Source organism: Vipera berus, assembly GCF_964194415.1.
Source record: "Vipera berus genome assembly, chromosome: 1".
Classification (NCBI taxonomy): Eukaryota; Metazoa; Chordata; class Lepidosauria; order Squamata; family Viperidae; genus Vipera; species Vipera berus.
The window spans coordinates 326,868,683-327,012,861 of record NC_138202.1 but is presented as its reverse complement, the minus strand read 5'-3'; the positions used below and the strand labels follow the sequence as shown (position 1 = coordinate 327,012,861).

Below are 144,179 nucleotides of genomic sequence, written 5' to 3'. Positions count from 1 at the left end.
TAGTTCCAATCACGGTTAAGTCTCGTAGGATCCCCTTTGCCTTAAAACATAAAATTGATTCCAAAATTGATAAGCTTGTAGAGCAGGGTGTGTTACAGCCTGTTGATGGTGGGGAGTGGGAAACTCCTATAGTCACTCCACTTAAAGCTAACGGGGAAATCACATTTGTGCTGACTATAAATGTACTCTAAATAAAGCCCTCAAGCAAAACACTTACCCGGTTCCAGTGGTCAACCATATTTTAGCCTCCTTGCAAGGGGGTACTATTTTTGCTAAACTTGATTTAGCACAGGCCTATCAGTAATTGTCGGTTGATGAGGCCACAGCCGCAGCTCAAATGATCGTGACTCACAGGGGGCTTTCAAAGTTAAACGCTTACAGTTTGGAGTCAGTTTGCACCGGGTATTTTTCAGGGAATCATGGAGCATACACTCAAGGGTATTCAGGGCATCTGCCCTTATTTTGATGATGTTCTTATTGCAGGGGATTTCCCAGAAGTGTTGGCCAGTAGGCTCAGGGCTGTTTCGCAGAGGCTTCGTGAAGCAGACCTCAAATTAAAAAAGAACAAGTGTAGTATTGGGGTTTCTTCAACAGAATTCCTGGGTTTCTGAATTGATGCTAACGGCATTCACCCCACTGATTCTAAAGTGAAGGCCATTAAAATGGCTCCTAGGCCTAAATCGAAAGGAGAGCTACAAACATTCTTGGGTCTCCTAAACTTTTATCAAACATTTCTACCTCATAAGGCTGCAATAGCAGAGCCCCTACACAGGCTTCTTGATAAGAAAGCTCCATGGAAATGGACTAACTTACATGAAAAATGTTTCCACGAATTGAAAGCACCATTGTCAGAAAAGTCCACTGTAACTCACTGCAAAGAGTCTAAACCTGTATGTCTTGCATGTGATACATCTCCCTATGGGGTGGGGGCAGTTTTAAGTCACATAGAAAAAAATGAGAAACAGGTTCCTATAGCATTTTACTCAAGGACATTGTCTTCTGCTGAGCGCAACTATGCTCAGATTGACAAAGAGGCCCCAGCCATCGTTGCTGGAATAAAAAAATTCCATGACTATTTATATGGCAGGGATTTCACGGTCTACACTGACCACAAACCTCTGTTGGGACTTTTTACAACGGACAAACAAACCCCCCACATACTATCTCCAAGAATGTTGAGATGGTCTATTTTCCTATCTGCATACAATTTTAAATTAATTCACAAACCGGGCAAGGAAATGGGCCATGCTGATGGCCTTAGCAGACTACCACTGCCACTAATGGATACAGCTCCAGCTCCTGCTGCTAGAATATTGTCCATACAGGACATACCTGAGTTTCCCCTCCATGCAGGGGACATTGCTGCTGAAACTGCCACAGATAAAATACTTAGTAGAGTGTTGTCATGGGTATACATGGGATGGTTGGAAAAAAGTCCAGGCTCAGAATTTCAAAGCTATTTTGTCAGGAGGCATGAGTTATCTGCACACTCTGCACATGCCCAAGATGGTGGACGTGCTTGGCTGAGCTCTGCGAGGGGCTCCGGCTTTTTGGCAACCCTGGGAGTTTTCCAGAGGTGCTTTGCCTCTGTGTTGGGGCCGGAATGGTACAGATAGACAAAGGACCCTCCGTACTTGAAACCGGCTCTGTGAGTTTCCAGCGACCGTCGGTTAGGCCTGGAGGACCCCGAAAGAGCCACGGCTTGTGGCGGCTCCGACCAGCTGGGTTTCGGCTCGTAATGGCCTTGACCAGCTGATTTTCGGAGCCGGTGGTGGAAGAACGGTGTGGAGGAATTGGCGCGTTGAGGAGTGTTTGGAGCGTTTAGAGCAGTGGAGTGGCAGAGGTGGCAGAGGTCCCTGCGGTCATCTCCGTGAGTTTCAGCGACCCTCGGAAGGGCCTTGGTTGGGCCCAGAAGACCCCAGAAGAGCCGCGGCCTGTAACGGCTCTGACCAGCTGGTTTTTGGGCCTGTAATGGCTCCAACCAGCTGATTTTCAGAGCCAGTTGAGCCGCGGCTTGGAACGGCACACGGAAGAACGGCGCGTGGAGGAGCGTTTGGAATAGCGGAGTGGCGGAGGAACCTGAAATTATCTCCGTGAGCTCCAGTGACCTTCGGAGGGGCCTTGGTTGGGCCCGGAAGACCCCGGAAGAGCCGCGGCCTGTAACGGCTCTGACCAGCTGGTTTTTGGGCCTGTAATGGCTCCGACCGGCTGTTTTTCGGAGCCGGTGGAGCCGTGGCTTGGAATGGTGCATGGAAAAACGGCGTGTAGAGGAATGTGTGGAACGGCGGAATGGCGGAGGAACGGCAGCAATATCTGGAACGGCTGGCGGGGAGGGCTTTATAGCTCCTTGGTACTCTGTCGGCCGGTGCTGGACCCGCCTGTTGCCGGATCTTTTCCTGATATAGAGTAGAACTTTTGTAGCCGAGACATCTGTTTATTTTGTCATCTAGCAGGCTTTTACATCTTTGGCCAGTAGCTGTTTAACTTTCTCTGTCTTCCGTGCCCCCAAAAGACTCAGAAGGATCCAGTTGTTGAGCCACTGTGAGAGAGTGGCTTGAAGGCACCATCTGCTACCCCCCTAGAGGTGAGAGATCTATGGGGGGTATGCCTTATCCTGGACGTATATTCCATGCCGCTTCCTGGTTCAGGCCTGTGACCGTCGTGAGAGGATGGTGGCCGACCTGTTCAGAGGCTATCCGGCATGAGTGGCAGTGGAGCTGGCTAGGCGGACTGGATATTTACCTATCTTCTGACTTAAGATCCTCCTTACCAATCATGGGTCTGCCTTTGCTGGACCCTCATGGTCAATTATGGCTTGCCTATATTACACCAGCACGGACTTATTCGCTCTCAGGGGTGCCCCCCCTTCCTGGGTGCAACCCGCCTGTTTCTTTACTTCTCCTCTTGATGACGGGCCCAATTGTTGGGACCCTGAGAGATGGTTGGGTAGGGATAGGAACCTCCGGTATAAATTTAAGAAGAGGTTCCTGGTTTGTTTTTTATCGAAATATTTTATAGGGTTAGGGAGGGGGGAGGGTTCGCGGTCTTGCTTGGATTCTGGGGGGTGTCCACCATCTGCTGTTCAGTCCAGGCCTGGGATAGATCACGGCGGGACGGGGCTTGGACTGGTTGCCTCTGGGGCCCTGGAGCGGGGTGTGGGATTACCTATTCTCATGACATTAGGGAATGGCAGCAGGTGTTCGAACAGAGGGCCGTATCAACATTCGGGAGTGCGTCCCCGCTGTCTTCAAGTGGTGATGTGCTCCGACCCTCTGGTTTCATCCCGTGGTTCCGGGAAGGAGGATGAGCAGCCACCTAAGCTCAGGCTTGTGTATTTCAACGCCAGGTCTGTAGTCAATAAGGCCCCTCTCATCCGTGATTTGGTTGAGGAGGAGCGTGCGGACCTGGCTTGCATTACGGAGACCTGGTTGGGCCCAGAGGGAGGTGTCCCTCTGGTTGATATCTGCCCACCAGGTTTCCGGGTGCTTCACCGGCCTCGGGCTCAGGGTAGGGGCGGGGGTGTGGCGGTAGTTGTGAGGGAGACCTTATGTCCGCGGGAGACCACCGTTGTTCAAATAGCCGGGTGTGAGTCTCTCCTCCTGAGATGTGGCCCTAGGGCTCAGTTTGGCTTGCTGCTGGTGTACCTTTCACCTAGTCGCATAGCAGCAGCCCTGCCTGAGCTTCTCGACATCCTCTCGGGGTTGGTGATTGAGTTCCCCAGATTTATGATTTTGGGTGACTTCAATCTGCCATCCCTGGGGGGATCATCTGAGTTAGCTCGGGAGTTCATGGCTTCCATGACGGCCATGGACCTGATGCAAGTAATTCAGGGCCTGATTCATGGGGAAGGTCACACACTCGATTTGATTTTTCTATCTGGCCAGTGGTTAGATGATCTGGGTGGGGGTTCCCCAATTGTTACGCTCCTGTCATGGACCGATCATCATCTCCTGCGGCTGGTCTTCCGTTTTGCCACTCCCCATCATGGGGTTGTTGAACCAACTAGATGGTTCCGCCCTAGGCGCTTAATGGACCCTGAGCAGTTCCAGGCGGCGCTTGGGTCCCCACCTGCTGCCTTAGTTCACAGCTCGGTCGATGCCTTAGTGGAAGCCTGGGAAAAGGCAGCCACGGAGGCACTCGACCAAGTTGTACCCTTGCAGCCCCTGACCCAGTGCAGATCCCAGTGGGCTCCGTGGTTTTCCGTGGAGCTCTGGGAGATGAAGTGTCAGAGACGGGGCCTAGAGAGCTGTTGGAGGTCCAGCCGGTCTGAATCTGACCGATTGCGACTAAGGTCCTCTACGAGGTCTTATCTCGCAGCGATGAGGACAGTGAGGTCTAACTACTTTGCTACCCTCATCGCGTCCGCAGATAATTGCCCGGCCGCCCTGTTTAGGGTGACTCGCTCCCTCCTTAATCAGGAGGTGAGGGAGGAGCCCTTGCAGGGTCGAGCCAAGGAGTTTAGCCAACATCTGTCAGACAAAATCACTTGGATCCGGACCAGTTTGGACTCCGACTGGGCAGTCTGACCATGAGGACATGGGCGGTCTTGGTAATGTCATCTGGGAGGAGTTCAATCCTGTGACTCTGGAAGAGGTGGACAGGATTATGGGGAAGCTGAGCTCCACCACATGTTTATTGGACCCGTGCCCCTCCTGGCTGGTTTATTCAGCTCGGGAGGGGACACGAGGCTGGCTTCAGGCAGTGATAACTGCTTCTTTGAGTGAGGGTAGTTTCCCTGCCGCCTTGAGGGAGGCGGTGGTGAGACCCCCTCCTCAAGAAGCCTGCCTTGGACCCAGCTGTTTTTAACAACTATCGTCCGGTTTCCAACCTTCGCTTTCTTGCGAAGGTTGTTGAGAGTGTGGTGGCACATCAGCTTCCTTTGTTCCTGGAGGAAGCTGATTATCTGGACCCGTACCAATCAGGCTTCAGGCCTGGGTACAGCACGGAGACGGCATTGGTCGCGCTGGTGAATGATCTCTGGCGGGCTCGGGACAGGGGTTGTTCCTCTGTCCTAGTCCTATTAGACCTCTCAGCGGCTTTTGATACCATCGACCATGGTATCTTACTGCGGCGTCTCAGGGGGTTGGGAGTGGGAGGCACCGTTTTACGATGGTTCTCCTACCTCCTGGGACGTTCGCAGTCAGTGTTGGCAGGAGGGCAGAGGTCGACCTCGAGGCCTCTCGTTTGTGGAGTTCCTCAGGGGTCAGTCCTCTTGCCTCTCCTGTTCAACATCTATATGAAGCCACTGGGTGAGATCATTCGTGGTTTTGGGGTTGGGTATCATCAATATGCTGATGATACCCAGCTTTTCATCTCTACCCCAAACCACCCCAGTGATGCCCTCGATGTGATGTCCCGTTGCCTGGAGGCGGTTCGGGTCTGGATGGGGAGGAACAGGTTTCGGCTCAACCCCGACAAGACTGAGTGGCTGTATGTGCCGGCATCTCAGATTATTCCATCTCTAACCATGGGGGGTGAGATACTACCCCCCGTAGATAGGGCTCACAACTTGGGTGTCCTCCTAGATTCACAGCTCTCCTTGGAAGATCATATCGGAGCTGTGACTAGGGGGGCCTTCGCCCAGGTTCGCCTGGTGCGCCAGTTGCAGCCCTATCTGGACCGAGATGCCTTGCGTACAGTCACTCATGCGCTCGTGACCTCCCGTTTGGACTACTGCAATGCTCTCTACATGGGGCTGCCCTTGAGGACTATTCAGAGGCTTCAGCTGGTGCAGAATGCAGCCGCGCGAGTGGTGGTGGTGGTTTCCCAATACTCCCATGTAACACCTCTACTCTGCGAGCTGCATTGGCTTCCGGTTGCCCTCCGGGTAAGATTCAAGGTGCTGGTAATGACCTATAAAGCCCTAAATGGCATGGGTCCAGATTACTTACGGGAGCACCTGCTGCCGGCATCAACTTCCCTTCGTCCAGTGCGCTCCCACAGAGAGGGCCTCCTTAGGGTGCCATCGGTCAAAGAGTGTCGACTGGCGATCCCCACGGGGAGGGCGTTCTCTGTGGGCGCGCCAGACCTTTGGAACCGTTTACCGGTTGAGCTCCGGATGGCTCCCGACCTTCGCTCCTTCCGACGTGATCTAAAAACATACTTATTCAAACAAGCGGGCCTGGTCTGATGGGTTTGGGGGATTTTAATATTAATATTAATTGTATTATTTTTATTGTTATTGGGCTGCACTATTTAATTCCTTTTTAACTTTTGTATATCGTATTTTTATTGTATTTGCCCTGTACACCGCCCTGAGTCCTTTGGGAGAAGGGCGGTATGTCAGAATGAAAGCTTTAGCTAGAAGCTACCTCTGGTGGCTTGGCTTTGATAAGGCCATTGAGGCTCAAGTCCATGGTTGTTATACATGCCAGCAATCTAGGCCTGAAATGCCACAGGCTCCAGTTCACAGGTAGGAGGAAATGCACACTCCCTGGTCTAGGGTTCACATAGACTACACTGGGCCCTTTCAGGGGCAGCTCTTCCTGATAGTAGTGGATAGCCACTCAAAATGGCTGGAAGTAATTCCAGTTCCTAACATGACTACTGCTAGGACCATCCAGGTGCTGAAAAAACTCTTTGCCACACATGGGTTGCCTGATGTCTTAGTTTCAGACAATGGGGCCCAATTCACTACTGCTGAATTTCAGGCCTTTCTTAGAGCTAATCTCATCAGACATGCAATGTCTGCGCCTTTTCATCCAGCTTCTAATGGTCAAGCTGAACGCATGGTGAGGACAATGAAGGAAGCACTCAAGCGCATTGTTACAGGTGACAGGCATCACAGATTGGCAGATTTTTTTTACTCTGCCAGCATTCTACGCCCTACACTGCTACAGGCAGAAGTCCTGCAGAACTACGTTGGGGGAGGCGTTTGATTACTAAACTGGACAGGTTGCATCCAGATAGAGTGGCAGCAGAAGCCTGTCGACCAAAACCCCCAAGGGGGCTGCACATGGGCGATTGGGTTTGGGCCAGGAACTATGGTCATGGGAATCTGTGGGTTCCTGGTCAAATCACCAAGGCATCCGGACCCCTATCTTATGAAGTGGGGTTGGAGGGAGGGCGAGTTGTCAGACGACACATTGATCAGCTCAGGAAACGGTTTCCAGAATGGCCACTAAGTGAGGACTGTGTCATAAGTCCCTCCCAAGGTCCTCAAACCTGCGGCCTAGCCAGCCCTCACATGGACTACCAGGACTTTTCCTTCTTAACTGAGGTGGAACCAGAGGGAGAACTGGGGAGCTCTGGAGTGCAACATGGACCCCCTGAAGGAGCAAGCCAACCGAACTTCAGCAACTGTTGTGCCTACTCTGCCAAACAGTCTGACTCTGGGGTGGGCCAACCTGGAGAGGCCAGCCAGAGTGCATCGAATCCCCTTGACTCAGGAGCACAAAGGGACACAAGTCTAATGAGCCCACTGGGTAAGCTGGTAGACCACAAAGTGATGGGAACTCCGAGACGTTCCTCTAGGGCACACAAGCCTCCTTCATATCTTGCAGATTACGTTGTAAAATAAAGAGCTATATATCGTTGTAAATCCTGTTGCCACTAGACTACAGAAACTAGTGCTATGATGTAACTGTCTAATAGTGCAAATTGTGAAGCCTGTTCATTGAGACGTTGTTTAATCTCATTGTAACCTACATTGTTTTTTTATTATTTTTATTATTATTATCACTTTTACTTTAGTGTGTTGGATAATGAGTCTTGACAATTGTTGAGACTAATTGGTGTTATTATGGTCTGATCTAAGAAGGGAGGGGTGTTATATACTGGGCTCTTGTGAAATACCATGTGGGTTGCGGGAGCAGCTAACAGCTCTCCAGCAACCCAGACTACAAGTCTCCTGTGCTGCAATTGGCTATCTCCAGGCGGCAATGGTTGATTCAAAACTATTGGCTGCCGCCTAGGGGCTAGACTATATATTGCGGCTAGTTGCAGGCATTTCCCCAGTACAGTTCCAGCACGAAATAAACAATGAGTTACCCTGTACTCCGGTCCGTGTCTTCATTCCTGTGCCAAAGAACCTGCTATTTAACATAAAGTGTTCCAGTTTATGTATGATGCACCGAGCCAGACTGTTGCTCACCTCCCTGGCCCCGTGTCACATTAGTATTTCTTCAGGCTAAATTTTTCCTATCCTTCCTATATCACATTGCTATAATTGGGGGTTAAATCTGGAACTTTCTGAAGTATCCACTCTTCCCAGTTACCATATCATCTCCATTTTTTGTAGTAGAATAGAACAGGGAATGGAGCAACTAGGCTCTGGCTCTTGGATTCAAAAAATGATTGCAAAGGCTTCAAAGAAAGTTGGGATTTGTATGCCATAAACAAGTTTCTATACCTTGTTGAATAAAAGCATGACTGAAGAATGCAAAACCGATAAATGAATTTATTAATATGTGAATCTGTATGAACTCTGATCTACTATCAATTGGAGATAGAGTTAGTTCTATTAAAAGCTATTATCTACTACTTTTGGTTATGGTCCTGATATCTGAAAATGCCTTTTTCTGAAAAGTTCACACAGCTCTCTTTCTCCTGCTTTTTCAAAGGCAGATTTTTCATTCAATGATGCTTTGAAGTAAACAACTGGTGTAACAGTGTGGCTGTTCTCTGAACTGCTTTACTAATATATTGTTACTGGTTGTTATTAACATTATTACATACATTAAACTGCTTGTTTGTATTATCCTCTGGGACAGCTTAGTGACCTAGTCACTTGTTCCTTTCTGGTAAAGGCCTGGCAGCTTAATCCAATCTCCCAGCATGAGAGAAAGCAAAATCCTAGCCGAGTGAAAATTCATGATATAATCAGCAAATACTCAAACAGCTCTTTCACATTCAGGTCTTAGTTTGCATTTGGCTACTACAAATCCTTGTTCCCCTGAGAGGAATTTTGCTTTGTGACCAGGAGTTTTCTTACCTCCACAGAAAACTCCATTGGTCTTCAAATGTATTCCCTGAGATGAGGAAACCAAAGGGAAGAATATTAAATATGGCATTTAGATCTGCATCAAGATGTATTGTGTGTCTTCTGCCGCAAATAGTTTCCACTAACTCAGAGAATCTCTGGATCTGTGTCATAGGTAGTAGTCAATATTCCTGTTATTCTAAACAGCTGTCATCTGTCTTTGTCTGAAGGAGATAGCTTTGTGAAGTGACATTACTGTCAAAACATCCTATTCTAATAACTTAGCAGGAGGAAGGGTTGGCAGAAAGACAGAGCTCCATAGGGCTACTAGCTCTTGGGTGATTCTTGCTGAATCATAAATAAATACATAAATAACACAAAATAAGTACAAAGCTACATCTTCTTTCTGTACGAAGACAAGTCACCCCCCATTTCTTATTAAAAATAGTTGAAGGCTCATTTGTAATTTAAAAATATGTGGAAGGATACCTGTTGGATCAAACAACTGAATTCTTTCCTGAACAGACTCCTGGTTTGTAGTAGATAGTACAAGATTTTTTTTTAAGATTCTGTATGCTTAACCTTGGCCACCTTATTTTAATTATAGTGTACTCTGGATTTTCAAGGATACCTGATTCCATCCCTTACTCAGCTTCTGCAATTACGAAAATTGCTACCAAGCACAAATATAACTACCGTATATCATATTTTTATACAGGAAAATGCTGTGTTTGGATTAAGATTTGGGTTAACTCTTACCAAGTATATCAATCATACATTGAAAATGATGAAAATGATCAAAGGACATTCCTTTTTTCCTCTATGTGTGTATAAACATAAAATATGCATAACTGTAAGCAGTATTGTAAAGAGACAAATACATACAGAGTATATACATGTAGCATAATGGGCAGTAGAAGCCCTAAGCCTCTGAATTTCTAATAGTGTGCATGAACAAATGAAAGGTATTACTTTTATAGATTATTTATAAACTTTTACAAAGAATTTGTCTGACCACTGTTAATATAATTTTATCTGATCCCAATTAGGTATTTTTAAAGCCCATCTAAAAAGACCACTGGAAAGTTTTTGCAAAAATTGCTAAAAGAGTTATATATACTGTTATGTACTGGGCTTTTGGAATATCACCACGTGCATTGCTGGAGAACTAACGGTTCTCCAGCAACTCAGAGACAGGACATCTCCGGTCCTGTAATTGGTCAACTTTGGGCGGCAAACATGGGTTCAGTCCTATTGGTTGCTACCAAAGGGTCTGGCTATATATTGAGGCAGGGTGACTCCAATTTCTCAGAACAGTTTCTGCTTAAATAAAGAATGAGTTTTCTGTACTCATCTGTGTGTCTTCGTTCCTGCTCATCAGAGCCCACAACATAATATATACTATATGGCATCATAGTAAGGTAATGACTGGGATAAATTTATAAATATTTTTAAAACTAGTCTGTTGATGTGACTGGAGATCAAATCCATTTCAGGAAAATATTTTAGCAAATGTAAAGGTTGTTATAAAGATGTTCTTCCTGGCTTCACTGAACAATGGAACATAGCTTTTATTCTTGTGAACTTTAGCTGTCACATTTCCTACAAAAATAGCAGTTGCTTCTATTAATCACAGAATGACACCATCAAGCATCTAAAAATCATATTTCTTGTACGAAAATATAATAGCCTTGCATTTTTAAGGATATGTAGTTTACAAACATTAGATGGACTCCTAACATGCAACACCTTAATAAACAATCCAGAATGCTATTGCAAAATATGGCAAATATCAAGATTGTTTTCATACCTAACTTTATTAGTGGTTAATGAACTCAGAACTGGAATTCTTAATTAGATATTAAATAGTTTTCAAGAAAATAATTTTGCATAAGGGTATGCATAACACCACACCCTTAACTATTTTTGATTAGAAAAACAAAAAAGTCTGGATAGTGGATATTGCAGTACTGTAACTGGAGAAAGAACTGGAGAAAAATCACAAAGTACAAAGACCTGCAAACAAGTAGAGGTATTGTGGCAAAAGAAACAAAGACAGTTTTAATAGTAAAAAGACTTGATAGGTGGCTAAAAATGCCAAATCCTATCTATTCATTTGACTGACTGTGACAAACTATAATAATTACACAAGTGGAAGAAAGTAAAAGATTCATAGGGCATATTGTGGACATCTAATTTTTATAGTCATAAAAACAGACTGCATTACAATTATTCTTTTGAACAATTTGCTGGTGTCAGTCTATGTTTGGTAGCACTGAAATTACACCATGCAGACTCCTATCATCCAGAGAATTCTAGACTACTTGAGTGCCAGGTATTGATTGTGCAGCTTCAGAAAGAGGAGGTAATGGGCTCTGTGGTTTACTAAGGGAAATTGTTTTCGATGGGCTACAGGTATCATCCACTTTGTCAGTTTGAGGAAGCTCAGAGCTCTCCTGGTCCATTTCTGGAGTTCTGTGGTCTGCCTTGGTTTCCAAATTCATTGCTGATTTTGATAAGTGTGCATCAGAATGTGACGATATCTTCTGGGCATCTAATGAATCAACATGGGCTGAGGTTACACCATTTTCTACTGGGGCTCCTTTTTCTGATTTGAGGTCCTCCAGTAAGTCTGACTCCTGTATAGAAGGCATTATCTTTCCGTCTGTTTTTTTCTCTGTCAAAACAATTGTGCCCTGTTTCTAAAAAAGAAAAACAATGTAGATATTAACTGGGGGAACCTAAGTGGAGAGGTACAGCTAGAAGCAGAATTAATTTATAAGTTCAAGTTTTGGAACAACATCCTTCTTGTCTCCTCTGGCCTGCACTACATTTTTCTTAGGACTTAAAGCCATTGCATCTTTGGATCTGCAAAATCTGGGAAGGGTAAAACAACATGTGAAAAGAAAAATGCACCTCCCATATTGGACTTTCCTTCTCCTCAGTTCCAGGGTTCTCTTGCTCACAGCATGTGTGGCTCACTTCTTATTTTTGTTGGGCACTAAATTTCATTTTTTGCTATGTCCATATGGATACAATTCTAATCTGTTTGCTTTTGCACAAGGAAAAAATTATGACTGGTTCCCAAAAACTTTGACCATTACAGTCACAGGAGAACAATAGCATTCTTTAAAAAAAAAGAAAAGAGAAGAAAAATAGAATAAATAACTAATAAAAGAAATTGGATTCAACTTCTCATAGATTGCCTCAGATGAAAAATTATTTAAAATGTTGTTGGTTTGAATATTAATCTTCTGATTTGCCTAATTGATTGTTGCCCCTATTTTCTTCAGTTTGATTGAATCTCCCCGATCTTTCTTTCTGGTGACTCTTGACCTCTTTCTTATCTATTTCTTCTTCATCTCAGTTTTTGAAATAGTTCCTAGCATACAACCTCCTGATCTATGGTTTGTATCATACTTCAGTTGTAATCCCACCATATCAGTCCTGGGTGTTAAATATTATAGATACCCAGAAGTACATTTCTCAACTTAGTTTTCAGCATTCTGTCACACTTCAGTAAAACCAGTGGAAAAAAAAGCCAGGTTAGAAGTATGCAGAGTAGACTGAGCAGGCCTCTTAAAGGCTGGAGTCTTTAGGTGTGACACTCAGATTTAGCACCACTATTGCTTTTTAATGGTCATTTTAAAAAAATCAAGGATGTTTTTATAATATATCCAAAGAAATTATTAGAAATTTGATTTTAAAAGGCAATATATTTGCTTTAAAAGTCATAAAACTGAATATAAAAACACTTTTATTGGTATTATGTTTTAAAATTAAAGCATGTTTTTAATGCAACTGGAAAATTTTAGATTTAATTGTTTTATAAGCAAAGGATTTATTTCTCTTTAGCTGAAAGGCAAAGTGGTTACACCATTTTGGAAGTTGAATTTTTTTTAAAAAAAAAAAAGTTTGGAATTGCGGATAGATAGTCCAGTTGGGCAGAGTACTACTGAATTCATTGAGACATGTTTCAGGTAAATGCAGCATTAAGACATAATGTAATGTGATTCAGACCGACTATTGTTTGATTGGCTGCAAGAGGAATTGGTGTTGCTTTTGAAGCAAAGACAACAAGGGTGGAGACTTGCATGATAGAATTGATTGTTGTCCCCCAGTGTTAGCAACTCCCTATCTTTTGTTTGTTGCTGTTTTGCCCAAGGATCTTGATTAATGAAATCACAATACACCAACCTCAGTGCTTGTACTAAAATCATGGGGCCACAGAGACATCAGGTATAGTAATTACAAATGTCCAGATAGCAGTAACGTTAACATAAGTGAATACATTCCCTGGAGCTCAAACAATGTACTGGAGACTTTGGAATAAACACATCCCTTTGGTTTCCTGATTAATGTGAATAGCACAGGATGCACATTGCTTTACCTTTCCTTGATAGGGGATGCAGGGAGTTGTTCTGGCATTATAGTTACATTTGAAAGTGAGCTGCTCTTGGAAAATTCTCGGAAGGCGACTCGGCAGTTGAGGAGATGCAAGTGGAACTGTGATTAAAACAACAACCACAGCAGAAAAATCCTCACACATATGGTGGGAATTAAATATATCATATAGTTTTAGATAAATGTATAATAACATATATGAGATGCATCAATCATACACAATAGAATAAAGCTAGTACAGGTTGTCCTCAACTTACAAGCATTCAGTGACTGTTCAAAGTTACAACAGCACAAAAAGTGACTTTCAGTATGACTTACAGTTACAGTGACTTACAGTATGATTTACAGTTGATATACTTATTTATTTATTTATTTATTTATTTATTTATTTATTTATTTATTTATTTATTTATTTATTTTAATTCCATTTATATCCCGCCCTTCTCCGAAGACTCAGGGCTGCTTACAAGCTTAGCAGTGGTTACAGCATCCCATGTGACAAAATTCAGAAGCTTGCAACTGGCATGTAGTTGTGATGGTTGCAGTGACACAGGGCCATGTGAATTTTTGCAACCTTCTCACAAGCAAAGTCAATGGGGAAACCAGATTCACTTAACAGCCATGTTACTAACTTAACTGCAGTGATTCTTTTAACAACTGTGGCAAGAAAGTTCATAAAATGGGGCAAAATTTGCTTAACAACTGTCTTAGAAATGGACAGTTTGGGCTGTAGTTGTAAGTCAAGGACTACCTGAACAGTAGTGAAAAGAAGGAGGGATTAATGAAGAAGTCCCACATTCAGAATTCTCTTTCTGCTATGGAACTTCCAATATATCCTAATTGCCTCTGAAAGCCAAACTATCCAGCACAAAGTTTCCTGCAATGTTATTGCAAGTGACTCTTTGTGTCTTGTACTAGCTAGTGCAGTATAATCTTCTCCCACCTGCAAATTTAACCTACCTCAGAGGAGGAAATTGTCCAAATGTGCATATGTGTCCTCTCTCGCATTATCTCTTTCTCTGTCTCACACATTCACAAACACAAATGACAGATACTATAAGCCCACTTCTTAATTATAATGCTAATTTAACCTGTTCTGTACTCCAGAGTTGTTGTGAGGTCTGGGCTCCTTAGACAAAGAGTAGAATACAGGTATAGTATATACAAGTTAAGGGACGCAGTGGCTCAGTGGGTTAGGACGCTGAGCTTCTTTTTTTTTTTTTATTGAAAAGTTTTAAAATACAATTTTCCTTTAAAAAACCCCCCTTCCCCCTCCCTCCTCCCCCCCTACCTCCCCTCCTCCCCCCTCCCTCCTCCCCCCCCTACCTCCCCCCCTCCCCCCCCCTACTTCCCAGAGCTGAATACAAGGTATATATATATAAAAAAAAGCAAACCTAAGCAACCATATACTAACAACTATAAATTCTAAAATCCATCACTCTCTAGCTTATATAGGATAAAACAAACCTTAACAATATTAAATATATATATAAAAAAAAACTAGAATATGAAAAGGACACTCTCTAGCTTATATAGAATGGAACAAACCTTAATAGTATTAAACATATATTAAAGACAAAAAAAAAGGAAAAAAAAAAACAACCCTTCTCAACCCTATACTTATCCTAAATAAACTCCATCCATTTTATCCATTCCATGATATAACATTCTTACAAATAATTTTCCAAATTAACCAAGGATCCCAAATCAAAAAAACTTTAAAGTCAACTCTTCTGTAATCGACCGTTCCTCTTCCAGTACCACATCTATAATTATTCCAAACACAACAAAAAAGAAAAAAGAAGAAAAAAAAAGAAAAAAAAAAAGATTGCAAACAAAACTTGAACTTTAATCCAAAAAAGCTCAGCCTTTCCACAAAACCACCAAATATAAAAATATATTGCGTCTACACCCAAATCTTTTCCCCCCTCCCCTGCTTGACTACTTGACTATATCGTAAAAGTTCCAAAGACTTCTGCGATTCCTGCTACTTTCTCTTCTTAGATCGTTTTGCAGCAGCACGCGTCACCCTCTGTTTTATAGATTCATCCGACGAGGTTATATCTTGATCTCCTCCAACACCGTTGTCTTCTATCTGACCATCTTCGGCCTCTTGATGCGCTCCTTCTCCAGATCCCTTTCCAGCTTCCAAAAGTGTTAATGGCGTTGCATTTAAAACATTATTGTAGAAATCACGCGCTTGCATCACAGTAATCAAACGGTACTTTTTACCTTCGTGCGTCACCATCAACCCCACTGGGATCTCCCATCTGAACCTTATATCTCGCTGCTTGAGCTCTTGCACAAGAAATGTAAAATCCTTCCTTCTCCTTAGAATCTTTGGAGGAATTTCTTTTAAGACCAAAACTTCTTGATTAGCAATCATAACTTTAGTATCATAAGCAGCTTGTATAACTTCATCTCTAGTTTCCCTTTTTGCAAAATATACCACCACATCTCTAGGCAACTTCCTCTGTCTGGCAATCCATGAATTCACACGAAACACTTTGTCCATGCCTCCTTTTATTTCAGATGCTGGCTGTTTCAACACTATTTCAAAAGCCTCAGAAACCAGCTGCTTTAGATCTTCCTTAGTATTCTCCTTTAAGCCTCTAATTCTAATGGCAAACTGCATCTGGAAATATTGAGCAAGACACAGTTCCTTTTCCATTTTATTTTCATTCTCCAATACTTTTGCTTCTAATATAGCATTCTTTTGAGTCAAGTCTTCTAGCTTTCCCTCCAATTCTTCCACACACCGAGCCACTTTACACACTGAAGTCAAGATGTCTACCCTCATTGCTTTGAGCTTCTGTTCCATCCTCTCCTCCATTCTCTCCTCCAATTTCTCCAATTTCTCCTCCATCTGTGCAAATCTAATATTAATTGATTCCAAAATTACCTGGGTGTGTTTTTCAAGAGCATCTTGTAAGTCCTTTGATGTCAATACATCAGGAGGATGCAGCGCCTGCAATAATGATTGTTGCACGGGAGAAGTTCCAGCACTCCGAAGAGTTTTAGGGGGTGGTTTAGCCGCCATCTTTTACCAAATATGACGCACTTTCACTTCAGATTTGTAATCCAAAAAAGTCCATCAAGCTGGAGAGTAAAACATAGTAATCCTCTTTACCATTTCCTCTTGTATCGCTCTGCCTGCTCCTTTAAATCATAGTCATTCCTTCAGGCAGGGGTGGTCGCAGACGGCTGGCTCTGCTCCAAGAAGTCAGGAGCAGAGGCGACGGCCAGCTGGGAGCAGCCCAGGCTACGGGGGAGTTCAATCCTTCAGCCGCCCAAGCTGAAGCTCAGGCGGCCCTGGAGAACTCTACCCCTACCTGGGAGCTCGCCCCCTCCTCTTCTCCCGAGGAGGGGGCTTCGGATTCGCCCGAACAGCTGATCGGCGCTGTTTCGGGCGAAAAAACAACAGCTGAGCCGCGGGCAGCCCGGGAAGGCTCCCTTCGTCGCCGCGGAGCCACCGGAAGTCAGGACGCTGAGCTTCTTGATCAGATGGTCGGCAGTTTGGCAGGTCGAATCCCGAGTGCCGCGTAGCAGAGTGAGAGCCTGTTACTCGTCCCAGCTTCTGCCAACCTAGCAGTTTGAAAGCACGTAAAAATGCAAGTAGAAAAATAGGGACCACTACGGTGGGAAGGTAACAGCATTCCGTGCGCCTTTGGCATCTAGTCATGCCGGCCACATGACCACGGAGACATCCTCGGACAAGCACTGGCTCTTTGGCTTTGAAACGGAGATGAGCACTGGCCCCTAGAGTTGGAGATGACTAGCACGCATGTGCGGGGGAACCTTTACCTTTACCTTTATATACAAGTTGTGTTATAGTGGAAGTCTTTTCCCAGAGAAGCATGCATGATATCTCATAGTTAGTGTTAAGTCGTCGGATCGCAGGAATGATGAGACAGCCAGAGCGTGTGTGTAGCAGACCTTTATTTAGCTGGGTGGGTTCCACTGAGGAAGGGGTTTACCTGGCGTGCTTTTATACCTGCCCAGGTGAATGTCAGCCAATGGATTCAAACCTGGGCTTCCCGCCACTGCAGGTAACCAATCTCTTTAAACCCCAGCTTCCCGCCGGTACGGTTATAGCCCGGAGCTGTCAACCCTGTTTGAACCAGGCTTTCCCGCCAATTGCGGTTATAGCCTGGAGCTGTCCAGCTCCATGCCTCCTGCTGTGCTGTCAGCTCATGTATGTTAGCTGCATACACTACAGTTAGTATTTTAGAATGCCTGAAAACATTTTTATTTCTGCTTGAATTATAATTAATTATTAAGTTGTACTTGAAAAAAATTAGCAGCTACTGATTATTTGAAATACATGCAAAAAGCAGCTAAATAAATCCCATCGTACAACTTTTTGAAAACTGATGCTGTTTTCTAGTAATGATGAAATTGCAAATGTCTTAGGTTATATGCTTAAAGCTAGGTTTATGGGAAGGAGCCGTATAATAAACTTGTAAAGCTGTTTTACAATGAGGCAGTCTAATACACATTTATTTTACTATCCTTTAGGTGCCAACTCTTCTTTGCTCCAGTTTTTGACAGCATATTTTTTTCTTTACACTTTATTTGTAATTTTCCTTCAACTGTTGTTCGGCTTTGTTTTAGTTATTTATTTATTTTATGTTAGTTTATATTTTATTAAGTGAAATCGATGCCATATTTGATTACTAACCAAGGAGGTATAAAAGACTGGATATATTGTAAATTTGTTATTTTGTTTATCACAGTAGACCCAAGTTCTGATTGGCCATAATTTCCAGAATTGGTTCTAAAGTCTTTCCCTAGCTTTGCCACTACAGGTCCTTTGTAACAGGGAATTCCAGGACTGTGCTTGAGACTTTTCCTGGTAAAGTACATGCATCTATAAGAAGCTATGTATATAAGAAGCTGGAGGGGGGGGCAAAGATCCTCTTGGGAAGAATATGCAGTTAGTTTATTTACATATGGTATACTTATGCTTAAGTAACATTATGATTGTCTTCCAGTCGTTTCATCGGCTCTAACCAGAAATCCAATAACATCTAGATGGGTCATCCCTGCACTGCATCCTAAGCAACCTCCTCTGCCCCCATTAAACTGGTGTAATAAGATTTGCTGCAGTTATCTAGCTATCTTTTACAATGTAAAGCACACAAATTTAGGTAAAGGAAAAGTCTTCTTTGAGTCATCATAATTCTTGATGATTACATGAGCTTACCACAAAAGGTAACAAACAATTGGGGCCATCCTATTACAGAGAAGTCAACCGAAGGCATAACTATGAGTCTACAGAGAGAAGAAGCGGAGGGAAACAGAGGGAAATATTTTATTTTAGCAATTTCTGAGTGAAACAATATGCAGCAGGGCTATTTTAATATGTAGGTTTTGCTCTACATATATATTTAAAGCAGTAAGTTCCAGGAGCACTCTGAAATGGATTCTCTGATATAGAGTTAAACCATTTTTTTTCTTTTTAAGCATAATTTACTGTTGATGTGTAATAAATGTACATGGCAAGAAACTATCCACTCACAAGAATACTCAGTTAAGAAAAGTATGTGCTCTCATTTAGTAAATTTAATTGGGGTCACGGATAGTTTGAGGAAATTCTCATTAGGGACAAAACAAATTTATGTTAAATGAGAATGCATTATTGCTGATTACATGACCATAAAAGGCCTTGGTGCATCAGTGGAAGATCTAACTACAGCCTAATTTTCATTATAAGAATTGCCATAATCGGACTTTCGGTGGCGGCGCTGCGCCGAAGATAGCCGTTTCGGGCTATCCGCTTCACAGCTGAGTTTTTCCACCGAAAACAGCGCCGATCAGCTGTTTCGGTGGATTTGAAGCCCCCTCCTTGGGAGAAGAGGAGGGGGTGAGGCCCCAGGTAGGGGTTGAGTTCTCCGGGACCGCCTGAGCTGAAAGCTTGGGCGGCTGAAGGATTGAATTCCCCCGTAGCCTGGGTTGCTCCCAGCTGCTTAGCGTCTCTGCTCCGGGATTTTTGGAGCAGAGCCAGGCGTTTCCGACCACCCCTGCCAGAAGGAAAGACTTTGGAGTAAAAAGGAGCAGGCAGAGCGGTACAGGAGGTCAAGGTGAAGAAGATTTTGATTCTTACTCTCTAGCTTAATGGACTTTTTAGACTTAAAGTGAAAGTGCGCAACAAGTGAAAGTGAGGAAAGATGGCGGCTAAATCTTCCTCTAAAATTTTTCGGAGTGTGGGAAATTCCCCGGTGCAACAGACATCGTTGCAAGCTTTGCTTCCTCCTACACCTCCTGTGGAATTGACGGTGAAGGACTTACAAGATGCCTTTGGAAAGCAATCCCAGGTAATATCAGAAATGCTGGGTGATAAGATGGCAAAGTTGGAGGAGAAACTGGAGAAATTGGAGGAGAGGATGGAAGAGAAGTTTAACGTAATGGAGGAGAGGATGGAAGAGAAGTTTAGTGCAATGAGGGTAGACATCTTGTCTACAGTGGAAAGCGTGGCTGAATGTGTGCAATGTTTGGACGAAAAAGTGGAGGATCTTAGTCAAAAGAACACTATATTAGAAGTAAAGGTATTGGAGAATGAAAATTTAAGGGATAAAATGGACGGAGAATTGAGCCTTGTTCAGTATCATCAGATGCAGTATGCTATTAGAATCAGGGGCTTAAAAGAGAATCCTAAAGAAGACCTAAAGCAGCTGATTTCTGAGGCTTTGGAAGCAGTATTGGGCCAGCCAGCGTCTGAAATAGAGGGCTGCATGGATAAAGTTTTTCGTGTAAATTCATGGATTGCAAGGCAGAGGAAGTTACCTAGAGATGTGGTGGTTTATTTTACGAAGAGAGCAACTAGAGATGAAGTTATTCAAGCTGCTTATGATACTAAGGTTGTGATTGCTGAGCAAGAAGTTCTGGTTTTAAAAGAAATTCCTCCAAAGATTTTAAGGAGAAGGAAGGATTTTGCATTTCTCGTGCAGGAACTTAAGCAACGTGATATTAAGTTTAGATGGGAGATTCCAGTCGGATTGGTGGTGATATATGAAGGTAAAAGATATCGTCTGGTTACTGTGACTCAGGCGCGTGATTTCTACAATAATGTTTTAAAAGCAACTCCTCTACCACTTCTGGAAGCTGCAAAGGGATCTGGGGAGGGAAAACCTCAAGAGGCCGAAGGTGGACAGACAGAGGAGAATGGTTCTGGAGCGGATCAACTTATAGCTTCGTCGGCTGCTGCTGGAGAGCAGAGGGTGACACGTGCCGCTTCAAAACGAGCAAGACAAATACAAGAGCAAGACCAGCAGAAGCGTACTTATAGTGAAGCTGTGGGAGGAGCGCGGCCCAAAGAAGATAGAGGGGCTATTAAAGATGTGCTCCAAAAGCTTCGGGGTGCCGCGCATGGTGACTAAATTTCTAACTTGGAATGTTAATGGATTAAACTCACCACAGAAGAGAAAGAAAGTTTTTCAATATTTAAAACAATTTAAGACTGATGTTATATGTTTGCAAGAAACGCATATTAGGGTTATGGACCAAAAGTATTTATTGAACTTAAGGTTGGGCACGCAATTTGTTGCTTCTGCGATGAATAAGAAAAATGGAGTGGTTGTCTACGTTAAAAGTTCTCTAACAGCGGAATTAATTGAAGCAGATAAGCATGGAAGATATGTTATGATAGATTTGTTGTTAGAAGGCAAAAAAACGCTCTTAGTTGGACTGTATGCTCCTAATCAACAACAAGCTGATTTTTTTAGTTTACTTCATACAAAGCTTACTCAATTGGATTACAAATCGTTTATTCTTATGGGGGACTGGAATGGTGTTTTGGATGTACAGATGGACAAGGCTGGTTCTTTTAAGCGTGTTCCGAGTCATGCCAGATTGCCTAAATCTTTTTTTGAAATGAAGGACGATTTGGAATTGCGAGATATTTGGTGTGACACACACCTACATGAAAAGGATTATACTTTTTTTTCTGACAGACATCAATCTTTTTCTAGGATTGATTTTATTTTGCTGACTAATGATTTTTTTTCTAGGATTAAGAAGGTAAAGATCTATGCAAGAACTATTTCGGACCACAGTCCAGTTTGGTTAGAGATCAATAAGGACATTAGAGATAGGCGCTCGTGGCGCGTAAATGAGAATTTGTTTAGAAATCAGAGGAATGTGGAAGAATGTAAACAGCGGATGAAGGATTTTTTTGAAATTAATATGAATAAGGATACCTCTATGGACATGGTTTGGGATGCTAGCAAGGCCTATATGAGAGGGGTGTTGATATATATGAATAATAAACATAGACGTACTTTGGAAGCCAGAAGGAAAGAATTGGAGAATGAAATTAGGGAAAAAGAAAAGGCCTTGATTTTGAACCCATTGGATGTGAAGACTAAGGAGGTTATTAAGCTATTAAGAGGACAATTTGAAAAATTAATAGCTGATCAAGTGGCAACCAACTTGCGGTTTGCTAGGCATAATACTTTTTGCAATGCTAACAAGCCAGGTAGATGGCTAGCTTATAGACTAAGGAAAAAGCAAAGGGCTTCTAATATAGATAAAATTGAACATAAGGGAAAGGTTGTGTTTCAACAGGATCTTATTAAGGAAGCCTTTCTGGATTTTTATTCTAAATTATATGCTAAGGAGAAGATTAATGAAAAAGACATTGATGTATATTTGGAGAATGCTAGCATCCCGGTTCTTACGCAAATACAAAAAGAGGAGATTAATCAATTGATAACAGAAGAAGAAATTTTTATAGCAATTAAGGAATTGAAGTTGGATAAAGCGCCAGGTACGGATGGTTTGACTGCGGTTTACTACAAAAATTTACAAATGGAGTTGATAAAGCCGTTAAAGGAACTGTTCCAGATAATTCAGAGAGGGGGAAAGGTGCCTCCGTCTTGGAGAACTGCTTTTATCTCTTTGATTCCGAAGGAAGATCAAGATGCTACTCAAGTAAAAAATTATAGACCGATATCACTTTTAAATACAGATTATAAGATATTTGCTAAGGTGTTGGCTAACAGATTGATGAGGGTTCTGCAACAGGTGATTCATGGGGATCAAACTGGGTTTATTAGTGGTAGGCAAATGAAAAATAATGTGAGGCATATAGTTGATGTGTTAGAGTTTTTGGAAAGGAACAACCAGATCCCTGCGGCGCTAATCTTTTTAGATGCTGAAAAAGCTTTTGATCAATTGAATTGGCAATTTTTGATGAAAGTTTTAGATAAAATGAATTTTGGGGATAAATTTTTGCAACCAATTAGGGCATTATATCAAAAACAAACTGCCCGAATAATAGTTAACAATAGTTTGACTGAAGCATGTAATATTGAGAAGGGCACAAGGCAAGGGTGTCCGTTATCGCCTTTGTTATTTGTGTTAACATTGGAGATATTATTGGTAAAAATACGGAATTCGGAAAGAATTAAGGGTATACAAATTAGAGATCAAGATTATAGGTTGAGAGCGTTCGCAGATGATCTGGTTGTTACGGTGACCCAGCCGGAGAACTCTGTTGTGGACCTGATGGAGATAATAATGCAATATGGGAAGGTTTCTGGATTTAAATTTAATGCACAAAAAACTAAAATTCTGGCCAAAAATATGACAGTATCGCAAAAGGCTCTTTTAGAAGGATTAACTGGATTTGAGATTGCTAAAAGGGTTAAGTATTTGGGGGTGTTTTTGTCACCCTCTAATACAAAGTTATATAAAAATAACTATGAAAAATTATGGGGAAAAATTCAAAAAGAAATGGAGAGTTGGGAAAAATTGCAATTGTCTTTGTTGGGAAGAATCGCAGCAGTGAAAATGAATGTCCTGCCTAAATTTTTATTCTTATTTCAAATGATACCGGTTCTTAAGAAAGATTCTAATCTGGAAGAATGGCAGCGGGGTATCAATAAATTTGTCTGGGCAGGGAAAAGGCCACGAGTTAAACTTAAGATTATGCAGGATACTCGTGAAAGAGGTGGTCTTAAAATGCCTAATCTTAAATTATATTATGAAGCTGCTGCGTTAGCAGGAATAAGTGATTGGATTAATTTGACACAAAAGAGATTATTAAATCTTGAGGGCCACGACTTGTTATTTGGCTGGCATGCATATTTGTTGTATGATAAGAAGGTAGATAATGTGTTTAAAGTGCATATTTTAAGACAGGCATTGTTGAGAGTTTGGAAGAAGTATAGACATAAGTTAGACTGTAAGATGCCATTGTGGGCAATTCCAAAACACGCAATAGAAAACATAAATGTTGGTTTCAAACATGATGTGACTACGTATAAGGAGATTTTAAGTCTGGAAAGAAATGTCTGGTGTTTGAAGCCGTATAACCTCTTGCGAGATGAGAAGATTGTTCAAACTTGGTTTCAATATACTCAGTTACGGGCCAGGTGGAAAGAAGATCAGAAAACTGGTTTTACAATGACTGATGAAAATTTGATAAAGCAAATTAGAAATCAGGGTCCAGCACATATCAAACGGATATATCTTGCATTGATTGAAATTGACTCAGAAACAGAACTTGTTAAAGATTGTATGATAAAATGGGCCCAGAACATCCAAGAAGTTATTACAATGGATATGTGGGGAAAGATCTGGGTGAGGAACGTAAAATTTACACAAGCTCAAAATTTAAGAGAGAACTTTTATAAAATGTTTTATAGATGGCATTTAGATCCTAAAAAGCTTGCAAGTATGTATCCGAATTATCAGCCAAAATGCTGGAGGTGTGGTGGTGAAGATGCAACATATTTTCATATTTGGTGGACTTGTAAAAAGGTCAAGGCTTTTTGGATAAAAATTTGGTGGAATATGAAGAAGATTTTCAAGCAAAGGATAAAGTTTTGTCCGCAACTCTTTTTGTTGGGTATAATTACAGATGCTACGGTTGTGGACACTAAATTGATGTTGAATCTAATTACAGCAGCAAGACTTTTAATAGGTCAATATTGGAAGAAGGAGGAATTGCCGACTATAGAAGAATGGACTTTAAAGGTTTCTGACCTGGCAGAGATGGCAAAGATCTCGGCTTATTTGAAAGATCATTTGTAAGAACGTTATATTATGGAGTGGAAAAAATGGATTGAATATATCCAGAACAAATATGGGACTAAAAAGTTTCATTTAGCATTTGAATAAGTCTTCCTTTCTAGTTTCTTTTCTTTTTTTTTCTTTTTTTTCTATATGAAATGTTAGTATTGCTGGTAGTTATCTTATTTGAGCTAGAGAGTGATAGATTTAAGAATTTATTGTTGGTAGCATATGGATGCTTATGATTGTTCTTTGTTTTTATACCCTGTACTTAGCTCTAGGAAGTCGGGGGGGGGAATGGGGGAAAGGGGGGGAGGGGTAGGGAGGGATAGGTAGGGGAGGGGGAGGGGGGATTGTTAAAGATAAAATGTATTTTAAAACTTTTCAATTAAAAAAAAAAGAATTGCCATAATCAACAGGCATTGAGTTCTGCTGACTTTTGAAGCACCCTGAATGTAGCACGTTGTTTGGCCACAACTTACTGATCCATCAGGATCCATCACGTTTAGGATCTGAATCTACTTCCCTTTTTTAGGATTGTTACTATGGGTTCAAATGAATTTTTATTCATTAAATTAATCCATTTAAAATGGCAAAATTAAACCCTATTTAGAATTTGTAATGTTTGTCTTCCTGTACTGCTCCCATACTTCTTAGAGCAGAGCTAGATAAATATCTGTCAGGAATAGTTTAAGAGTGAAGCTAAACCAGTTCCTGGGTCACCCAGGATGTATTTTCATCCCCTGGGAAAAATGTGCATGAAAAAAATCATAACTGTGCTGGGGATCTTGATCTCAAAATAAGGATCAAAATGTTAACTTGTACTTTCTGGTTAGCTTTCAACTCCTGTACAATCTGAAAGAACAAACCATAACTTTTACACAGAATATCTTTTTGTTATTAGCTCATTAAAGAAAAGTTCCATCGAGTTCAGCATCTTCAATACAGGTTCTTTTTCCCCCCCTTCATTAAGTTGTGGCCAAACGTCTTGTTGCATTCAGGGTGCTTCAAAAGTCAGCAGAAACATTATGATAGCCAACAGCAGAAATGAGTGCCTACACCACATGAAATAATGATATCCCTTCTACTTGAACAAAACAGAAATTATGATAAACTCTAGTGATCAAACGGGAAGTGGTCACCTTTCACTGAAGTTAAACACCCTTTCGTTCTGGAGAATGAAATGAAAAGAACTTCCAATTTCCTTTCTCTCCTTTTCCTGTGAGCACACTGCAATATTGACATATAAGTCTTGCTTTGGGGTCATTGTTAGAGCAGAGTCTTTATGAATCGTATTAACATAAGGAGGCCATTCTGGTTTTTGTGTTTCAGTCCTCTGTGGCTTTTCTTCAGATGTCTTAATCTTGTTTTCCTTGTCCCTGATTTATGAAGGAATGCAAGCCACCATGTTGTTGTTGTTGTTGTTGTTGTTAGTTGCGAAGTCGTGTCCGACCCATCGCGACCCTATGGACAACGTTCCTCCAGGCCTTCCTCTCCTCCACCATCCTCCGGAGTCCATTCAAGCTCACACCCACTGCTTCAGTGACTCCATCCAGCCACCTCATTCTCTGTCGTCCCCTTCTTCTATTGCCCTCAATCTTTCCCAGCATTAGGCTTTTCTCCAGTGAGTCCTTCCTTCTCATTAGATGGCCAAAGTATTTGAGTTTTAGCTTCAGAATCTGGCCTTCTAAAGAGCAGTCAGGGTTGATCTCCTCTAGGACTGACCGGTTTGATCGCCTTGCAGTCCAAGGGACTCGCAGGAGTCTTCTCCAGCACCATAGTTCAAAGGCTTCAATTCTTTGGCGCTCAGCCTTTCTTATGGTCCAGCTTTCACTGCCATACATTGCAACTGGGAAGACCATAGCCTTGACTATACGCACTTTTGTTGACAGGGTGATGTCTCTGCTTTTTAGTATGCTGTCTAGATTTGTCATGGCTTTCCTCCCGAGGAGCAAGCATCTTTTAATTTCTTGGCTACAGTCCCCATCTGCAGTGATCTTGGAGCCCAGGAAAATAAAATCTGTCACTACCTCCATTTCTTCCCCATCTATTTGCCAGGAATTGAGAGGGCCAGATGCCATGATCTTGGTTTTCTTAATGTTTAGTTTCAACCCAACTTTTGCACTCTCCTTCTTCACTCGCAACAAGAGGCTCTTTAGTTCCTCTTCACTTTCTGCCATTAGAGTGGTGTCATCTGCATATCTTAGGTTGTTGATGTTTCTTCCAGCAATCTTAATTCCAACTTTTGATTCATCTAGCCCTGCCTTTCTCATGATGTGCTCTGCATATAAATTAAATAGGCAAGGCGACAGTATACAGCCTTGCCGGACTCCTTTCCCAATTTTGAACCAATCAGTGGTTCCGTGTCCAGTTCTCACTGTTGCTTCTTGGCCCGCATATAGGTTTCTCAAGAGACAAATAAGATGGTCTGGTATGCCCATCTCTTTAAGGACTTGCCAGAGTTTGTTATGATCCACACAATCAAAGGCTTTAGCATAGTCAATGAAGCAGAAGTAGATGTTTTTCTGGAACTCTCTAGCTTTCTCCATGATCCAGCGTATGTTAGCAATTTGATCTCTAGTTCCTCTGCCTCTTCGAAATCCTGCCTGTACTTCTGGTAGTTCTCGATCCACATACTGCTGGAGTCTAGCTTGTAGAATTTTAAGCATAACTTTACTAGCATGAGAAATGAGTGCAATGGTGCGATAGTTTGAACATTCTTTGGCACTGCCTTTCTTTGGAATTGGAATGTAAACTGATCTTTTCCAATCCTGTGGCTACTGTTGAGTTTTCCAAATTTGTTGGCAAATTGAGTGTAGCACTTTTACTGCATCGTCTTTTAAGATTTTGAATAGCTCAGCTGGAATACTGTCACCTCCACTAGCTTTGTTGTTGCTCAGCTTTTCTAAGGCCCACTTCACTTCAGATTCTAGGATGTCTGGCTCGAGGTCAGTGACTACCTCATTGTGATTGTCAGGGATGTTAAGCTCATTCTTGTATAGTTCTTCTGTGTAATTTTGCCACCTCTTCTTAATCTCTTCTGCCTCTGTTAGGTCCCTGCCATTTCGGTCCTTTATCATGCCCATTTTTGCATGAAACGTTCCTTTCATCTCTCTAATTTTCTTGAAAAGATCTCTGGTCCTCCCTATTCTACTGTTTTCTTCTATTTCTTTGCATTGTTCATTTAAGAAGGCATTCTTATCTCTTCTAGCTATTCTTTGGAATTCTGCATTTAATTGGGCATATCTTTCTTTTTCTCTCTTGCCTTTTGCTTCCCTCCTTTCCTCAGCTATTTGCAAAGCTTCCTCAGACAGCCATTTTGCTTTCTTGCATTTCTTTTTCTTTGGGATGGTTTTGGTTGCTACCTCTTGTACAATGTTGCGAACCTCTGTCCATAGTTCTTCAGGCACTCTGTCTATCAGATCTAATTCCTTAAATCTATTTGTCACCTCTACTGTATATTCAACAGGGATATGATTTAATTCATACCTGACTGGCCTAGCGCTTTTCCCTACTTTCTTTAATTTAAACCTAAACTTTGCAACAAGAAGCTCATGGTCTGAGCCACAGTCAGCTCCTGGTCTTGTTTTTACTGACTGTATAGAGCTTCTCCATCTTTGGCTGCAGAGCATATAGTCAATCTGATTTCTGTGTTGACCGTCTGGTGATGTCCATGTGTAAAGCCGTCTCTTGGGTTGTTGGAAAAGAGTGTTTGCTATGACCATCGTATTCTCTTGACAAAATTCTATCAGCCTGTGCCCTGCTTCATTTTGTACTCCAAGGCCAAACTTGCCTGTTATTCCGGTTATCTTTTGGCTTCCTACTTTAGCATTCCAATCCCCCATGATGATAAGGACAACTTTCGTCCTGTCTCCAACCTTCGCTTTCTTGCGAAGGTTGTTGAGAGTGTGGTGGCGCATCAGCTCCCTCTGGTCCTGGATGAAGCGGATTATCTAGACCAGTACCAATCGGGTTTCAGGCCCGGGCACAGCACGGAGACGGCATTGGTCGCGCTGGTGAATGATCTCTGGAGGGCTCGGGACAGGGGATATTCCTCTGTTCTAGTCCTATTAGACCTCTCGGCGGCTTTCGATACCATCGACCATGGTATCTTGCTGCGGCGTCTCAGGGGACTGGGAGTGGGAGGCACGGTCTTACAGTGGTTCTCCTCCTATCTCCAGGGACATTCGCAGTCGGTGTTGGCAGGAGGGCAGAGGTCGACCGCGAGGTCTCTCGTTTGTGGAGTTCCTCAGGGGTCGGTCCTCTCGCCTCTCCTGTTCAACATCTACATGAAACCGCTGGGTGAGATCATTCGTGGTTTTGGAGTTGGGTATCATCAGTACGCTGATGATACCCAACTTTTCCTTTCGACCCCAAACCACCCCAGTGATGCCCTCAACGTGATGTCCCGTTGCCTGGAGGCGGTTCGGGTCTGGATGGGGAGGAACAGACTTCAACTCAACCCCGACAAGACGGAGTGGCTTTGCATATCTTCATCTCGGGTTTATTCGGACATTCCACCTCTTGCTATGGGGGGTGAATTATTACCCCCCGTAGATAGGGCTCGCAACTTGGGAGTCCTCCTAGATTCACGGCTCACCTTGGAAAACCATATAGGAGCTGTGACTAGGGGGGCTTTCACCCAGGTTCGCCTGGTGCGCCAGTTGCGGCCCTATCTTAGCCGGGATGATTTATGCACGGTCACTCATGCGCTCGTGGCCTCTCGTCTGGACTACTGCAATGCTCTCTACATGGGGCTGCCCTTGAGGACCACCCGGAAGCTCCAACTGGTACAGAATGCAGCTGCGAGAGTTGTGTTGGGAGTCTCCCGATACTCCCACGTTACACCTTTGCTCCGTGAGCTGCATTGGTTACCAGTTGCCTTCCAGGTGAGATTCAAGGTACTGGTAATGGTGTTCAAAGCCCTCCATGGCATGGGGCCGGAGTACCTCAGGGAACATCTGCTGCCGGCATCAAGCTCCCTGCGCCCTGTGCGTTCCCACAGAGAGGGCCTCCTCAGGGTGCCACCGATCAGAGAATGTCGATTGGTGGCCCCCAGGGGGAGATCCTTCTCTGTGGGCGCTCCGGAGCTGTGGAATCAGTTACCGGTAGAGCTCCGGATGGCGCCCGATCTTCGCTCCTTTCGTCGCGATCTCAAGACGTTTTTGTTTGTACAAGCCGGCCTAGCCTGATGGGGATTGGTGGGGTTTTTTATTTTTTGCATTCTTAGTTTATCCTTGGGGTTTTATAATTATATATTAATTGTTTTAACTTGGGCAATCATTTAATTTGTTTTTAATGTTTGTATTTTGTATTTCACTTTTGCCCTGTGAACCGCCCTGAGTCCTTAGGGAGAAGGGCGGTATAGAAATATTATTAAATTAAATTAAATTAAATTTTTGGGTGTTAGTTCTATAAGGTGCTGTAGGGCTTCATAGAACCGGTTAATTTCATCCTCTTCAGCACCGGTGGTTGGGCCATAGACTTGGACTACTGTGATATTGAATGGTTTGCCTTGGATTCGAACTGAGATCATTCTGTCATTTTGAGGATTGTATCCCAGTATTGCTTTTCCTACTTTTTTATTGACTATGAAGGCTACTCCATTTCTTCTGAGGGATTCTTGCCCACAGTAGTATACCTGATGGTCATCTGAATTAAATTCACCCATTCCTGTCCATTTTAGTTCGCTGATACCTAAGATGTCGATGTTTAGTCTTGTCATCTCTTGTTTGACCACGTCCAGCTTTCCTTGATTCATGGACCTTACATTCCAGGTTCCTATGGAGAAAAAATCTTTACAGCATCGGACTTTCCTTTCACCACCAGACATATCCACAGCTGAGCGTCCTTTCGGCTTTGGCCCAGTCGCTTCATTCTTTCTGGCGCTACTAGTACTAGCCCTCTGCTCTTCCCCAGTAGCATATTGGACGCCTTCCGACCTGAGGGGCTCATCTTCCAGCGTCATATCGTTTTGCCTTTTGGTACTGTCCATAGGGTTTTCATGGCAAAGATACTGGAGTGGTTTGCCATTTCCTTCTCCAGTGGATCATGTTTTGTCAGAACTCTCTGCTATGACCTTTCCATCTTGGGTGGCCCTGCACGGCATAGCTCATAGCTTCATTGAATTACGCAAGCCCCTTCGCCACGACAAGGCAGTAATCCATGAAGGGGGCAAGCCACCATATGAAGGTTTATTTGGAAGTAGTGTATGATGGGGCTGACTCTCTGGCAAGGGAGGTTAGAATTTCTTCTCCAAGTAAAGAAGAGTTTATGACCATTGCATATTATTAGCAAGGTTGCCTGCCCCATTCCACTAACCATCATCCATCTATAGCCTAAGATAAAAATATATGGCCATAGGAGATGGCTGAAACAAACAAGTCAAAATAGAGCTGGGAAATCTGCTTGAAATGTAGAAAGATGCCATTGTCCAGTGGTAGAGCATTTACTTTAAAGGTAGAAAGCCACAGCAAATGGTAAAATGGCTCTGTGTTGAATAAAAAAGCAACACAGTAAACCTACAGTGGATTGCAGATTAGAAAGAATGTTGATCTTCGATACATCATAAAAATGTAACAGCCACACTGTGTCATATCTGTATCCCAATTAGTCCAGTATTTGGTTCTTTTGGTGGTTGTTCAGATGATCCTGGGAAGCAGGATATGAACATATCTATTGACAGATATAGGATAGCTTTGTTTCGCTTGATACATTGTTTTTCTATTTTATACAGTGCACGTTTGTACATTCAGAAAGTAATGCCTCTTGAGACTCAATTGGCATGTGTTACAATGATATCACTACCAGTACCATACAGAGTAATTTATTTGAACAACATGGTTCAAAATAAGCTTTATAATATATGATAAAGGAAACAGATGTTTTGCCTGTGAAATGGTGACAGTGGCTAAATGGGAACAGAGGAAGAATATACAGTACAGGACAATGAGCAACTGCTGATTAGATTATGGGAATTTAGCTTTATATACTACTTTTCTTGTTGTTGTTAGTAGCGAAGTTGTGTCCGACCCATTGCGATCTCATGGACAATGTTCCTCCATGCCTTCCTGTCCTCTACCATCTTCTGGAGTCCATTTAAGCTCACGCCTACTGCTTCAGTGACTCCATCCAGTCACCTCATTCTCTGTCGTCCCTTTCTTCTATTGCCCTCAATCTTTCCCAGCATTAGGCTTCTCTCCAGTAAGTCCTTCCTTTTCATTAGGTGGCCAAAGTATTTGAGTTTCAACTTCAGGATCTGGCCTTCTAAAGAGCAGTCAGGGTTGATCTCCTCTAGGACTGACCGGTTTGATCACCTTGCAGTCCAGGGGACTCACAGGAGTCTTCTCCAGCACCATAGTTCAAAGGCCTCAATTATTTGGCACTCAGCCTTTCTTATGGTCCAACTTTCACAGCCATACATTGCAACTAGGAAAACCATGGCCTTGACTATATGCACTTTTGTTGGCAGGGTGACGTCTCTGTATACTACTCTAGTATACAGCAAATATGTTCAGCAATTGTCAGAAAAAAGAAACCTCTAACAAGCAATATTAAATATCAGCTGGCCATCTTTGATTCTGATCATATCAGGCCAATCTAATTGCTTTCTTTACTTTTCATAATAGTAAAATTACTCTTTTTTGATAACAGTAGAGTCCACTCCTTCTACCATGATAGACTTACCTATTCCATATGAAGGCTGTAACTTAGAGGGATGCTTAACAGGCCGAGACAAAATACAGTTTGGCTTCTGGAAATCATTCCTGTGAGTGCTCTGCTTGTCATAAGGTGGTTTAGGACCCTGTACAGTGGGCTCAAAGGTCGGCCACCAATGAGACTTCACAAGCAATAAAAAGAAATGAGTTAATCAATATCACAGTTACAGAGAAACAAGAGTTGAGATCCCCAGGAAGAAGCTGTTATGTCAATTATTTAAACCAGGTTTGGGGAACAATACTAAAGATTAACTTACCAGTACAGGGTTAAGTGCTCTCCCCTTCTTGCTCCCATCACAAAAAGAGGTAAGACACATTCTTTTTTTTTTCATTTTTAAACTAAGTCAGAATTATTAGAAACTGGGAGACTGTGAGGTCTGCTCCTCCCTTAGGCATGGAAAGTTGCTGAGTAACTTTGGGTCAGTTGCTCTCTCTTTCATCCCAACCACCTCACTGGATTGTTATTCTGAGAGAAAGGAGCATTGTGTACACTGATTTGAGCGAGAAATATAAAGGGGAATATAAATTAATAATAGGGATGCGGTGGCTCAGTGGGTTAGGATGCTGAGCTTGTCGATCAGAAGGTTGACAGTTTGGCGGGTCAAATCCCGAGTGCTGCGTAACAGAGCACCTGTTACTCGTCCCAGCTTCTGCCAACCTAGCAGTTCGAAAGCACGTAAAAAATGCAAGTAGAAAAATAGGGACCACTACGGTGGGAAGGTAACAGCGTTCCGTGCGCCTTTGGCATCTAGTCATGCTGGCCACATGACTCCACGGAGACGTCCGCTGGCTCTTCGGCTTTGAAATGGAGATGAGCACCAGCCCCTAGAGTCGGAAATGACTAGCACGCATGTGCGGGGGAACCTTTACCTTTACCTTTTATAAATTAATAAACAGAAAACTAAAAAACTAAAACAAATTAGAATCAGCAAAGGCTACTTTCACAAATCCTTCTTAAACTTGCCACCATTTGTCCTGATTTGAATGCAATGGCAAATTATGCCTTGTTTTAAATACTGAATGGTTTAAATTTTGTTCTTACAGCTACACTGAAGCATTGAAAGGTGTGTGTGCTGGAGTCCAGGTTTCGCCTGGTATCATTTGTATGAGTTGGGCTTCAATTTCATTTTACAATAGTTAAACAGTGAGCACCTGTTTTGTTTTTGTATCCTCTGTTTCCATATACAATACTGGCTCATTTATAAACTTGGTATGCATTCTAAGTAGCTTTGCATGTTGTGGTTGAGGATTATTGCGCCATTCCAATAAGTATCTTTCTTGTTTCTTTGGTGTACATTCAATCTTGTCTAGAATATTATTTCTTTCTGGGACTTGAAGGTTAAATATTCTGAATGTATCTGGGCTAAAAATAAGAAAATGTGGAAGAAGAAAAAGAGGAGGAAGAAAAGAAAGATGAGAATAAAAGTTAAGGTTAAGGTTCGGGAACGCTTGTTCTCTGATAATAAAGACAATACATTATTCATCTGATGTACACATTTAAGAATGCAGGAAAGTATATACCTTCGCTCCTTCCGACGTGACCTGAAAACATATTTATTTGAACAAGCCGACCTGGTCTGATGGGTTTAGGGGTATTTAAACGTTTTGTATTAATCTATTGAATTGGGCTATTGTATTTAATATTTCTTTTATATATTGTATTTTATTGTATTGCCCTGTACACCGCCCTGAGTCCTTCGGGAGAAGGGCGGTATAAAAATTAAATTATTATTATTATTATTATTATTATTATTATTATTATTATTATTATTATTATTATTATTATTATTATTATTATTATTATTATTATTAATTATTATTATTATTATTATTATTATTATTATTATTATTATTATTATTATTATTATTATTATTATTATTATTATTATTATTTGGAAGGATTAATCAAAGTAACTTCTCCACATTTATCACTGTGTTTGGGAGTTATAGTCAAAAACTTCTAGAGGATACTCAGTACAAAAGACTGTTACCCAAGTCCTTTAACTAGAGATACTGTAGATTTAATCTGGAAGTTCTGCATACTATAGAAATGAATTAATACTAAAGAATGAAATTCAACCTTTTGCTTTTCTTGTTGAATTTCTAGTACTGTAATATACTACGATCCCATGAAAAGCATCAATGTGCAGTCACATGGTCAAGGCAGATTTGGTATGAAAGTTCCCAAAGTGATAATTTCTATTTATTACTTTTTTATTTCTTAAAAGCAGATGAAGTGGTGAAACTGAAATAAAGAAAAGGGCAATCTTTTTTTAAAAAATAGGAAACTTTTGTCCATGCTAGTTCTCTCACTTAAATTACTGCCCTGTTGAAACCGATAATAACTTTTGGCCAAGAAAATACAGATCCAAAAAATGGAATGGGGGAAGGTTTAAAAATAAGCTACTCCCACAGCACTTTAATTCAATTTGCCTCATTGGTATGACTCAAATCATTAGTTCGATACAATCACAGACATCATGCTTTTTAGGCATGCTTCCATAATTACCATGTCATGTTAATTACTGTAGTTGAGTATGAAAAATGTATAGTTGCCCTTTCTCTTTAATAATACCGGTAAAAAAATGTATTGGTTAAATTTCCCAACTGAGAAATTTCCTGACAGTTAGAACAATTAATCAGTAGAATGACTTGCCTCCAGAAATTTTTAGAATCCACAAACAGGATCTGTTTTGGGGCAGTCTAAACTCATCTAGTACCAAACACAATTAAGTACAGAACCAGAGGGGCTCAAAATCCAAAGCCACTCAGTCTTATTAGGATTCAATTGAAGTCTTTTGTTCCCTATCCAGATGCTCACAGACTCCAGACATTGGATAGGACATCCATAGCATTGCTTGATTGGCCAGGGTTGGAGATGTACAATTGGATATCATCAGCATATTCATGATACCTCACCCCATGGTGATGCATGAGTTCATCCAGCGGTCTCATATAGATATTAAATAGAAATCGGAAGACCACCGACCCATGTGGCACCCCACATATCATGGGCTGAGGGTGAAATCTCTTCTCCCCAATCACCATCAACTGGAACCAATCCTGTATAAAGGAGGTGAACCAGCACAGTACAGTACCACCTATCCCCATTTTTCAGTGGAGGTCCAGAAGAATAACACGATCAATAGTATGGAAAGCCGACAGGTCAAGTAATGCAAGGATAGATGCATAGCCACCATCCTGCCCATGCCAGAGATCATCCAAAAGTGCAACCAATACCATTTTCATACGCTATCCAGGTGGTGAACCTTGAGTGAAAAGGATCCAGATAATCTGCTTAATTAGTTATTTAATGAATTGAGTCTCCTGTAATTATTCTAGACCATTTTTGGGGCACATCTCAGAATTCTAGGAGTTGAAGTCTACACATCTTAAAATTTGCCAAGTTAGAAAAACACTGTTCTAGATATAGTCGATAACATTCCCCTGATATCATTGGTACAATCAGAAGTGCCAGCAATGCTAGAGGCAAGGTTTGATGTTAGCAATTTCAAGCCTCATAGCTGAGTCTCTTAGCTATTCACAGTTCCAGTGCACAACTGCCAGCAGGACTGTCACCTTTTGAGCAACAAGATATCAGAAATATCCTTGCGTCATTCATTAGAAGCGGCTGTTCAGAAAATCCTTCTTATAAAATGAGCCTGGCTGTCTCCATTCAACATTCCTCCTCCCTCCCCCGCCCCCATATTTCATATTCCCAAGCTTTTACTCTCTCTGTATCTCCTTCCCTCCCTTTCCTATCAACTACAGCCTCTTACCTCCAGCCTTATTAATGACTTCCTGGGAACATTCCAGACATAACCATCCCCCTACTATTCTTAGACTCATGATCTTATCAACAGCCTCTGACACAGTAGGGCAACTCAGCATCTTCATCACCTAGGCATATATAGGGTTTGGCCTGAATCTCTTCCTCTAATTGCTTTTATCGCTTCCCAACCAATTCTCCTCAAACACTCTCCCCAACTTTCTTAAGATAAGGTCTGGCATCCATCTCCAGTCCTGATTATCTGAAAGCTCAGATGATCCCTCCCACCTTGCAATGGCTGTTAGTGAGTCCCCCTTTCCTGGCAGCTTCCAGACGTGGTAGACTAGAAATCTGACCAATCCCCCAGCATGACCATGCTGGCTAGGGGCAATAGGTCTTGTAGTCCAGCACCTGCAAAGCACTATGTTAGAAAGTCTACTTTTGATTTATGTATTTTCCATAACACAGGGAGGGACAATCACAAGGCAATTTGGGGCACTTTCAAAGGAAGAAGCTGAAATGATTTTATGATGAAATTTAGTTATTTTTCCCCCATGACTGTGCCTGCAAAAGCCACTTCACCTGTCTGATTTCTGCCTCACTTGGTTTCCTTTTACCACCAAGAAATGCTGCTGTGTTTGGTTTGTTTGATAAAGCAATAAATTGTATTCTGCTGCTTCTCCGCAAACCCAATAAACCTTGGAGAAGTATAGGTTCCCACAAACTAGGATAAAGATCCTGATTTTTCAGAACACTGTATTTTGAGGCAGAGATACCAGACAACCCACTCACTAATGGTGGCACTTCTGGAAGACCCAAATCAGAACACTTACTATTGGGACAGCGGTGCTCTTTTCCTAAACCTGGTCTCTATCATCCGATTCATGAGGATGGCCCAACAGGGTGGGGGAGAGAGAGATAAGTGGGAGGAAGGGATCCAATATACAGTTCCCTGCAGAATGACAGGGCCTGTAGTTTCAAATTGTAGCCCCAAGCTTTCACGTTAAGTGGTTGCTTAGTGACCAAGCCCCAATGGGAGGCAGAGAAAGAATGTAAAGGGCGGAGTCTAAGCAACAGACAACCTACCTTGGCCAAGTTTGAATAGTGCCACATGGTTGAAGGAGGAAAGGAATACACAGCTGCTTTGAGTGCACACGCCTCTATTCAACATTAAACTTTAAGAGACTAATTTCTGAACAGCTCAACACAGAACTGCAGTATAACAGGCAGCACAGTGGCACGTATTGTTAGTAGTGGGAGTAAAATAATATTCACTGTGGTTTTCCTGTAATACATCTTTACATTTTTTCCATAAATGCTTGTTTTATTTTATGTAGGTTAGGTTTTGGATTTTACGACAATATTTGGTTTGAATTGTTTTCAACAGTTTATCAAGAGATGGGATGGGATACAAATCTTATCTGCAAACACATTTGCCTTAGTTTACTGATTTATAAAATCATAAGAGTTGGAAAGGACACTAGTCCAATTCTAGCCCAACCCCATACTCAGTGAGGAATTAGTCCTTGCTTTTTGAATTCCATACTGTTTATGTTGGCCTAAAAACATCCAAGGTTTTAAATACCACAACTGGAATCCCTGCTATGAGGTCCTGTGAAACTCTGAGCTTCTGAATGACTATCACTAAGTGTTGTATTTTATGATTTATGATGATTGTATTTTATGTATTTTATTATTATGATCATGATTTATCAATTGTTGCTTGTATGTATACTGAGAGCTTATGCACTGGAGACAAATTCTTTGTGTGTTCAATCACACTTGGCCAATAAAGAATTCTATTTCTATTTCTATTTCCTGGCCTCTCATTTTTTTCTGATTTCTTGAAGCCAATGGTTGGCTGCATTTTCTGTTCTGAATTTTTGCTACCTTCCCCTTTTGTTGTAGCTTAACACTGTTCTGATGAGACTGGTCAGGTGCTTGTCTGAGGTACCCAAAACATCTGAAAGAAACAATGCATTATAGTATTATACGTAGATGGCATGGAAACAAAGATGAAGTATGAAGAAGACTCAGAAAATCAAACCTTAAATTTTTAGACTAAAACATGCTGAAACTGTTTTTTTAAAGTATTTATTATGTCTAGTCAGACAGGAATGACTACTTGAAAAAAGAAATGTAGAAAACAAAAAAAGCTTTCAGGTCACTGTAGAAGAAATACGATCTGAGACTTTACCAGAAGAAAAAGGCACATTGTGGTACACAAAACAGGAGAGTGGATCCTGAAAGCAGAGAGAATATGGCTTTTATCTAAGACAAAACAGTCTGTGACTTATTTTTACAAAGAACAAAAAGAAACTTATGCAGGCTGGACCCTTCAAATGTAAAAGTTTGCTGCCTGCTAAAAGGCAATGATCAGAGATGAGACAGAGTAACCTTTGAGGCTCCTGAAATCCTCAACAATTATCATTGCAGGAGCAAGCAATATAGCAAAGTGCCTACCTCAAGCACTGTAACGAGATTTGGGCTCCAAATTTTAAGACAAATTCAGACAAATAAAAATAGCTTCTGAAAAAAGGAACAAGTATGATCAGGGGACAAGAAATTCAGCACTTACAAAGGCAGATTGAAGGAACTAGGGCTACTTACCCTTGAGAAGGCTGAGTGGAAGATAATTAGAAGATACAACAGAGAGCCAGGTTTTTTGTAGTGGTTAAGGAGCAAAACTAGAAAATGAGAGACCATGAGTTCTAATCCCACCTTAGCCATTAAAACCAGCTGGGTACCTTGGACTAGTCACTTTATCTCAGCCTATCTCACCTCACAGGGTTGTTATTGTGAGGAAATGGGAGGAGGAAGATATGTTGGATATGTTCACCATCTTGAGTTATTTGTACAAATAATAAAGGTGGAATACAAACGAACAAATAAATAGCTAGCACTTTTTGAATATTAGATAGTTGTTACATAGCATTTGTTAAGATCTGTTTTCTATTGTTCTAAATTGCAGGACATCCAGTACTATATTTAAACTACAGAACAGTAGCATAGCAGATTCTGCATGAACATTACAATTTTTTCCATCAATAAAATAAGTTCAATGAAGGAACCAGATATTTAAAGGAGCATGAGCTCTCCCTTATTGGATATATTCAAGCAGATTGAATATTCCTTTGTCGGAGATACTTTACCTTGGAGTTGTGCATTGAGCAAGCAGTTGGACATGAGAGACTAAATACCCTTTCCAACTCTATGATCCGAAACAATTTTTGCCTTCAGAATTTGTTTTTAATTCCCTAGAAGTGGCTCCTAACCTTTTTGGCACCAAGGACGAGTTTTGTGGAAGACAATTTTTCCACAGATGGGGTAGTGGTGGTTAGGGTTAGAGCTGCTTGTTCACCTGGCGCACACCTCCAACTGTGTGGCCTAGTTCCTAACAAGCCACAGACTAGTATCAATTTATGTCTTGGGGATTGGGGATCCCTGTCCTGAAACATAGTTGCTAATTTTTTCTTGCCTAGGTAATCTCTCCCACTCTCTCTCTCTTTTGCATGCCTGGTTGCAGGGATCCCTTTTAGTATTATGCTGTTAGGGAACATATTTATCATATACCAAATGGACTGTGTACGCAGAAATCTAGGAAATCCATTGAGAAGGCATTCTCAATGCTTAATGGAAATATTGAAGTAATTATATGTATTTGTCACAGCCCCAGCTATAAGTTTCATTGTAGTTAGAAGAATGATTAAAAATAAATATGAATACATATTCTCTCTGAGCTACCTTAAAATGAATTTGATTCCTCCTTTAGATATTAGAAGACTATTGAAGCAAGGCAAAGATTGCTGAGTACTTGGCTGAGCTATAAAATGGTCAGTGACATCAGACTTAAAAGAAAGCCTCATAAATCTTCGCCAGACTTGAATAAAAAGAAATCTCAGCATCTTGGTTCACTTTGTTTAAACTTGATTATTTCCACATATACTGTGATCTAAGCATAATTATGATTTATTTTATATTATGGAGCAATAGAAAACTCATTTTCCAAAGTTCAAACAATGTGCAACCATATTGCACCATTCATGCAAATATAGGGCAGTTCTAAACATGGTCAATTGTTGCTCATTGTTGCAACTTGACTGCTGTAATGCTTTCTACATGGGGTGAGGTTAGAAAGAATGTGTATGTTGTATCAGGAAAGCATAACTGAAGTGCCAGGTTTTTCTATGGGCTTTTTTTTGGTCATTGGGTTTATTGTTTTTATTATGCATATGTGGTCTTGTTTTGATTGTAAGCCACCCATAGTTTGGTTTAAGATAAGCGGCTGTACACATGTTTTAAATAGATAAATGGGGCCACATTTGAGGGCTGCCCAGAAAATGAGGCGGTGAGGCTACTAATAGGTAAACTGTTATTGAGAATTTTGGACAATGCTTAAAGATCCATCTTAAGTGTTTTCCAAACTTGGCACTTTTAGGGTGTGTGGACTTCAGCCCCCAGAACTCCCCAGCCAGCTAGCAGCAACAATTAAGAGGCCCTCCAGCCAACTGTAGAGTTCTGGCACTGGGTTGGGTTGACTTTCCCTCCCCTGATATTCAGTTGTAATATATTCTCACACCAGTGCTGCTCCCACCTCCCTGAACAGAGAAAATTTTAATGATGGTAGATGCCTCTTCAGAAAAAAAAACTATATAAGGAGTTTTGCTTTATATTTTTGCTTTGCATCACCTGCCACCTACGTGGCTTCCATGATACTGACATGGTGGCATGGTAAAAGAAAGGGGCCTAAATGCCTATTTGCTTGTGTACCAGCATTCATTTACTCACCATGTGTGACAAGCCATCCGTTAACTCTCAATCCCTGTGCTTTGACTTGTAAACCTTGCAACCCTAACTTTGAACCTGGATTGGCTGGTGAATCCACTACAAGCTTGATCCTCGGACTAGGTGAACTTTCCTCCTATGTGCCACCTTGATTTGGAACACTTGTAAGCCAAACTTGCTGAATTTTTTGGAGAATCTCATTTCTATATTGTAAGTGTGTGTGCTTGTAAGCCTCATTTAGTAAAAAAGAACAAAACCACACCTTTGTATATTTGTGTATGCTTGGCCTGGAACAGGATACCTGTCTATTTAAGAGTACCTGCTAGTCTAGAAGTATCAGTCCTTCAGGGTAGATCAGACTGAAAAACCAAAGCTATGAATGCTAATACTACTTTTATTACAGGGTAACAGGCACAGAATCTTGCAAATCTGAACATGCTCTCCTAGGGAGGCTCAAGTCCGAGATAGTTCTCAAATTACATTTCTGTTATGGACTCAAGTTGCTTTTATCTGACCATTGTCTTGGTTGTGGTGCTTCCTCCTATTCTTCACAATTATTCCTACAGTTCAGTCACATAGAGCAATTAAAACCCATCACGGACCAGGCAACACATTTAATTGTTTTACAATTGTCTCCCCTTGTTTTGTTCCTTATTCTCAGTTGGTAGAGTCTCTTCAAGCAATTCTCATCCAACTCTCTAACACACACAATATCCCAACAATACTCCTCCTTCATTGCCTACAAAACTGATAACCTTTGCCAAACATCATCTGAAAGATAAGAAATGGCAAGAGGAGGGGGGGGTTGGGGGGAGGGGAGAATAGGACTAGTGCAGGGGTCAGCAACCTGAAACAGTGAAAGAGCCACTCGGAACCGGTTCCCTCACAAAAGGAAAAACTGGGTGCAAAAAATGTGTGCGCATGCGTGTACATGCGCGCATGTGCAGAACAGGGTTTGACTGAAGAGTGGAGCCAAGGCGAGATATGCACCTACCCTGCATATTTGAATTGATTGGTTGAACGTTTTTAGTCCCACTTTTTTTTTCGGGACTGCACATGGCAGAGGACTGGGAGCCACAGGAGACGGCTGAAAGAGCCGCATGTGGCTCCGGAGCTGCGGGTTGCAGACCTGTGGACTAGTGGAATCCAACGTAGAAGTCTACCAAAACAATAAAAGCTCCCTGGATTACTTTGAGCTACCACCTAACCAGAATTCCCTATTATATTGTGGGCAAAAGTTGGAGGAGAAATGATACATACACCAACCTGAGCTCCTAGAAGAAAGACAAGTAATAAATATAACAAATAATTAAGTAATTAGGATTTTCAGTACAGTTTGTATATTTTTAAATTATCAACCTCTTTTCACCACCTGCTTCCAAATTGCCTGTGGGATCTTGTTGTGTAACAACGGACAAATGTTTATAAACGTGTATACAGGCAAATAGATAAAAGGAGAGGAAAGGCAATATATTTCTATTTCTCCTGTAACAAAAATCAGTTGTTTGTTTAGGCCCAAATCCAGAGGAGCCTGGGGTTATGAATAGGATGAGGACTCAATTATTGATAAGTTTGCAATTAGAAGAACAGAGCCCTGAGTAGCTAATAATTGTCTGTGATCAGCTATTGGATTAAAAACAACTTTCACTGGCTGACACTCCTTGTGAGTCCTAGATTTACAGCCATAGGCATTGCTCAACACCTCTCACTTGATGTCTAAATAGATCTGTAAATAGTAAAAATAGCCCTGATCAATACCAGGCACATTTTGAAATGGGATGAGAAAGACAGAAAGGCTGGTGTTTTGGAAGACTTCTAAATATCTTTAGGCCTTTACAAACCTATTTTATGCTTTGTTTTGTAAACAAGATTTGTGACTTAGATAGGATAGATTTAATAGAGAGTTTGTAATCTAATTGTTTTCTTGTTTTCTGATGGATTATCACTTATTATCAAAACATTGTTATTAAAAGGTGTATTTTATGGAAATGTCTGGAAATTGTCACTACACTTTTATTCTTTCTTTTTAAAATAAAACAGAATTACAAGAATGCAGTTTTTGTGGAATAATGGTGAGGAAGTGGTGAGTACTTAACCTATTTTAATTTTATGTAAAAATTTGTCTCTTCCAAGATTATTAAAAATACCACTTTTTTTCTACCCTGCATTCTATTTATATATTTATAGCAGTAAACATAACAGCTAAATGTTTGTGTGGGAACAGCAACCCAGGAGTGGTTTTAAATGTTCCGCTGGCCTTCAATTCAGAATCATGGCTTTTTTCACTTTGGAAAATATTACATCTCTGCTACATGTAATTGTCCAAGTTGGTTCCTTGAAACAGCCAAATTTTGTGTAGGGTGAGAAATTGGTATCATCAAAGAGAAAGGTTTTTTTTTAAAAAAAAAACTGCATTAGTGAAGCCTTATAAAAGTGAAGTGTGTTTTCTCACATTTCTCCAGGGCAGATACAATATATAAAGTAAATATACTACAACAGGCTATAGTGTCTTGAATTTCATGTGATTTTACGCTTTAAATGCCCAGTCTATATGGTTTCAGAAATAGCCTTGAATAGGAATTCCTGAATTTCTGGAGCTAGTAGCACATAGCCACACTTTTATGATTAGCATAACCCAGAGGTCCTGAACCTTTTGGGCACCAGGGACCAGTTCCATGGAGAGAGGTTTTTCCATGGACTGGAGGGTACGTGGTTTTGTGTGCTGCTTGCATCCCGCAGATGGGGCTTTTCTTGTTTGTGTGGACTGGTTGCTGGCATGCCGCGGCCTGGTACTGGTCCATGGACCAGGGGTTGGGGACCCCTGGCATAAGCAACAAAATAGTGAAAAAGTAGGAAGTATAAAAATATGTTCTCTATTTTATGAAAATCTGTGAAAATGGAGAACATATTTCCTGCCCACCTAGCAATTTGAAAGCATGCAAATATGAGTAGATAAATAGGTACCACAAAAGTGTCTTCAGACAATGCTGGCTTCCTCGGCTAAAAAACAGAGATGAGCCTTGCTCCCTAGAGTTGGACACCACCAGACAAGGGAAACCTTTTACCTTTAAATGTTTTACCTTTATATTTACTTTTAGAGAACATATGCTTACTTGTTTGTATAGTCTTCAGCATCCATTTCTTTATTTCAAAATATAAACCATTGGACTTTATTATTGTATGAACCTTGAAAATGGGTTGAGATGTGAGACACCTTCTTACAAAATGAAAAGTAAGGTGTGGGTGGGAGTGAATGGCTGCAGCGTAATGCATGCTTTGGAAGTGTGCCCACCAGCTCAGAAAAAATAAATTGGTGAGCTGCAGGGTAAAGAACATCCCAAGAAGCCCAAGGAGATAGTGTGGATCAGCTTTTAGAGTTTTCCTGTGCTGCTGGTTGTGGAACTTTAGTATTTATGTCTATAAACTGTCAAGTGTGGTTGGACAAAGGCTTTGCAAGAGGTGCTTTGCCCTCTGCAGAAGAACCAATGAGGCTTCCTTTTTTTAAACTTTCAAAGTAGTCACATCTTTTATTTTCATGCTCACATCTGGGAAAGCACTATTTCTGAATGCCTTACAAACCCACATTGGCCAAAGCATAGTGGCATAATCAGGGCTTTTCAACCAGTGGTACGGGTACCACCTGTGGTACATTGGCACCTGGCAGGTGGTACGTGACCATCCTAGAGAAGTGGTAGCGGAGGGGAGGGGAGGAATGAGCTGAACTGGTGGCAGCACCGCACAAGCCTGAGCGAGAGATGGCTGGAGCTGCAGGGCTGTCAGGGCTCAGTGGAAGCACCAGGATCAGTGCCAGTCTCCACCTGGAGCTCGGCGCTGATCCTGGTGCTTCTGCTAAGCCCAGAAGAAGCACCAATCAGCTGGAATGTTGCAGCATCTCCAGGGTCTTGTGATTTACATTCAGATGCTTAGCAACTGATTCATATTTATGATGGTCACAGTGTCCCAGGGTCATGTGAAGTGACCAAAACCTGCTGCAACCAGCCAGGATGAAATCTATGTGAGAATACATGTTTTTTCTCACTATAGAAAGCTGAATAACATGTTAAGATCCAGCCAAGCTATTCTGCTGCAATTGAACAAAATTAGTAGATTGACTAGATTTTAAAAAATTAATGTGATGGGTACTAGATTTCAAAATTCAGAGCACACAAGGGAAAGTACAGAAGTTATGGTTACATGTTTTGAACACTTTTAAAAGATTAAACTAGTTTTTTTTCTATCAGCTGTTTCTGGATATGTGAAAAGATTGCAGATTCTCTAACAAATTGCAGAATTTGCTAGCTAAGAAATTTGCAAATAGTAATACAATAGTTCTGCAAAACACCAGGCTGGCAGAGGTTGAGCTTGGTAGACCTTTGTAGGTTAATTCCATCAATTATTATCCATGATCACAGCATGGCTTTCTTCTTTGGAAGCATATGCTTCAGTAATGGGAAGCTGTTGGCTCTACACATGGATTACCCATTGTGGCTGGGCAATGCTGGAGACAGATTTGCTGAAACCATTGAATCCTGGTGGTATTATTCAGTTGGGATATATTTTCTAAAGCATCACTAAAGATGTTAGGTTAGGACATCTCTGTCATGTAAAAGCTTTGCCTTTAATGTGTGCTAATGTATTTAGCAGCATTAGATAAATGACTGTTTAATTAAATACAATAGCCAACACAGTAAAGGTTGTTGCATAACCATATAGTACTAATCTGTATTACAAATCAAAGCACTATAATAAGGGGGGAGGGGGGAACAATTGCCCATAATATTCTAGAACGAGACTTAATCTTATTACACTCTTTCCACAATGTCAGTATTAGTACAGCTGAGTGATCTTAAAATTATAGGCAAGAGCTCCATAACAAAGGCATCAGATATTTTAAAAAGTCAAGATGGTGACTATAGCCATACAACTGAAGTCCTGGCCTGTTTTTTTCCCCTTTTTATTATATTGTTATAAATCTTCATACATTATATTGTTTCAATAATTACCCTATACTTATTATTGCATTGATGGGATACAGCATTGCAATTCTGACTAAAGAAAATTGTGCAGTTCTATCTATAAAAGCTTTTTTCCAGTGCAGCTTTATATGACTGACAACAATGTTGAATATTATTTCATACGTGAGCAATTCCTCCCTGGCCCCCCTTCACTTGGATGTCACTGTTTTTTCAAGAGAGAAAAGGCTAATTGATTGGGGTTTTACAATGAAGGTGTCACTGCTGAGGAACCTTTGCTCAAAAGAAATGTAGGTAAAGGTAAAGGTTCCCCCGCACATGCGTGCTAATCGTTTCCAACTCTAGGGGCCAGTGCTCATCTCCGTTTCAAAGCCGAAGAGCCAGCGCTTGTCCAAGGACGTCTCCGTGGTCATGTGGCCGGCATGACTAGATGCCAAAGGCGCACGGAACGCTGTTACCTTCCCACCATAGTGGTCCCTATTTTTCCACTTGCATTTTTTTTACGTGCTTTCGAACTGCTAGGTTGGCAGAAGCTGGGACGAGTAACAGGCGCTCACTGTTACGCGGCACTCGGGATTCGACCTGCCAAAGTGCCGACCTTCTGATCGACAAGCTCAGCGTCCTAACCCACTGAGCCACCGCGTCCCTCATCAAAAGAAATGTAGCTGGGGTCTAATTTTATACTTTTTAGCAGTAGCTAAAAATTGTGATGACAAATGATATATTTCTAGGTCTAACTGCATAATTGTCTACTTCTGTTTTCATTTTTTAAAATGTTTTCCTTCAACGTATCACTATATTGAAAGTTTAATAATTTGGAAAAAAAATATTAAAAGCAAAATTAAAACATTTTAAATCCACAGACATTTATTTCTGCTTATAATAAAAGGTATGTTGGGTATGTTTGCCAGCTTGAGCTATTTCTAAAATAATAAAGGTGAGATACAAATAAATAATAAATTCCAGCATGTGGATAAAGTTTTTATGTGTTTGTTCATTTTATCATTGATATTCTATTTAAGATTTTAACCTGGCATCAAAACAACCTTTTCAACCATATAACAGATGCATCTAAAATTGCCAGCCTGGTTGGTGGAGTCAGTCCATTGCCTGAAGCAACCACTGTGAAGTTGCTTTCAGTAGTGGAGATCAATCATGTAGAGAGGCTGGGCAGAAATGAATCAGCAGCTGATACCTGGCAGGCCTTATTGCTAAATACTGGTTTCCTTTCTCTCCCTGTCCCCATTCCCTATAAATCTAGCATGTTGGCAGTTGGTCCTTATAAATTACAAGTGATCATTTTTCTCTATCATGTTTAACACTGTTTCTCAACATTGGTAAGTTTAAGATGAGTGGACTTCAACTCCTAAAAATCCCCAGCTGGCATGGGAGTTGATGTCCATAAATATTAAAGTTGTTAAGGTCAAGAAACACTGGTGTATTATAAGACATATTTAAATTATAGAATTATTGGGCAAAATTGTTTTGGGATGCGTTCCACTTACTTACAGTTTACAATAAGAGAGACACAAAGAGGTGTGTGTGTGTGTGTGTGTGTGTATTGTTAAAAAATATAGAGACAAAAGGGAGACTTTTTTTAAAAAAAAAGTGAAAAGAAGGATAAGACGTAGCCTCTTTCTACAGAGATTACAAGGAACCAATGCAAAATAATTCTTCTTTGACACTACTGAATAATGCTGAGAGGTCCAACAAAAACAAAAGGGAATTCTCCTTAGTTAATCCCCAGTATAAATCATCCATCAATGCTACTCAGGGCCGTTTATGTCTCTTCATCCAATCTCAAATTAACATTGAAAGGATCCAATTAATCTTCATTATCAAATAAAGCTTGGGGCTTACTTGTTATTAATGATTCTGAGATACTGTTTGGAAAAATACTGTTATTGAATACTGTATTCAATAGACCTTTGGAAGCTTAAGATCGAATTAAACATCCCTGAAGAAAATACCTATCTCCTATACTGTCTAGTTTTTTTTGTGGCAGATTTTTATCACAATTCACAAGGGTCCAACAAACAAGCAGTTCACCTTACTCCTCCAAGAGATTCATCCTATATTCAGTTAAACAAGAATGAACTCATTCATAAAAACTGAGTAAGTGTCCAACTCATTTACCACTCCAATGAATACACTCTTAATGAATATGAGCTATTTCATCGGTAAAATGTTTTGGCATATGCCCTGGTCTGCTAGATCTAGGGCATTGACAGTTTTAATCCATTTCTGCATGGATGTTCTGAATGGATCCATTTCTATTCTTGATGTTGGTCTATGCCTCCCTTTTTCCTGAATCATACATTGATTTCCTATATTACTGCCCATTAATTTTCGTGAAATTTAGCTTCCATGAAATTCTAGCTCTTCACATCATTTTAGAAATATTTATTCCACTGATCCCAACCATATTTTCTGAAAAACGTTTAGCATCAGGACAGCAGCTTTCTGCATATTGCTTCTTCTGGGTATACTGGATGGGTGGATATTAAACAGGGAGATGCTGTACTAGAATTTCTGATTCATGGGTTTTGAAAGTTTGCTTGGATATGGAATGAGTTTAAATATACAAACATGACAAGTGAAAAAATGAGATCCATAAAATAATCTTCCTGTGTATTTTACCTAACATTTGCAACACAAAGATACCTGTGGGATCCTGCACAAATCTTACATTATCTTTTTATTTCCTATAACAAACCAAGCAACATAGAATGAGGGGGGAAAAACTTTTTTTGAGCAGCTCCGTGTGTCTCTTTATTATTGTTCATATTCATTATGGCCCAAGAGAAAATACAGACTGTTTCCCAGCAGAAACATATTCTGGCTAATGAACAAGACCTACACATGATCTTTGCCATTTTGCATTTCAGATTTACGAGGGTTGTTCTTAAGGAGTTTAACAAAGGATGTTTGTAGATGATCACAAAAGCTGTGTGTGTTTGGAATTATAACAACTTACTAAGCTGGTAAGAACTTGAATAAAAGAACCAATTAAAATTAATCTGGTTATGGAAAAAATACTCTTCCTCATACACATGGAAGGCCTTTTCAAGTGCCCATTTGAATTAGCAATGAATTCATGCTTTATTAATGAGTCAGATCAATAGTTTCCTGGGAATATCTGCTTAGATTATAAGTATAAATGTCAGTAGTTTTGCATATTTGCAATTTGCCAATATCGTTGGCTCAAGTGAAAATAAAGATCCATTGTTATTCTATTCTGCCTTGATATTTGAAGGAGCAAACCTAGAGTCAATGATCATATACAATGCCATGGAAAATGCTCAGTTTTCATCTCCATCTTTTTTCCATTATCACACTGAGAATACCTCACAGAAGCAACTGGGAAATGCTCCTCTCACTTGGATTAAAAATAATTTTCTCAGACTTTATTTTCCTTTCACTGGGCACATTTAAGTATTTCCTAAGCTGGGGGATGTCAGAGGTTGGTATCACAAGCACTTGTCAGAGCTCACACCTCTTCAAGTAGCCGTTTCTTGACTTTCAGATTATCCTGACTACAGTATCTGTTCTTCTAATCTGCTTTGCCTCAATACAACAGTAAGGCAAAGAAAGGAAGCTCAATAATAATAATAAAAAACATTAGTAAGAAGGCCAAAGGCATGGAATTCCCCCCCCCCACCCACACACATGTAGACGGTGCCAACCTGAAAACAGAAGAAGCAAGGAGTGGAGCAACACAGAGGAAATAGCTCCACCCTGACAAGAGTTAAACTAATTTTATGGCACTCAAAATTTATTTCAGCACAGCTACCTCATGTGCAAAAATACAACCAACAATCTTTTCAAAATTTAATGTGACAGATTTGGTATTTTCCATCTAGGAATAAAGATGACAGATAGCTTCTGATTGGACTACTGTAGGGAGAGGAAAGCTCATTGGCCAGAGAACTAGATAAAGTTTTTAAAAATGTTTTAATTTGTTGTAAAACATTTGGTTTAGAGTGTCCAGAATTAAATATTTAAGGTTTAATAAATTATTTCACTGAATGTAGTCATATATATTAGTTTTAAGATGTAAATCATTCCACCCTTACATTTGGGGCAGATCCTTAAAGCTGCAGGCATATATATAGTACAGTATAATTATCTGGACTAACCCTGTTGGATACAGAAAGAGTCACTTCCAAATAAACATGCACATGATAGCAAAACAACATGCCTAATAATACCCAAATTGGTATCTGTAAACTATCTGTAAAGGAAAAAAAAGTTTAACCAAGTAATACTTTTTTCTGCCTTAACACACCACATAAACATTTGGCCAGAATGTAAATATAATAATTGTTATATTTTCCTAATTTGCTTTAGGGAGACTTAGAATGTTTGATGCAATGGTGGAAGTAAGATAATTTTATGATTTGCTTTTATTAGTATCTTGTGGTGAATCCAGAGAATTCAAGTTTTGAAATTTCCTTTTCATTAGAAAAATTTGTCCGGTCAATGCGTGAGCTAGGACTTCCAACGCTGGTCAACCAAGCTTTCCTGCAAAGGGAAAAAATAGTAGAGGAATCAGAGTAATACAATATTGTTCATGCTTCTGCTGTTGTATTTTGGTATTGTATGTTCTTGAAGGTGTGGCAAAGCAAAGAAAGACAGTGTTGCAGAAAGTCAGAGAGGATTTTCTCCATTTTATGGATGTTGAGGACCAAGGTTCTTAAAAACAAAAAAGAATTCACAGGAATCCTATACAGATATTAGGCTATGTTGATATGGCCTAAGTCAGCAAATGAATTCCATAGCAGCATAAGTTATTGGATTTACTTCTTCATAGTACTTCTAAACGAATTTTTATTTTTGCAATTTGCATGATTTGGAATTATATATGAAAGTTTACGTGACCATGTTTTCTCATTCCCCTTCTATATAGGTTTAGGTTTAGGTTTTATTAAATTTTTATATTTAATATATATAATACCTTTTAATCTGTAGTGCTAGTGGCTAGTAAACCTGGAAGCGTACATAATCAGATCCCTAGTATCTATTCACTACCATACTCAGGTTCATATTTAAATTACACTTTATTCCTGAACTGGAATATTAATGACCCTAACTTCTAAAATAAGCCCAATATGTTAATGGTGAATCGTAATTTTAATGAATCTATGGATTTTATTTTAGGGTTAGCAAAGAAACAAAAGAACAAGAACAAAAACAAATTATTGTTATGATCTGAAATAGTTGGAAGGCTCAGCATGTGATATCTTGATCATCAGTACGCTGATGATACCCAACTTTTTCTTTCCACCCCGAACCAACCCAGTGATGCACTCGACGTGATGTTCCGTTGCCTGGAGGCGGTCCGGGTTTGGATGGGGAGAAACAGGCTTCGTCTCAATCCTGCCAAGACTGAGTGGCTGTGCATACCGGCATCTCGGGTTAACCAGGTTGTTCCACCACTAATGATGGGGGGTGAGGTGTTACCCCCCGTCGATAGGGCTCGCAACTTGGGCATCCTCTTGGATTCATGGCTCAATTTTGAAGACCATATAGGAGCCGTGACCAGGGGGGCTTTTGCCCAGCTTCGTCTGGTGCGCCAGTTGCGGCCCTATCTGGACCGAGATGCCCTACGCACAGTCACCCATGCGCTCGTGACCTCCCGGCTAGACTACTGCAACGCTCTCTACATGGGGCTGCCCTTGAGGACCACGCGGAGGCTTCAACTGGTGCAGAATGCAGCCGCGCGAGTTGTTATGGGAGTTTCCCGATACTCCCGTGTAACACCTCTTCTCCGTGAGCTGCATTGGCTTCCGGTTGCCCTCCGGGTGAGATTCAAGGTGCTGGTAATGACCTATAAAGCTCTGAATGGCTTGGGTCCAGATTATCTAAGGGAACACCTGCTGCCGGCATCAACTTCCCATCGTCCTGTGCGCTCCCACAGGGAGGGCCTTCTCAGGGTGCCGACGGTTAAGGAGTGCCGGCGGGTGATCCCCAGGGGGAGGGCATTCTCTGTGGGCGCGCCTGCCCTTTGGAATGATTTACCGGTGGAACTTCGGACCGCCCCCGATCTGCGTACATTTCGCCGGGATCTGAAAACTTGGTTTTTTGATCTATCAGGCCTGGACTGAAGGGGTTTTAGCTTTTAATATTGTTTTAATTGTTGGGCTTATGTAATTTAATCTATTTTAATTTATACTATTTTTATATCATATTTTATGTTGCCCTGTAAACCGCCCTGAGTCCTTCGGGAATAGGGCGGTATAAAAATTTAATTAATTAAATAAATAAATAAATAAAATGTCAGTAATATTTAAAAACATGTTACCCAGGCTATGAACCAGTACTGGTCGGTGGCTCGTTGGCAACCAGGCTAGGCAAGCAGCGGGCGAGCACGCAAATCTTCATTTGTGCATTTGTGGGAGCTACGGTTGCGCATGTGAAACCATCCCCTCCCCCCACTCTTGCTGTTGCTGCCTGTCCGGATGAGCCAGAAAGACTGGGGACCACTGCCTTATGGGAAACACAACTGCTGTGTCATAAACCTGCTACAGTGTTGGTTTAACTATCAATAGAAGGGTTTACCTTTTCAAATTATCTAGATTCATCCATACCTTAGATCAGTGTTTTTAAACCCTGGCAACTTTAAGATGTGTGGACTTCAACTCCCAGAATTCTCAGACTGGGGAATTCCAGGAGTTGAAGTCCATGCATCTTAAAGTTCCAAGGTTGAAAAACCTTGCCTTAGATCAGGGGTGTCAAACTGCCAGCCTGCAGGCCAGATGCGTCATGCAGAAGCCCTGGCCACCTCATTGCCGGCAATGGCAAAACCATCCCGATACGTTGCGCAACGTCATGTGATGTCGCGAGTTTGACATTTGTGCCTTAGATTTTACCTAAGATTTCAATGCTCTCAAGCGTTGCCAGAATTGTTCGCCCATTTATAGAGAAGCCTCAAGAACCAGTTTGAAAGGAATCTGTGCATACCTGCTAAAGCACAATGTATAGGTAGTCCTCTACTTACAACCAAAATCGATCTCAAAATTTGTTGTAAAGTGAGTTTTCCCTCATTTTATGACATTTGTTGCCACGGTTGTTAAGGTAATCAATGAAGTTGTTAAGTCAGTAACACAGATGTTATGTGAATCTGGCTTCACATTGATTTTGTTTGTCAAAAGATTGAAAAGGTCAATCAATCAGAATAGAGTTGGAAGAGGCCTTCGAGGTCTTCTAGTCCAACTGCCTGCTCAATCAGGAGACCCTATACCATTTCAGACAAGTGACTGTCCAGTCTCTTCTTAAAAACCTTCAGTGATTAAGCACCCATAACTTCTGATGGCAAGCTATTCCACTGGTTAAGTGTCCTCACTGTTAGGAAGTTTCTCCTTAATTCCAGGTTGCTTTTCTCTTTGATTAGTTTGTATCCATTGTTTCTTGTCTTGCCCTCTGGTGCTTTGGAAAATAAGCTGACCCCCTCCTCTTTGTGGCAATCTCTCAACTACTGCTATCATATCCCCCTAGTCCTTCTTTTCTCTAGAATAGACAAACACAACTCCTGCAACCATTCTTCATATGTTTTTTGTCTCCAGGCCCTTAATCATCTTAGTTGTTCTTCTTTGCATTTTTTCCTCAAAGTCTTAACATCTTTTTTGTAATGTGGTGACCAAAACTGGATGCAGTATTCCAGGGGTGGCCTTACTAAGGCTTTATAAAGCGGTACTTTATCATACCCCTTCATGGATTACTGCCTTGTCATGGCGAAGGGGCTTGCGTAATTCAATGAAGCTATGAGCTATGCCATGCAGGGCCACCCAAGATGGACAGGTCATAGCAGAGAGTTCTGACAAAACGTGATCCACTGGAGAAGGAAATGGCAACCCACTCCAGTATCTTTGCCATGAAAACCCTATGGACAGTACCAAAAGGCAAAATGATATGATGCTGGAAGATGAGCCCCTCAGGTTGGAAGGTGTCCAATATGCTACTGGGGAAGAGCAGAGGGCTAGTACTAGTAGCGCCAGAAAGAATGAAGCGACTGGGCCAAAGCCGAAAGGTCGCTCAGCTGTGGATGTATCTGGTGGTGAAAGGAAAGTCCGATGCTGTAAAGATTTTTTCTCCATAGGAACCTGGAATGTAAGATCCATGAATCAAGGCAAGCTGGACGTGGTCAAACAAGAGATGATAAGACTGAACATCGACATCTTAGGAAACAGCAAACTAAAATGGACAGGAATGGGTGAATTTAATTCAGATGACCATCAGGTATACTACTGCAGGCAAGAATCCCTCAGAAGAAATGGAGTAGCCTTCATAGTCAATAAAAGAGTAGGAAAAGGAATACTGGGATACAATCCCCAAAATGACAAAATGATCTCAGTTTGAATTCAAGGCAAACCATTCAATATCACAGTAGTCCAGGTCTATGCCCCAACCACCGGTGCTGAAGAGGATGAAATTGACTGGTTCTATGAAGCCCTACAGCACCTTATAGAACACCAAAAAATGATGCCAAAAGATAAGCGGAATAACAGGCAGGTTTGGCCTTGGAGTAAAAAATGAAGCAGGGCACAGGCTGATAGAATTTTGTCAAGAGAATACGATGGTCATAGCAGAAAAGCACTAGGCCACTCAGGTATGAATTAAATCATATCCCTGTTGAATATACAGTAGAGGTGACAAACAAATTTAAGGAATTAGATCTGATAGACAGAGTACCTGAAGAACTATGAACAGAGGTTCGCAACATTGTACAAGAGGTAGCAACTAAAACCATCCCAAAGAATAAGAAATGCAAGAAAGCAAAATGGCTGTCTGAGGAAGCTTTGCAAATAGTTGAGGAAAGGAGGGAAGCGAAAGGCAAGGGAGAAAAAGAAAGATACGCCCAATTGAATGCAGAATTCCAGAGAATAGCTAGAAGAGATAAGAATGCCTTCTTAAATGAACAGTGCAAAGAAATAGAAGAAAATAATAGAATAGGGAGGACCAGAGATCTCTTCAAGAAAATTGGAGAGATGAAGGGAACGTTTAATGCAAAAATGGGCATGATAAAGGACCAAAATGGCAGGGACCTAACAGAGGCAGAAGAAGAGGTGGCAAAATTACACAGAAGAACTATACAAGAATGTGCTTAACATCCCTGATAACTACGATGAGGTGGTCACTGACCTTGAGCCAAACATCCTAGAATGTGAAGTGAAGTGGGCCTTAGGAAAACTGAGCAACAACAAAGCTAGTGGAGGTGACAGTATTCCAGCTGAGCTATTCAAAATCTTAAAAGACGATGCAGTAAAAGTGCTACACTCCATTTGCCAGCAAATTTGGAAAACTCAACAGTGGCCACAGGATTGGAAAAGATCAATTTACATTCCAATTCCAAAGAAAGGCAGTGCCAAAGAATGTTCAAACTATCACACCATTGCACTCATTTCACATGCTAGTAAAGTTATGCTTAAAATCCTACAAGCTAGACTCCAGCAGTATATGGATCGAGAACTACCAGAAGTACAGGCAGGATTTTGAAGAGGCAGAGGAACTAGAGATCAAATTGCCAACATACGCTTGATCATGGAGAAAGAAAAACATCTACTTCTGCTTCATTGACTACGCTAAAGCCTTTGATTGTGTGGATCACAACAAACTGTGGCAAGTTCTTAAAGAGATGGGAGTACCAGACCATCTTATTTGTCTCTTGAGAAACCTATATGCAGGTCAAGAAGCAACAGTGAGAACTGGACACGGAACCATTGATTGGTTCAAAATTGGGAAAGGAGTCCAGCAAGGCTGTATACTATCGCCCTGCCTGTTTAACTTATTTGCAGAGCACATCATGAGAAAGGCAGGGCTAGATGATCAAAAGTTGGAATTAAGATTTCTGAGTCACAGCAACAACAACAACATAGAACAACAACAACATACCTCACTGCTTATATTAGATTATTAGTACAGCCAACCTGTAATCATATGAGAAATTTTGGTAACTGTTTTATTTCAAGTGCCTCTCCTCTAAGCGTCAAGTCTGTGCTTGATTCTGCCTGAACTTCCAAGCCCTTGCAAAATTTAAGTAGCTATTGAAGGGAGAGAAGAATTAAATAGCCATGTAAAAGGAAAGAACAGAAAATACACATCCTTTGATTCGCAATATATCCACCCACTATAGGTTCAATATACGTAGATCTATAACATTTTTTGAGAACTTCAGTAAGATTATGCCCTACAGTCAATTATTTCATAATTCTGGAATTTAATTTAGTTTTTATTCAGTCTGAGACAGAGAACAGACCAAGAGTTGAACTTTGGAACTGAAAACATCTGACAGAAAAAGAACAAGGAGTTCATATTCAGGAATCCAGCACTGTGGTATCCTGCGATGCTAGTGAAAAATAAGAAAAACTGAAAGTACTTTTAAAGCATTGAGAAGAATAGAAAAAGAGAAAGCGTATTTAAAACCTCATGCCACATGAAGGAGTTATGCATATTACAAGCTTTGTATAAAAGTTACTCAGATTCCCATGGATAAACTGAGCTATGTTCTTGGTAAATGGATTATAAATGGGATTGTTTGCTTGCTCCACTTTATTTTCTGCAGTGCAATTCATGTTCTATGATAGAAAATGATTTCTTTTTTTTTCAAGATTTGTAATATGTAACCAACTCATTCAAGGACTCCTGATGTGATTATTTTAAAAAGGGGAAATAAAATGCATAGCTTTACAAGCCTGTGCTTACAGAAATGTACTGAGTATTGTGTCACACACTCTAGCATACCAGAACATTAACATCCAGGAAGACCAGTTGACAAGCATAGAATATGACTATGCAATTAACTGAATTAAGGAGTAGCAAGGTTCAATCTTTTCACAGAATGTACCACTTTTAGGACATGACAATATTTGAGTACCACCAGTGCTTAGCAGTGGGTTAGGACGCTGAGCTTGTCGATCAGAAGGTCGGCAGTTTGGCGGGTCAAATCCCGAGTGCTGCGTAACAGAGCACCTGTTACTCGTCCCAGCTTCTGCCAACCTAGCAGTTCGAAAGCAGATAAAAATGCAAGTAGAAAAATAGGGACCACTACGGTGGGAAGGTAACAGCGTTCCGTGCGCCTTTGGCGTCTAGTCATGCCGGCCACATGACCACGTAGACGTCTTTGGACAAGCGCTGGCTCTTCGGCTTTGAAACGGAGATGAGCACCGGCCTCTAGAGTTGGAAACGACTAGCACGCATGTGCGGGGGAACCTTTACCTTTACCTTTAGTGCTTAGCAAATTGTCAAAAACTTGATGACTAAAAAAAGGGGGGGACTTGGATTTTACTGATTAGATTCATTTGTTGTTATAGAAATGGCTAGTTTATAATGTTATGGAAAAGTAAAAAGTTGAAGTTGGTGTTAATGCTTCCTTCTACTGCAACAGAGGAAGTCAGAAGTCAATACCTTTTCTTTTTCCCTTCTCCCCCTCACTTCCCCCCCTTTTCCTCCCCATAGTGTCCTGCTATTTGCTTTTGTATTTTTGTATTTTATTCTGTAATAAAATGTTACAAACTGTAAAAAAAAAAGAAAAAGAAAAAATACCAGTTTTAATTTCTTAGGTGGCAGTTTCTTTGATGAATCACTTTCCCTTTGCACTGAAAAATGTATGACAAATTTATCTGTATTTATTAATATGTGTCACTACCTTGGTGGGCAGCTGGCTGGTGGGCCCTCTCTCCCTCTCCTCTCTCTTCTTCTTCCCTGCCTCCCTCCTTCCACAGTGTAGTAAGAATGCACACACACCCCAGTCCCTTCACTGTACCCCTAAAGACACAGGAATAAGCACAAAGCAAGAAAGACTCACAAAAGCCTCCCAGAATTAAAAAAACACACTAACTCCGGGGTTTTTTTTCTTCAAATTGAATAAACTGATTAACGCCTGAGGCTTTTTTAAAACGATGTTCAGGCTCCGGCAATTGCAAAAAGTGATAACCTTAAATTAAGCCTGTTTACCTTCAAAGAAAACTTGCTAGCCTTTGTGAAACGGACTAAAATATTCCAATAACAAAAGCACAGAAATCGAGCCTCTGAATTACAAAACGCTGTAAAAACTGTATAAAAATCTTTATGGTAATCCATTCAAGCTGCCACTGGCTTTTGAAATAAACCAACCTCCGTTCAGACATGCTCGTCTCCCAGCTTTTTATTTCATCAGCGCTGATTGCATTCTCCTGGCTGAAGAAAACAAACCAGGGCACCTTTTCTTCCAGCAACAACTTCTTCCCTGTCTCTTTCCTCTCTGCCTGCTGAGCTCTCCTTCCACAGCTTCTTCTCCATACCCTTCTCTTTTCCTGCCGCCTTTTTTCCCCTTACCCGCCAAAACCACCTCCTTTTATATCCTCTCCTCTCCCCCCACTTCACCTCCAGCTACTGCTTCCAGAAGTACCAATCAGCTGGAGCCCTGCAGCAATCCTGGGGCTTCTGCTGAGCCCCAACAGTCCTGCAGCTCCGGCTGCCTCTCCCTCAGGCTTGTGTCACTTCAGCTCATTCCCCTCCCCACTACACTTATCTAGGTGGGTCGCGTACCACCTGCCACTGGTGGTCTGCGTACCACTGGTTGAAAAGCCCTGCTCTAATTATCAGCTAAAACAATGGACAGCTCTTCAGAGGTTATGCAATGCATGAGAAAGCTATAGCCACAGTGACAAATGAATACTTGTTTCTTTTTAAAAAGCCCCTGTGTTTTTCTTGCTATATTCATTTGTTGGCTTCTCCTTTCTTGCCTCTTCTTTTTCTTGTCAGTCTTCAGATATTTGAAATTTTCTTTCACAATCCTCTTGAATTTTTACTTGTTTAGGCTAAACATACTGAGCTAGACTTATCATCATCCTGTTACTTTTCCTAAAACTTTGTTTGTTAATGTCCTTAAAAACATGTTACTTCTTTACTCCAGGTAGAATCTGTCCCTTTTCCACAGGCTAATCAGGAGATGATGTTGGGGATACCTATTCTTTGGGAAATCAAGTGCCAGGAGATGACTTCATTAATGGTAGTCCCTCACTATGGAAGAGCTTGCCCCCTGATATTAGATGAGCTCTATCTTTTTATTCTTTAGGAAATTGATGAATGAAGGCACAGAATCACTTAATGGATATAGATCATACTATCTTTAATTTAAGAGATGGCATTTATGCATTTGATTTTTTTTTCAGAGACAGACGCCTGGGTGTAATACAGTAATTGAATTTTTAGCATATTATGTTTGCATGTACGTGGACTTGTAAAAATCTATTTCCCTGGAATACCAAGATATTGGTATAAAACTGATATGCCTATTCTTATTCTTCAGCAATAAAAATACACTATTCTGGGCTATCTCTCTTGAACACTGTTACAAAAATAAAAGCTTATAAAGTATGATCTAAATTTATGTTTGAATTTCAACTACAGTACAAGCTTCTCAACCTCTGACCCTATTTTAAAGCCCAAGGAAGACGTAAAAGAAAAAAAAAACCACTTTGGTGTGAAATCTATTTTAAATACTAAGATATTGGAATGAAAATTATATTCTTTAAAGTGGGGGAAGGAAATACTCTGCTAGATAAACTAAACTCCAGTAAGTTTTATTCTGTTTGAATGGGCCTCGTGGAAAGCTTTTGCAGGAGTTAACTATCAGAAGGAAGAAAAGAAATAAATATTAATCTGCTTGAGTATGTTGGTGAAACAGAGGCATTACTGATATAAAGCGATCCCCAGCATTTTTCAGTGAAGTCCTGTAATTCAGTAGCAATTTTGCATAAGTATATTTGGTTAACTCTCTTGTCCCAGAACTTAAATTCAGGATTCAATTTTAAATGTACAGTATTCAGGAAAAGCATCCTCTATTTACAATTTCTAATGATGACTGGCCAAAGGACAACAGGCATGCTATCCTTTTATTTTATTGGGTTTGATTCTTTTCCATTGGACAGGAAGCCTGCATGCACACAAATAAATAGGGTGGTGGCCTCTAGAATTCTGTGGCCCACAGTGATCAACCTGATACATTTAGTAAGTTCATAAGCATGGACAGCTGATAATTTTCTTCCACTACTGCCCACTGACAGCTAGTATTTAAGACATGGTGATGATGTGGCAGACAATTATCAAAATTGCCAATCACTGATAGCGTAATGTTCCCATTCAGTCCCTTCACAAAACCAGCTAAATTAAGGTACTACCACATCCATTGTCAATGAATTCATAGTTTAATATAAAGATATGCTATCTCACAGAACTAAAAAGGGAAGCAGACAAGGAACATGGTACATTCACATGACTTCCCATGCCTGGTGGGAAAAATTACAACCACAGGAACTGGCAAAGAGCCTGCAGTTAAAAAGAGTTCTCTGGATAAACTTTCAGTGTTGCAGTTTTAATTTAGTACAGTTTTGTTGGGTATGGCTCAAAGGAACAGGGAAGAACTCTGATATTTTTATGTTCTTTAGTCTAAACGTTCTGACCCTTTTACATGCACATCTGCTTTTCTTTATGTTTCATGTTGAGTTATTTCAAAGTACTCTGAAGAGTGAGGTCCCCTGAGATTTTTTTTAAAGTGTTTGGATCTGTAGGACTAAAAGTACATAGAAGACATTGCTTTGCCAGAGCTTTTGCTTTGTGGAGTTGAAGCATCAAGCAATTACGCTGAATATATTCCAGGAAGACAAAAGACATAATGTATCCTATATCCTACAAAAACACCAGCCCAGCAGCCATGGGTGATATGAAATAGCGTGTTGGTGAATTTAAAATTATTATTCATAAGAGTGAGGACCATCTCAGGTGCCAAAGGCTGATTGGAACAGAAAAAAAAGAATTATGCATGCTGGGGGGAAAAACTATATAGGCTGCATTTGCGGTCTTTTGTTCCAAACCTATCTACCACTGTCAAATCCAATCAAGATAACTGTTTCATAAGAAGTATTAAAGTAAGATTCAACTGCCAGTTCAATTATGCTTTGTACATAGAATGGGGAGGTACATCTTGGTCTTCAATTCAGGCAGCTAAATGTCTTTGAGCTGCTTTTGCCAGCAAGTTAATTAGAAATACAGAAAGATTATAAATTTATAGGTTTGTTTACAAGCATGATGCAAATCCATAAAACATCACATTATTAATTGGGCCTCACTGGAAAAGCTAATTCCAATTTTAGTGACTACATAGTTATACAATATTAAGATCAGCATCCACTATGTATGTATTCACTATGTATCCACTATGTATGTATGTAAGAAATCGATCACCTATAACACAGGTCTGCAACCCGCGGCTCCGGAGCCGCATGCGGCTCTTTCAGTCATCTCCTGCGGCTCCCAGTCCTCTGCCATGTGCAGTCCAAAAAAAAAAAAGTGGGTTCAACCAATCAATTCAAATATGCAGGGTAGGTGCATATCTCGCCTTGGCTCCACTCTTCAGTCAAACCCTGTTCTGCACATGCACACACATTTTTTACGGCTCCCAGTTTTTCCTTTTGTGAGGGAACCGGTTCCAAGTGGCTCTTTCACTGTTTCAGGTTGCTGACCCCTGACCTATAACAAAAGTTTGTGAGCCATCCAGGTTTTCATTCAAGATGAGTGGCTTTATACATGTTTTAACTAAGTAAAAAAATATAGAATTGCACCAGAGTAGATACATGGTTTGAAACTCACAAAAGACTGCACATACTGTGATAGACCGCAAAAGTAAACAATTTTTAAATTTCATTTCAGCAGAGACCATAAACTGAAGTGTTCATTTCTTTGCAAATCTACAGCAGTCTTCTCCACTGAAGCAAAAATAATGGATATGTTGTCAGGACTGGAAGTAACTAAAACTGGTTTACAATCTTAACAGATCACATAAATTGCTTGCTGGCAATCTGATGCTTGCAAAAAGAATGTATGCACCTTGCCATTTATAATCTGCTTAAAGAGAGAATATACCATATTTTCCGGCGTATAAGACGACCCGGTGTATAAGACGACCCCCTACTTTTAAGAAGTTTTTCAAGGGTTTTTGTCTTATATGCCGGAAAATACTTACATGCCCTGCCCTCCCTGTCCGTCACAGAGGAGGCGAAGGCCCGACTGGCCCCGCCGGCCCTCCCGCATTCGGCGCAGGGTGGGGCAGCTCCGCCCGCAGCCTCTTTTTCATGTGCCGCTTCCCTCTCACCGTCGGCCGAGGCGCGCTCGGCCCGGGCTCCCGGTCCCTCTTCCCGGCCGGTTTCCCACCCTGCCCCTCATGGAGCTGGACTGGGCGTGTAGCCTCTCGGTGTGGCTGCTTTTCCTGGGCAGCCTGGCGGTGCGGCTCCTGCGCTCGGACCTGTTGCTGAGCCGGCGGCTGCTGCTGCGCATGGGGCTGCTGGCCATCCTGCAGGCGCTGGGCTGTCCTGCCGCTGCCCCTCAGCGCCGCGCTCATGGCGACTGCCTGCTGGCTTGTCTCGGCCAGCACCGCCCGGCGGAAGCGCATCCCCACGGGGGGGAGAGCGGTGCTGGTGACAGGTGAGTCCGGTGGGCGCGAGGCCCTCCCCTCGGGCAGTGGCAGGACGGCCAGCAGTCCCATGCGCAGCAGCAGCCGCCGGCTCAGCAACAGGTCCGAGCGCAGGAGCCGCACCGCCGACGGTGAGAGGGAAGCGGCACATGAAAAAGAGGCTGCGGGCGGAGCTGCCCCACCCTGCGCCGAATGGGAGAAGTTCAAGGCCTGGGGGGGTAAGCAGGAGGGGCGCCAGCCGTGGCGGGGTGGCGGCTGCCCTCCGGCGCTGCCTGTCACCCGGGAAACACTGCGCCTCGGGGGCCGGCAGAAGCGCAGGAGTAGCGGGAGGGCCGGCGGGGCCAGTCGGGCCTTCGCCTCCTCTGCGACGGACAGGGAGGGCAGGGCATGTAAGTATTTTCCGGCATATAAGACAAAAAACCTTGAAAAACTTCTTAAAAGTAGGGGGTCGTCTTATACGCCGGGTCGTCTTATACGCCGGAAAATATGGTATATTCTCTCTTTAAGCAGATTATAAATGGCAAGGTGCATACATTCTTTTTGCAAGCATCAGATTGCCAGCAAGCAATTTATGTGATCTGTTAAGATTGCAAACCAGTTTTAGTTACTTCCAGTCCTGACAACATATCCATTATTTTTGCTTCAGTGGAGAAGACTGCTGTAGATTTGCAAAGAAATGAACACTTCAGTTTATGGTCTCTGCTGAAATGAAATTTAAAAATTATTTACTTTTGCGGTCTACCACAGTATGTGCAGTCTTTTGTGAGTTTTAAACCATGTATCTACTCTGTTGCAATTCTATATTTTTTTTACTTAGTTAAAACATGTATATAGCCACTCATCTTGAATGAAAACCTGGATGGCTCACAAACTTTTGTTATAGGTCAGGGGTCATCAACCTGAAACAGTGAAAGAGCCACTTGGCGGCTGCCCTCCGGCGCTGCCTGCCGCCTGGGAAATGCTGCGCCTCGGGGGCCGGCAGAAGTGCGGGAGCAGCGGGAGGGCCGGCGGGGCCAGTCGGGCCTTCGCCTCCTCTGCGACGGACAAGAGCCGACGGGCAGCGCCGCCTTCGCGTGGGGAAAGCCGCCCGACGCTCCCGCCCAGCCGTGTCCCGGAGCCGCGCCGGAGATAGCTCGGTTGCGCGGGGCGGCCCGGCTTTGCAAGAACAGGGACGCTCGACTGATTTGTGTTTTTTTCCCGGCATATAAGATGACCCCCCCAACTTTTGAGAAGATTTTCATGGGTTAAAAAGTCGTCTTATGACTTCCGGTGGCTCCGCGGCGACGGAGACAGCCCTCCCGGGCTGCCCGCGGCTCAGCTGTTGTTTTTTCGCCCGAAACAGCGCCGATCAGCTGTTTGGGCGAATTTGAAGCCCCCTCCTCGGGAGAAGAGGAGGGGGTGAGGCCCCAGGTAGGGGTCGAGTTCTCTGAGGCCGCCTGAGCTTGTAGCTTGGGCGGCTGAAAGATTGAACTCCCCCGTAGCCTGGGTCGCTCCCAGCTGGCCAGCGCCTCTGCTCCTGACTTTATGGAGCAGAGCCAGGCGTCTGCGACCACCCCTGCCTGAAGGAAGGACTATGGATTAAAAGAAGCAGGCAGAGCGGTACAAGAGAAAAAGGTGAAGAGGATTATTTTATTTTACTCTCGAGCTTGATGGATTTTTTTTAAACTTTAAGCGAAACTGCGTCACAATTGAAAGTTAAAGATGGCGGCTAAACCTCCCCCTAAAACTCTTCGGAGTGGTGGATCTTCTCCGGTGCAACAATCATCATTACAGGCGTTGCATTCTCCTGATGTATTGACACTGAAGGATTTACGAGATGCTTTGGATAAACATGCCCAGGTACTTTTGGAATCAATTAATCAAACAATTGGTGAGAAATTTGCACAGATGGAGGAGAAATTGAAGAAGTTGGAGGAGAGAATGGAGGAGAGGATGGAACAGAAGTTCAGGGTGATGAAGGCAGACATTTTGACTTCAGTGTATAAAGTGGCTGAATGTGTGGAAGATTTGGATGAAAAAGTGGAAGATATGACTCAAAAGAATGCCATATTAGAAGCAAAAGTACTGGAGAATGAAGATTTAAGAGATAAAATGGATAGAGAATTGAGTCTTGCCCAGTATTTCCAGATGCAGTTTGCTATTAGAATCAGAGGTTTAAAGGAGAATATTAAGGAAGATTTAAAGCAGCTGGTTTCTGAGGCTCTTGAAGTGGTATTGAATCAGCCAGCATCCGAAATAAAAGAAGGCATGGATAAAGTGTTTCGTGTGAATTCATGGATTGCTAGACAGAGAAAGTTGCCTAGAGATGTGGTGGTTTATTTTGCAAAAAGGGAAATTAGAGATGAAGTTATACAAGCTGCCTATGACACTAAAGTCGTGATTGCTGATCAAGAAGTTCTGGTTCTAAAAGAAATTCCTTCAAAGATTCTAAGGAGAAGGAAGGATTTTACATTTCTTGTGCAAGAGCTCAAGCAACGAGATATAAGGTTTAGATGGGAGATTCCAGCTGGGCTTATGGTGACGTATGAAGGTAAAAGGTATCGTCTGGTTACTGTGGCGCAAGCGAGTGATTTTTATAATAATGTTTTAAAAGTAACTCCATTAACACTTCTGGAAGTTGCAAAGGGATCTGGAGAAGGAGAACATCAAGAGGCTGAAGATGGACAGACAGAGGAGAATGCTGCTGGAGATCAAGTTATAACACTTCTGGATGATCTTAGAGAACAGAGGGTGACGTGTGCTGCTTTAAAACGATCAAAGAAGATAAAAGAACAAGAACAGCAGAAGTCTATGGAACTTTCACAACGTACTTACAGCCAAGTAGTGGGAGGTGGGAAAAGATTTGGGTGAGGAATGTAAAATTTAAACAAGTTTGAAATTTAAGAAATTTTTACAAAATGTTTTATAGATGGTATCTAGATTTTAAAAAGCTAAGTATGTATTTGAATCATTAGCCTAAATGTTGGAGATGCGGTAATGAAGATGTAATATATTTTCATGTATGGGGAACTTGTAGTGGGCTTTAGAAGTTTCTGATTTGGTTGAAATGCTGAAGATTTTGGCCTATTTGTAAGATTACTTGTAGGAATGCTATATTATGGAAGGGAGAGAATGGTTTGAGTTTATCCAGAATAAGGATAGGGTTAAGAAGTTTTATATTTGAATAAGGCTTTTTTTTTCTTGCTTTTTTTTTCTATATTAGTTTTTTATATATATATATATTTAATATTATTAAGGTTTGTTTTATCCTATATAAGCTAGAGAGTGATAGATTTTAGAGTTTATGGTTGTTAATATATGGTTGTTTATGATTGTTTTTTTTATATACCTTGTATTTAGCTCTGGGAAGTCCGGGGGGGGGAGGGGGGAGGGGGGGAGGAAGGGGGGGAGGGAGAAGGGTGGGGGAGGGGGGGGAGGGGGGGAGGGCAAAGGGAGGGTAAGGGGGGGTTTTAAAGAAAAATTGTATGTTAAAACTTTTCAATAAAAAAAAAAAAGTCGTCTTATACGCCGGAAAATACGGTAAAGCCAGATATTACATCATCATATGACATTAGTATTTGCTCTGGCTTTCAGTGAAGGAGTCAAAACCTATAATTCAATCTTTGAAACTTACTCTTTTTCAAGGAACAGTTAATTCAATATCAATAGGACACAGTTGCACCAGTCCAGCAAGGGGAAGTTTCCATGGAGAAAATGGTACAACTGTGAGGCCAATATGAATGCAAATGTGTGTCTAAATATATATCTATAGCCACACTGCAATGCTCATCTGGATCCCAATCAGCTGAATAGGTGAATCATTTGCTGTCAATAGGGAAGCATTTTATCCATTTTATAAAGAGAAGAATGAGCATATAATCCAGTTGTCAGGAATGTTGTCAGCTGATGTACATAGTGAACCACTGAATTGCAAGAACAACTTTTTAGTGAAATACATTACTCACCAACTCCAGCATTTCAGGCCACCCTGAGATTTCCTAGGGAGGAAGGAATATTAAATAGCTTTCAGTCTAACGTCTAACCTAAATGTTTTGCTTTTGAACAACAAAAACATTTAGATCTTTGCTATATTTCTGAATCTGTTTGTGGCCTGCACTTGAATTGTCATTTTGGCCTAGTCCTTGACTTGCCTAATGATGTATCTTTTAATTCTAACTTCAGTCCTGGGACTGATTTATCACAAGGCACCTAATTCATCTTAGGCTACTTCTCACAGCTTACCCTGAATGCCAATATATCAATGAAATGCGCAGAGCCGCAAAGGAAAAAGATACAATCTTAGCTACTGGATATATATATATATATATATATATATATATATATATATATATATATATATATATATATATATATATATATATATATATATATATATATATATATATATATATATATATATATATATATATATATATATATATATATATATATATATATATATATATATATATATATATATATATATATATATATATATATATATATATAATACTGTGTACTGTCAAAATATCAGGAAATAAGTGTTCTTTTGACAATACCAATAGATTGGTACTGATGCTATTATTTATTATTTTAATCATGCTTATTTTGCTTGCAGGCCTGAGGAAGTCAGCTAAATTGAAGAAATAAGTTAGTTGAATTTACTGTGGTGAAGTACATGCGAAGTCCAGTGCTGGATTCCTGGCATTGCAGTGACCACAGATAATGGAAAACCTAGATAAAGTGAACATTATGGCCTGCTCATGCTTTGGAATGAGAAAACAAAACAAACCAAATTTCAAAAAAGGTAAAAGGAGAAAACTGGCAGGTGTCTGAATGGAAAGTTCTTGAAAAGAGTTCAACGGGTACTCTGGAAACTATCACATCCTTCCTTCCCTGCCATCTCCATTATCTCTCACCAAACAAGCACATAAAGATTGGGTATTGATATGGTTAGCCATCTTTCTTCAAAAGCTTTATAAAAAGAGATAGTTGCTCTTGGACATATCTCAAAAATTTCTCTTTTTTCATCCATCCTTGTAAAATTTGTGCAAGAGCAGAAGATTGTGTGAAGCTGAAACACAAAAGTCATTTAGGAAGAGCTCAGAGTGAAAAGGTTGCTTCCTCTCCATACTCTCAGGAGGAGAATACCAAAATTAACAACCAATGCATTGTGTCTGGATGGTTGGGGACTGTCCATCAATGTGACAGGAATATGAACCAGATTTTAGGCTGCATTAACAGAGGGATAGAATCAAGATCATGTGAAGTGTTAATACCACTTTATAATGCCTTGGTAAGATTACACTTGGAATACTGCATCCAGTTTTTGTCACCATATTATAAAAAAGATGTTGAGACTGTGGAAAGAGTCTCAACATGTTTTTTATAATATTGTGACAAAAACTGGAAAGAGTACAGAGAGGAGCAACAAAGATGATTAGGGGACTGGAGGCTAAGACATATAAGGAACAGTTGCTGGAATTGGATATCTTTAGTTTAATGAAGAGAAGGACTAAGGGTGACATAGCAGTGTTCCAATATTTAAGAGGCTGACACAAAGAAAAGGGAGTCAACCTATCTTTAAAGCACCTGAAGGCAGGACAAGAAGCAATGGATGGAAACTAATGAATGTGAGAAGCAACCTAGAACTAAGGAGATAATTTCCTGACAGTTAGAACAATTAATCAGTGGAACAACTTGCCTTCAGAAGTTGTGAATGCACCAACACTGCAAGTTTTTAAGAAGAGACTTGACAGCCATTTGTCTGACATGGTATAGGGTGTTTTGCTAGAACACCTCCAAGGTTCCTTCCAACTTGTTATTCTGTATTCTGTATTGCTAAGAGCCACTTTTGCTATGAGGTAGGCACTGCCTTGTACTTCCTACCATATTTCTGTATGTTTGTAATTAAATACAATATAAAGAAGCTATAAATATCTGGCATTTTCAGTATTCTTCCCTCAAAAGAAATCATGCCTACTTACAAAGCCTACCTAGACACTTTTATAGGTCATGACTGCCTTTGAGTTCTTATGCCAACATACGCTGCTCTTCTGTTATATGGGCAACACTTTACAATGGGTTTAAGAGTTCCTGCTCCAGATACTTTAAGCTAGGACTCATCATTGTAGTCACTCAAAATTTCTGGGGTTGCTGAAATCTAGGATTTTATCTAAGTTGGTAAAATCTAATGACTATAATAATTTGATTAATAATAAAACATAAATTTGATTATGATATTGTAGAAGATGTTCTTATGCAAGATCTCATGAAGTTTGGAAATAACAATGTTTTATGAGAATCTGGTGAGAATTACTAACCTGCTGTCTTCATTTTAGAAAAATTATAGATCTGTTGTTGACTTTTGCCTTAAGGCATTTTTTAACTGAACTCTTTCATTCAGCATTAATTTAAAAAGGAAGAAATAGATAACACAGAGTAAGGTCTCCTTTTTTAAAATCACCAATTTATTTTACTCTGAACCCTCCTGTAGTGCAGAAATAGTACATTCTACTTTTCACAGTCACTATTTTTCAATCTTTCCATTTTAACTTTTTTTTGCTTTTTATTAAAGAGCATACAGAAGAAAAAATATATGTAGAACCATCACAGTACCTGCTATTTCAAACAGCCATTCACAATAGCTCCAATCACTGAACTAAACTGAACAATGTGTCTTGGACCAATTTCAATTCACCTACACAATCAGTGGCTTCAACGCTACTCCATCTCCATTAAGCAGATACTCATTTTGTTTGTTCTTTATTCCTTCAAAAGTCATTGAATTGACTTCAAATTGCTTCATTTTTCCAGGCTCATGTGAAAGCATGAAAAAAGGACAGTGCTTCCTTAATGAAGAGCTGTGCTTGTATGAAGTTCAAAGGATTTCCTCTGAATCATTTTGAAAGCAGACAGCTCTATAAAACATATCAATTAAAATATAGCCCCAAGAGTTGTTTCATTGCTTAGTATTGGCCAGAGAATGGGTGCCTGAACTCTCATGAGATTACAGACCCCAGAAACTTTCATTCTTGATGTGAAAATTGTTTGCAGTGTCTGCCTCCTGCTTCTCCTCCCCCCGCAACTTCTTTCCACCACCAGCAGAACACTTTTCACCCAGATGGAGAACTGACAAGACTGGAAACTTGGTCTGCTTGCAAATGGGTGCTTGGAAACAGAGCAATTTGGTCCATTCCTAAGTGCCCCATTTGCAAGCAGACCAAGTTTCCAGTCTCCATCAGTTCTCTGTCCGGGTGAAAAGTGTTCCAATGATGGCAGAAAGGAGTTGGGGGGGGGGAGCAGGAGACAGGCACTACAAACTCTTTTTGCACCCAGGAGCTTCCATCAAATTCCTCTCTCCCTCAAAGGCAAAGAAACAGCGGCAGAAAGGAGATGGATCTTTGCAAGGTGAGTCCGGTGCAGCAGGAAGGAAGAGGGAAGCATGAGGTATCTTAGTGGGTCAGGGAGCCCTTGGGGGCCTGTTCCATCACTAGGCCCTCCCCCTTGGCCTTCCCCACCTTGAGATACCGCATGTGCATTTAACAAATCATGCGTTTGATTAGCGAATACATGGGCGAAAGCAGGGAATGATTTCTTTCAAGGTATGAGATTCACTCCTATGAATCCTTGAGTTACGAATGGAATAGGCAGGCTCCATTCCATTTGTAACTCGAGGACTACCTGTATTTCCATCAGTTGCCCCGTTCACACATTGTTTTAGTCCATATTTATGCAGCCATGCTGAAATGTGGCAGGAAGAATGAAACAGTCCTTTTGGGAACTGAACCATCTTGTTTTCATTGCTATATATCCCCAAAGGCCCATCAGAATAAAGGATAATATTTCACTGCTAAACAAATGGGGGAAATAAGATTGGCTTGCAGATCCTACTGTTATTCTTTCCAAAAACAATGACCTACATGTTTCCAAGAGACAATCTACCAAAAAATAATTCCAAAAACTTTCACCTTTGATTTGCTTGTATCATGTTCAACTTCTTTAGTAGCTTCAGAAATTTCAGGACATTATTAAAAAGAGTATTTCATTTCATATTAAAGTATTTTTTCTGTAATTTTTAATATTCTTTGCAAATATTTTGTTTCAAATGATGTTGCTATCCTTCATTTGCCTTTTTAATTTTTCCCATTTTATTCTTGAACTCAATTGTTCTCCCTGCTGTAGAATCCAATTGTAGCAAAATCATTCAAGTTTCTCCATGATGCCATGACATAACGTCTGATTTCACAATGCCTCAAAGACATGGAAAGTTTTATTAGATGCTATAACCATCCAGGCCAATTATTATGCAGGCAAGAACAGATGATGGCAGTGAGGAATAAGACAAAAATGGTGCCAAAAATAGCTTCTGCCTGTTTTAGAACATAAAATGACATGAGAGGCTTTTACTGAAATTATCCATAACTTGCAGAAAACTGCTGGGAATCCTATTATGAACAGGTAGGTGGGTGGGTGAATAGGTATGTAAGTAAATAATAGAGGTGTATACAATATTTCTCTTAACAAGCAGAATTATGGAATTAAGGAATTAAGTCTGCTATAGTTCTTACTTAACTAATTTTGATTTACAGGTAGTCTTCAACTTACATTGACAATTGGGGCCAGAATTTCCATTGCTAAGGAAGGTGGTTGTTAAGTGAGGTGCAACCAATAAGAATTTGTTTCCACATCTTTGAGGTATCATGAAATCAGACATTATTTTTCCCCATCGGTGATATTTAAATCATTGTATTTAAGTGAATCACACAGTTGTTAAGCAAATCTGGCTTCTCCCACTGACTGCACATGTTAGAAGTCGGCTGGGAAAGTTGCAAATGGTGATCACATGACCCCAGGACACTGCAACCACCATAAAAACATGCCAATTGCCAAGCACTCGGCTTTTGATCATATGACCATGTGGCGATGCTACATCAGATGTACGTGCGAGGACTGGTCATAAGTCACTTGTTTCAGTGCCACTGTAACTTTGAACAATCACTAAAGAAATGACTATAAGTTGAGGACAAACTGTCCTTTTTCTCACAACGACCTTGTGAAGTGGATTGGGCCAAGAGAGTGGCTGGCCCAAAATCATCAAATGCTTTCAAGGCTAAAGTGGTACTTAAAACTCATGGCATTCCATTTTCTAGCCTGATGTCTTTAACCACTAGACCAAACTGGTTCTCATATACTTATGTATTTATAATGTATTTAATAATAATAATAATAATAACAACAACAATAAATTCAACCTTTATTGTCAGAGTACATGTGTACAATGAGATTAGCTGAGCCTCCCTTCGTGCACTACCCCAACACAATGAATCCTACTAACAAACACACAATCTTATTGCACCATGTGAACTTATTGCACAACGTGCCAGCCCCACAAGTCTGTCATACTATGTTGACATGAAGTTATTTTCCATTCAGGAGTCTGACAGCCCATGGGTAGAAACTGTTCTTCAGCTTGTTGGTGCGGCTAGCTATGCTTCTATATCTCCTACCCGATGGTAGGAGAGTGAAGAGGTGCTGACCAGGTTGTGAATAAATTAGATGATACAAGCACACAAGCACTCTTATGCCCCAATTCATAATCAAGATGTTATATCAGAGCTAGCATGCATCTTGCTACAACAGTTGTGACAATTTGTTCAATGACCATTCAAAACTATGATGGTGCTGAAAGTTCTTGCTGTTGTAACAGCCCCACAGTCATGTGAACAAAATTTAGGTGGCAATCAACTTGACCTTAAGACCATCTGCAGCATCTTACAATCACATGATCACTATTTGCTACCTACCTTGCTGGCTTCCCCCAAGCAAAGTTAATAGGAAGCCAAGAAGAAGTTGCTGGGGTGATACTCTCCCTTCCCCCAACTTTATTTTTCTACAGTCCAATGTAGAAACATTGACAATAGTGCTCAAGGACCTTCTCTGCCATAACCAAGGAAAGCCAAGGAAGAGTTCAGGATACTCTTTCCCCTGGAAAAGCCTTCAGTGCCATAATTCTAACAATCACTTGTCAGAATTAGATTCTAACAATCTGTTTTGAAATCTTCACTCTATGGAAATAGCACAAGCACTGTTTGTATTACTGATATCAGTGGAAGTTAGAGTACTACTAATCTTACTAGAAGTCAAACCAGGATTTTTCCTCTGCCTATAGTGATCTGCAAAGCCGCAATGTGGAGCATCACCTGGAGACTGGAGCACTTACATGTAGCTTCTGATTTTCTTCTCTCACTGAAGTGGTCTCATCTGAATAGGCAAGGTTAAAAAGCTATTTGGGTTTGAGCTGGGACCTTGCCTGGAAACTGTGGTATAACTTACTCTAATGCACTTCATCCTGGTCTTAGATTCTGATTCCTGACTTTCCTTTTCATGGCTATCAAGACGGGTCCTAATCATTTGAAAGATTGAGAGGGAGATATACAGTACAGAACTGGCAAAGTATTATATGATAAAGGATGCTGTCCCAGGGTGAAAAACATTCATCTGTCAGTTCAGTTGTTTTATATCTGGAATGGCCTGAGGATATCATCCTTGCCTCAAGCAGCAAAATAACTCATGCAAGTCCTCAAAATGTCTAATACCCAGATCTGACACTTTTAATTTTAAAGTGTATGATGTTATTCAAAGATCTGCAGAGTTTATGTCATAATCCCCAGTTCCTTTTCATAGAACTACATTTTTCAAAGTTCTCTGAGAAATGGAAATAACTAGTAATAATTTAAGTGATTTAACATGGATTTATGCTTAATAATTTGCAATTTCAAATATATTAGATAAGAGAGATCTTTGTCTTTCTTTTTAAAGATGTGTTACCCACAAAAAATGATACACTACTGTGCTGGTTATATCAGAGAACACGGAGGACGAGCTTGCATATTTGAAATAGAGATGTCATGGTCTTAATTAAATCCAAGTCTTAAGGATTTTTTTAGCATACAATATGATTCTTCCAGGGTTCTTCAAGAAAGGCTATAGATTGGAACAGGTGGAAGCTGGATGGAAGCTGATTCAGCAACAAATATATTCTGAATTAGGATGACAATCTTAAAAGCTCTAATTAGTCCTTTATTTTGTAGATTTTTCAGAAGGCCCTTTCTGATGTTTGTCTGAAGAATTGGATGAAAGAACAATCTAGGTTCTAGAATGTGAGAAATATAATGCAGCATCTAGTAGACAGTGCTGGAAGACTGACACCTAGTGTGGCAATACAAAACAGCAGGTTTTGGATAAAATAATCTATATTGTTATTTCTTTAAAACAAAAATCACAGAATCACAAATCACAACTAAAAGCAATAATTTTCTTTCATATTTATATTATATAACTACCTTCATTGTTTACTATTGTGCCCTGACTTGGATATTGACTATTGCAATATTTGTTTGGGGACTCATTTTGATTAGAACAATAGGAAAAGAAGTTATGTTATAATCTTAAAAGTATAAATAATCACAACAACCAGAACAACCTCCATATATGGTCACAGTGGCTATTTTCTGCTGAGGTAGAAACTAGTGAAAGCAACGCTATAATAATCCTCTCACTCCATGCAGTTCTAAGGGTCCTTTTTTATATCTGGGAACCCTTCTATGATGTCACAGCATTAATCCTCAATATGGTTGTCTCCTTTATCATCAACTCCTGCTGTACCACTCTACTTTTTATAATTTATAATTTTTAAAGATTATTTAAGTTCTAAGCAATTTTTTTTATTCCTATGAATGCCTTTAAGATATCTCATATATTCTAGAAAATAAAAGTGATGAGTAATGGAATCCCCTTCACCATCTTCATCCCACTGCTGAGGTGTGCCCAGCCTAGCCCTATGTGAGGCAGCTGCTAATTATGCTAGGCTTTCTTACCAAATCTGCTCCCGCCATTCTCCAAATAACATGCACTGTTCTCCAAATTGCACACACCATTCTCACAACGCTTTGGAAAACTTTGGAAAACTTTCAGAAAGCTTCTGAGATTCAATGCATTGCATGGCATTCACAATTTGGAAATCAGTGGGTTGAGGCAGCAATTTTCTGTAGTGAGTGACACTGGGGCTGAAGTAGAGGCAAAGGGTGATTGACTGAAGATTATGGAAGTCCCAGGTCTCTAGCCTAGTGATGCTGTCACTCTGCTGGGCAGCCAAAAAGGCATAGATCGGGTGAGGGGAGAGATCTGTGCAGGGACAGTTGAAGCACTCTATGGTCAAAAGATGTGGGTGGCTGCCAACCATTCAAATGTTGATCTGGTGGCCACAAGGGCACTACAACCATTGTAACTTCAGGGACTGGAAGTAAGTACCACTCATTCAATGCCACCGTAACTTTGAATGGTTGCTAAATAAAAGGTGTGTAAACTTAGAACTTCAATTGGGACCACAACTTCCATTGCTAATAATGAGGTTGTTAAGTGAAGTCGTGCCCAACTTTACACCATGTTCACTTTTTTTTACCATGGTCATTAAACAAATCATCATGGTTATTAAGCAAATTCAGTTTTCTCCATTGACGTTGCTTGTCAGAAGCCTCCTGGAAAGGTTACAAATGGCAATCATAGGACCCCAGTATGCTGCAACTGTGATAAATACATTCTGGTTCTCAAGCATCTGTGGTGGAATGTAATCTGGAGTCCCAGGAGGGAGAGACTGCTTCCCCGAGGGCAAAGAAGCAACAGAGCTTGGAAAGTCTGGTAGGCAGGAAAAGAGCTAAGATGACTCCTTCCTAGTAGTTCACAGAGTATATCTATAGTCATGATGCTTTAGTTTGGCAAGATTCTCTCCGTAGGTCAAAATGATAAAGAACCTACTCAAAAGTAACTCCACATGTTCTTGGGACATGACATCACCTTAATTTTGATTGTGTGACTACAGGATGCTGCAACAGTCGTAAGTGTGAAGTCTCTTTATAAGTCACCTTTTTCAGGGCTGTCAGAACTTTGAGTGGTCATAAGTCGCAAATTACCTGTACTTTGTGTTCACTGGAAGAACGTGTAGTACATCTGGAACCCTGAACTTTCTTAGATTTCTTTTGCTAAACTGATTTTCACTAATCTGAAATATCTTTCCAGTCATTTTCTTATACCCAGTTATTATTTATTTAGTGTATGATGAGAACATGACATACACTAATACTAATAATTGGATGTAAGAAAACGACTTGAAAGCTATTTCAGATCAGTGAAGGTCAGTTTAGGGTTATATATCCAGTTCCACTGCTTTATTTAAATCTCTAAAATTCCTTCTGCCCAGAATGGGCACCAAGACACACTTTAAAACACAGCTTTGTTTTGATGGATATACAAGAACTGGACCTCTCTTTTAATCCTTGCATATCTGAAACTTGTTGTATACACTTTCCTTATATCCAGTTCCACTGCCTGATAAATCTTTGCCACCTGGAAATCTCCAGGATTACTTGTACCAAAAGTAGACACTGGTGAGAAGCATTTTAAGAAGCTTGTTATTATGGATGTTTGACAGCAGGTTGCTAAAATTAACTGTAGATTCACATTTGTGCTTATCACAACTAAGAAACAGGCTTCTTAGTCACTATTTATATTCTCTACTGCAGACCTCTAGTTAATGGAAATCAAGGCTTACGTTGCAACTATGCATTGTATTAAAATAATGTTTTTTTTTTTTTTATTGAAAAGTTTTAAAATACAATTTTCCTTTAAACCCCCCCCTTCCCCCTCCCTCCTCCCCTCCCTACCTCCCCCCTATCCCCCCCCTCCCCCTCTCCCTCCTCCCTCCCCTGCCTCCCCCCCCTACTTCCCCTCCTCCCCCCCTCCCCCCCCCGACTTCCCAGAGCAAAATACAAGGTATATATCTAAAAAGCAATCATAAACAATCATATACTAACAATTATAAACTCTAAAATCCATCACTCTCTAGCTTATATAGAGTAAACCAATCCTTAATAATACTAAATGTGTATAAAGAACTAAAATAAAAGAAAACTAGCGTCATTCCCATCTATGTTCTTCCACAATTCACTATTTCCTAAACATATTCTCATTTACACATCACAAACACCTATCCCTATTAACCTCTCTAGCCAAAATAGGCTATAATAGATAGTTCTTACACAAATTAACCCACATTAACCCACAAAACTTTCTTCCTCTTCCTCTGTAATAAATTGTCCATTAATTCCAAATTAAAGATTCTGTTACCATACATATCATCCCAAAACTCTTAAAAACACAACTACCACTTGACTATCAGTATGTTGTGGAAGTTCCATAGATTTCTACTAGACCTATTTTCTTTTCTTTTTTGAGCGTTTTAAGGCAGCACGCGTCACCCTCTGTTCTCTAGGATCATCCAAAAGGGTTGCATCTTGATCTCCTCCTGTACCATTCTCGTCTATCTGTCCATCTTCATCCTCTTGATGTTCTCCTTCTCCAGATCCCTCTGCAGCTTCCAAAAGTGTTGATGGGGTTACTTTTAAGACATTGTTGTAAAAATCATGCGCTTGCTTCACAGTACCCAAACAGTACCTTTTGCCTTCATACAAGAAGCTCAACCCAGCTGGGATCTCCCATCTGAACCTTATATCCCTTTGCTTGAGCTCTTGCACAAGAAATATAAAGTCCTTCCTTCTCTTTAAAATCTTTGGAGGAATTTCTTTTAGAACCAAAACTTCTTGACCAGCAATCACAACTTTAGTATCATAGGCAGCTTGTATAACTTCATCTCTAATTTCCCTTTTTACAAAATAAACCACCACATCTCTAGGCAACTTTCTCTGTTTAGCAATCCACGAGTTCACACGAAACACTTTGTCCATGCCTTGTTTTATTTCAGATGCTGGATGGTTCAATACCACCTCAAAAGCCTCAGAAACCAGCTGCTTTAAATCTTCCTTAATATTCTCTTTTAGGCCTCTAATTCTAACAGCAAACTGCATCTGATAAAATTGAGCCAGACTCAGTTCGCTATCCATTTTGTCTTTTAAATCTTCAATTTCCAATACTTTTGCTTCTAATATAGCATTCTTTTGAGTCAGTTCTTCCACTTTGTCATCCAGCACCTCCACACATTTAGCTACTTTATGCACTGAGGACAAAATGTCTACCTTTATCTCTCTAAGTTTCTGTTCCATCCTTTCTTCCATTCTCTGCTCCAATTTCTCCAATTTCTCCTCCATCTGTGCAAATTTAACACCCATTGACTCCAAAATTAACTGGGTATGTTTTTCAAGATCCTTCGATGTCACTACATCTGGAGAATGCAACGCCTGCAGTAGTGATTGTTGTTGCACTGGAGAATTTCCAGCACTCCGAAAAGTTCTAGGGGGAGGTTTAGACGCCATCTTTTACTTACAATTGTGTCGCACTTTCACTTTAAGTTTTAAGCAAAGTCCATCAAGCTCGAGAGTAAAATAAAATAATCCTCTTCATCTCTTCATCTTCCCCTCTTGTACTGCTCTGCCTGCTCTTTTCCTTTCATAGTCTCTCCTTCAAGCAGGGATGGTCGCAGACGCCTGGCTCTGCTCCATTCCGAAGCAGAGACGCTAGCCAGCTGGGAGCAGCCCAGGCTACGGGGGAGTTCAATCCTTCAGCCGCCCAAGCTCCAAGCTCAGGCGGCCTCGGAGAACTCTACCCCTACCTGGGGCCTCACCCCCTCCTCTTCTCCCGAGGAGGGGGCTTCAAATTCGCCCGAACAGCTGATCGGCGCTGTTTCGGGCGAAAAATCACACAGCTGGGCGGCGGGCAGCCCGGGAAGGCTGTCTCCGGCGCCTCGGAGCCACCGGAAGCCTGTATTAAAATAATGTTTAAGTGGGCTTACAGTAAATGAAATAAGCACAAAGTAAGAAGTTTTTGCTGGGAGACATCTTGCTGAATTATATCTTCCAGTTCTAACAAACAGCATGATCACTGATGAACAGTTTGGCAACATCTGAAGAATTATCAGGTCTTGGATTTTTAAAAAATATCTTAATATTGTATGCTATGTTAGTATGTTAATATTGTATGTTATACAATATTACAATACTCAATTATTAATTACACAGTTGCTTCTTTGTCACCCAAAGGACACTATTTCATCAGCAATATCTATCCATTACTGCTTATGTGAATTCCTGTAAGCTCACCCTTGCATTATCTGTAATAACAAATAGCCATCTTGTTTCCTGTTGGCCTCTTTTTTCCAATTGACTTTGATTTTTCCAAGTATTGGGGGCATTCTTTATGACTCATGCCTTCACATAGTGCCCAAGATATTTAAGCTTTAGTTGCATTATTAGTGCTTACAATGAGCAGGCTACTACTAAATTCTTGTAGTGGTCCAGGTTTTCTTAATAATTTTCTCCATCCCCACATTTTTGTTTGTTTAGTCTTTCTGATGGCTCAATTTTCAAACTCATATTACAACTGGAAAAACAAGGGTTTGATGGTATGTATCTTTGTTATCAGTGTAATATTGCTGTCCTTTAATATTTTATTAAGATCAGCCATAGCTTTTCCTTCAAACAGATGGTTCTTTGTTTCATGGCTAGTCACCATTCTTGAGAATCTTTGAGTTAGCACAACAGAGTCTGTTACCACTACAAAATCACCTTCATCTAATTTTATTATATATGTTTTGGTTATATATATATATATATATATATATATATATATATATATATATATATATATATATATATATATATATATATATATATATATATATATATATATATATATATATATATATATATATATATATATATATATATATATATATATATATATATATATATATATATATATATATACATACATACATATATACATACATACATATATACATATATACATATATACATATATACAGTATATATATAAAATTTACACACACACACACACACACACACACACACGCTTTTGAGGGGTCCTTGGTGCTCTCTGGGCTTGGTTGTTTTCTTGCAGACATTTCATTATCCAAACTAGTAACATTATCAGCAATAGCACTGAAGATGTTACCTAATTGCGTAATGAAAACAACTAAGCTCAGAGAGCACCAGGGACCCATTTCAACCCTGAGCTATAAATATTCTCCTTTATTGAGACACGCTTTTGCATATTGCCTTCAGAGATTGTGGGTGCTCCATCACTGGAGGCTTTCAAAAAGAGACTGGACAATCATTTATCTCAACTGGTATAGGGTCTCCTGTTTGAGCAGTGGGTTGGACTAGAAGACCTCTAAGGCCCCTTTTAACTCTATTATTCTATGTTCTATCTCTTCTTTAACCTTAAAAAGAAATTCTGTGGTAAATAGCTTTTCCAGCAATTTTTATTCAATTTTTTCTTGCTTTTAATCCAGCATTTTCTATTACAGTCTTTACATTAAATACATTAAATAAATACAATGTTGGTGTATTTGTTTCACATTTTGAACCTGTTAGTTTCCTCTATATTCTGTTCTAACTATTGCTTCTGGGACATCATAACATTTCTTCAATAAGCAAATGAGGTAGCGACCCATAATTTACTGTGATCCACAGACTTAAAAGCCTTGTTTAATCAATAAAGCAAAAAATAATTTCTGTTTGATATTCCTTTGTCTTTCACATTATCCATAAGCACTTAACAATGTAATTTCAGCTATGCCTACCAGTTCTGAATGCTCCTTGTAAAAATACATACATACAGTGGATTCATACATCACACTAAGTCACAATGTGGGTTGATGTTTGGGCTTACTATATTCCTTGAATCTAGTCATAAAGGTTTATGAATTAGTATGATATAAACTGTTAGTTTGTGACTGAGTATTATTATTTGTAAACTAAGCTGTTGTAATATGTTTTATAAACATTTAAAACTATGTGTGATATATGAACCAAGTGATAAATATAAAAAAGATTTTTGTGCAGTATTTCTCCATATGGTTCTATCAAAGGCCATGAAGACTCAATCACCTTTAAATCAAGTTCCTGTGTTTTGAACGAAAGGTGGAAGGCTATACCTACAAAGAACCCCTTAATTATCCAACAAACAAACAAATAAAAAGCCTAAGTGAAAAAGTATCACATGAGATAGCTAAGAAAGATGCCCTTCCTCTGCCAGTAACGTAACCAGAATTATCATGTACACCTCCATTTGTTCACCTTTATAATGGCCAGGCATCTATTTATTAAGTAGCTCATTCTTTGTCTGCCTCTTTACGGTGCCAAACTGGCACTTATATGTGATCAATAATGATTAGTAATTTGGCACCCTTAATTTGATCGTGCACTCCTTTCTCCTTTTCATGCCATTTTACTTTACTGCCTTTTTACTGAAGCTAGAAGCCATTTATTATCTAAAGTTCTAAACAGTTCCCAAACACTTTTGGGTTCCCTTTGAGTGTGGGGAAATGACAAGAGAAAGAGGCGCTGCTTTAAGTAAGCTTCTTTCTTAGCATTTCTCCAGCAAGCATCTAAAATGGAAGGAGTAGAAATAGACAAGGCCTACTAACAACAAGAATGTGAAATTACAAATCTGCATTAGTTGTGATAGTTCTAATGGTGGATACATACATTACCCAAATGCATTTTCAGTGTTGAACTGTTACCACAAAAGACATTTTGTATGTTAGGATTCATGCACATGACTAAGTGCAACTAAGCAACCTCCTCTTTATGATCAATACAAACCTCTAGGGGCAGAGCATTATAGTATAAACTCCTATTCTGTGAGATACAAAAATACAGGCACTGACAGTAATTCTTTTTAAAAGCTATACTCACTCTGCATATTTACATACATAAGCCTTATATCACAGCACAATTTTTCAGATATGTTCTTCCAATGGAACAAAATCCATTACATGTCTACTAACAAACATAGGTATGAACCTCCTCATGTCATGCTTATGCCCTGCCCATCTGGTTAGTCTCTGCATGTTGCATTCTGAAGTATTCCATATTTTGAAGTCACCAAAGAGCCATGAATTTGTTTGATACTTAGGATTAAAAATGAAAACCTTTAAGAGAGTGGTTCTTAGCCTTAAGAGCCATGAAATTACAGGAAATAGCTGTGAAATTTTTAAAGGATGTTTACTACGGTACTCCAGCCTTCAATTCTTCAGCTAAATGGGAAATTAACAGTAGTAATGGGAAACAGAAGGCCTGTGGGTGGATTGAGATAGAAGCCAATGCCTGCAAGAAAAATATTTCAGGATTTTGTTGAGAAGTAATTATTTTTGCTGGGTTTTTCCCCCCAAACAATAGCTATCTATTTCACCCTATGAACTTTAACTTTTACCTATATGTTGCCCTCCACTTCGAGCTATTTTCATCAATTCTTTAAAATAGCGGAATCTACATCTTGCTGTAATTAATGTTCAACTGTTCCAATATTAACTATTCTATTCTTGGAATTATTCATAATGAAAACTAAATGACATAAATTGCTACAATAGCCAGTTAAATATTGTGATTCCAAGATTGCAGTAATAAAATTCAGAAGTTTAAATAATTTGGGAGGCAAAATATAAAAATTACACACAAACGCATACTCATTTTCTTTTTCTATTTTTTTCTCTCCAAATGCTGGTGGTGGCAGGGTAGTGGTGGTATCAGGTTGGAAAAGATCTATTCCCTTTTACATTTACAGACTTTATACCTCAATCCCAGATTGTGATCTAATTGTATAACCACTCTGTCCAGGACATCATTGCCACATTTATAAAAAGTCGAATACACATGAATTATAAATTGCATGATTGGGCTCCTTGGGGAATATAGCATCCTTAGAATCAGAATCATATAGAAGTAATAATATTTAAAGGTATATTTTTCCATTCATACTTAGAGATGGGATCATCTTCAGAGTCTGCAAGACCATAACTGCTACTATAAAGTAAGGAAAGTATTTTTGTATAATGAAGTTCCATACAGTAATCTGACCTTCCCCAAGATCTCACTAAAGGGGCTTGGATAATACATTCTCTGGTACTCTTGGCTGTGATGAAACATTCTTTATCTGCAATATCCACCAAATATACAAGTTTATTAGAAATACATTGATTTGATGGTCTTCTTCCTTTAAAGTCCAAAAAGAATTTTAGAGAAGGAATCTATTTTCTGAAAATCATAGATAATTTATCAAAGTTTATACTGTCATAAAGGCTAATGTATTTGTACCAACAATGGCTTTTATTTGAAAAGTTTATTTACAGGTCCTGTAACATTAACAAAATAAGCAGAAACAAATTCAGTCAAACTGGATAGCAGTGGCAAATCATGCAAATTATTCTGTAATACAATATATGATTTTTAGAGGCTATACTGTATGTGTACAAAATGAGTAATTCCTGAAGACCTTGGTCTGATTTTACATCTAAAAATACTAAACAATAAATAGTACATAGTAAAATAGTAAACAGCTAAGATACCAAATAGTAAAATACTAAATATAAAAATACTAAAAAGGAGCCCCTGCAGTCTGTCTATGCTCTGTGCACATTTGCTCATTCCATATTCTGATGCTTGTCATTATGGCTACCTACAAAGTCAGTATCATTAACCAATGGGTCTCTATAAATGAGAATATGTTTATTTTTTAACTCAACAATTTTATAGGAAATGAACCTCTTTAAATAGTAATATGTATTATTTCTTTTCAGAATTAAATAAGCCAATGTTATGGTGTTGTTGGAGGGTGGCTCATATCCACTTCATTGAACAGAGCCCTGGCCTTCTGTCCTTGTTACCCCAGTATTTTTATTATTATCATTTTCCCACAGGACAACTCTGGGCAGCTTACAATATTAAAAGGATTAAAATATATAAAACCTGTATACAATACAAATAAAATACTACAAAAACATAAATCACAGTTTTCATGCTATTTTCCAGTCGTGGGGGGCCCTGAGTCAAGTGCATTGATATGCTTTTCTGAAAAATTAAAGTGTCTAATTCAAAGTTTAATTTTCAATAATATTATTTTATTTGTTTTCAATAATATTGTTTTATTTGCTCATTAAAAATCAGAAACAAAACAGTACAGGTGGTCTTCAACCTATAACTATTTGTTCAGTGACCTCTCAAAATTATTATAGCGCTGAAGGGACTTATGACCTGTACCCAAAGGTATGGCTGCTGCAGTGCCCCTGCAGTCAACTGAATAAAATTCAGGTGATTGGTAATCCACCCACTCTTATGACCAATGTTTAGGGATCCTTTAGCTGTTCCTACCCACTTCTGTTCTCCCCATTGCACCCTGCTGGGTCCCTTGGGTCTACTTCCCACCTGTTTGGATCCCCACAGGCCTTGGGGCTGTGTTCTGCCTTGCTGGATACCGCACCCTTGGACCTCCTCCACTCCATCATGCCTTGCTCCACTTAACTTTTCTGAAGATCACCTTCCTCAAGGAGAAGCAGCCGATGCCCTACATGCCCTTCCTATACAGAAGTCATGTCCTATCATCTTGGAAGCGAGTGCCATTTTATTTATTTATTTTTGGGACTTATATGCCGCCCTATCTCCCGAAGGACTCAGGGCGGCTAACAACAATAAAAGACAATAATACAAATGTTAAAAAAGATTAAATTAAAGCCCCAATGATAAAATATTAAAAACATTTTTGAAATCCCTATTGTCAGTCCAGGTCAGCCTGATGGAAAAGAAATGTTTTTAGGCCGTGACGAAAGGACCGGAGGTCCGGGGCCATCCGGAGCTCAAGGGGAAGTTGATTCCATTTGGGAGCAGCTGCAATACTTACTCATCTTTGGAAAAGGTAAGTAGAGCAAAATTGTGCAAGAGGTGCTTCAAGGCTTGGGGTAGGCCCTGAGAGGCCTGGGGCAGGCATGTGTGAGTTGGAGAGATGCTGCGGTGTGGGCGTACGGCAGGCTCCCAGGGCCTCCCATCTAAGGCACTCCATGTTCCACTTAATAACCACAATGGGAAGAACAGGGATTTTGGTGTGTTATTAGTAAATGAATTGGAGAAGGAGCTGTTGAGACATGTTCAGTAAAATACTGCCCTTCACTTCATGGAGATTGCTTAAGAAATAAAACAAGATTTGGTAACCATCAGTTCTGTATGTAAAAAAAAAACACAGCTTGTCTAACTTAGTTGATCTTTCTGATAGGGTACCCTCAATATTGACCAAGACCCAAAAGACATATACATCTCTCTTTGTGTGCTCACAATGATTTTGCATTTTTTGTAATAAGGACTTTTCCCAACTATTTTCAGTCATTTTATTTTATATTCTTCCACAAGCTGTAGGAAATCCAAAATTCCCTTTCTATCATACATTGAGGGGAAAACACTGAGGGTGGAATGAGAGGAAGGCAGGATGGCTTCTTTATTAATTTAATTTAATTTAATTTTAATTTATTAATATTTCTATACCGCCCTTCTCCCGAAGGACTCAGGGCGGTGTACAGGGCAAGAATAAAACACAAAGTTACAAAAATTAAAAAGTAATTAAATACATGCCCATAAAAAACAATAAATACATTAATAAAACCCCAATAAAATGATGATAAAAAAACCCACCAATCCCCCCTCAGGCCAGGCCGGCTTGTTCGAACAGGTATGTTTTCAGATCGCGGCGAAAGGAGCGAAGATCGGGCGCCGTCCGGAGCTCAACCGGTAACTGGTTCCATAGCTCCGGGGCACCCACAGAGAAAGATCTCCCCCTGGGGGCCACCAATCTACATTCTCTGACCGGTGGCACCCTGAGGAGTCCCTCTCTGTGGGAACGCACAGGGCGGAGGGAAGTTGACGCCGGCAGCAGGTGTTCCCTAAGGTACTCCGGACCCCTGCCATGTAGGGCTTTAAATACCATAACTAGTACCTTGAATCTCACCCGGAAGACAACTGGCAACCAATGCAGCTCACGGAGCAGAGGTGTGACATGGGAGTATCGGGAAACTCCCAACACAACTCTCGCGGCTGCATTCTGTGCCAGTTGGAGCTTCCGGGTGGTCCTCAAGGGCAGCCCCATGTAGAGAGCGTTGCAGTAGTCTAGTCGAGAGGTCACGAGCGCGTGAGTGACCGTGCATAGATCATCCCGGCTTAGATAGGACCGCAACTGGCGCACCAGGCGAACCTGGGCGAAAGCCCCCCTAGTCACAGCTCCTATGTGGTCTTCCAGGGTGAGCCGTGAATCTAGGAGGACTCCCAAGTTGCGAGCCCTATCTACGGGGGGTAATAATTCGCCCCCCATAGCGAGAGGTGGAATGTCCGAATAAACCCGGGATGAAGGTATGCAAAGCCACTCGGTCTTGTTGGGGTTGAGTTGAAGTCTGTTCCTCCCCATCCAGACCCGAACCGCCTCCAGGCAACGGGACATCACGTTGAGGGCATCACTGGGGTGGTTTGGGGTCGAAAGGAAAAGCTGGGTATCATCAGCATACTGATGATACCCAACTCCAAAACCACGAATGATCTCACCCAGCGGTTTCATATAGATGTTGAACAGGAGAGGCGAGAGGACCGACCCCTGAGGAACTCCACAAATGAGAGACCTCACGGTCGACCTCTGCCCTCCTGCCAACACCGACTGCGAGCGTTCCTGGAGATAGGAGGAGAACCACTGTAAAACCGTGCCTCCCACTCCCAATCCCCCGAGACGCCGCAGCAAGATACCATGGTCGATGGTATCGAAAGCCGCTGAGAGGTCTAATAGGACCAGAACAGAGGAATGCCCCCTGTCCCGAGCCCTCCAGAGATCATTCACCAGCGCGACCAATGCCGTCTCCGTGCTGTACCCGGGCCTGAAACCCGATTGGTACGGGTCTAGATAATCCGCTTCATCCAGGACCAGAGGGAGCTGATGTGCCACCACACTCTCAACAACCTTCGCAAGAAAGCGAAGGTTGGAGACAGGATGAAAGTTGTTCAATACAGCTGGGTCCAAGGCAGGCTTCTTGAGGAGAGGCCTCACCACCGCCTCTTTCAAGACGGCGGGGAAGCTGCCCTCACTCAAAGAAGCCGATATAACTGCCTGGAACCAGCTGCGTGTCCTCTCCCGGGCTGCATAGACCAGCCAGGAAGGGCACGGGTCCAATAAACATGTGGTGGTACTCAGCCTCCCCATGATCCTGTCCACTTCCTCCGGAGTCACAGAATCAAACTCCTCCCAGGTGATATCGACAAGACCACCCGTGTCCTGCTCGACAGACTCTACCCAGTCAGAGTCCAGACCGGTCCGAATCCGACAGATGCTGGTTAAACTCCTCGGCACGACCCTGCAAGGGATCCTCCCTCACCTCCTGATTCAGGAGGGAGCGAGTCACCCTAAACAGGGCGGCCGGGCGGTTATCTGCGGACGCGATAAGGGTGGCGAAGTGGTTAGACCTCGCCTCCCTTATCGCAGCGAGATAAGACCTAGTATAGGTTCTTAGTCGCAATCGATCGGATTCGGATCGGCTGGACCTCCAACCGCTCTCTAGGCCCCGTCTCCGACGCTTCATCTCCCGGAGCTCCACGGAGAACCATGGGGCTCGCCGGGACCTGCACCGGGTCAGGGGCCGCAGGGGTACAACTCGGTCAAGAGCCTCAGTGGCTGCCCTTTCCCAGGCTTCCACTAAGGCGTCTGCCGAGCTGTGAGCAAGGGAGGCAGGTGGGGACCCCAGCGCCGCCTGGAACCTCTGGGGATCCATTAAGCGTCTGGGGCGGTACCATTTGATAGGTTCCACACACCCACGGCAGGGGGTGGCAAAACGGAAGACCAGCCGCAGGAGATGATGATCGGTCCATGACAGGGGCATAACAATTGGGGAGCCCCCACCAAGATCATCTAACCACCGTCCAGATAAGAAAACTAGGTCAAGGGTGTGGCCTCCCTCATGAGTCGGTCCCGAAATTACTTGCGTCAGGTCCATGGCCGTCATGGAAGCCATGAACTCCCGAGCTAACTCAGATGATCCTCCCAGAGATGGTAGATTGAAGTCCCCCAAAACTATAAGTTTCGGGAACTCAATCACCAACCCAGAGAGGACATCGAGAAGCTCAGGCAGGGCTGCTGCTGCGTGACTAGGCGAAAGGTACACCAGCAGCAAGCCCAACTGCGCACCAGGGCCGCATCTCAAAAAGAGAGACTCACACCCGACTATCTGGGGAACGGTGGCCTCCCGTGGGCACAAGGTCTCCCTCATAACAACAGCCACTCCCCCACCCCTACCCTGAGCCCGAGGCCGGTGCAGCACCCGGAAACCTGGTGGGCAAAGATCAACCAGAGGAATACCGCCCTCTGGGCCCAACCAAGTTTCCGTGATGCAAGCCAGGTCCGCCTGCTCACCCTCGACCAAGTCACGGACGAGAGGAGCTTTGTTAACGACCGACCTGGCATTCAAGTACACCAGCCGGAGCTCAGGAGGCTGCACATCCTCACTCCCAGGACCTCGGGGCAGAGCCAGAGGGTCGGAGTGCCTCACCGCTTGTAAGCAGCGGAGAGACCTTCCCTGAGATCGATACGGCCCTCTGTTCCTACACCTGCTGCCATTCCCTAACGTCGTGGGAATAGGTAATCCCACGACTGGCCCTGGAGCCCCAGAAGCAACCGACCCCCGCTCCTCCCCCCCGCGATCCGCCTCGGCACTGGCCTGGACAGAGGTTGTTGGACTTCCCCCCTCGTCCAAACAACCAAAAGAAGAACCCTCCCTCCTCCCTAACCCTCGAAAAAATTTCGACAGAAAACAAACCAGGGGCCTCTTGTTAGGTTTACGTCGGAGGCCCGTACCCGTGCCCAGCCATCTCTCAGGGTCCCAATAAGTGGGCCCTTCCTCGAGATTGTACTCGGCTGGAAAGGCGGGTCGCCCCCAGGAAGGGGGAACACCCCTGAGGGCGAGCAAGTCCGTAGAGGAATACCTAAAACAAGGCATAAGAGCAGTCCAGATACAGGCAGTCCATAGTCAATAAGGAGGGTCTAAGCAGAGGACAAATAGGTGTCCCGACCCTCCACCCAGCCACTGCCACTCAGCTGGGTGCACCCCCAGGACAGGCCAACCACCGTCCTCTCACGACAGTCGCAAGGCCTATTCCTGGGGGAGTGGTCCGAAACACCCATCCTGGGTATAGCATGTCCCCTAGAGCTCTCACCTCTAGGGGCAGCAGATGTAAGTTCAAGCCACCCTCTCACAGTGGCTAATCCCCAGGGAACTCTGAATCCTTTGGGGATGATATGTGGGTGACAATAAGCAACAGTCCGAAGGCAGAAGTATAATAATATAATCATCCATCGTAGTACACCATCAAAGTCTGCACTGCTAAATAGCCGAGTCCTCCGTTGCTCTGCCGTTCCAGAAGATTGTTCATGGCCACAACTCCATGGGCCCTCAGTTCTCCAGTCATTGGGGCCTTCCAGATTGTAATCTACTAAGTCTAACTCCTTTAGGTCCAAAAATCCATTGGCACCGACCAGAATCACAACAGGTGCCACGGAAAGCATAGGTCTTTCAAGGGACCGCTGGGCTCCATTGGGATCCACCGGGGTTAACCGGCTAACCCAGGAACCTTCGAGGCCACCAGCAGCAGTGAGGGTACCAGGCCATCGGGAACAAGCAAAGCAAACAGGGGAGAAGACAAGTCGAGTGCAGCATCGCCGCAGAGCCACCAAGGCCGCTACCACCACCGGAGCGCCGCTGCAGACGCCGCCGCCATTGCTGCCACCGCCAGGACGCCGCTGGAACCAAAAATGATCCAGCCATTCCCGCCGCCGATGGAAAACGGGCCGAAAAGGCTCAGGCGGGAGCGGGTGAACGGTCGGGCAAACAGTCGAGCGAGCAAACGATCTAACAAAAGCGGGCCAAAAGGCAGCAATCGATGACAAAGGCGGCCTAGAGCGGCCCGGGAGCAGCGCCGCCGCCGTCGCCATCGAAGTGAGCCGAGAGCGCTGTCGCCGCCACAGCCGAAGGCAGACCAAGCCGACCACAGACGTGGCCCAAAACGGCCCGAAAACGCCTCCGCCGAGACCGCCAACAGCCAGGGACCATCCGAAGACGGCGGCTCCGCCACCGCCGAAAACGCCGCCGCCGGCCACCGAAACCGCCAAGCGCCGCCAGAAACGGCCCGGAAAACGCCCAAAGCAGCAGGAAGGCGCCGCAAACATCCAGTCCGGGAAAGCAGCAGACCAGCAGCAGACCAGCAGCCCAGCATTATCCAGCTGCCAAATCGTTGCCATCACTATCACCCCAACACAGAGGGTATGAACACCCCTGGGGGGCTCCTGGGACGCCTGTTTTCTGGGACTTGCAGAGCTCACCCTAACAGATCCGCCTGCACGTCCGCCATCTTAGATGTCTATTATTTCAGAGGGGCTTGGATTTAATTGATTTAAATTAAGGAGAATGAAATGTTAGACAATTTCTTAAAAAAAATTGTAATAGTTTGATAATAGTACCAGCTTAAAGTATAAGGAGTCAAGCAAGCAATTAGAAAGATGGGATTACATTTTCCACATGGGTAAAGCTTTATTGTCCTTTCAGATTGTGCTATCCAGTGTAATTGCTTGTATTTATGAAGAGAATATCTGTTTCCTAGTTGACTAATACTAATACAACATACTTCTTTTGGGTTAAAAATAAATCCCTATTTATAAATGGGAATTATTTTAAAACCCAAGGAAAACATACAGTCTGGGCAATCATTAGTACAAATTTCAATTCAACAAGGAAATGTAAGAACAGATTTATTTCTAAATGAGTTTTGAAATGTGGAAATTGCCACAAGCTATCAATAATGTAATCTTCCACATCCCTCAATGTTTCTAGCACAGCCAACCAGAATATGCAAATCCATAAAGGCTGCACATTCACTTGTATGTATGTAAGAATCAATGATAAAGTGACCAAATGGAAAAAGGGGCTGGGCTCCTTTGCTTTTTTTTTTTTAAATTCCATTTATATCCCGCCCTTCTCCGAAGACTCAGGGCGGCTTACAAGCTTAGCAGTAGCCTTCATTCTATGTATATGCCTGCTTATTAGGGCTTTCACACACACCCCAAGCGGCATTATTACAAAGTCAGCTTAATTGCCCCCAACAATCTGAGAATGTGCATCCTGGATCAAGGCCACAATAGCTCGAACTAAGGATTGAGTGAAAGATCAAACCATTGCTATAAATAGCATCTGTGCTGAAGTCTCTTTCCGTAGTATGTAATCACTTGCTCCATATTCTGGTGCCAGGCATTATATTTTCCATCACTGCTGCTATGCAGTGATATAGAGCAGAAATAGAGAAAGGCACAAAAAGATGATACAGAGGCATGAACCCCAGAACCACAACACATGCAACCATATTTATTTAGGTTTCAGTGGCCTAGAATGTGGACTTAGAAATACTACATCTCCTAAACAACTGTACCTGAACTATACTGCTCAAAAAAATAAAGGGAACACTTAAACAACACAATGTACTGTATTTAATAGTAGGATGTCTTATCTTGTGTTCCCTTTATTTTTTTGAGCAATATATTACTGTTCCTCTCATTAGGATGCTTTCAGATTAAGGTATTTTTTTTAATTTTTTTAAAATGTAGTTTTATTTTGAAAAATGCTGACAGCAAGCTTCCTTTTTATTACATTTAAAACAATACATGACATAATTTAAGCAAGCATCTACTTTAATCAATCTGCTACAACCATATTTTCATAATGCGTACAAATCTTTTGTACATGCAGGAGAACTATTTTAGGCATCATGTATGTCAGCTCTGGCCACAGCTGTTGCATCTGCTCGATTAGGTGTAGATTTCCAATTTCCAGATATCCATTTTCCAATTATAGAAAAAAAATATTCATTCTTATTAAGGTAGGATAGTAAGAATTTAAAGATATCTGGCCATGTAAACAAATTAATCAGTAGTAAGGCCAATGACAGGATGCTGAAATGATTCATGAAGTAAAATGTAAGAAGTCCTTGGTGCTCAAAGAGCACAGTCAAACTCAAAAAGCATCCAGTTCAATCCTAAGCTATACAAAATGGAGACAAAGAATCTATATATCCCTCTGTCATCACTCCTGCCCCAGTACTTGTTTCACATTATGCTGAAGTGTAATCAGTTGTTATTCTTTTTACAAAAAACTCTTGCTGCAGGACAATTGAGCAGAATATGTTTCTGGAGGTTGTGAGAAGATGAGGCACAACAGGTATGTAACAATAAGAGGCAAAGTTGTCCCTTCCTTCTGGAATCATTTTTGTAGGCATTTCAGTTTTGATGGGCTTTTTAAGTTTATAATTCTGTTTTTCTAGTTTGCCAGCAGTGGAAAAAAGGAAAAGAAATTAAGTCTTTCCAAAGCGATTATGACGATTTTTGCCCGTTGTTCAGCAGTTGAAGCTGTGGACCTTTCCACTGCACAGAGCAGTTGATCCTTGCTCTGCTCTTGCTGCCCTCCACTGCTACTGAGAGCTAAAACTTGACTTAAGAAAATTAAAATGATGAGTTTCCCCATTTTTAAGTCAATATTCTAACCATAGAGTAGTTCCATACTGGCTCCCTTGAGTATTTGATCAATCTAGTCTAATGTCATTATATGCATTAAAGTTGTTATATAGACCCAGACCTATCACATGATTGCAGTAATGTAGCGTTGTTACAAGAAATGGAAATGAGGAACATAATTTGATATTGATTTAAAGCCTTTTTATCAAAATATTTTTTTAAAAATCAATACAAAGGCACACACAATAACTAAAAGGATACACATATACAAGTATGATTATGGTGCTTTCCCATCACCACATTTATTAAGGAAAGAGAATTCCCAAAATTGTTTTCAGCTGGAGTTGGCAAATGTAGATTCATAAAGTTTGGAAACTGGATTCTGTATAGGACGTTTATCTTTTACAGTTAGAAAAAACCCCATGGACTTAACAATAATATTACCATTGTTGTCAGTATAATATCTATACAGTACAATCTTCCATTTAGATCTGTCACAGTCTTACATTCAAGTAGCAGGCATGTCATGGAATAGAGACCATTTAGATTTAGATTTAGATTTAGATTTGTTAAATTTATATGCCGCCCTTCTCCCCAAGGACTCAGGGCGGCTCACAACAATAAATATTAAAAAACATAAAGTACAAAATTAAAAAAAGAATTAAACAATGGATGTAATAAATAAATGACAATTTAATCCAATAAAAGCCAAATTTAAAACCATAGTCAGTCCAGGCCCACTTGTTGGAACATCCATGTCTTCAGGTCATGGCGGAAGGACCGAAGGTCAGGGGCCGTCCGCAGCTCCGGAGGCAGTTCATTCCAGAGGGTCGGCACGCCCACAGAGAAGGCTCTCCCCCTGGGGGTTGCCAGCTGGCATTGCCTAGCCGACAGAACCCTGAGGAGGCCGACTCTGTGGGAGCGAACCAGGCGATGGGAGATTGACAATGGCAGCAGGTGGTCTCGCAAGTACCCCGGGCCTAAGCCATGTAGGGCTTTAAAGGTAATTACCAGCACCTTGAATCGCACCCGGAGGGCAACCGGAAGCCAATGCAGCTCACGCAGGAGTGGTGTAACATGGGAGTATCGAGATCCTCCCATAAGCACCCGCGCAGCCGCATTTTGCACCAGCTGAAGCCTCCGGGTGCACTTCAAGGGCAGCCCCATGTAGAGAGCATTACAGTAATCCAGATGAGAAGTGACAAGGGTGTGGGTGACCGTGCATAGGGCATCTCAGTCCAAAAAGGGGCGCAATTGGTGCACCAGGCGAACCTGTGTAAAGGCCCCCCTGGTCACAGCAGTTAGATGATCTTCCAAGTTAAGCTGTGAATCCAGGAGGACACCCAAGTTGCGGGCCCTTTCTGAGGGGGGCAGTACCTCCCCCCATCAAAAGAGATGGAACAATACGAGATGCGGGTATCCACAGCCACTTGGTCTTGGAGGGGTTCAGCCTGAGTCTGTTCCTTCCCATCCAGACCCGCACCGCCTCCAGGCACCAGGACATCACGTCAAGGGCATCACGGGGTTGGCTCGGGGTGGAGATGAACAACCGACCCCTGAGGTACCCCGCAAAAAAGGGGCCTCGGGGTAGATCTCTGCCCCCCTGCCAATACGAACTGCGAACGGCCCGAGAGGTAGGAGGAGAACCACCATAAAACAGTGCCTCCCACTCCCAACCCCTCGAGCCGTTGCAGGATACCATGGTCGATGGTATCAAAAGCCGCTAAGAGGTCAAGTAGGACCAGGACAGAGGAGCAACCCCTGTCCCGGGCCCGCCAGAGATCATCTACCAGTGCGACCAATGCCGTTTCCGTGCTGTAACCGGGCCTGAAACTGGACTGGTACGGGTCCAGATAGTCTGCTTCATCTAGGAATTGCAGGAGCTGACGCGCCACAACACTCAACAACCTTCGCTACAAAGCGAAGGTTGGAGACAGGACGATAATTATTCAACGAGGCCGGGTCCAGGGCAGGCTTCTTGAGAAGGGGCCTCACCACTGCCTCTTTTAAGGCAGAGGGGAAGACACGCTCTATCAATGAAGCATTGACAACTGCCTGACAACTAGCCAGGAGGGACATGGGTCCAATAAACAAGTTGCAGCGCTCAGTTTACACATAATCCTGTCCACATCATCCAAAGAAACAGGGTCAAACTCACCCCAAATGGTATAACCAAGACCTGCCCTCTCCACTCCGCCGGATTCTGCCCAGTCGGAGTCCAAGCCAGTCCGGATCTGAGCGATTTTGTCCTGCAGATACTGTACAAATTCCTCAGCCCTACCCTGCAAGGGGTCATCCCTCGGTCGCTGGTTAAGCAGTGAGCGGGTCACTCTAAATAGGGCGGCTGGGCAGTTATCTGCAGACGCAATGAGAGCAGAAAAGTAAACATGCTTTGCCACTTCCATCGCCACTAGGTAAGACTTAAGATAGGTTCTTAGCTGTGTTCGGTCAGATTTGGATCTGCTGGACCTCCAACAGCTCTGTAGGCGTCTTTTCCAGTGCTTCATCTCTCGGAGTCCCTTGGTAAACCAGGGGGCCACCCGGGATCTGCGCCGGGTCAGAGGCCGCAAAGGCACAACTTGATCCAAGGCCCCAGCAGCCGCCCTCTCCCAGGCTGCTACTATGGCCTTGGCAGAGTCGTGGGCAAGGGAAGCAGGAAATGTCCCAAGCTCCGTCTGGAACCTCTCAGGTCGGTTCCACCTCCCAGCGGTGGGGGGTGGCGTACTGAAAGTCTAGCTGGAGGAGAAAATGATCGGACCATGACAGGGGTTGGATGGTTAAATCCCCCCTACCCAGATCATTAATCCACTGCCCAGAGATTAAAACCAGGTCGAGTGTGTGCCCTCCATTATGGGTCAGGTCTTGAATTATTTGAGTCAGGTCCATGGCTGTCATGGAAGCCATGAACTCCTGGGCCAACTCAGACACCTCACCCGCGGAGGGCAGATTGAAATCCCCCAGAACTATAAGCCTGGGGAACTCAATCGCCAACCCGGGCAAGACGTCGAGGAGCTTGGGCAGGGCCGATGACACGCAGCTGGGAGACAGGTACATAATCAATAGGCCCAACTGAACTCCAGGACCCCACTTCAAAAGGAGAGACTCACACCCGCCTATCTGAGGGACAGTGGCCACTCGTGGACAAAGACTCTCCCTAATAATAACCGCCACCACCACCCCGCCCCTGCCCTGGGCCTGTGGCTGGTGAAGTACCCGGAAGCCCGGTGGGCATAGTTCCGAGAGGGGGACACCCCCCTCTTGGCCCAACCAGGTCTCCGTGATGCAAGCCAGGTCCGCGTTCTCCTCCCCAATAAGATCATGTATGAGGGGAGCCTTGTTCACCACTGACCTGGCATTGAAATAAACCAACCTGAGCCCAGGGTCCTGCAATCCTATGCCCCCGGGGGAGCAAGAAGAGCATAGAGGGCGGGAACAGGCAACCGCTTGAAGACAGCGGTGGCCCGTTCCCCAATTGCAATAAAGCCCTCTGCTCCCACACTCTGCCCCTCCCAATCACCGTCAAGATGGGAAGACCCTCCTCACTCGGAGCTGAGTCCTCCCCCAAACCCCTACTCCCCCCACGTGACCATCCGATGGTCTGGACTGGGTCAAACTCCCCCAGGTTCTTTCCGGATCCCTTGGACCACCCACCTCCCGGATCCCCTTAAAATTTTAGTTAAAAATCTTGATAAAAATCCCCTTAAACTCCTCTTTGAAGCGTATGGAAGGTATCATCAATCTATTATTGGCTGGCACTGACTATTCAATTATTTTAAATAGTCAGAAAAATCAGACAGGCTTTTATATTGTTTTTCACCTTCACAAGAGATTCCTTAAATCTTCCTTGCTTCTGACCTAAAAGTGATATCATCAGCATGTCTAAAATTATTGATGTTTCTTTCCACAGTTCTAATACCATTTTCATTTTTTCCACATATATAAATAAGTGATAGGATAGAACCTGAGCACATCTCTTTCCCAATTTTGAACAATATAATTCCTCCTGACTCCACTAAAATAGTTGGTTGGTTCCTCATTATATAATCTTTTACCTTTCTTCAACTTTCAGGCAGCTACAGAAGAAGCAGCCAATTCAGTGTACTGCATTGCAGACAAAGAAAAAATTCTATCATCTCCCCAAAGGCACGTGGTTGGCACTTCTTCTACTGTGCTAATCATTTCATGACAACTAATTATTATAAGAATTGTAATTTTAAGAATGAACGTCTGGCCTCCTTCTTCCCCAGACTTGTGTAAGCCTGGGGACGGAATAATCTTACTACTATCTTGGGGAGACTGGTCACAATAAAATTGTGTTAAATTGATAAATACTTTCAGTATCTCTTACATGGAAATTATATTACCTTGTCTAGATTGGAAATTAGTGTGAATGAGGATGTGTTAAATTTACATAATATTTAGAAGTGTTGGAAGTGAAATAGTTAATAATGGATTCTGGATGCACAGAAGTTGAAAATCATGCTGCTATAATTCAGAAAAAAGGAGCAGTGGGGAAGAAGCTAGTATTTGATAAGTTGCAGCATTTCCATTCAAAGTGACCCTAAAAAAACAAGAAAAATGTTGTGATTCAGATTCTTCAAGACACATTCAGAAAATTCTAATTAAAAGATTATGTCAAGTCTTTAGCTGGCATATAGCATTTGTCACTTTCATTCAAATGAGGACAAACAGCCCTGGGGGAATATCTGTATCCTGGAATCACAATCTTTATAAGTGTATGCACTGGCTAGAACCATCAGTTCCTGACTGTAAAAATACAGGCAACAAGTATACAGCAGCAAAAAATTATGAAAGAAGGAAAGAAAGAAAGAAAGAAAGAAAGAAAGAAAGAAAGAAAGAAAGAAAGAAAGAAAGAAAGAAAGAAAGAAAGAGAGAGAGAGAAAGAGGGAGGGAGGATCATTTGCTATCCAATGGACACTGGGATTTTTGCTAAACAGAGAGCACTGTCTGGTTCCAAAATCTGATGCAATTAATGTTAGATCTTAAACTCAGAAGAAGGTTCCAACCTTGAATTGGTATGCTAAAGGGCTCTGATGGGCAGTAACAGATTCAAAGGAGACCAAATAAAGATGGAAGGAGTATACTGAAATACTGTACACTAAGGATAACCACATCCAAGATACCTTAGAAGATATTCCATAATTCAAGAACATCTTAGGTATCAGCGAACTAAAATGGACAGGAATGGGTGAATTTAATTCAGATGACCATCAGGTATAATACTGCAGGCAAGAATCCCTCAGAAGAAATGGAGTAGTCTTCATAGTCAATAAAAGAGTAGGAAAAGCAATACTGGGATACAATCCCCAAAATGACAGAATGATCTCAGTTCGAATCCAAGGAAAATCATTCAATATCATAGTAGTCCAAGTCTATGCCCCAACCACCAGGGCTGAAGAGGATGAAATTGACCGGTTCTATGAAGCCCTACAGCACCTTATAGAACTAACACCAAAAAATGATGTCCTTATCATCATGTGGGATTGGAATGCTAAAGTAGGAAGCCAAAAGATAACCGGAATAACAGGCAAGTTTGGCCTTGGAGTACAAAATGAAGCAGGGCACAGGCTGAATTTTGTCAAGAGAATACAATGGTCATAGCAAACACTCTTTTCCAACAACCCAAGAGACGGCTCTACACATGGACATCACCAGACGGTCAATACAGAAATCAGATTGACTATGTGCTCTGCAGCCAAAGATGGAGAAGCTCTATACAGTCAGTAAAAACAAGACCAGGAGCTGACTGTGGCTCAGACCATGAGCTTCTCGTTGCAAAGTTTAGGCTTAAACTGAAGAAAGTAGGGAACAGCACTAGGCCACTCAGGTATGAATTAAATCATATCCCTGTTGAATATACAAGTAGAGGTGACAAATAGATTTAAGGAATTAGATCTGATAGACAGAGTGCCTGAAGAACTATGGACAGAGGTTCGCAACATTGTACAAGAGGTAGCAACCAAAACCATCCCAAAGAAAAAGAAATGCAAGAAAGCAAAATGGCTGTCTGAGGAAGCTTTGCAAATAGCTGAGGAAAGGAGGGAAGCGAAAGGCAAGGGACAAAAAGAAAGATACGCCCAATTGAATGCAGAATTCCAGAGAATAGCTAGAAGAGATGAGAATGCCTTCCTAAATGAACAGTGCAAAGAAATAGAAGAAAATAATAGAATAGGGAGGACCAGAGATCTTTTCAAGAAAATTGGAGAGATGAAGGGAACGTTTAATGCAAAAATGGGCATGATAAAGGACCAAAATGGCAGGGACCTAACAGAGGCAGAAGAGATTAAGAAGAGGTAGCAAAATTACACAGAAGAACTATACAAGAATGAGCTTAACGTCCTTGACAATCACAATGAGGTGGTCACTGACCTTGAGCCAGACATCCTAGAATCTGAAGTGAAGTGGGCCTTAGAAAAGCTGAGCAACAACAAAGCTAGTGGAGGTGACAGTATTCCAACTGAGCTATTCAAAATCTTAAAAGACGATGCAGTAAAAGTGCTACACTCAATTTGCCAGCAAATTTGGAAAACTCAACAGTGGCCACAGGATTGGAAAAGATCAGTTTACATTCCAATTCCAAAGAAAGGCACTCCCAAAGAATGTTCAAACTATCGCACAATTGCACTCATTTCTCATGCTAGTATAGTTATGCTTAAAATCCTACAAGCTAGACTCCAGCAGTATATGGATCGAGAACTACCAGAAGTACAGGCAGGATTTTGAAGAGGCAGAGGAACTAGAGATCAAATTGCCAACATACACTGGATCATGGAGAAAGCTAGAGAGTTCCAGAAAAACATCTACTTCTGCTTCATTGACTATGCTAAAGCCTTTGTGTGGATCACAACAAACTGTGGCAAGTTCTTAAATAGATGGGCGTACCAGACCATCTTATTTGTCTCTTGAGAAACCTATATGTGGGCCAAGAAGCAACAGTGAGAACTGGACACGGAACCACTGATTGGTTCAAAATTGGGAAAGGAGTCCGGCAAGGCTGTATACTGTCGCCCTGCCTATTTAACTTATATGCAGATCACATCATGAGAAAGGTAAGGCTAGATGAATCAAAAGTTGGAATTAAGATTGCCGGAAGAAATATCAACAACCTAAGATATGCAGATGATACCACTCTAATGGCAGAAAGTGAAGAGGAACTAAAGAGCCTCTTGTTGCGGGTGAAGGAGAGTGCAAAACTTGGGTTGAAACTTAACATTAAGAAAACCAAGATCATGGCATCCGGCCCTCTCAATTGTTGGCAAATAGATGGGGAAGAAATGGAGGTAGTGACAGATTTTATTTTCCTGGGCTCCAAGATCACTGCAGATGGGGACTGTAGCCAAGAAATTAAAAGACACTTGCTCCTTGGGAGGAAAGCCATGGCAAATCTAGACAGCACACTAAAAAGCAGAGACATCACCCTGTCAACAAAAGTGCGTATAGTCAAGGCTATGGTCTTCCCAGTTGCAATGTATGGCAGTGAAAGCTGGACCATAAAAAAGGCTGAGCGCCAAAGAATTGAGGCCTTTGAACTATGGTGCTGGAGAAGACTCCTGCGAGTCCCTTGGACTGCAAGGCGATCAAACCGGTCAGTCCTAGAGGAGATCAACCCTGACTGCTCTTTAGAAGGCCAGATCCTGAAGCTAAAACTCAAATACTTTGGCCACCTAATGAGAAGGAAGGACTCACTGGAGAAGAGCCTAATGCTGGGAAAGATTGAGGGCAATAGAAGAAGGGGACGACAGAGAATTAGGTGGCTGGATGGAGTCACTGAAGCAGTAGGCGTGAGCTTAAATGGACTCCAGAAGATGGTAGAGGACAGGAAGGCCTGGAGGAACATTGTCCACAGGGTCACGATGGGTCGGACACGATTTCACAGCTAACAACAACAACACCCAATTCCAGCAACCGTTCCCTATATGTTTTAGCCTCCAGTCCCCCAATCATCTTTGTTGCTCTTCTCTGTACTCTTTCTAGAGTCTCAACATCTTTTTTACATCGTGGTGCCCAAAACTGGATGCAGTATTCCAAGTGTGGCCTTACCAAGGTATTGTAAAGTGGTATTAATACTTCATGTGAACTCGATTCTATCCCTCTGTTAATGCAGCCTAACACTGTGTTGGCTTGTTTGGCAGCTGCAGCACACTACTGGCTCGTATCTAAGTGATTGTCCACTAAGACTTCGAGATCCCTCTCACAGTTACTACTATTGAGCAAGGTACCACATATAGTGATGGCGAACCTTTAAGAGACCGAGTGTCCAAATTGCAACCCAAAACCCACTTATGTACCATCGGGTGCCAGGTGGGCATGGCCCATTGGGTGGGTGTGGCAAATTGGGTGGGCATGTCTCATTGGGTGGGCATGGCTGCAGTGGTAATGGTAGACTGGGTGGGACTAAAAAGTTCAATCAATCAATTCCAACTTCGCAAGATCTTTTATTTTTCCCATGAGAAGTTGAAATTGATTGATTGATTGAACTTTTTTTTTTGCACACTGCGGTGGAGGCCTAAAGCGAAAAGGTTTTATAAAACCCAGCTGAAGGCCTAGGACTGGGGCGACGGTGCACGTGCCCACAGAGAGGGCTCTGCGTGCCACCTGTGGCACGCGTGCCATAGGTTCACCACCACGGACCTATACTATACCCGTACATTTGGTTTTTCTTGCCTAAATGTAGAACTTTACTTTTTTCACCACTGAATTTCATTTTGTTAGATAGCTCCCAGTGTTCCAGTTTGTTCAGATACTCCTGTATCTTAAGCCTATCTTCTGTGGTGTTGGCTATTCCTGCCAGCTTGGTGTTGTCTGCAAATCTGATGAGTTCCCCATCTATCCCATCGTCCAAATCGTTGATGAAGATGTTGGAAGAGCACTGGGCCTAGAACAGAGCCCTGGGGCACCCCACTACACACTTCCTTCCATGTAGATGCAGTTCCATTGAGGACCACACGCTGAGTATGGCTGGTCAGCCAGCTACAAATTTATCTGTTGGTGATGCTGTCTAACCACATTTTTCTATCTTATCAAGTAGTAGGTTGTGATCTTCTTTATCAAATGCCTTACTGAAGTCCAAGTAAATTATATCCCCAGCATTCCTCCGATCCACTAATATTAGCTATGAAACTTATCCTGGCGGCATGAGGTGTGAGAATATTAAGAATGAATGTTTATAAATTGTCAAAAAGTAAAACATTGTTTAAGATACTATTATTGTATTCTTAAATCAGTGTGCTAAAATAAATTGACCTTGGATACTATGTATGGTGTGGTGGAAACAAATATTATTCCCCATGTTTTATATATATTCCTATAAAATATTCATTTAAATATTTATAGTTTCATGTGAACTGCTGAACACAGTGCTCTAGATAAGAACACTGTATGTTTTCTTTTGCTCAAATTTCAATTAAAAAAAAATCAAAAGAGCAGGGGGAAAATAGATTGGTGAGGACTAGTAATCCTTGTTTAATGACCACAACTGGAACCAGAAACTCGGTCATTAAGCTAAGTGGTCACTGAGTGAAAAAACACGACTGTGTGCATGCAATCTTACTTCAACTTTCCTTTGCTTTACAGACCTGCTAAGTTTGTAAATGCAGGCGTTGGTCACAAGGTTCCTTTTTCATCACCTTCATAATTGCATAGTTTCTGTCTGAAGCAGTCACTAAGCAAGGCTGTTAGCATTTGCAGCTCAGTGCTTTGTTTTGAAGCGTCACCAAGCATTCAGAAAGAAAGAGAAACTCAAGCTGGGAGCAGGGATTCTGGGAAGAGCTACATGTTAGGAATTGCATTCCAAAAGACTATGGCAAGGTGGTAGGGACAAGGATGTTCTTTAAAGTGGGCATTTTAGCTTTGGGCTGATTTGTTTGCTTTGTCGTGTTCTTAGTTCTCAGAATGTGGATCTTGCCTCAGCCTTAACTGGTAGAGTGTCTTTCTACGAAGATAATGTAGGAACAAGAGAAAAGGGGTCTCATGTTGAAAAAAGAGGCAAAGCTCACTGCAGAGCAGTTTAAAATGCATAGGCATCCAAAGAGACTGCAGTTCAGAAATTACTATTATCCATCAAATAGCTCCATCTAGAGATCTGTTAGCAAGTTTAAAAATAAAACCCATAACCCTAAGAGCTCAGTGCATACAGTGCATTTTAATTAACTATATATAGCAATAAACTACTAAATATTTGGGATGCCAAGTACTGTAATAAAACCTAGAATAATGCGTTTAGTGCACAGCTTCATATATGCTTCATATGTATCTACAATATTCAGTTACAAAAACTGCTTCACCTGTGCCATAGGCATAGAAACATAGAAAACTGATGGCAGAAAAAGACCCAGTGATCCATCAGGTCTGCCCTCTGAGGTTTGTCTGTCTATTATTTTTAATTATTAATTTGTATTAATATTTTATTAGCATAATGGTGTGTTGCAGTCAGCCAGATGTTCGGATTGGATTTGGCATTTTTTTTTTCACCTTCCCAAGGGGCGGGGATGGGCAAATGTTAATATTTTGTGGTTTTAGAGGTATGGTCGCAGGATGTAAGCTTTTCTAAGTAGTGCTGCCTTTTGCAATTTACTGATGGTGAATTTGTTGGATATAAAAATGTCTTCCTATATTATCATATACTAGAACACCAAATAAATGTTTGTTGCTTTACTCTATAGCTCATGCGTAAACCTTGTCTGAGGCTGATGAAAAAAGGTAAAACCTCTTTGAAATTGGGATCAACTTCTTATGGCCAATGGACACGTCCATGCTATTTTCTTGTTAACAGTATAAGACTGAGTTGTCACTGGTTTTTCTGGGATTTTTTTTAATATGCCCCTCTAGCCTAAGTCCTGGGTTTTCTTAGCAGTCCCCCATCCAAGAACTAACCATGTCTGACTTTTCTATAAGATCAGCCATGGTTGGCTAGGAGCTGCCTCGCTGCTATGAGAACTGAAGCTGATGTTACATACCAATTATCATTACTAAGCCATGTTTGCAATGACAGCAAAGAATGCGAAGGGCATGTGTCTGAGAGCATTGCAACTTTGTATCTCAATACCGTTTTCAAGTCTTCATTGATAGAAATGCACAAATCTGACAAGCTCACATCTGAACTATAAAGTGGCAGGAATAGCACTGAAGTGCTCATACTTTTCTACTTGTCAGAGGAGTGTTATATAGTGGCCTTGTGTAAGACTGCCTCTTGTTAGAGAGCAAGAAGAGTTGCTGTCTGGTTTTGGTAACTTCTTGTCACAGCATTTTGCTGATATTGACTGTAGTTTTAATACCTCATAAGGTAAATGTAAAGGTTCCCCCACACATGCGTGCTAGTCATTTCCGACTCTAGGGGCCAGTGCTCATCTCCGTTTCAAAGCCGAAGAGCCAGCGCTTGTCCGAGGACGTCTCCGTGGTCATGTGGCCGGCATGACTAGATGCCAAAGGCACACGGAACGCTGTTACCTTCCCACCGTAGTGGTCCCTATTTTTCTACTTGCATTTTTACGTGCTTTCGAACTGCTAGGTTGGCAGAAGCTGGGACGAGTAACAGGTACTCACTCTGTTACGCGGCACTCGGGATTCGACCCGCCAAACTGCCAACCTTCTGATCAACAAGCTCAGCGTCCTAACCCACTGAGCCACCGCGTCCCTTAATACCTCATAGACAGAGTCTAAAATGGTGTCAACTCTTGCAGTGTTATATGAGACTCCTTAACCTATAGATTCCAGTGGAGTGTATAGGAGCTACATGTGCTTTCACACTGATGGCTTGAATTCATTCCCATCCAAACACCTTGAGGCGGCTGGGGGTAATAGAGTCTGGAAGGTAATCAATAGTTCTCTGATATACAGTAGGGTGATGGCAGTTGCCCTTAAAGAAGTGGTGGTGCCTTGACTCCAACCTTCTTTTTGGGAAAAATAGATGTAGCCAGTTATAGCATATCTTGAAGTCGATCATTTAAACCAGAGGGATCAAATATGCAGTTTACAACATATAGCCTAATGTGGCTCAAGACAGGTTTAAATGCAATTGGGGAATATTTAACAAAATAAAGTGAACGTAAATATTACATTTGAAAGCTAAATAATACATTTAGTCATCAATCACCCAAACTCTGAGCTCGTGACTCATGAAGAGTCCTGCACAAGCTCGTTGCCTTAGCTTAATTGCAGCAGCAAAGATTGCTTGGAGCTATCCTGGTCAGGGCTAAGCAGGAGCACCCTATGACAGAAATTCCCTCTCAGAGGGTCTTAACAATGCTGCCTATACGTTGAAAGGTCCAGTTTAAAGTGCTGTTTTAGTCCATAAATTTCAGCATGGCTTGACTTTCAGGATTTTCTTTATGGAAATAATACATCCAATGCATGTTCCCCAACAAATCTCCCTACTGCTGATAGTTTAACAGGGCAGGGATAGTGATTTTTTTTCCTTCCTCTGTAGCCTCCAAGTTATAGAACAGTCTTCCCAAAAAGTTAGATCAGCACATACACATCCATTGGTTTCCTAGAAACTAGTAAAAACAGAACTTTTTCAGAGCCCTTGAGGAATGATGATTATTGCAATGTACTGTTTCTCTGTTCTTTACTATTGCTTTAGTTTTAATAGTTTATTCTGCTAAATGTTTGGAAATCCATGTAGAATATGGTGGCATATAAAAAACAAACATTAATATTCTAGTCCTTTTTGGAAGGCTCAGAATTTTAAGCAATCTTATACTTTCCAGATATATTGGACAAAGTTGACTGGAAACAGTTAAGCTGTTGTCTAACATATCTGAAGAATACCAGACTGGTAAAATATAATTATTCTGATTTCTAATCCTAGCTGTGCATTCCTGGAAAAATCAGTATCTTAAAACCAAATCACCAAATAAGTGTTCACATGAGTTATTATATCAGTGATCCTAGCATAGCTACACCAATTTCCAATGTTGTAACTGCTTCTCATCAGTCTCATAAAACAAAGGGTTGTTTTGATTTATTGTTTTGTTTTCTCAGGGCTTAATGCACTGATTCCTTTCTTTCAAGAACTAGACTAACAAGCCTCCATTCTGCCCTCATCCATTTGCTCTTGGCAAATGGCCAGATCTAAAATTTGGCTTTTAAAATACTTATATTTGACAAGCATCGTTTACAATAAAATGTTACAGCATATTCTCTCCTTTCAGCAAAAAAATGTTTTATTTCAGGGCTATGATAATCATGCCCTATCCAGAATATTATCAAATGTAAAGGGCTCAAGAAGGGTGTGGCCCATTCTATCCTATTTCAAGCTTCTGTGTTTCTTTTCCTATTGACTCAATTCAAATTAGGCTGGATTCCTTCTTGTTGGGTTGGGAGGCTTTGGTTTACATATATGTATGTATATATATCAGTTAGCAAAAATCTGCTCAGGGACTAACATGATGCTCAAGGTCCAAGTTAAGCAGTTTCCACAGTATGATTTTGAGCATATGTCCAGTACTTTCACAGAGAACATTGCAAATTGCTTTGAAGTCCTGAATAGGGAATAAGAACAACTCTTGAATGAAATCAAGTTGTTAATAATGAATGTGAAAAACAACACCACTGAAGATAAACAAAAAAAAGAAAACTAGAAGTTAGAACAAACGGTGGAAACTGCCCAGAAGAGAAGCCGAACCTAGAAAAGAGCAATTGATGTAAAAGTATCAAATATGGAAAAACAAAGGAAGTCTTCCAAAAGTTCTCTGAACTCACAAAGGAAGTTCTCAGATTAATTTGTTAAAAGATGCTAACGGACAGATTAACTGGCTCAAAGAAGATCAAACAAGGATGGAAGGATTATGTATAGTTAAAGTCTGACAGAAAAGATGTCAACAACCAGGATTCTTAGGAGATATTCCCAACTTTCAAGAAACACTATTACTAGAATATGAAGTTGGATCAGCACTTCAACCATTACCAAACTGGAAAGCAACAGGAACTGACAATACCCTTGGAAATATGGCAAGCAACAGAGGAACTGATAAAGGTTCTAACCAAACTATGCCAGCAAATTTGGAGACCACCACAGTGGCCAATCAATTGAAGAAGTCAACCTACATTCCAATACAAAAGAAGGCGACTTGGAGCATCCAAACTATTATATAACACCCTTAATTTCACATCCTAGCAAAACAATGCTTAGGATCATCCAACCCAAATTAGAGCCCACATGAAAAGGGAAAAGCCAGATGTTCAAACTAGCTTTAGAAAAGGTCAAGCAAGCAATGTAAGACATTACTGTTGATACATGCTGGATAACTGAGAAATTAATTACCATTAAAGAATACCAAAAAGAAGTCAGCATGTGCTTTGATGATTACAGAAAGACTTTTCATTGTGTCACCCATTATTAACCTGTGGAATATCTTTAGGTAAACCGGAATCTGACAACATGTTTTTTAATTAGAAATTTTTAATGTAACAAAATACACATAAGAACAAAGATAGAAAATAAGATATAAGGAAGAAATTGAAAACAACAAAAACATATAAATGAACCTTCCGCTATTCATTCTATTAAATAACTGTCATCTTAAACTTTTCCCAACCTTTTCATCTCAGGCATATAAGACAAGCACTTAGGCTTATATACCACTTCACTGTGCTTTACAGCCCTCTCTAAACAGTTTACAGTCAGCATATTGCCCCCAACAATCTGGGTCCTCATTTTAATGACGAAGGAAGGAAGGAAGGAAGGAAGGAAGGAAGGAAGGAAGGAAGGAAGGAAGGAAGGAAGGAAGGAAGGAAGGAAGGAAGGAAGGAAGGCTGAATCAACCTTGAATGGGTCAGGATTGATTTCCTGGCAGTGAACTGAATTAGCCTGCAATACTACCTTCTAGAAAGGGACGCGGTGGCTCAGTGGGTTAGGACGCTGAGCTTGTCTATCAGAAGATCAGCAGTTTGGCAGGTCGAATCCCAAGTGCCGTGTAGCAGAGCAAGCGCCTGTTACTCGTCCCAGCTTCTGCCAACCTAGCAGTTCGAAAGCACGTAAAAATGCAAGTAGAAAAATAGGGACCACTACGGTGGGAAGGTAACAGCGTTCCATGCGCCTTTGGCGTCTAGTCATGCCGGCCACATGACCACGGAGACATCCTCGGACAAGCGCTGGCTCTTCGGCTTTGAAATGGAGATGAGCACTGGCCCCTAGAGTTGGAAACGACTAGCATGCATGTGCGGGGGAACCTTTACCTTTGTCACTGCACGTTTTTTTTTGTTCGTCAGAAAAGTTCATTTCTAACTGTACATTTTCCCCTGCTCTCTGCACCTGTTGTGATAACTTATCTGGTAACCATAGTGAACCCCATATGACTAGCTATGTTATGGTTTCAGTCTGTTTAGTGCGCATGTCTAGAAGAGGTTCACACAGTGTTATTTTTATTGTTTCTTTCACTTTGCTGCTACTGTCTGTTACGTTAGGATGTAGTGAGCTAGCTCTTTTTATAATATATATTTAGTCTTTATATTTTTGTAAGTAAAAGGTATTTAGTAAGATTATGCGTCGTGGTTTTTTTTTGTTTTTTTTTATTGAAAAGTTTTAACATACATTTTATCTTTAACAGTCCCCCCTCCCCCTCCCCTCTCCCTCCCTCCCTACCCCTCTCCCCCTCCCCCCCCCGACTTCCCAGAGCTAAGTACAAGGTATAAAAACAAAAAAAAAACAATCATAAACATCCATATGCTAACAACCATAAACTCTAAGATCTATCACTCTCTGGCTCATATAGGATAATACAAACACTATTAATATTAAATATATAGAGAGAAAAAAAAGAAAAAAAGAAAAAGAAAAGGAAGACTTATTCAAATGCTACGTGAAACTTTTTAGTCCTATATTTGTTCTGGATATACTCAATCCATTTTCTCCATTCCATAATATAACGTTCTTGCGAGTGATCTTTCAAATAAGCCGAAATCTTTGCCATCTCTGCCAGGTCAGAAACCTTTAAAGTCCATTCTTCTATGGTCGGCAGTTCCTCTTTCTTCCAATACTGACCTATTAAGAGTCTTGCTGCCGTAATTAAATTCAACATCAACTTAGTGTCCACAACCGTAGCATCTGTAATTATTCCCAACAAAAAAAGTTGCGGACAAAATTTTATCCTTTGCTTGAAAATCTTCTGCATATTCCACCAAATTTTTATCCAGAAGGCCTTAACCTTTTTGCAAGTCCACCATATGTGAAAATATGTTGCATCTTCATCACCACACCTCCAGCATTTTGGCTGATAATTCGGATACATACTTGCAAGCTTTTTAGGATCTAGATGCCATCTATAAAACATTTTATAAAAGTTCTCTCTTAAATTTTGAGCTTGTGTAAATTTTACGTTCCTCACCCAAATCTTTTCCCATGTGTCCATTGTAATAACTTCTTGGATGTTTTGGGCCCATTTTATCATACAGTCCTTAACAAGTTCTGTTTCTGAGTCAATCTCTATCAATGCAAGATATATCCGTTTAATATGTGCTGGTCCCTGATTTCTAATTTGCTTTATCAGATTTTCATCAGTCATTGTAAAACCAATTTTCTGGTCTTCTTTCCACCTGGCCCATAGCTGAGTATATTGAAACCAAGTTTGAACAATCTTCTCATCTCGCAAGAGGCTATATGGTTTCAGACACCAGACATTTCTATCCAAGCTTAAAATCTCTTTATACGTAGTCACATCATGTTTAAAACCAACATTTATATTTTCTATTGCGTGTTTTGGAATTGCCCACAATGGTATCTTACAGTCTAACTTATGTCTACTTCCAAACTCTCAGCAATGCCTGTCTTAAAATATGCACTCTGAACACATATCATACAACAAATATGCATGCCAGCCAAACAGCAAATCATGGCCCTCAAGATTTAATAATCTCTCTTGTGTCAAATTAATCCAATCACTTATACCTGCTAACGCAGCAGCTTCATAATATAATTTAAGATTAGGCATTTTAAGACCACCTCTTTCACGAGTATCCTGCATAATCTTAAGTTTAACTCGTGGCCTTTTCCCTGCCCAGACAAATTTATTGATACCTCTCTGCCATTCCTCCAAATTAGAATCTTTCTTAAGAACCGGTATCATTTGAGATTGTTAAAAGGGTCAAATATTTGGGGGTGCTTTTGTCGCCCTCTAATACAAAACTATATAAAAATAACTATGAAAAATTATGGGGAAAAATCCAAAAAGATTCCAACACATCAACTATATGCCTCACGTTATTTTTCATTTGCCTACCACTAATAAACCCAGTTTGATCCCCATGAATCACCTGTTGCAGAACCCTCATCAATCTATTAGCCAACACCTTGGCAAATATCTTGTAATCTGTATTTAATAGTGATATCGGTCTGTAGTTTTTTACTTGAGTAACATCTTGGTCTTCCTTCGGAATCAAAGAAATAAAAGCAGTTCTCCAAGACGGAGGCACCTTTCCCCCTCTCTGGATTATCTGGAACAATTCCTTTAACGGTTTTATCAACTCTAATTGTAAATTTTTGTAGTAGGCCGCAGTCAGACCATCTGTACCTGGCGCTTTATCCACCTTCAACTCCTTAATTGCTGTATTTCTTCTTCTGTAATCAATTGATTAATCTCCTCTTTTTGTACTTGCGTAAGAACCGGAATGCTAGCATTCTCCAAATATACATCAATGTCTTTTTCATTAATCTTCTCCTTAGCATATAATTTAGAATAAAAATCCACAAAGGCTTCCTTTATAAGATCCTGTTGAAACACTACCTTTCCCTTATGTTCAATTTTGTCTATATTAGAAGCCCTCTGCTTTTTCCTTAGTCTATAAGCTAGCCATCTACCTGGCTTATTAGCATTGCAAAAAGTATTATGCCTGGCAAACCGCAAATTGGTTGCCACCTGGTCAGCCATTAGTTTATCAAATTGTCCTCTTAATAGCTTAATAACCTCCTTAGTCTTCACATCCAATGGATTCAGAATCAAGGCATTCTCTTTTTCCTTAATTTCATTCTCCAATTCTTTCCTTCTAGCTTCCAAAGTACGTCTGTGTTTATTATTCATATATATCAACACCCCTCTCATATAGGCCTTGCTAGCATCCCAAACCATGTCCATAGAAGTATCCTTATTCATATTAATTTCAAAAAAATCCTTCATCCGCTGTTTACACTCTTCCACATTTTTCTGATTTCTAAACAAGTTCTCATTTATGCGCCACGAGCGCCTATCTCTATTGTCCTTATTGATCTCTAACCATACTGGACTATGATCAGAAATAGCTCTTGCACAGATCTTTACCTTCTTAATCCTAGAAAAAAAATCGTTAGTCAACAAGATGAAGTCAATCCTGGAAAAAGATTGATGTCTATCAGAAAAAAGGTATAATCCTTTTCATGCGGGTGTGTGTCACGCCAAATGTCTCGCAGTTCCAAATCATCCTTCATTTCAAAAAAAGATTTAGGCAATCTGGCATGACACGGAACACGCTTAAAAAAACCAGCCTTGTCCATCTGTACATCCAAAACACCATTCCAGTCCCCCATAAAAATAAACGATTTGTAATCCAACTGGGTAAGCTTTGTATGAAGTAAGCTAAAAAAGTCAGCTTGTTGTTGTTGTTGATTAGGAGCATACAGTCCAACTAAAAGCGTTTTTTTGCCATCTAGTAACAAATCTATCATTACGTATCTTCCATGCTTATCTGCTTCAATTAAGTCCGCTGTTAAAGCACTTTTAACATAGACAACCACTCCGTTTTTCTTATTCATTGCAGAGGCAACAAATTGCGTACCCAACCTTGAGTTCAATAAAAACTTTTGGTCCATAGCCCTAATATGCGTTTCTTGCAAACATATAACATCAATCTTAAATTGTTTTAAATATTGAAAAACTTTCTTTCTCTTCTGAGGCGAGTTTAGTCCATTAACGTTCCAGGTTAGAAATTTAGTCGCCATGCTTGTCATCCCGAAGCTGTTGGAGCACATCTTTAATAGCCCCTCTGTCGCCTTTGGGCCGTGCTCCTCCCACTGCCTCGCTGTAAGTACGCTTTGAAAATTCCATAAACTTCTGCTGGTCTTGTTCTTTTGTTTGTTTTGCTCTTTTTAAAGCAGCACGCGTCACCCTCTGCTCTCCAACATCAGCCAACGAAGTTATAGTTTGATCCCCTCCAGCACCATTCTCCTCTGTCTGTCCATCTTCAGCCTCTTGAAGTTTTCCTTCTCCAGATCCCTTTGCCGCTTCCAGAAGTGATAGTGGGGTTGCTTTTAAAACATTATTGTAGAAATCACGCGCCTGTGTCACAGTAACCAGACGGTATCTTTTACCTTCATGCATCGCCACCAATCCAACTGGAATCTCCCATCTGAACCTTATATCACGTTGCTTAAGTTCCTGCACAAGAAATGCAAAGTCCTTTCTTCTCCTTAAAATCTTTGGAGGAATTTCCTTTAAAACCAAAACTTCTTGGTCAGCAACCACTACTTTGGTATCATAGGCGGCTTGAATAACTTCATCTCTAGTTTCTCTCTTTGCAAAATAAACCACCACATCTCTAGGTAGCTTTCTCTGTCTAGCAATCCATGAATTTACACGAAAGACTTTATCCATGCATCCCTTTATTTCAGATGCTGGCTGACCCAATACTGCTTCCAGAGCTTCAGAAATCAGCTGCTTTAGGTCTTCTTTAATATTTTCTTTTAAGCCTCTGATTCTAACAGCATACTGCATCTGATGAAACTGAACAAGACTCAATTCTCTGTCCATTTTATCTCTTAAATCTTCATTCTCCAATACCTTTACTTCTAATATAGCATTCTTTTGAGTCAAATCTTCCACTTTTTCATCCAAACCTTGCACACATTCAGCCACACTTTCCACTGTAGACAAAATGTCTACCCTCATCGCACTGAATTTCTCTTCCATCCTCTCTTCTATCCTCTCCTCCAGTTTCTCCAGTTTCTCCTCCACCTTTGCCAATTTATCACCCAGTGTTTCTAAAATTACCTGGGCATGTTTTTCAAGAGCATCTTGTAAATCCTTCGATGTCAATGCAGCAGGAGGAAGCAAGGCTTGCAACGATGTCTGTTGCACCGGGGAAGTTCCAGCACTCCGAAGAGTTTTTGAGGGAGGTTTAGCCGCCATCTTTTTACTTTCACTTGTTGCGCACTTTCACTTTAAGTTTAAAAAGTCCATTAAGCTAGAGAGTAAAAATAAAAGTCCTCTTCACCTTATCCTCCTGTACCGCTCTGCCTGCTCCTTTTATTCCAGGGTCTTTCCTTCTGGCAGGGGTGGTCGCAAACGCCTGGCTCTGCTCCAAGAGTTCCGGAGCAGAGACGCTGAACAGCTGGGAGCAACCCAGGCTACGAGGGAGTTCAATCCTTCAGCTGCCCAAGCTTTAAGCTCAGGCGGCCCCGGAGAACTCAACCCCTACCTGGGGCCTCACCCCCTCCTCTTCTCCCGAGGAGGGGGCTTCAAATTCACCTGAACAGCTGATCGGCGCTGTTTCGGGTGAAAACAACACAGCTGAGCAGTGGGCAGCCCGAAACGGCTGTCTCCGGCGCCGCGCCGCCACCGGAAGTCCTATGCGTCGTGTTTTTATTGCCTTCCTGTATGCACATCATGCATTCTCTGAAGCACGGTCCTTCACCCTCTACAAAGGTGATTTTTACCTTGACATTTTGGTATCGAGGATGGTTGATTTATGTTTTTGGAGATGCATGTTTCTGCGGCTGTTATCAGTTAGTTAGTGCTAGCGAGGCAGCGGTGATTAACTGATGAAACATGTCAGGAAGGAAGCCACGGCTGAAAAGGAGTCTTTCTGTGGGCCAGCTCCCTTCAGCTTTAAGAACTCTGATAGCTTCGGCCACACACCTTGGAGAAGACGCACCTGCTCCTGTCGACGATGCAAGGTCAGTCACTCCTTTTTCTACTTATCCAAGCTCCCTGGCAGCTGTTTTTGGAAATGTTCACACTCCAGGGGCTCAAGATGAATTTCAAAGGCTTGGAGCGAAACTTAAAGTTCAGCCGAAGAAAATTCCTTCTGCTCCTTCAAGCCCCAAGCAAACTATGCGAGATAGGGCTATGCAAGGCTACTGTGAACAAATTGGGGTTTTTGAAAGGCGTTTGCAGCAGGCAAAGGAATATGTGTCAATGGTTCAGCAATATGAGAGGAATTATGAGCATGAACCGGCCATATTGCCACACCCACAAGGAGAAGCCATATTGCCTCCTTCTTCCCCAAAGCCAAAGTCACGCCCATCATTGAGTGTCATGCAAGACGAATGGGAACCGGAGGCTCCTATGTCACATGATTATGGGCTGTTCCAAAAGCCATACAGAGCCACAGTGATGCCTGAAGCAAATGTTATAGCACCATCTACTGGTGAAGCTGCATTAAGACATGAATTGGAGCTCTCACTCTCGCAATTGTCTATGGAGGAGTCTTTGCTCAGAGATACAAGATTTCTGCCGTTATCTGAGGCTCCAGCCCTTGATGGTGCTAGGATTCCTGTTACTGTTGCTTCTCCTGTTAATATTGCTTCTATGCAAGTCCCTCTACCTGGCAGAGCACAGCCATATTTAACCCACATGCAATTGCCACCGGGTTCTTATATGCGAAGGCCAGTGTCATCTGCAGGTTATGCTACTGCACCAGCCCCAGCGCCAGCGCCTCCTGCTGGCCAGGGTAGAATAGCAGCTCAAAGACAGTCACAGCCAGCACCAAGACTACCGGCAGCTTCAATGCAACTGCCGCATGTCCAGGCACAGGCACAGACGCCACTGGTGCCCCCTGCAGGTTATGGTCGGATTGCACAACCTGCACAGCCAGTACCTCAATTTTATATTCCTCATCAAACACCTTCCATTGTACCACTGGCTGGTGATTCAAAATTAAAGAAGTCAGGGCAGAATTACAGGGCATGGGTCAGTGAGGTTGGACTTTTGTTACGCAGAGAAGGTACTCACATGATGGTGTTTAATCCTCCTGCCCAGCCATGGACTCCTGACATATGGGACTTGGATAATAGAGCATGCACAACTTTATTGATGTCAATGGACACTGAATTGCAGCTCACGTTTACACAAGATGCAACTGCCCAACAAATTTGGACTCAGTTAGAGACATGTTATCGGCCTACATCAATTGAGTCTACATGTTTACTTTTGTCTGAGTTCCATGGTTCCAGATTAAAACCTGGTGAACATATTGGAGCACATTTGACTAAAATGAAAGGTATTAGAAAAGAACTGGGTGAAAAAGGCTATCCTATTGATGATTTTCAAATGATCAGCATTATCATCAATTCTTTGAATCATGAGTGGAAAGATGCTATTTCCAAGATCAATCAGGTGCCTATTGCTCAACGCACAGTGGATCATGTATGCAGAATTTTAGCCGAAGAAGAGGCACTTATGCAAGCTGCACCACATTTAAGGGAACCACCTGCATCAAGAGCTTCAGCGAGGCGTGCCTTCCGTGGAAGGACCTACGTTCCAAGGATGCCAAGATGCTACATCTGCAATCGTGTGGGACATGCCACCCAGGATTGTCCCCAACGAGTTCCAGCGCCCGTCACATACCAGCCCAGAGGAACTGATTCCAGAGGAGGCAGAGGTAGAGGCGGACGACAAGGTCGTGGTCGTGGTTCCAAGCGTGATCCACAAGCTCCACTTGTCACATTGGTTGTGACCAACGATCCACAGCCTCAACCAGAGTACGACAGACGACTTCTTTGGACTTTGGACAGCGGAGCAGCATTACATGTTACCTACAGAAAAGAGCTTTACACAGAGATGCACGAGCCTGAACCTGAACTTCGTGAACTTTACTCTTTTTCAAATCATCCTGTTCAGGTCATGGGAAAAGGAACTGTTTATATTGAAGAGCTCGGTGCTCTCATTCCAAATGTTTACTACGTTCCGTCTGCCAGTAGTAATTTGCTTAGTCAGAGTCATTTGTCTAGGTTTTCTCATTTTCAGGTCCACCATCTTGAAAAAGCAAGTTATATAGTCAAAGACGGAGATATTGTTGCTGAAACCATGTTGATTGGTGGTGTTTATTACTTAAAACCAAAGTCTAAGCAGCAAGAGCAGGCAAGTATACACGTTCCAAAAAGCACAGGCCCAGAGAGAGACGTCCCAGAGAGAGATCCTGTTGCTACTCCAAAGGTTCCTAATAATGATAAAAATACAAAAAAGACACAGGTTGCTCACAGCAAGCCTGGGGTTCCTAATAAAAATGCTAATGTTGAGAATTCACTAACAGGTAAACCTTTGTATTCCAGGTGTATCCATAAGTGGCACAGAAGATTGGGTCATGCCAGTTTCCGTGTTCTGAAGAAGATGCCAGAGTTCGCAAGAGGTTTGGATCTAAAGGGGTGTAAGGTGTTCTTGGACTGTGCTGTCTGCAAGAAAGCCAAATCTAAGGCAGCAGCAATTCCAAAACGCGCTACACGCCTGTCAACACGCATTTTTGATTTGGTACACACTGACATAGTTGGTCCTTTTGCACCAACACTTGGTGGTAAAAGATATTTCTTGACAATCGTTGATAATTATTCTAGATATGGATATGTATATCCTATGAAAGAAAAATCTGAGACCTTTCAGATCTTTTAAAGACTTTGCTAGTCTTGTCTATACCCAATTCGAGGTCAACATTGCCAGAATCCAGAGTGATCGCGGTGCTGAATTCATGTCTCAGCGTTTCCAGGACTGGATGCGTAAGAATGGGATAGTACATCAGACATCTGCTCCTTATACTCCAGCTGAAAATGGAGTGGCAGAACGCAGTAATGGGGTTTTGCAAACCATGATGCGTTGCCTTCTTGAAGATGCTAACCTCAGTCTTCCATACTGGGGTGAAGCTATCAAATATGCTAACCATATCATCAACCGTACTTGGAGTAGTGTGATAAATCAGACCCCTTATTTCATGTTGTATGGACACAAGCCTGATCTCTCACATCTCCATGTTTTTGGTTCATATGCTATGGTGAATATTCCATTAGCCCAAAGAAAGAAAGGGGGTCCTGCAGCAAAAAGGATGAGATTTATGGGCATTGATGATAATTCAAAATGGAGCAAATACATTGACTCTCATCATGTTATTGTGGTTTCACAATCTGCTACTTTTGAGAAAGATGCTGACTGGTCCAGGATTCATTCTAACGATCCTGGAGTTTATTTTCCTAGAGATGATGTTGCTGATGCCACACAACCTGATGATCAAGATTCACAGGATAATGTTCCTTCCACGAGTTCTTCTCAACCTACTGTTCCGTCTTCGCAAGCCGCCGATGTTGCTGCTGGCGACGATGATGAAGACGAGGACGACGCGGAAGAAGAATGGACGGTTGGCCCGAGACGTTCCAAGAGGTCCACAAAGGGAATTCCTCCAAAACGGTATTCGTGGCAAGTAACAAAAACACCTGTACCTTTGATTTGTAATGTTACACTTCCACCTGAGAAGTTCACACAGATCAAACATCTTCCTGAATCAGAACAAGATAAATGGTTTGAGGCAATGCAGGCTGAAATGGACAGTCTAAAGAAACTTCAAGTGTTTACGCCTGCAAGCCCTCCAGCAAACAAGAAAGTTATTGGTACTCGATGGGTCTACAGGATCAAAAAGAAGCCGAATGGTGAGTTGTTGTACAAGGCCAGACTCGTAGCCCAGGGTTTCGCTCAACGTTATCCTGAGGACTACACAAATACATACTCACCCACAGTGCGGACTGAAAGTGTGAAAATTGCATTAGCCACTGCAACTATCCTTGGCCTGGAAGTTTTCCAGTTCGACGTTGAAACGGCTTATCTACACACTGATCTTGACGAGGACATCTACGTGAAAGGTCCTCCAGGTTTCCGACAGCAAGAAGGGGATACCTGGTTTCTACACAAAAGTCTTTATGGTCTGAAACAGTCTGGTTTAATGTGGTACTTATGTCTTTCTGACAAACTAAATTCAATGGGCTTTATTAAGTCCGAAACAGATGAATGCGTGTTTACTAAAAGATCCGGTAATAGGTATGAGATAATTCTTGTTTATGTCGATGATATTGTTTATATTGGTCCAAATAAGCAGATGAGTGAGGTTTTTGCTAAAGCTTTACAAAAGTTTTTCACATTGAAGTCTTTAGGGTGTATTAACACTTATTTAGGTGTTCAAATTGCCAAAACTCAGAAGGGGTTTAGTCTCACACAAGAAGAGAAGATTGAACAACTGTTACATCACTGTAACATGGAGGACGCTAAGCCTGTGAGTATACCCATGCAAACTGACTTTCACATTTTGGCACATGAACCAAGTCCTGAGTTCGAAGATCAAACACTATATCACTCAGTCATTGGGTCGCTGCTGTATATTAGTAGTTGGACTAGACCCGACATTGCACTTAGTGTTAATCTTTTATCACGACATGTAGGCAAGGCAAAACAGTTTCATTGGACATGTGTTAAAAAGTTATTGAGGTATCTAAAACACACCAAAGACATGAAGTTGTTGTTGGAACCCTCACATACTGACTATGCAGAGTTATGTTGTTATGCAGATTCAGATTGGGCGAGTGATAAGAAGTCACGGAAAAGTACATCAGGTTACATGATGTTCTTAAATGGATGTCCTGTTTACTGGCATGTGCGTAAACAGAATTTTGTTTCTTGTTCCTCTACAGAAGCTGAGTATGCTTGTGTGTCTGATGCATGCAATTCTTTAACCTGGTTTGATGCTTTAGTCACAGATATCTGGACACATCCGATTCGACCGATCACAGTAATGGAAGATAATGAATCTGTGGTTTATATTTCTGAAACACGTTTTACAGGTTCAAGGTCCAGACACATTGACATCCGATATCAAAACATAAGGCAACTGGTTAAACAAGGTTTTGTGACATTACAGTATGTGCCTACACGTGATCAAATTGCTGATATGCTGAACAAACCACTTCCTACAGCCCAGCATGAGTATCTGCGTCAGAAGATGTGCCTTACTTGAGTCTTCACTTTGCTGACGAAAGAAGGGGAATGTCACTGCACGTTTTTTTTTTGTTCGTCAGAAAAGTTCATTTCTAACTGTACATTTTCCCCTGCTCTCTGCACCTGTTGTGATAACTTATCTGGTAACCATAGTGAACCCCATATGACTAGCTATGTTATGGTTTCAGTCTGTTTAGTGCGCATGTCTAGAAGAGGTTCACAGAGTGTTATTTTTATTGTTTCTTTCACTTTGCTGCTACTGTCTGTTACGTTAGGATGTAGTGAGCTAGCTCTTTTTATAATATATATTTAGTCTTTATATTTTTGTAAGTAAAAGGTATTTAGTAAGATTATGCGTCGTGTTTTTATTGCCTTCCTGTATGCACATCATGCATTCTCTGAAGCACGGTCCTTCACCCTCTACAAAGGTGATTTTTACCTTGACAACCTTTACCTTACTACCTTCTAAACACTGCGCCACCATGGCTCTACCGCGCTGTCCTCATAGAAAACCTATATCCAGGTCAGGAAATCACAGTACAGTCAGAACATGGCAAAGAAGTGAACAAGGCTGTTTGCTCTCCCCTTATTTATTCTCTTTACGTACTGAGAGGATTCCAATTAACTTATGGTAGAAACTATGAAGCAGAAGGTTGAATGCTTTGATATGTACATAAAGTTATTATACAAAACATATACTTCTAATGTGTTAAACAGTTTTTTCCTAGTCTTCATTTTAAAGCACTGGGAATTCTGTTCCTTTTATTCAGGGCTTATTGTCTTTTTACCTTACATTTAATCCTATACTATCCTCCACTTTTAACAGTTAAGTCCTGCTGAAGTTTGAATTAGCCTTGTGTTTCCTTTTATTGAGTTGCTTCTCCACTTCTCAGTCCTCATTAATTTGTAAGACGGATAACAATTACTTCATGCTGGCTGACTGTAGCTTGTCTGCATTTCTGGAAAGGTTGGGAGGTTATAAGGCTCTGCTACTACTTTCATAGCTATAATAATTTCAGAGTCTTTTTGCTCACTACACCAACTACTTTAGTTTCTCCTCCTTCACATACAATTGGCTTTAGATCTCCAATACAATCGTCAGCCCTTCTACATAAACCAGACAGAAAACACAGCTAGATGAGTTATTACTACTTTACCACAATGTTACAGTGTGTGCAGGTCTGAAGGTACAGACTTCCCACCTCACTTTTAACTAATCAGGTAGGGTGCATTTTTTTCTCTGACCCATTAGGCCACTGGGGGCTCCTTCCTTTCTTGTCTGATTGTTTCTTAGGTAGCTTCTCTTCCCCTGGACACCCAAGGTCATTCACACATTCCATTACAATATTTTCCTTTCTCTCTTCCACCAACAGCACACCCATTGCCTTCAGCATTTCTTTTATCTCCCTTCAGCACAAGTGTGGTCCTTTTCTCTCTTAAAGCAGTTTCCCAACCTGGCTTTGTGGACAGGCGGGAGTGGAGGAGACAGGATGATTCCACATGATTGGAGGGCAAGAAGGCACGCACGCAGCTCCATTTCTGCTGCTCATGCAAATGGAGCACAAGCGCACATGTTCACCCACTGCTCGCGCAAGTGAGGATCTGCACACTCACCCGATACTTCCATGGCCCAATTCTGAATGGCTCAAGGCCTGGTAGTGGGCTGCAGCCCGGGGGTTGGGGAACCCTGTCTTGAAATACAATGGACCACAAACTATAAGGAGGAAAATTCACACCAGCAGCCTTGAGTCGTTCCTTACATATATACAAATACGGTACCTATGTGTATATCTCTGTATATCTATCTATCTATCTATCTTGAGAGAAAGTGGATTAGAAGAGAAGTGTGATTTTAAAATTGGAGGAATAAATATCAGTAACCTGCACTATATTGATAACACTACTCTGATAGCTGAAAATGCAAAAGATATAAAAGCTCTAATAATAAAAATCAGAAATATAGTAGAAAATATGTGATTAAGATTAAATATAAAGAAAACACAATTGATGACAACAAGTACAGCAACTAGCTGTATTAGAAAAACAGGGTGCCAACAAGGTAGTTGTACTTCCCTTCTGGAAGATTTTAGATAATGATGGAAACCTAAGACCTTTCAATTGAACTGTACTTTAGCTCTCCATTCCTATTAAAGCTTGCTTGAGGTTTCAAGTTCTCATTACCACGATTTGGTTTTCTTCTGAAGAAAGTTTGGTTCAATGAATTGTTTTAAATATCATCATCCCTAGAAAACGTGTTCTTTATTGATTGGCAGCACCATTTGAATCAAACTCAGCAATTAATGAAGCTAGCCAGCACACTAAGGAAAGAGTGTACTTACATCTCATTCACTTTTTCTTCTGGACCCTGCACTTGTCCAGTAACCGTTCCTTGTCTGGTATTTTTAACCCAGCCAACTACACCTGCTTTCCTAGCTTTATCCTCTGTGTACTGGTTTAGAAAACAAACAGAAAAAGAAGATATAGTCAGCATGCATTTAGGATTTAAACTGTGATAATATAGGTGGTGCTTGACTTATGATCACAATTGAGCCAAAATTTCTATTGCTAAATGAAACAGTTGTTAAATGAGTTTTGCCACATTTAACGACCTGTCTTGCCACAGTAGTTAAGTGGATTACTGCAGTTGTTAAGTTAGTAACATGGTGGTTAAGTGAATCTGACTTTCCCATTGACTCTGCTCATCAGAAGGTTCCAAATGGTGATCACATGACACCAGGACACTGCAATTGTTGTAAATATGCCAAGCATTCAAATTTTGATCATGTGACCACAGGGATTCTGCTATGGTCGTAAATATGAAAAAAAAGTTACGTCACTTTTTCAGTGCCATTATAACTTCAAATGATCACTAAATGAATGGTTGTAAATTAAGGATTACCTGTACAGTTCAGACTCAAAACTTCAGTTTTATTCAATATGATTTGCTTTTTAATGGTCAAGTCCTCCTCTAAAAGACCAGTAACATCTTAAATTTGTTTCTGCTACTTTAGATTTGGCAGTAGAATTAACCTCATGCTTTCCATTGCACAGCGTTGGAAGGGACCCTGGAGATGTTTGGGATGGTTTTCTAAAAATTATAGTCAGAGCATTTTCCAAAAATAAGAGATATGATTATGTTAATGAGTCACACAGATATCTGAATAACTTAAAAGGCAAGAATCAAAATAGTTTAAAATCAATTTTAACAGAAGCATTAATATAATTAAAATAAAAAAATATTAAAATAAAATAGAATTAAGTGGTTGTCAGAATTTTCCCCTAACAATTTGGATTGAAAGCAGTTTACATAAAAACAAGTCTTTCAGAGTACTTATCAATAACATTTATTTAGAAGAAAGGGTACATCACAATATAGGAATTCCAGGGAATACTTTATTTTCCACGAGAAATCTACATACAAGCTTTCTAATGTAGCAATTCTATAGTCTGTATTCTTTTTTGGTTTAATTGGTTATTTATTTAAGGAACTGTTAAGTCCTGCAACTAAAAAAATCTGACTGTGGGACAGTATATAACAAAAGTAAACAACAATGAAGATACTATGTATTATAAAGCAAACAAGATATGAAGCATAGAATATAAAATGCCAACAAATTGGATAATTGAACAACCAAGAGGGGACTCCACTCAATTGGGTGCAAATATATGGAGAAAAACCCAGGTCTTAATGGCTTTTTTTTAAAGGCAAGCAGAGTTGGGGATCATAACCATATCTTCCTAGGTCCCATAATATAACAGTGTTTAAATTAAGGCCCCTTGAATATGTTGGCAGGTATTTTGGCAGAAAGATGTGTAGAATGTGGGCAAGAGTGACAGGAGAAAGGAATTCTTTCCAGCAAGCAAAGAGACAAAGAAGCTTGGAAACTTTGGTATGCAGAAAGAAAGCGATGGTGGACTCCCCTTAGCATTTTGTAGGCTATATCTAGTAGTTAAGGACATAAATGGTTTAGCCTGGCATGATTGCTGTCTAGAGGCAAGCAACAATAAAGAAATAACTCTGAAGTAACTCCTTGTGCCATTCTTGGTTCTTTGGGCCTAACATAAGCTGTCCCACAAGTACCCTGGTCATGTGCCATGTAGGGTTTTAAAGGTAAAACCAGCACTTCGAATCACATCTGAAACTCTTCTGGGAACCAATGTACTTTAGATCATGGAGTAGTCATGTCATATATGTGTAATGACCTGCACACATAACTACCTAAATTGCTGCATTCTGGACAAACTAAAGATTCCAGATAACCTTCAAAGGCCTCATTGAAATAATTCAATCAAGAGGTGACTAAGGCATAAGTGACCCTGAGCAAGGCCCCTTTTATCTGCAACTGGAAGATAAAATTCAATTGTGCAAAGGCCCCTCTGAAAACAGTGCCATCTGCTCTTTGAGCAGGAGCTGAGAGTCTAGGATGACTCCCAGCTTGCACACCAAGAACCAATTATAGAAACACTCCAGTTCCTGGATCTGGAGGACCTAAAACCCATAGCTACTCCATATGAAGGGTTAAGCCTTAACTTGTTCTTCTCTATCCAGACCCTTGAAGCCTCTGCACATCCTGAAAGAATCTCAACAGTTTTACTTGGAAGGCTGGGGACAGAGATATACAATATTGTTTCATTATTGTATTAGTGATAATTCACTCAGATCAACAGATGATCTTGCCCAGCGGCTTCATGTCTTGTATATATTAAAAATGAGGCAGGAGAAGGTAGTGCCTTAAGTACATCCTAAAGCTGAGGCCTATTGCTCCATGCTCTCTGCCAAAAAGATGGACTGGAATCTGTCCTGAAGAAAGTACTACTGCAAAATGAGGTCTTCCTCTTTCAATAGCAATACAAAAAAAAATGTCAAGGCCTTAGAAAGAATGCAGATAAGAGCAACAAAGATGATAAGAGTTCTGGAGGCTAAATCATACAATGAACATCTATGGGAACTGGATATGTTTAGCCTAATGAAGAGAAGGTTCGGAGAGATATGATAGCAGTCTTCCAATACTTGTAAGTGTGTCACAGGGAAGAGGGCATCAATTTGTTGATGAGGGCACCTGAAAGAAGGACAAGAAGCAATGGCTGGAAGCTCGTCAAAGGAAGATTCAACCTGGAAATAAGGAAGAATTCCTGACAATGAGAAATATTAATCAATGGAATAGCTTCCATTTGGGGTCAGGTGCCTCATTAGGGCAGGTTTTTAAGAAAAGATTGGACAATCGTTTGTCTAGGATTGTATAAAAACTCCTGCCTTGGAGTAGAAGACCTCCAACATCCCTTCCAGCCCTATAATTCTGGATTCAAATGTTTTATTAGTTTATCAAAATATAAAATACAAAAATACAAAGAAAAATGAAGATAATGGGAAAAGAGAAAAGTGTAGGGCAGGGATGTCAAACTGCCGGCCCACGGGCTAGTTTCATCATACCAAAGCTGTGCCCACCCCATTGCCAGCAATGCAAAAAGAGTTGCGATACGTCGTGACATGTCACATGACATGGTGAGTTTGACACCCGTTGTGTAGGGTAAAGGGGAAAATAAAAAGAAAAGCACTGACTTCTGACTCCTTTTGATGCAGTAGAATAAGGTAATAACATAAGACCTCAACTATTTACATACAAATTTCTGCAGAAAAACTGAAGCGAGTAAGGGAAAAAGCCTCCTACAACATAGAAATTAATACATAGCCTCGCCCCATCTGATAACTGCTTAGAAATATGTCTGCTTGAAAAAAGGTTTTGTGTGTAACATAGCACAGATAACTACTATAAACACTGTTCAGTTTAGGCCATCAAGAATATGACGTCTTTTGCAATTAGGCTCTTCATCTTCTCTAGACGTCCTGCCCCAAAGTCCTCTAATGAAGCATTTCACATGAATGCTGCAAATGTTATGAAGTTTAGGATCTGAGCTATGATTTATACAGTACTTGCTTCAAGATACAATAAGTGCCAGGCTTTAAGATAAATTTGTTCTGAGCCTGGCACTATCAGTTTCAAGATAAGACATAAAGCATTTTTTTGAGATACGAGAGAAGAAATTCATACACCGAACAAATATTCATCTGGATTTATTTTTTTAAGTGAGAACCAAATAACTATACTTTGCACTCTATGCCCAAAAGAATTTGGATTATGTCCATTCAAATGGTTACACTACACTTTATTTATAATGTTTCAAAATTATTTTTTATTTGGGAAAATTAGTTATCTTTTTTGCAGCCAAATCCTGCAGGAACAGTACAACATCACATTCCTCTTGATCTTCTAGCCACTGCAAAACAATTTCTAGTGCAGTATGTACTTCAGGCTCTAAGGGTCCAGAAATAATAACAGTGTTATCAATATTTGCACCATTAAAGTTCTCATTTTTGAAATCTCTGAATTTCTGTTTCAGGCACTGAGTACCTGTCTGATCAGCTCATAATTTTTACATAATGAATGCCAAAATGATGAATCCTGTGGAGAAACCTGATTTGTGCTAACTTTCCTCAGCTTCCCTTAAAGTGAGGATTACCATTTAATCATTTCTTGTTCACCAAGACATCTCATTTGGAAAAATCTTGCATAGACACTATTTTCTAATGCTGTTTTTCCCCCCACATATCATTGTTTTCCATTTCATTTTTCATTTTCATTCCCCATTGCTGAAAATGCAAGAAGGCATTTTTCCCTTTGGTTGTAAAATTGTAGATTTCCCAATTCAAAACGCCCCTGCTAATATTGTCACTGTTTCACCTTTTCCCAACCTTTCAACAATCTCTACTTTGCTTTGGAAAGTGGACAGAGCCTGCTTGTGTTTCTTGATTATTATGAAAGATGAGTTTTCCCATCTTTCCAGGATGCACAATCTTAGATATGGATAATGGGAAATGCAAGATTTCCATGTAACCTGGGACCCCTGTACAGTGCTTAAATTTGTCCATATGTACCTCTTTTCATATGTGACTCAATAAAATACTAAACAGATTAGGGTATTTATATATCTAATGGTGATAAAATCAAGGTTCTACTGTAAAAAGATTGCCACTGAAGCACACACTACAGTTATATGATACTTAACTCTCCAGATTAACACAGAAACTTGGTATTGAAGATTTCTGATGTCTCCACATAGGTTTTCTATTTTATTCTCAAAAAAGTTACAGAGAAGTGATGCAAAGATGATGTACTTCGTGCTGCCTTACCATTCTGAAGCAAACCCCTGAGAAAGAAGAATACAAAGAAAATAAAATTATAAATATTTGCTCAAACTAAGGAGCAACATTTCATTTGCATTAACAAAACATTATAACAACCAATCAAATTTTGCCAGACATTTTTTAATTTGATAGGTTTTGTAAAATGAAGAGTGATTAAGAGTAACATCTTTTGGGAAACAAATTGATAGAACAATGGATAGATCCAGTGAGATCCAGATGTGCAACATAATTCAGTGGAAGATTGCTTAACTGGCCTCTACTGTTAATGAGATACACATTTGGGTTAAGGAACTGTATTTGGGGCTAAAAGTAATATTGGAAAATAATTCCACAGTATGATATTCAGTTGTTTTTGCTAAAGCTGTTGTATAGTTTCTTATTATGTTCTTTCTTTTGGGATCATAAAGAACTGATAAACAGAGCAAAATAAAACTTATCACAGTTTATCATCTGTGTTTTTATTACACTACTTGGTTGCTGTACTATTGATTTTACTCAGCTATATATAGGGTAGGAAAAATACTTTAATAAAATAATATATTCAATTATCTTTCACTTATGTAAATATGTTTAAAATCAAGTTTTTCACTATATAATCATAACTCAGAAATTGAATATGTCACCTTGGATAGTGAGATGAATGGCATATAAATTAATTACATAAACAAACAAACAAATAATTTAGCAATTAATGGAATTGCAATACAATAAATTTGTCACATAGATAGAAAATATTTAAATCAGAACTATTACATAGATTCATCATATACAAAGAGAGAGTGCATATCATTTTACAAGATGCATTCAAATTGTATAGCAATTTAGAAATACTGATGTATGTAAAGAGAAATATGGCTTTTCTTTTAATGTAGAGACATACTCTCCATTCCACATCTTTTAGATGTGGATCTCAGCTATGTACTTGCTTATTCTTACAGGGCTGGATTCCTAACTGTGGTATGTCCTACCTGGAAGCCCAGTTGGTGTCTACGTTTATATTATTTTCCTGACAGGAAAATATTTTATTCTTTTATTATGGTTCTGTTATTGCACTCAATCAATTTTAATCCTCTGCTCTTCATTTTAAATTAGTTGTCATATTTTAACTCTTTTGTTTTAAATTAAGAATATTGCATTTTAGTTCTATTTTTATAATAGCTTTTTAACTGTTTGCTCCCTACATCAGAGAAGGCCATATTTTGATGGGCAAGGCCACACTGAGCTCTTTTAGAGAGAAAAAGATGTAGGATGAGTTATATAAATAACCATTTCTTTTTTCTTTCCTGGTATATATGTATGTGCAGTCATTTCAGTGACAAATCTACAATCATTTTACCCAGAATGACTGGTTTTGAGCTGAGGAGTTCTATGAAAACAAGCAGAAAATTAAACTCTCCCTGGAAATATGTATCCAAAGCATTGTGGATATGCTCACAATCATCATCCATAATCACTGCTCAAAAACGTAGTTTACAGTGCCTTCCCTGAAGAGAGAACACATATAATAGTCAAGTTGTTGCTGTTCCTTCCTACACCTTTGTATTTCACTAAAGTGTGTTCGTGCAGTTTGGAAAGATGGCTGTGAATAAATCCCTTGTGTATAAAATGTATTAAGAAAAAGACTATTCTGATGACTAGTTTTTGCTTGAAGGAGGGTTTAATAATGCAATCTTTCATTGTGAGTTTAAAATGTTTTATCTGCCCATTTTTTAAAACAAATACTAATTCTAGTAAGCAGGTGAACAGCACTCCTGCTAAGATAGCATAGGTGGTAATGGTAACTTGTAACTGGGGCAGCATTAATGCAGCTGGGAACAGGGAAACAGTGAATGCCCCTTTTTGCACCTGCCACGCACGTGTATTACATTAAGACCCTTGCCGGCTCTTCAATTCACTTTAAGACAAACTGAGCACAGAACTGTTTTGAGCAAGCACGTCCGGCGTGATCTGGCAATTAAATTCGCTTTATATAACGGTTCTCCTTGCCAGCTTTTCTTTGTAACCCGAGAAGGGCAGTTCGTGCACTCTGAAGCTATTTTTGCCAGTGCAGTTCTCGTCCCCTTTCCTAATATTTAGCTTTCGCATCGTTCGCCGCTGCTCACCTTGAACCCGGCCGAATACCTCGTAATCCACCGATTTGAGGATCCGGGACATAATGGTTGCAGTGAAAGTAGAAGAATCTCTCGGGCTGGAAAAGGAACTGAAAGCAAGCGCTGACCACCCTGACAAAGAAACTCAGCCGGCAGAGGCCGCGACGGAAACTCACAAGGCTCAAAATTCACTAGGGGGCGTTAATCCAGCCGGCTAACCCAGGCCAATTCGATAGGATGAATCTCTCTCTTTCAACAACAACAACAACAAAAAAAGAGGGGGGGTGGTATTTTAGAGGGAACTTTAAAGAGCTTGGCTGGGTGTAACCTATTCCCTTTCTTCAACTGTTAGAATTTGGGGTAAGGAAATGAAATAATCCTTCAAACTAAGAACAATTGAGATGTTGTTCTTTGCAGTGCTTGTACAGGGAGTGCAGAATTATTAGGCAAATGAGTATTTTGACCACATCATCCTCTTTATGCATGTTGTCTTACTCCAAGCTGTATAGGCTCGAAAGCCTACTACCAAGTAAGCATATTAGGTGATGTGCATCTCTGTAATGAGAAGGGGTGTGGTCTAATGACATCAACACCCTGTATCAGGTGTGCATAATTATTAGGCAACTTCCTTTCCTTTGGCAAAATGGGTCAAAAGGAGGACTTGACAGGCTCAGAAAAGTCAAAAATAGTGCGATATCTTGCAGAGGGATGCAGCACTCTTAAAATTGCAAAGCTTCTGAAGCGTGATCATCGAACAATCAAGCGTTTCATTCAAAATAGTCAACAGGGTCGCAAGAAGCGTGTGGAGAAACCAAGGCGCAAAATAACTGCCCATGAACTGAGAAAAGTCAAGCGTGCAGCTGCCAAGATGCCACTTGCCACCAGTTTGGCCATATTTCAGAGCTGCAACATCACTGGAGTGCCCAAAAGCACAAGGTGTGCAATACTCAGAGACATGGCCAAGGTAAGAAAGGCTGAAAGACGACCACCACTGAACAAGACACACAAGCTGAAACGTCAAGACTGGGCCAAGAAATATCTCAAGACTGATTTTTCTAAGGTTTTATGGACTGATGAAATGAGAGTGAGTCTTGATGGGCCAGATGGATGGGCCCGTGGCTGGATTGGTAAAGGGCAGAGAGCTCCAGTCCGACTCAGACGCCAGCAAGGTGGAGGTGGAGTACTGGTTTGGGCTGGTAACATCAAAGATGAGCTTGTGGGGCCTTTTCGGGTTGAGGATGGAGTCAAGCTCAACTCCCAGTCCTACTGCCAGTTTCTGGAAGACACCTTCTTCAAGCAGTGGTACAGGAAGAAGTCTGCATCCTTCAAGAAAAACATGATTTTCACGCAGGACAATGCTCCATCACACGCGTCCAAGTACTCCACAGCGTGGCTGGCAAGAAAGGGTATAAAAGAAGGAAATCTAATGACATGGCCTCCTTGTTCACCTGATCTGAACCCCATTGAGAACCTGTGGTCCATCATCAAATGTGAGATTTACAAGGAGGGAAAACAGTACACCTCTCTGAACAGTGTCTGGGAGGCTGTGGTTGCTGCTGCACGCAATGTTGATGGTGAACAGATCAAAACACTGACAGAATCCATGGATGGCAGGCTTTTGAGTGTCCTTGCAAAGAAAGGTGGCTATATTGGTCACTGATTTGTTTTTGTTATGTTTGTGAATGACAGAAATGTATATTTGTGAATGTTGAGATGTTATATTGGTTTCACTGGTAAAAATAAATAATTGAAATGGGTATATATTTGTTTTTTGTTAAGTTGCCTAATAATTATGCACAGTAATAGTCACCTGCACACACAGATATCCCCCTAAAATAGCTATAACTAAAAACAAACTAAAAACTACTTCCAAAAATATTCAGCTTTGATATTAATGAGTTTTTTGGGTTCATTGAGAACATGGTTGTTGTTCAATAATAAAATTAATCCTCAAAAATACAACTTGCCTAATAATTCTGCACTCCCTGTATTCCTTCTCCACTTTTCCCTTTTGAATGTTACATGTTAAACTGGACGTTTAATACATGTACTATCCATTGTCTTTTTATGTGTAAATGCTCAAAAATCTGAAGGACTGGATCAAGGCCTAGTTTGTATAAAAGCATTCTGTGACAAATAACGCTGAAAATGTAGAAAACTTTCATGGGGGAGGTTTATAAGGTATAAAAGCCAGGATGGAAGGACAGGAATTCACATAAATTGATGTATTAATAGTAGAATGTGATAGAGAGATGAGACTAAGAATGGTATCTTTTTCTAATCTTATACTTGCATAAACCATTTAGCTAAGGTCAGTCAAAACAAATTCCCAGGTGATGAGTAACTAGGAGATGTGATGAAAAAGAGCCAAAACATCTATAGAAATATTGTTCTATTAGTTGTTCTGGGCAAAAATTTGTGTATTTTGAAAGTAAATTGGAATTAACCAACATTAAGACATTACCAGCTACACATAAATGAAAATCTTCGAATCAATAAGAATGGTAGAAGTCATGTTCTAGGCCAGGGGTAGGCAACCTCGGCTCTTTTATGACTCATGGACTTCAACTCCCAGAATTCCTGAGCCAGCTGACTCAGGAATTCTGGGAGTTGAAGTCCATGAGTCATAAAAGAGCCGAGGTTGCCTACCTGTTCTAGGCAAAAGTCCATTTGGAAACCATCTAGATACCCACTTCCCAGACAACCCAATCAATGAAATCTCACCTACTATTTGTAAAAAATGGTCATTTCCCATACAGCAACACCAAGTTGCCAATCACACATAATTAACAGCTAACATCTAAAACATTCTGGTAAGATCTGATTATGGCAAGATCTGAAACATTAATGGGAAAAGTTCTGTTTCTTCCTTTAAACGAGGGCAATTTGGAAATAAACCTCCATTTGGTTATCAATGACAGACACTTGCAGATACAGAACCTTTATTATACACATTAGAAAACTACAATATTACATTACATTACTTTTTGGCATAATCATTCAAACTGAGGCACTTGTTAAAACATCTTACGTACAAGGTTTAAATTTCCGTAGTAGTCACTCGGTGCCAAATCTGGGCTACCGGGGAGGTGTGTGTGATCAAAAACATCCCAACAGAATTGCTTCAGAAGTTCTTGGGTGCGTCTAGTGGTATGCGGGCAAGCATTATCGTGAACCAACACCACACCAGAAGTCAGCATGCCCCGATGATGGTTATGGATGGCTTGTCTGAATTTTCATAATGTTTCACAGTAGATTTTTGAAATGATGATCAAATCATACTCCATGAACTTCAGTAGCAGTACTCCTTTGGCATCTTCACATTTGGTGAGATTTTCTATGGCACCACTTCTGGTGTGGTGTTGGTTCACAATAATACCTGCACACTACTAGACACACCAGAGAACTTTTGAAGCAATTCCGTTGGGATGTTTTTGATCACCCCCCCCCATAGCCCAGATTTGGCACCCAGCGACTACTAAGGAATTTCAAACTTTGTAAGACGTTATGACAAGTGCCTCAGTTTGAATGGTGATTATGTCAAAAAGTAATGTTATAGTTTTCTAATGTGTATAATAAAAGTTCTTTTTCTGTGAGTGTCTGTCATTGATAACCAAACGGAGGTTTATTTCTGAATTGCTCTTGTATTATTCTGCTGGTAATTTCATCAAATCAGTAAGAGCTTGAAGATATACACATTATCATAATGCTATGGTAGAAGTTACAGTTGCAAGAAAAAGTATGTGAACCCTTTGGGATTATGTGGTTTTTTGTATGAATTGGCCATAAAATGCGCTCTAAACGTCATGTAAGTCACAATAATAGAAAAACACAGTCTGCTTAAAATAATACTACACAAACATTAGCTGTTGTCATGTTTTAATTGAAGATAAGATGGAAACATTCACAGTGCAGGGTGGAAATAGTATGTGAACCTTTGGACTTAATAACTGGTTGACCCTCCTTTGGCAGCAATAACCTCAACCAAACGTTTCCTGTAGTTGCAGATCAGACCTGCACAACGATCTGGAGTAATTTTGATTTCACGTTTGAAGTTTGCAAAAGAGCACCTGGATGTTTCACCGCACTACTGGCAAAATATACTGTGGACAGATGAAACCAAAATTGAGTTGTTTGGGAAAAACACACAACACTATGTGTGGAGAACAAAAGGCACAGCACACCAACATCAAAACCTCATCCCCACTGTAAAACATGGCAGAGGGAGCATCATAGTTTGGGACTGCTTTGCTGCCTCAGGGCCTGGACGGATTGTTGTCATTGATGGGAAAATGAATTCCAGAGTTTATCAGGACATTTTGCAGGAAAACGTACGACCATCTGTCCGTCAACTGAAGCTCCGCAGAGGATGGGTGATGCAACAGGACAATGACCCAAAGCATACAAGTAATTCAACAAAACAATGGCTTCAGCAGAACAGAATATGCCTTCTGGAGTGGCCCAGTCAGAGTCCTGACCTCAACCCAATTGAAATGCTGTGGCATGACCTTAAGAGAGCGATTCACACCAGACATCCCAAGAATATTGCTACATTGAAACAGTTTTGTGCAGAGGAGTGGTCCAAAATTACTCCAGATCGTTGTGCAGGTCTGATCTGCAACTACAGGAAACGTTTGGTTGAGGTTATTGCTGCCAAAGGAGGGTCAACCAGTTATTAAGTCCAAAGGTTCACATACTATTTCCACCCTGCACTGTGAATGTTTCCATCTTATGTTCAATTAAAACATGACAACAGCTAATGTTTGTGTAGTATTATTTTAAGCAGACTGTTTTTCTATTGTTGTGACTTACATGACGTTTAGAGCGCATTTTATGGCCAATTCATGCAAAAAACCACATAATCCCAAAGGGTTCACATAGTTTTTCTTGCAACTGTATCTGTACAATGTGCATGTTTTAACTGTTGTGCATGAGACTTTGGTGATAAGAAGAGACTTTATCAAACACGAGTATTTTTTTTAAAATTCAAATTATCTTATAGTATTATTCCTCTCTTGACCCTCAAAATATTTAATTCAAACAAGCAAAAGTTTGCTTGTTCATTTAGAGGAAGTGTAATTTTAACAACCTTCATTTTTAACTTCACTTATACTCAGTGAAACTTGCCTCATTCTTGGCAAGGATGGAAATGAAAAGTGGGACTGTAATGTTTTATTAATCAATTTATTTTTTTTTAGATTATTTAACATAAGATACCTCCAATTAATTACAAAGATTTGGAACTTTTAATAAACATTATAAAATAGGGCAGCAAATATAGTTTAGAAGAGTATTTCCTGTTATCTCACTCTATAAATGCTTTTTCCAAGAGGGCATATGTTAATCAAACATGAATTGTCTAAAAATGAAAGATACAATTTTTAAAATTCTAAACATGTTTGCATATGCAAATTAATAGATTGAAAAATTAACAGATAATTAAAGCTTACATTTCTTTAAATCAGATAATATGCCCATCTAGATAATGTTTCAAAGAGAACAAAGTGATATGTTGAGAAGAAACAGAAGGTCTTAGATAAAATTAGAAGCAAAGCAGAACAAATAACTAACGTGCAAAGAATATTTTAGACATATTGGTGTCTCAAAGGCACTTAGAGGATTGTGCTTTCCAAACTTTCCTAATATCCAGTCAATATCAGTTTCTTCTTGAACAAAATGCAGGGTAATACTCTCTTCTATCTTTCTGAATAGAAAATAATGCCCTGAAGGAAGCCTCCTGCCCCATACAGTTGAAGTGTGAAAGAATGCTCAGAGATGTACTGTATATAAATAAATCTTATCCACAGCTTGTTTTATTCAATTTCTGGGTGTAGATTTGCTCTATATTTTTTAAAGTCTGGTGGGGCTGAAGAAGGAGGAATTCTCCAAGGAGCAGCAAACAGTGACAGAAGACAACTACTTTCAATAATATTCTACAGCAGTACCATGTAATTTTGCAACGAGAAGCTCATGGTCTGAGCCACAGTCAGCTCCTGGTCTTGTTTTTACTGACTGTATAGAGCTTCTCCATCTTTGGCTGCAGAGCACATAGTCAATCTGATTTCTGTGTTGACCGTCTGGTGATGTCCATGTGTAGAACCATCTCTTCAGTTGTTGGAAAAGAGTGTTTGCTATGACCATCATATTCTCTTGACAAAATTCTATCAGCCTGTGCCCTGCTTCATTTTGTACTCCAAAGCCAAACTTGCCTGTTATTCCGGTTATCTTTTGGCTTCCTACTTTAGCATTCCAGTCCCCCATGATGATAAGGACATCATTTTTTGGTGTTAGTTCTATAAGGTGCTGTAGGGCTTCATAGAACCGGTCAATTTCATCCTCTTCAGCAGCGGTGGTTGGGGCATAGACTTGGACTACTGTGATATTGAATGGTTTGCCTTGGATTTGAACTGAGAGCATTCTGTCATTTTGGGGATTGTATCCCAGCATTGCTTTTCCTACTCTTTTATTGACTATGAAGGCTACTCCATTTCTTCTGAGGGATTCTTGCCCACAGTAGTATACCTGATGGTCATCTGAGTTAAATTCACCTATTCCTGTCCATTTTAGTTCGCTGATTCCTAAGATGTCGATGTTCAATCTTGTCGTCTCTTGTTTGACCACATCCAGCTTTCCTTGATTCATGGATCTTACATTCCAGGTTCCTATGGAGAAAAAATCCTTACAGCATCGGACTTTCCTTTCAGCACCAGATACATCCACACCTGGGTGTCCTTTCGACTTTGGCCCAGTCGCTTCATTCTTTCTGGCTCTACTAGTACTAGCCCTCTGCTCTTCCCCAGTAGAATATTGGACGCTTTCCAACCTGAGGGGCTCATCTTCCAGCGTCATATCTTTTTTTCATTTTGGTACCGTCCATGGGGTTTTCATGGCAAAGATACTGGAGTGGGTTGCCATTTCCTTCTCCAGTGCATCACGTTTTGTCAGAACTCTCTGCTATGACCTGTCCATCTTGGGTGGCCCTGCACGGCATAGCTCATAGCTTCATTGAATTACGCAAGCCCCTTTGCCACAAGGCAGTAATCCATGAAGGGGAACTTCATATAGAAACAAGATATTTTATCTCTAGTCCTACCTTTTCCCATTACAAATGGCACGTGGTACTTTTCTGAAATTTGATGCTGTTCTGTAATATCTATTCCCTTTCACCTCTCAATTCTTTCTGCTTGGTTTAGTCTTATAAGGCTGCCTGACTCCATTACAATTCTGTGCAATATACATGTTAAAATAACTCATAAATACAAACAAAAGAACAGGCTTTCCCCCCCACGCTCCCTCCCACAAAGTGCAAGGTATAAAGGGGGCAAAACCACTCTAGATTTTTGGGATTCTTGACTATTAATTATGAATAATCTTTTATTATTAGAACAATTATTTTAAAATATTAAAATATTTTAAAACCCATTTCAAATGCATCTAACAGAAAGAGATTTAAAAATAAGTAGATATAATGTCCCTTACTGACTTTCTTGTTTTTGGTTTTTGGAAAAGTCTTGTTAAGGGAAAAAGTATAAAAGCTCTGCTGTAGATTATATTGCAATAGACCAGACATGTCAAACACAAGGCCCGGGAGCCAGATCCGGCCCGCGAAGTGGTTTCATGTGGCCCACGACGCCATCCTGGAAACAGTGAGGGAACGGCCCCCACTGCCATGGCCCTGGCCCAGAGACCCTCCTTCTGCCAGAGACCCTCAGATCTGTCCCACTCCTGCCCGGGCCCCCATAGGCACCCTTGATGCGAACGATGTAGAGCTGGCCACGCCCACCCAGTAGGCCATATGCACTCTAGCCATGCCCACCCAGTAGGCCACGCCCACCCTGGCCATACCCACCCGGCCCCCTGAGGGCAACTGCAATGCTGATGCGGCCCTCAATGAAATTGAGTTTGACACCCCTGCAATAGACTAAACATGATTTATTTAAAATCACTTCGACTGACACTTTGTACTCAAAGTTGTTTCCTAGGAAACGGAGGAATTAATTCTTGCCCTTTTCATCCAATAATGGCAATCATGTGGCTGCCCAAGACCACATGAAAGAATTTAAGCAACAGGGAAGTGTGTGGGTTGTCCTTGACTTGAAATTTGAAGATGGTGATTTGCCATCAATTACATCAACCAAAAGTGTGAATCAGTTTAATGCATTTTCAATAACAACCCACTGTTTCTGACAGCAAAAGAAGCTGTCATTAACAATTCAGGATTCTGAGGAGGTTTTTTTTTCCAAGCAGGCTTTTCAGTTAAATTTTTCTGGATAGATTCACATCACAATCAGATTTCTTTTAAGACAGTTACTTTCATTGGAAAATGAGCCAAACATTCAAAGAGCATATATTACCGTATTTTCCGGCGTTTAAGACGACTGGGTGTATAAGACGACCCCCCAACTTTTGAGATGATTTTCAAGATTTTTCGTCTTATACGCCGGAAAATCAGCGAGCCCGGGAAGGCACGCCCTCCCCTCTCACTGTGGAGCAAGCAGGGCAGGCTGGCGTCTGGCGGGAGCCGGCAGGGCAGTCCTGCGCATGCGCGCGCTCCCCGGCTGTTAAGGAGCATTCCTTAGCTCCCCAGCTCCTAAGGAGTCCTCGGGGATGCTGCCTCAAGAGGGAAGAGCGTCGGGCGGGAGCCGGCAGGGCAGTCCTGCACACGCGCGCATTCCCCGGCTGCTAAGGAGTGCTCCTTAACAGCCGGGGAGCGCGCACGTGCGCAGGACTGCCCTGCCGGCTCCCGCCAGACGCCAGCCTGCCCTGCTTCCTCCACAGTGAGAGGGGAGGGCGTGCCTTCCCGGGCTTGCTGATTTTCCGGCGTATAAGACAACTGGGCGTATAAGACAACCCCCCAACTTTTGAGATGATTTTCATGGGTTAAAAAGTCATCTTATACGCCGGAAAATATGGTATATCTAACAGAAACAAAGGAAAATTCCTTCACATTTTTTTCCCTAAAATTGCCAATGCATACACACTTTTTAGTGCAGATACTCTTCCAGCAACCTGTAATACATATTTATTAGTATTCTAATGAAATTACTTTATCTTTTTCAACATTCTACATTTGTGTTTTTAGTCCTTATTGTCCAGTTACATATTAAGCCACCTCTTATTGGACAGAAGTGATTATAAGATCATCTCAAGTGATCAAAATAAGCCAGTTTAATTTTTATTGTCATTGTAGAGCAGGGGTGTCAAACTGCCTGCCTGCGAGCCTGTTTTATCATACTGAAGCCGCGCCCAACCCTTTGCCGGCAATGCAAAAAGAGTTGCAATACATTGCGACACGTCACGTGACGTGGTGAGTTTGACACCTGTGTTGTAGAGATATTCCTCCCACACAGCGTACTGTATATGCTTTCCTCCATTTCTTCTCTGAACCTGGAATTTAGTATTACAGATGTCTAATGTGCAACTAAATTTACATCAAACACTGACATGTTTTAGAAAACATAATGGATGGTTCATACTTAATTCTTATGCCATAAATTATAATTTAATAACCATAATACAATAAATTAAAAACAAACAAATGATGCTACAGTTTAGTGTTCTCTAGACACTTTTATTTAACCTTAGTTAATCTCAGGCAAAAAGCCTCACTGCCCTTACTTAAAAACTGATTATGCTGGTGTTAGTTGATTTAAAACAGAAGGCTGTTGGGTGCAAAAGTGCGTCAGCAGTTTGCTGAGTTGATAACCACAGCAGTGGTAATTCTCTTCAATGGAGCAAATGCATTTCTTTCAGTTTTAAAACTTGGATCTCTTCATTTGTTCTCCAGCTGAGTACCAGGAAATGACAGGTGGTAATGGTGCTGTTTTGAATACTATCAGTCAGTATTCCTCCCACTTAACAAGAAAAAGTTAGTGTTACAAGCTGTGCAGATAGAATTTTAGATTCAAGATATTAAAGTACCCATTATGTGAGTCAGGAACCGACTGTGCCTTTTTCACGTTCAATGACAAGTAAAATGTTGCAAAAACTGAACAGATGGATTTAGCTCTGATTCATAGCCTATACATGTTTATTATAAAAGTATTGTCTTTCTGGTTCAATGTTAGAAAGGAGTAAAAAAATTCAATTATTTCCTTTTTTAGAAACAAAAATGCAGTGCCCACATCAGTGATAGACTGTTGAAATAGTCATTGTGAAAATTCCTCCGTTTTCTTATTCCAAACTTTGCAGGTGGAAATCATCACTCTGAATTGTACAGCAACAAATGCAGCACCTGCAACATTTGTGGTATATGAAAGAAGTGTTTTTTACATACTAGCACCTGGGCTGTTACATTTTATACAAATTGCAGTTTCTGAGTAGATTTCAAAGGATACCCATGCAACATGCTCTTTAGCAATCTAATCAGGAGGTAATAAAAGTGTGAGTCATTGTAACCAGAACCTACTTCCCCCAAAGGACTAGAAATGGCATACCAACCAAACCTAGACAAAATCTCCAAAGCAATATTCCTTGCTTGTCTTTCCAATGGTTGCTTTAAGTTTAGAAGGGTTCCAATCAGTACCCACAGATCTGCTTTTTAAGTGCTACTCCATCTAGACCAGGGGTGTCAAACTGGTGGCCTGCGGGCTGGATGTGTCACATCCAGGCCATGCCCATCCCAGCTCCACAAAGGTAAAAAACATTGCAATACATCATGATACATCATGTGATGTGATCACGTTTGACACCTGTGATTTAGAGTAACAACTAGAGCAGTGAGAGAGAGGGAGGGAGAGAGAGAGAGAGGGGGGGAGGGAGGGAGGGAGGGAGGGAAAGAGAGAGGGGGGAGGGAGAGAGAGAATGAAATATTATTTGGGGAAAAATAATTCGGTTTTGCTGGGATTCCACTTTCTATGTTCTTCCCAGTCTAAATTTTTATAGCCTCTGGACAATGTCAGGATTTCCATCCCTTCTGATATCCTGATCATATGCATATATTGAATTCCACCTGGGCAAGAATAGTGATATGGATAAACAATTATTTTAGAGATGGGTAGCTCATGTAGATACTTGAAAACGTATGGCTCTCCTGATGAAGTTGTAGCACAACTTCTATTATTTCATATCTCAAGCCATTGAGATTCTTTTTTAGACTCTGGATCCCCAGCTAAATTAACCCAACTTTTTAATGAATAACCTCAAAAGAATTTCTCTAATCCTGATTTAGGTTGCAGAATAGTCTGTAAGATTCATTGATGGTTAGATGATTCTGCAGACATGAATAGACATTGAATAGTTTGGGATAATATTCCATGTATATAATTCAAACTTTCATCTCCCTGTTTAATTGTTCTCCTAATCATTTAAAAACTAGAGAAACATTTTTGTTCTTTCTTCTCAGTGTGAGAAGGTAATCAGGTATGATATTTTCAAGTGACCAGAGCATTTCTCAATTCTAGAAAGCTAGGGAGTTTAATAGAATTGGTTATTGAGGGTAATAGGAGAATCTTGAAAAGTGAAATGTGCTTTTGACATATTAGTCTAATGACACTGCCCATTCATATACTGTAGATGCTCTGAACTGCAATAAGTCAAAATCTCACCACAAACTGAGAATAAGATCTGTATTTTGATATATGTCAACCAAGTCAATAATCATCATCGTCAACAGCCATTAAATAGTATCTGAATCTTGGTCACTCTGTGGATCAACACTGTCCATGCTCTTCTGTCTTGCATTGCCTCCTTCAGCTCTGCCATGGTCATCTTGGTGTCATCTTTTATAGTGTACAGCCAATAGGTACTAGGGCTAAGTCAATAACAGACATTAGAAATAAATATCTATTAAGTGAAATAATAGATTTTACAGGATTGTGTTAAAATGCCTCTGTGAAAATACTGGAAGTTTTCTTTTTTGTATTTCACTTGTCATCCAAAGCATTTTTTGCTTTGAATAGCAACAGCTTATGTTGTGAAAAAACACTTTTGTAAGTAGACTTAAATCAGGAATTTGAATTTGTTTCTTGCTATTATTTTAAAATAAAATTGAGCTGCAGCTGTTGCCTAATCACTAGGTGGTTTTGGAAGAGAATTTCAGTTAAGAACGATATTTAAGAGATAGCTGTAGATAACATCCATCGTTATTATCATCATTTATGATGAACTGAGATTCTTCTATATGAAGTTGGTGTTTCAGCCAGATGTCTTTCAAAAGAAGCAATTTCATCCAATTTAGTTATAGTGGATTCAAATGTAATTATACTTAGAAAATACTGAAATTAATGTGACAGATTAGGTTATAGATTTCTATAGGATATAAATTGGATTAAAGCAATGTACATACATTGTGCTAAACCTTACTGTAATGTGATTTACAGTATTTAATTTTGGAATAGCATGTTGTGATGGGGGTTTCCCGATACTCCCATGTAACACCTCTGCTCCGCGAGCTGCATTGGCTTCCGGTTGCCCTCCAGGTGAGATTCAAGGTGCTGGTGATGACCTATAAAGCCCTAAATGGCTTGTGTCCGGGATATCTGAGGGAACACCTGCTGCCGGCATCAAGCTCCCTTCGTCCTGTGTGCTCCCACAGGGAGGGTCTTCTCAGGGTACCGCCGGTAAAAGATTGCTGGCGGACAATACCCAGGGGGAGGGCCTTCTCTGTGGGTGCACCTGCCCTTTGGAACCAGCTGCCCGTAGAGCTTAGGACTGCCCCTGACCTTCGCTCATTCCGCCGGGACCTGAAGACTTCACTCTTTGAGCTTTCTGGCCTGGACTGAGAGTATTAATTGGGGTTTTAATTGGATTTTAATTGGGGTTTTATATTTATTCCAGGTTTAAATGTAATCATTTTAACTGTTCTTACTTTTTGTAATTGTTGTATTGTTATTTTAAAAACCTTGTGAACCACCCTGAGTCCTACGGGAGAAGGGCGGTATATAAGTCTAATACAGTGGCGTAGCATGGGTTGTCAGCACCCGGGGCAAGGCAAGTAATTTGCGCCCCCTCGCTCTCGCACCGCACGCCTGGCACCCCCCTGGCGTAAGAAGAATCGAGCCTCCCGCGATCTCCCGTCCCCCCCCCACCCCCCTGAAATTCTCGCCCGCTTTCACAGACTTGTTCTTTTACACGGGCTGCAAGTACCAGGAGCCAAAGGCAGCCTCTCCGAAAGCCTCACACCCAAAGACGCAGGCACGCCCACACCGAGGAATGCCGCCGCTGGCGAGGCTCGCAGACGCCGCCGCTGCCGTTCTTTCTTTCTCGTTCGCGGGAGCGTGCGGTGGCGTGCTCATACAGAGGCGTATATAGACCCAGGGAGCCGCCGAGCCTTCCCCCACCCGGAGAGAGAAGCGTTTCTGTGTCGGCGCAGGCACAGATACCCCTCGCTCGCGAGCAGCCTTGCCCTAGCCCACCGGTCGCGCCCCCCCAGATGTTGCGCCCGGTGCGGCCGGCCCCCCCTGCAGCCCCCACGCTACGCCACTGGTCTAATAAAGATAAAGATAAAGATGTTATACAAAATCAGATATTGTAAACTATCACTTATAGATTATCACTGTTGTGCACAATTTTTATGATTTAAAAAATTCTTCACTTAACCTTAGACAATGAATTGTCAAAACAGAGCAGCAGTTTTTCTTTTAAAATCTGAATGCCAAGTAAACTAGGTTTGTTAAACCTACCACACATTTAACACATCTATTTTATATATAGAAAACAGGGTTCATAAACTAGCATCCCAATTTCTATCTCCAAATGAGTTGAGAATGACCCTCATATGTAACTCTGGTGCTATTGTAAGACAGCTGCTTAATTCAGATTATAAGCTAAACAAACTAGAACTATGGTTGAGTATCAGCACATATCAATAAACTACTTAACGAATCAAATCAGTCATAATATGGAAAACACAATGTGTGTTTTTGTGTGTTTTAATTCAGTCTAATCCCTAAAGCGCTCTTGGTTATCCACATTATTAGAAAAAAGTCTTATCTGAAAACACTACATTGCAAATAGCAGACTGCAAGACTGCACTTCTGTTTTACCAAATGTCAGGGCAGTGATCAGGTGCTCAGGCAATTGGTTCTTATGGATCCAGAGACAATGAGCACTCCATTAAACAAAGAAATTGTAAGCTTTATTATTAGTTCAAGCTAAGAGTTGAAAGCATAACATAAAAAGCATACATATCAAGTAAGATAATATCCAAATCTTTTATAAGCTGCCAAGAGCTCCTTAATAATGATAGCAGAAATGCCCCATTAGTGGCCAGTTTTCACAGTACTGGTGCTAGGTTCCAAGAAGAAGCTCCCCCTTAGTAACAGTACCAGTTTTTATCAAAACCTGGCACCATGACTTCATGGCCCTGCTATAGTCAGGAGACTGCAAGACCTGACCTTGACTGGCTGGCATATGACTCTGGGATGGGAATTGAAAGTTGGAGATTTTCACAGCTGGAAAAGCTTTGAAGTTATGTGAAGATTTCCCCCTTTCCCCTTTGTTCAACAAGTGGGAGTGAAAAACAAGCAGGCTAGCTCAGAATGAGCTCTGAACTTCTACACTTTTCTTAATGTGAAGGAGAAATCAAAATATGTCACTAACTCCTCAGAATAACAATGGGTCTTCTATATTGCTACTATACCTTCCCACCTCAACATTTAAGACTGTTACAGACATAAAATCCTATATTTACAGTGGAAAGATATCCCAGCTTCTCCTCCTATTTGGGGGTCAGAAAGTTTAAAAACAAGTCAGAAATTGCTGAGCTGAGGAAAGAGGAAAATTTGACTCTTAGATTCTCAGATTAAAGTTTGGAATTTTGGGGGAAAAGTGGTGTCCAGGAAAATTAAAGCAAAGAAAAGGAGGCTTAAGGTACTATTAATGGAAGAACAGGTAACAGATGTAGGAAAGAATTTGCATGTTTCTTTCTCTGCGTTATAGCTATTATTACTCAATTAGAAGTGTAGCAATTATGAGTATTTCAGGCTTTAAAATGTAATTCAGATTGTATATGAGGAAATAATTTCTTTTCACAATCTCCGGAGATCTGGAACAATACTTTTGAAAATCTGCTCCACTCTCTTTGCAATGAATTGTATATTTTTTTAATTGAAACAGGGGAATATCATCTTGTGGTCTACCTGGAGCACTGCATTTTCTATTGTAATTCACTTTTAAAGTTGCCTTGTTTCCTTTTTCAACAGGGAATGTTGACATTTTATCATCTCAAGTACAAAAGAGGTGTTACAGTTTATCTCTTCCTTTAAAAAAAAATATTATGCATCTGTTGCAAGATTCGTCAATTCTCCAAGGAAGATATGAGTCCTTTAGCCACTTCACAATGCTATACAGAGCAGAGGTGGCACTATAAAAACTATTTCTCCCCCCCCCCCACACAAGTTTTTTTTTGCCTTCTTAATCATCAAAAAGACAAAGTAACTGTGAGAACTCTGTCTCTCATATATAGAGGCTAATGGAGTAGACACCCGTTGAGAAGCTAGGATCATACCAAATAGATAGTAGCAAGAGTCTCCAAACTGCTACCCAAACAAGAGGCAGGAGCAGAATACAAAGACCCAGAGGGAAGAAATAGAGTTTTGAGATCCCAAACTTCTACCATACATGCTCAACCAGTTTCCACTACACCCTATAATAAAGTTATCAGCCAATGAAATTCAAAATAGTCAAAAGAATTCTAATGTTGCATAATTAATACTTTGCAAAATCTTGCAAAACTACTCTCTGCTAAGCAGATTTACAACTTTTTAGTGAAAGGTAGTAAAATTCTCTGCCTGTGGAAATTAGCCGGTTTGCTTACTTTACAGATCATCTATTTCAGACATCATCAAAGGCATATAAAATGAATTCAGACTAAAGAATTGAAGCATAACCAAGTCACTAGTTCATACGCAACTATAAGTGACAACAGAGCAGCTCTTAATGGGAAGTTAAGGCTATGGTAATTGCAAAACTTGAATCTGAAATATTAAGGTACATTCATTTAATTAATTTCTTCCTTTATTGTGCTCAAGGTAATGTTTGTAATTTATTGTAATCTATTTGATTCTCTTTTTAGATTAAATGTGTGAGGAGGGGCAGCTCAAGGCCACATATCATACAATAAGCTGAATTCTGTTTTTTCCAGTACAATATATTTATGAACAAAATGATCTATAGTGGTGGTAAAATGGGGGCAAATGATAAAAAATAGTTTTTGCTTTTACAACCAATCTCCATCCCTTTTGTATGTTTCCAGTTGGGGAGATTTACTAGGTAGCTTATTCATATAATATGAGTCAAATTTCTCTGGACTATCACTGAAATTAATTTGTAAGTGATCCAAGAAAAAAAAAGTGTGCTTGTGGATAGTTCTACTGCTTAAAAAAACATTAGTGCAGATTAGATTTACCCATCACTTGGAAGTAAATCCATTAAGTTCAACAGAACTTATTTCACAAAATCTTAATGCATTACAGATTAATTAATATATAACAGTTTTGGTTCTTTTAAACAGGATACAAGTACCCCAAAGAGCAATTTAACTGGATAAATCTGATTCAGATTAAACCTTCTCCCTTTAATAGAAACAAATCTACTTCTTAATGCCAGGTGTATCTGTAGAATTGCAATCAACTAAATCCAAATTAAAATATTTTTAGATTAGATCTGGTGAGATTTACATGGCATAGCACATTTGGATTTAATTGTAAATAAATAAACCTTACATCACAAGGTGTATACTGACTCACAGCTTCTTTCTAGATGCAATTCATAATATTGGTACTCACCTTTAAAGCTTTGAATGCCCAGGATTAGGTCATTTGTGAGTCTTCTCTCTAGATATCTGCCCATTCCACCAGCTTAAATAGGATTGTTGTAGATCTCTTCCCTTAAATGTTGTCTTCTAGTGGAACCTTGGAGCAGTGCCTTCCTCGTAACTGCACCCATCCTTTGGAATAGCTCATCTGATATTCAGAGGGTCTGTACCCTTTTGACTTTCTGAAAAGTGATGAACTGGCTCTTTCCTCAAGTATTAGGATAGGGTGAGGATAAGTAAATATTTTTATAACAAATGGATATTGTGATGCTATGGTGGAAAGCACAATGTTTCTTGTATGGGTGATATGATTATTGCTGATCTTTTGTGGGTTACCTAGGATGACTGTAGCCATATACAGTTTTCAATAAATAAATAAATATTTAAGCCCCAATTACTTACTGAATCATAGAGCATCTGGTTGGGTGACTTTGGGCCAGTCACCTTCAGCAAAACCCATCGCACAGATTATTGTGGAGAAAATTGGAGACAAGGCATTAGGTATGCTTGATGGCTTGAGATGACCAAAATATATTTTTAATAAGGATAAAAATATAATAGTAATATTATATTTGCATTGTGTCATGCAAATATTGTCAGACAAGATTTTTCTTCCTGCAACATATGTCAAATGATGGTAGTAATAAGGCTATTTTCTGGAAGGGAGATGAAAAAAAGTGCTGCTGTTTTGTGTAATTTCTTCGCAGCCCATTTTTAAATTGGCGATTTAACGCATTCTTTTTGAATAGTCATAGGGCAAATTACTGAGATTAGTTAATGTGGTTCT

At 40.9% G+C, this 144,179-nt stretch overlaps 2 protein-coding genes across 4 annotated transcripts; both read right to left on the bottom strand.

Annotated features, from left to right (window-relative positions):
• Nucleotides 1–10,782: 10,782 nt before the first annotated feature.
• CIMIP6 (ciliary microtubule inner protein 6) lies at nucleotides 10,783–34,982 on the bottom strand (the record flags this gene model as incomplete). The annotated part of the gene is made up of 5 exons (XM_081312931.1): nucleotides 10,783–11,622; nucleotides 13,311–13,426; nucleotides 32,027–32,180; nucleotides 33,211–33,421; nucleotides 34,978–34,982. The coding sequence occupies 5 exons, from the start codon at nucleotides 34,980–34,982 to the stop codon at nucleotides 11,236–11,238; spliced, it is 873 nt and encodes a 290-aa protein (XP_081169057.1). The 3' UTR covers nucleotides 10,783–11,235.
• Nucleotides 34,983–49,295: 14,313 nt separating this feature from the next.
• On the bottom strand, nucleotides 49,296–143,859 carry ACYP2 (acylphosphatase 2). 3 transcript variants are annotated; one of them, XM_081337429.1, is made up of 5 exons: nucleotides 143,795–143,859; nucleotides 124,532–124,548; nucleotides 119,682–119,791; nucleotides 65,977–66,009; nucleotides 49,296–50,109 (listed from the first exon to the last, which is right to left on the bottom strand). In XM_081337429.1, exons 2-5 carry the CDS (start codon nucleotides 124,532–124,534, stop codon nucleotides 49,995–49,997), a joined length of 261 nt encoding a protein of 86 aa, XP_081193555.1. In that variant the 5' UTR covers nucleotides 124,535–124,548; nucleotides 143,795–143,859; the 3' UTR covers nucleotides 49,296–49,994. The 3 variants fall into 3 exon arrangements, with proteins under 3 accessions (XP_081193555.1, XP_081193553.1, XP_081193554.1); XM_081337427.1 differs by lacking the exon at nucleotides 143,795–143,859 and adding an exon at nucleotides 126,649–126,790; XM_081337428.1 differs by lacking the exons at nucleotides 65,977–66,009; nucleotides 143,795–143,859 and adding an exon at nucleotides 126,649–126,790.
• Between the last annotated feature and the right edge of the window lie 320 nt (nucleotides 143,860–144,179).

Excerpts from the sequence above, each read along its gene's own strand:
- ACYP2 (XM_081337427.1), bottom strand. The coding sequence starts at position 126,700 with ATGTCCCGGATCCTCAAATCGGTGGATTACGAGGTATTCGGCCGGGTT. Across the intron at positions 66,010-119,681 it reads GAAGAAAAAGTGAATGAGAT|GAAATCTCAGGGTGGCCTGA; the intron begins GTAAGTACACTC and ends CTTCCTCCCTAG. Across the intron at positions 50,110-65,976 it reads GGCCTGAAATGCTGGAGTTG|GAAAGCTTGGTTGACCAGCG; the intron begins GTGAGTAATGTA and ends TTCCCTTTGCAG.